The 131,151-nt window shown below is 35.2% G+C and overlaps 6 protein-coding genes, 2 long non-coding RNA genes and 1 pseudogene across 11 annotated transcripts; 4 read left to right on the top strand and 5 right to left on the bottom strand.

Annotated features, from left to right (window-relative positions):
* The first annotated feature begins 12,114 nt into the window (after window positions 1-12,114).
* Window positions 12,115-16,134, top strand: LOC110688070 (subtilisin-like protease SBT1.4). Its single transcript, XM_021864749.1, has 3 exons — window positions 12,115-13,042; window positions 13,590-14,185; window positions 14,649-16,134. Exons 1-3 carry the CDS (start codon window positions 12,483-12,485, stop codon window positions 15,821-15,823), a joined length of 2,331 nt encoding a protein of 776 aa, XP_021720441.1. The 5' UTR covers window positions 12,115-12,482; the 3' UTR covers window positions 15,824-16,134.
* A 17,210-nt stretch (window positions 16,135-33,344) lies between these two features.
* LOC110688544 lies at window positions 33,345-38,217 on the bottom strand (annotated as a pseudogene).
* Window positions 38,218-38,312: 95 nt separating this feature from the next.
* LOC110688069 lies at window positions 38,313-40,181 on the bottom strand. The gene is made up of 2 exons (XM_021864748.1): window positions 39,630-40,181; window positions 38,313-39,223 (listed from the first exon to the last, which is right to left on the bottom strand). Exon 2 carries the CDS (start codon window positions 39,207-39,209, stop codon window positions 38,727-38,729), a length of 483 nt encoding a protein of 160 aa, XP_021720440.1. The 5' UTR covers window positions 39,210-39,223; window positions 39,630-40,181; the 3' UTR covers window positions 38,313-38,726.
* Window positions 40,182-65,116: 24,935 nt separating this feature from the next.
* On the bottom strand, window positions 65,117-73,804 carry LOC110688068. 2 transcript variants are annotated; one of them, XM_021864745.1, is made up of 8 exons: window positions 73,191-73,800; window positions 72,575-72,891; window positions 70,043-70,240; window positions 68,390-68,662; window positions 67,583-67,685; window positions 67,326-67,444; window positions 67,023-67,181; window positions 65,118-66,452 (listed from the first exon to the last, which is right to left on the bottom strand). In XM_021864745.1, the coding sequence occupies exons 1-8, from the start codon at window positions 73,195-73,197 to the stop codon at window positions 65,643-65,645; spliced, it is 1,986 nt and encodes a 661-aa protein (XP_021720437.1). In that variant the 5' UTR covers window positions 73,198-73,800; the 3' UTR covers window positions 65,118-65,642. The 2 variants fall into 2 exon arrangements, with proteins under 2 accessions (XP_021720438.1, XP_021720437.1); XM_021864746.1 differs by lacking the exon at window positions 68,390-68,662 and having other exon boundaries at window positions 65,117-66,452; window positions 73,191-73,804.
* Window positions 73,805-74,804: 1,000 nt separating this feature from the next.
* On the bottom strand, window positions 74,805-80,575 carry LOC110688067. 2 transcript variants are annotated; one of them, XR_002504505.1, is made up of 4 exons: window positions 80,031-80,575; window positions 79,824-79,891; window positions 75,899-75,955; window positions 74,805-74,974 (listed from the first exon to the last, which is right to left on the bottom strand). It is a non-coding gene; the product is annotated as an uncharacterized LOC110688067 (long non-coding RNA). The 2 variants fall into 2 exon arrangements; XR_002504504.1 differs by lacking the exons at window positions 74,805-74,974; window positions 75,899-75,955 and having other exon boundaries at window positions 77,790-79,891.
* A 9,367-nt stretch (window positions 80,576-89,942) lies between these two features.
* Window positions 89,943-93,197, top strand: LOC110688542. Its single transcript, XM_021865313.1, has 4 exons — window positions 89,943-91,243; window positions 91,355-91,781; window positions 91,867-92,010; window positions 92,175-93,197. Exons 1-4 carry the CDS (start codon window positions 89,943-89,945, stop codon window positions 93,195-93,197), a joined length of 2,895 nt encoding a protein of 964 aa, XP_021721005.1.
* Window positions 93,198-94,741: 1,544 nt separating this feature from the next.
* On the top strand, window positions 94,742-106,373 carry LOC110688065. The gene is made up of 13 exons (XM_021864744.1): window positions 94,742-95,572; window positions 99,739-99,891; window positions 100,545-100,754; window positions 100,958-101,047; window positions 101,187-101,303; window positions 101,495-101,764; window positions 102,317-102,476; window positions 102,617-102,694; window positions 103,516-103,616; window positions 104,105-104,275; window positions 105,037-105,111; window positions 105,226-105,333; window positions 105,721-106,373. The coding sequence occupies exons 1-13, from the start codon at window positions 95,174-95,176 to the stop codon at window positions 106,057-106,059; spliced, it is 2,271 nt and encodes a 756-aa protein (XP_021720436.1). The 5' UTR covers window positions 94,742-95,173; the 3' UTR covers window positions 106,060-106,373.
* Window positions 106,374-112,851: 6,478 nt separating this feature from the next.
* LOC110688064 lies at window positions 112,852-116,163 on the bottom strand. The gene is made up of 3 exons (XR_002504503.1): window positions 115,764-116,163; window positions 115,489-115,612; window positions 112,852-113,074 (listed from the first exon to the last, which is right to left on the bottom strand). It is a non-coding gene; the product is annotated as an uncharacterized LOC110688064 (long non-coding RNA).
* Window positions 116,164-117,526: 1,363 nt separating this feature from the next.
* LOC110687620 (probable nucleoside diphosphate kinase 5) lies at window positions 117,527-123,039 on the top strand. Of its 2 annotated transcripts, XM_021864259.1 has the most exons (5): window positions 117,533-117,862; window positions 119,503-119,727; window positions 121,156-121,263; window positions 121,457-121,551; window positions 122,676-123,039. In XM_021864259.1, exons 1-5 carry the CDS (start codon window positions 117,693-117,695, stop codon window positions 122,705-122,707), a joined length of 630 nt encoding a protein of 209 aa, XP_021719951.1. In that variant the 5' UTR covers window positions 117,533-117,692; the 3' UTR covers window positions 122,708-123,039. The 2 variants fall into 2 exon arrangements, with proteins under 2 accessions (XP_021719950.1, XP_021719951.1); XM_021864258.1 differs by lacking the exon at window positions 122,676-123,039 and having other exon boundaries at window positions 117,527-117,862; window positions 121,457-121,893.
* The last annotated feature ends 8,112 nt before the right edge of the window (window positions 123,040-131,151 follow it).

The raw sequence follows: 131,151 nt of genomic DNA, 5'->3' as shown, positions 1-131,151 counted from the left end.
TCGACCGTGTCTCCGATGATGCTTCGGCTAGTGCCTACCAAATAATGGCTTATTTGCTGTCGCTGCTTTGAAACCTGTGCCAGCTCGATAACAAATTTCTCATAACGAGCACGCTGTATGTTTTTTGATTATCTTTGAAACAATTCGTTATTCTTCCCCTCTCATATCCAAACTAACTATATTATATGATTAATGATTCTTTTCGAATAAACTGGGCGTACTACTTCTCCACCTTCTGTGAGCCTTGATGCTTAAAAGGCCCGGGTTCCCTACTACCGTGTCATCATGGCGCTATCTGCCTCGAAACCCTCGGCTTGCTTCGTCTCCTAGTGGTGGTTTCCCGTGGAGCGACCGTGAGTCAGGTTCAGGTGGGAAATAGTACCTCTCCTTCCTCTGTCGGTAGATTACGCCCTACGGCATTGATTAAAGAACTAAAGACGTTTCCACTCCCAATAGCAGCTCCGGCACCCATTAATTTTGCACCTTCTGACGTAACAAAGTTGATCATTCTCCTAACACTTTTTCATTCACGGTTTTATGTTTGTCCAGCATAATAATTTGACTAATAATGTCACAATTAATTAAATCTCTATATAATGTACATTATGTTGCATAAGATCAAATTGTTTATGTCTACCGAGTTACTATTTCGTTCTCATATTTTCATAATATAATACAATCTAATATTATTAGCTTAGTGTTGAGTCCCTTAGGTTTTGATTGATAGTTTTGAATGATGACAAACAGCTAAGGGAAACAGGTCCTTGAAAGTGTTCGATACAGTTAGGGGAACCAGCTAACATAGAACACTGTTTCCCCAGACAAGTTATTACTTACATGAGTTTTCTTATTGAACTAACTTGTCTTTATACAGGGAACAGTTATATGATAAAAGTGTTATGTACTGGTAGGGAACCAGTATGTAATGTTTCCATGGTTGCTACGTGGTAAAGCAGTCACATACTCTTTATTGTGCATTAACCATGTTACATGTGCAGTAGTTGAGTTGATTCCAAGACTTGGAGCATAGAAGCCTTTCGAAGATATTTCGAAGAAAGATTGTTTGCTCATAATAGAAGTATTCAAGGAAGATTCAAGTCTTGAAGATTACATGAAGAAAAGACGATTTATGCTTTAATATGTTATCTAGGTTTTCATGTAATATGCTCCGTAGTATGCTTGCATGTTTGGGTTATATAAGTGCTTAAAAGTATATTGAAGTATGATATGAAATCTGGTACAAAGTTGGAACAGGTTTCATAACATGTTTCAATTCAGGGAACCAGGTCGGGGAACCAGGTTCACTGTATTCGAGCTGCCGTTTTGGAAAAAGATTTTACAAAAAGATTTTTTCGAAAAGATTATCTTGAAAATATTTTGTGCAGCTGGAAATAAGATGAAATATTCTTGGTTACCTAAAATCTAGGAGTATTTATCTTAATTGATTCTATCTTTGTGATTAAATCAAATAAGATAAAAACTTTCCTAAAATTACATTATATCTTATTCTCTAAGATTGTGTGATTTAAGGAAACTAGGTTTTAGGAATCTAAGCTTATATAAACTCATCTTATTTCACATATTTCGTGTGCCTCTCCAGAAATTAAAAGAGCAATTATTTGAGAGCATATACTTAAGCACTAATCCCATTCATCAAGTCATATACAAGAGCATTCTAGTACTTAAACGTTTTCTCTTAATTAGCTTCGTAGAAGTGAGATCAAAGGGGAGTTCTTGATTCTTGTATTGAGTCTTTAACAAAGGGGTTAAAGGCTGGGTGAGTGTTTGTGAGTTCAAACATATTGGGCTTACGAGTGTAAGTTGAGAGCACACTCGGAGTAGAGTGTGGGGTTTGCTGGTTCCCGGAGTAGGGAACAGCAGAGTGTTCTTTGTCTTTGTTTTTCGGAGTAGATTAATAAAGAACTTAGGATAGGAGGACGTAGGCCTGAGTTGGCTGAACCTCGTTAAATTTGTTGTGTTCTTTATTGCTTTGTTTTATTTCGTTAAATTTGTTGTCTTCTTTATTGCTTATTTATATTCCGCTGCGTACGGGAACCAGCACAACTGGTTCCTCACACATAATCCGAAAAGAAGCAAAATTAGCCAACGATTACTTAACACTCAATTCACCCCCCCCCCTCTTGAGTGCCCATTGAACCTTCAATTGGTATCAGAGCCTAAGCTTCTCGAAAGAGTAACATCTAGAGGAGTTAAGAATGAGTACTCAAGAATTAAGTGCAATCGGTTATGACAACAAGTCACCCAAGTTTAATGGAAATAATTATGCTTGGTGGAAGAACAGGATCCAGAATGTTATCATGGGTATTGATTATGAATGCTGGCTCGTAGTTAAAAATGGTCCTAATATCATTCTCAAGACAGATGTTGAGGGGAACCAGGTTCCCAAGAAAGATAGCGAATTGGTCACTGCTGATTACAAGTTGCTGGAGAAGAATGCTAAGGCAATGTCAATACTACAACAAGCAATAGGTGAGACCGAAACAAATCGTATATCTGGCTGCAGTAGTGCTAAGGAGATATGGGACACCCTTGAACTTGCGTTTGAGGGAACCAGTGAGGTAAAACGGTCTAAAATTGATTTAATCATGTCTAAATATGAATTGTTTGCCATGAATAAAAATGAAAAAATCAATGATTGCTTTCGTAGGTTTATGACTATTGTAAATGATCTTAGATCTCTTGGTAAAAATTTATCTGACGAGGATCTTGTGAGAAAATTATTGCGTAGTTTAACAGATGCATGGACAGCCAAGGTAACAGCAGTATATGAAGCAAAGGATCTGTCTACCTTGTCTCTGGAACAGCTGATTGGTTCCCTTATGACTCATGAGATGCTGATTGACTCTAAGTCTGAGAAGGAACCAGCAAAAGGCATGGCGCTTAAGGGAACAGTAGAAGATGATGAAGATGAAATTAGCATGATTGCAAAAAGATTTGAGAGATCTCTTCGAGATCAAAGAAAGAATTTCAAAGGTAAGCATTTTAAAAACTATAAAAAATCTAACTCTAATTCTTCTTCTACAGGATGTTTCAAGTGTGGAGAAAAAGGACATCTTATTCGAGATTGTCCTAAGTGGAATGACAAACAGTCTAAATCCGGAGATAAACAAGCATACAAGAATGCCATGATAGCTTCCATGTGGGGAGACTCTGACTCAGGGTCAGATGAGGAAGAAGGATCACCCAACTCAGATGTTTGCCTAACTGCCTTTACAAACATCAAGGAAAACAGCACTGGTCCAGGAACCAGAGGGGGAACCAGTACATTCAACAAATGCTGTATGGCAAAGAAGGATGTACTACATGAACGCAAGGTAAGCTTAGAGCAAATTAGAGAAGATATGCATGAATATGATAGAGAAAATATGCTTGCTTGTATTGATTCCTTACTAGATGAATGCTATAAACTAAGTGAAACATACATAACTTGCAAAAGAGAATTAAAAGAAAAACGTGGTGAATGTAATATTGCTATTGCTAGTTGTGATCATCTAGAAGGAGTCTGTTATGAACTAAAAAATCAAGTAGCAGAACTAGAGGTTGAATTGGACAAGTGTAAAGTGGAACTAGAAAAGGAAAGATCGTTTGAACCAATTGATGGTGAAGAGGATCTGACCTCCTGGTTCCCTAGAGACTTATCAACCACTAGTGATACTCTTGATTTTTCAGTAGCTATAAGTAAAGCAAATTCGTGTACTAGAACTTCCTTGTTGAAGGCCTTTGAAACATTGGCTTACAACCTGGAAAACTCTCACAAGGAAATTGCTTCACTTAAAGCTGCACAGTTCACTGTTTCCCCTACAGGTACCAGTGTAGATGTCAGTAATACGATTGATAAGTATGAAAGTAATATTTGTGATTTGCATGCGGAAATCAATCAACTGAAAAAGGACAAGCAACCAGTGGTTGTTGACATGTCTATTGACTCTATGGTTTCAAAGCTTAATCTACAATTCGAAGCTTTAAAAAGTAACTTTGATTTTCTTAAAGAGAAAAACGAATTGTTAACTAAAACACTTGAAACCAGAGAAAAAGAACTTAATGATAGTCATAGACATGTGGACAAATTATTGAATGCTCAAGAATCCTTAAATTACCTGACTTCATCAAGAGGAAACAGAGGAAAAGTGGGTCTTGGTTATATTAGACAGAGAACCAGGACTAACTGGTCTCCCAGAGAAACCACCTGGATCAAAGAATATCAACGAGGCAAGTATGTCATGACTAAAGAAATGCATGTGTGTTTTCATTGTGGTAAAAATGGACATAAGATACATGAATGTCCAGCTAAGAAAATTAGTGCTAATAAGAACAGCAAGGGTGTAAAATATGTGTGGAGAAGAAAGGATCAACAAGATGTTAATGTTGTTGAAAAGGGACCCAAGTATGTTTGGGTTCCTAAAACTAATGTTTGATTTGCTCTTGCAGGCTAGAGTGAAGGGAGACACCTATTGGTATTTGGACAGTGGTTGCTCAAGACACATGTCCGGGGATAAAGATCAATTCCTTTCACTAGTGGCCTTTGATGGAGGAAGTGTCACCTTTGGGGATAACAACAAGGGAACCATCACTGGTTTAGGTAAGGTTGGTAAGACACTTTCTAACGCAATAGATGATGTTTATTATGTTGAAGGCTTGCAACATAATCTCTTGAGTATTTCTCAATTATGTGACAAAGGTAATATAGTTGAGTTTCAAGCCAACCTATGTCACATAGTTAACTCACAAACAGGAGAACTTGTATGTGAGGGAACCAGGAAGCATGATGTTTACATTACCTTCTTAGATAAAATCCCTCAAGACAAGTCCATCTGTTTGAGAGCTGTTTCTGACAATAATCAATGGATTTGGCATAAGAGGTTTGGACATGCTAGCCTAACACTTCTAAACAAACTTAAAACACGTGACTTAGTTGTAGGCCTTCCTAACATTAAGTATGAAGCTGATAAAGTTTGTTCTGAATGTGTAAGGGGGAAACAGGTCAAAAATTCTTTTAAGTCTAAAACTGTTTTGAGTACCAGCAGACCCTTCGAACTTGTACACATTGATTTGTGTGGTCCCATGAGAGTACAAAGTCGAAGAGGTCATAGATATGTCTGTGTTATGGTTGATGATTATTCCAGGTACACTTGGGTAATGATGTTACACACAAAGGATGAAACGTTTGAAGAATGGGTAACATTGGTGAAACAAGTGGAGAACCAGCTCACCCACAAGCTGGTCTCGGTAAGATCAGACCATGGTACTGAATTTGAAAATGCTAACTTTATTGATTATTGTAGGGAACATGGAGTTAATCACAACTTCTCAGCCCCTAGAACACCTCAACAGAATGGTGTTGTAGAAAGGAAGAATAGAACTCTTGAGGAGATGGCGAGGACGATGCTCATTGAGAGTGGTCTCCCAAAGAGTTTTTGGGGAGAAGCTGTTGACACTGCTTGCTATATATTGAATAGAGGTCTCATTAGACCAAAGTTAAATAAGACTCCCTATGAACTTCTTAAAGGTCGAAAGCCCAACATTACATATTTTCGCATTTTTGGATGTAAATGTTATGTGCATAATAATGGGAAGGACCAGCTTGATAAATTTGATCCTAGAAGTGATGAGGGAATCTTCCTTGGATACTCTTCTCACAGCAAAGCATATAGAGTCTTTAATAAAAGGACTCTTCGTGTTGAGGAGAGTGTCCATGTCATTTTTGATGAATTTAACATGTCTTCTGAGATTGCGCAGGTACAACCTGATGAAGTGATTGGATTGATGGATTTCACGGGGAACCAGTATACTGGTCCCACGGATGAAGTGCAAGCAGATCTAGGCCTACCAAATACTCCACCAGATGATAATGATGAAGTGCCTAGAGAAGAAAATGAAGATAATGAGGACTCTGAAGGGGAACCAAGTCCTGATGGTTCCTCAAATAATAGACAGGTAATGAGTTCAGGGGAAACAGAAGAAGGTACCACTCCTGAACCTGAGGTAAGTAATGATAGAGGAAACAGCATGAATGTGAATCCTCCTGGCTCCTCAGAAGAAGGAGAGATCCATGAACATGCTGGTTCCCAACTTAATGAGAAAGCACAAAACAGTCTTAATTTTAAAAGTTATAGATATCAATCTTCTCATCCCACTGATCAAATAATTAGTGATATAAATAAGGGGATTCAAACGAGAACAAATGTTTTTCAAAACTTTTGTGCTTTCTATTCTTTCCTGTCTAATGTAGAGCCTACTGACTATAAAATGGCATTGACTGATCCTGATTGGGTACTAGCTATGCAAGATGAGTTAAATCAGTTTCAGAGGAACCAGGTTTGGCACCTGGTTCCCCGTCCCAAGGAAAGATCAGTCATTGGCACTAGATGGGTCTTTAGAAACAAGTTAGATGACCTTGGTACTATAGTCAGAAACAAAGCAAGGCTAGTGGTGCAAGGGTACAATCAACAAGAAGGAATTGATTATGATGAGACGTTTGCACCAGTAGCTAGGCTAGAGGCTATTAGGATTTTAATTGCTTATGCTGCTCACATGAATTTTAAGCTGTTTCAGATGGATGTAAAGACTGCCTTCCTCAATGGATATTTAAAGGAAGAAGTATATGTGGAGCAGCCACCTGGTTTTGAAGATGCACCTTTCCCCCAACATGTGTACAAGTTGGACAAAGCATTATATGGGTTGAAACAAGCTCCGAGGGCTTGGTATGAAAGATTGTCCAATTTCTTGATGGCAAATGATTACAAGAGGGGAACAATAGACAAGACCTTGTTCATAAGAACCAGGGGGAAACACTTGATTGTAGTACAAATTTATGTTGATGATATTTTATTTGGTGCTACTAATCAGGTTTTATGTGATGAATTTGCTAATCTTATGCAGAGTGAATTTGAAATGAGCATGATGGGAGAACTAGGATTCTTCCTAGGGCTGCAGATTAAGCAAATGGATGATGGAATAATGATCCATCAACAAAAGTACTTAAAAGAGTTGCTGAAAAAATTCGGCATGGAGAACAGCAAAGCTTATGATACACCTGTTCCCCCATCTACAAAATTAGATGCTGATCTTAAGGGAAAAGATGTTGAAGCTTCTCTTTATAGAGGAATGATAGGTTCTCTACTTTACCTAACAGCTAGTAGACCTGACATTGTGTTTTCTGTTGGTTTGTGTGCTAGGTTTCAAAGCAATCCAAAGGAATCTCACTTGAAGGCTGTTAGAAGGATACTTAGGTATCTTGTAGGAACAGCAAATCTGGGATTGTGGTACCCCAAAGGCAGTACCATTGATCTTATTGGATACACAGATGCAGATTATGCTGGTTTCTTAGTTGATAGAAAGAGCACATCAGGTATGGCACACTTTCTTGGCTCTTGTCTAATTTCATGGGGTTCTAAAAAGCAAAATTCAGTGGCCCTATCCACGGCAGAGTCTGAATATATAGCTGCAGCTTCATGCTGTTCCCAGCTACTGTGGATAAGGAACCAGCTGAAAGATTTTGGTGTTATTTATAAAAGTGTTCCTATTTTCTGTGATAACACTAGTGCAATCAATATTTCAAAGAATCCTGTGCAACACTCCAAGACAAAACACATTGAAATAAGACACCATTTTTTAAGAGACAATGTGGAAAAAGGATTGGTGGAGATGTTGTTTTGTAAAAGTGAAGATCAAATTGCTGATATCTTCACAAAGCCTTTGTGTAGAGAGTCTTTTTGTAGGTTAAGAGTCCTTTTAGGTCTAGTTAGATTTTAGGTATTGGCTTCAATTACTTCCTTCAATGATTGGTTAGAATGGTATTCTCTTGTATAGTGTGTGTACATACTTATGTTGATATCTTTCAAGTGTTGTGTAGATGGTTCAAAATCTCAAAAGGATTGAGAATCATTGTTGTAAGAAACAGGTGAAATCAGGCTGAATTGCCAGAAACAGCGTGACATGGTTCTATACAGGTACCAGCAAAGGGAAACAGCAGACCAGCTCTGATATGTCATCCGATAATATCTTTTATTTTCGGAAGATTACTATAAGATATTTCCTTTTGGAAGGAATTTATCTTATTTCAGTTATTTAATCCCATATAAAAGGCAAACATATCATATGCCTTATTTATAGTTGGTTGAGATAATTATGGTAAAAGATAATTACCAAATTTTTGATTTCAATTTAAAAATATCCTTTACAGTTGCTTTTTATTGGCTCAACTAACTCTTTTCTTTCCTTCTTCTCTCTTTGTGCTTCATTGTTAAAATATACACTAACCCTTTGTGCAGATCATCAATCATCATCACTCGAAATTCTCTTTCTCTCTCTCGTATGCTTTAAATTCATCATTGTTCATTCGGTTACTGTTCACTCAAGGAACCAGCTCAGTCTCAGGGGGAACATCAGAAGGAAGCATAAATGTCCTTAAGCCCGAAGTTGGAGGAAATTCAGAAAAGTCAAAGTGAAAAGGATGAAATAGAGGTTGTTGGTTATTATGAGGAGACACCCACTGCTAAGACCATGGTACGAAGTAGAGTAACTCAATTAAAGAAGTTCACTGAGAAGGTGCAGGAGGAACAGTCCATTGACGCTGTTCCAGGAACCAAGAGAAAAAGGGTACCAGCAAGAACCTCTTTGCTTGATTGATGTGATGCTAGTTTTGCACTCGTTATGCAACAAGGAGAACAGTTTTGCACTCGTTATGCAACAAGGAGAACATTCTGAATCAGTACATATCTCTCATGCTTTCTTTAAAAAAATAAAAAATAAAAAAAATAAAAAAAAAAATAAATAAAAAAATAAAAAATAAAAAAATAAAAATAAAAAAATAAAAAAATAAAAAAAAATAGAGGAACCAGCAGGTCAGGAAGTGGTTTTGAAACAGATTGGGGAATCACAAGAATATGCTTAGTAATATAATGATTTTGGTTTAAGCAGAGCATGGTGACAAGGATGAAGAGGAATCAGATGATAATACAGAAGATGTTGCAAAGTTCGAGGAGGAGGAAGGGAACGAGAATGATGATGAGGAGTGATGCTGTTTCTGTTCTTGTTTTCCTCATCCTCATGTTTATTCTTAAATAACTGATTTTGTTGGTCTGTCTACTTCTCTCCATTCCATGAACTTTCTTTTTGGATGGATTTGGGCTTCCTTGGTTGAACTTTGTTGGCTTGTATGAATACTAACTCTGCTATGGTATGAACTGTTTGACTAATCTCTTTTTGCAGCATAATGCTTGAATGGTGGTTGATGCCATTGTATGGATAAGCACATTAACTTGTGCACATTGCTTTTACTTGTGGATACTTTTTAATGATGCCAAAAGGGGGAAGTAGTCTGAAGTTGAAGCCTAAGGTTTAGCTAGTTTAGATTGAGTCAGTTTGAGTCTTTTTATTTCGTATTTTCTATTTTCTGTTTAGGGAACCAGTTGGCCTAACTGACTTGTTCCAAAGAGTCTTGAGTCCTTGAAGTTTTTGACGGTTTTCCTTTTGAGCATGTTCACAGGTTCAGGAACTTCAAAAGTTTGTCATCATCAAAAAGGGGGAATTTGTTGAGTCCCTTAGGTTTTGATTGATAGTTTTGAATGATGACAAACAGCTAAGGGAAACAGGTCCTTGAAAGTGTTCGATACAGTTAGGGGAACCAGCTAACATAGAACACTGTTTCCCCAGACAAGTTATTACTTACATGAGTTTTCTTATTGAACTAACTTGTCTTTATACAGGGAACAGTTATATGATAAAAGTGTTATGTACTGGTAGGGAACCAGTATGTAATGTTTCCATGGTTGCTACGTGGTAAAGCAGTCACATACTCTTTATTGTGCATTAACCATGTTACATGTGCAGTAGTTGAGTTGATTCCAAGACTTGGAGCATAGAAGCCTTTCGAAGATATTTCGAAGAAAGATTGTTTGCTCATAATAGAAGTATTCAAGGAAGATTCAAGTCTTGAAGATTACATGAAGAAAAGACGATTTATGCTTTAATATGTTATCTAGGTTTTCATGTAATATGCTCCGTAGTATGCTTGCATGTTTGGGTTATATAAGTGCTTAAAAGTATATTGAAGTATGATATGAAATCTGGTACAAAGTTGGAACAGGTTTCATAACATGTTTCAATTCAGGGAACCAGGTCGGGGAACCAGGTTCACTGTATTCGAGCTGCCGTTTTGGAAAAAGATTTTACAAAAAGATTTTTTCGAAAAGATTATCTTGAAAATATTTTGTGCAGCTGGAAATAAGATGAAATATTCTTGGTTACCTAAAATCTAGGAGTATTTATCTTAATTGATTCTATCTTTGTGATTAAATCAAATAAGATAAAAACTTTCCTAAAATTACATTATATCTTATTCTCTAAGATTGTGTGATTTAAGGAAACTAGGTTTTAGGAATCTAAGCTTATATAAACTCATCTTATTTCACATATTTCGTGTGCCTCTCCAGAAATTAAAAGAGCAATTATTTGAGAGCATATACTTAAGCACTAATCCCATTCATCAAGTCATATACAAGAGCATTCTAGTACTTAAACGTTTTCTCTTAATTAGCTTCGTAGAAGTGAGATCAAAGGGGAGTTCTTGATTCTTGTATTGAGTCTTTAACAAAGGGGTTAAAGGCTGGGTGAGTGTTTGTGAGTTCAAACATATTGGGCTTACGAGTGTAAGTTGAGAGCACACTCGGAGTAGAGTGTGGGGTTTGCTGGTTCCCGGAGTAGGGAACAGCAGAGTGTTCTTTGTCTTTGTTTTTCGGAGTAGATTAATAAAGAACTTAGGATAGGAGGACGTAGGCCTGAGTTGGCTGAACCTCGTTAAATTTGTTGTGTTCTTTATTGCTTTGTTTTATTTCGTTAAATTTGTTGTCTTCTTTATTGCTTATTTATTTTCCGCTGCGTACGGGAACCAGCACAACTGGTTCCTCACACATAATCCGAAAAGAAGCAAAATTAGCCAACGATTACTTAACACTCAATTCACCCCCCCCCCTCTTGAGTGCCCATTAAACCTTCACTTAGTCTAAAAAGTAAAAATAGTGGCCATAATTATTTGCAAATAGTTTTATGCAATTTTATGAACAAACTCAATTATTATTACATACGGAGTATTATAGAGTCCCTCTCACGCTTCTCCATATAAATCATTTCCTTTGTTTGTTTTAATTATTTGAGTACAAGTAATTGGACATAGGGCACGAAGCTTCCGTGAACTATCTAGTGTGATCTTATTATGTCCATATTCCTATGGTTAAGGCTTTCACCTTTCAAAGATGCTACACCTCCAAATTCCAAAATAGGGAAGTTTACAAGCAAAAGTTTCTGCGCTTAAAACTTGTATCTTTGGGAAGACACCTTTACACACCCCATTGATCTCCATTAAAGCATCGCATAAGCAAGTACTAATTCTTACAGAATACTCGGTAAATACTATAAGGGTGCATGTTAAACATAACCTCTCCAACATCAAAAAGAAGATATCAAGTTAAGTTTTGGAAGATTACAAATTGGGTTTGGATAACAAAGCAATAAGAGTTATCTTTAGGAAATTTTGTAGTATACCAACCACAAATAACCCACTTTTTGAAATTACCACCGAAAAAACATTATTTTAAAATATCACCAAAAAAATAATGTATATGTATATATATTCATCACCAAAATCGTTAAATCTAACGGTTTTAAAAAATTTCTTCGATTTTTGTGTCAAAAACATGTTGTTTAGAGGTTTTGGAGTCATTTTTGCTCATAGAAACCTATTTAAGGTCAAAATTGACAAGTAATTATAAAAAATGCCTCATTTTGCTTGTCACGCAAACTAAAGTATTTTTTAGTACGCAAAACGAGGCATTTTCAATTATTTTTTATAAATTTTGACTTCAAATCGTTCTTAAAACATAAAAATGACCCCAAAACATCCAAAAAGTACGTTTTTGGCACGAAAATCGAAGAAAATTCTGTAAATCGTTAGATTTAACGGTTTTTTTAACGAAAAGTGTTAAATGGTGGTGAAATCTAATTTTTTTTGTTTTATTTGAGTGGTAATTTCAAAAAGTGGGTTATTTGTAAAAAAAACAAAAAAAACAAAAAAAAAAACTTATTTTTATTGTACTATATCAATTTATGCTTGTCCCACTTTTTACATAAAAAATCGAAAAAAACATTCACTAATCCACTTATTTCATGTCCAATTTATGTCCTAGTAAATCATTTTTTATCAATTACTCCATAAAATTTTATACAAAATACATGTGATATCCCTCAAAAAGCAAAGAAAATATCAAGCGCACAATAAAACAAAGCAACAATTTTAAATAATGTGATTCTAACCTGTCAAGAATCAAGATCCAAATCCATCAAAAAAAAAAATCAGGATCCAAATACCCAATCCCCCATCCTCGTTTCCAGAATCTCCACAACTATAATAAGTAATCCACTTATTTCATCCACCAAATAAAATTTAAAAAAAATAAAAGTTCGAAATGGCTAATTTCTCTCTCATCCTTTTCCTCTCTTTCTCTCTCTTCATTTCACTCACCCAATCAAAATCCACCTACATAATCCACGTGTCAAACTCCCATAAGCCCACCACCTTCTCCTCCCCAAAAGACTGGTACTCCTCAATCCTCCACTCTCTCTCCTCCTCCACCACCACCACCACCCCACCACACCTACTCTACTCCTATTCTCACTCCTCAACGGGCTTTGCGGCCCATCTCTCCGAGGCCCAAGCGGCCCACCTCCGCCGCCACCCCGCCGTCTTATCCATTACCCCTGATCGGGCCCACCAGATCCATACCACCCGTACTCCTCACTTCTTGGGCCTCCATGATGAATCTGGGCTCTGGCCCAATTCTGATTACGCTTCTGACGTCATCATCGGGGTGTTGGATACCGGTATTTGGCCTGAGCTACCTAGTTTCTCCGATGATGGGTATGGTCACGTGCCTTCCACGTGGAAAGGTTCTTGTGATGTGGGCCCCGAATTTCCCGCCGGTTCTTGTAATCGGAAAATCATCGGTGCTCGTGCTTTTTACAAAGGGTATGTTTTTTATTCGCTCGATAATTATATTGGATCAAAGCATTGACTTATTTTTTTATTGTGCATAAATTTTAATTTGATTTTTGGCTGACTAATATAATTGATTGGAATTACAATGTCTTATGATCATAAATTACTTGTAAAATGCACTCTTGTAATGATATGGGGTTGTATATTGGTATGTAAGTCACCATTGATCGATGTTATTAATATTTAGGTGATGCATAATTTTCTATTTTAGTTTCATATAGTTAGCCTTTACACCAACATTATATCATTTCCACAATCATATGCTCAATTAGTGTTAGTAATGTATAGCTAATGCATAAATTTTTAATTATAGCTTCTTATAATTAGCCCTTACAACAACATATATCATTTCGGTAATCATATTCTCGATTAGTGCTATTAATGTTTAGCTAATGCATTACTTTTCTATTTTAGCTTAGCCCTTTCGACAAGTTATGTCATTTCCGTAGTATATGCTCTGTTAGTTTGAAATTTAGTAATAGCTTGAGCATTGATGAAGATATATAATCATTGGTAGGTATGAGGCGTCCAAAGGACCAATGAATGAAACAAAAGAATCAAAATCACCTCGAGACACTGAGGGGCATGGGACTCATACAGCCTCAACAGCTGCTGGATCAGTGGTTCCGAATGCAGGACTATTCGAGTATGCTCGAGGAGAGGCTCGAGGGATGGCAATCAAGGCTCGCATTGCTGCCTACAAGATCTGTTGGAAGACTGGTTGCTATGATTCTGACATCTTGGCTGCCATGGACCAGGCTATTGAGGATGGAGTCCATGTGATTTCGCTTTCTGTAGGATCTTCAGGGTTGGCTCCTAACTTTGACGATGATAGCATTGCTATTGGTGCGCTACATGCTGCCCAAAGTAGGGTTGTGGTGTCTTGTTCAGCTGGGAATTCTGGGCCTAATCCTTTTACTGCAACGAATATTGCACCGTGGATTTTGACTGTTGGAGCATCCACCATTGATAGGGATTTCCCTGCAGATGTAGTGTTAGGAGATGGGAGGATTTTTAAGGGAGTGTCTTTGTATTATGGAGATGGTTTGAATGACAGTGTCAATTTGGAGTTGGTTAGAGGTGAAGATTGTGGCAGTAGACTTTGCAAAGCAGGTACTTGTTATTCCTTGCATTCAAATTTAGTTCTGGCTGTTTTTGGATTATGTTGTTTGAATGTTTGGTTAATTATTCACATTATTCCTAGGTATCCCTTGTTTAAATACAACAATGCAAGATCTTTAACAAAACCAAGCTAAACGTGATATCTATACTGTCTTTTCACGTACTTTCCATTCATAACTTTTGAGTATACACGGCTATAAATGTTCTTTGCTGAATGCGATTTCCTTCAAATTTTGTTGATGATCCATGTTTAACCTGAGATTCTTGATGTGATTTTGTCTGAATTTGTCTGAAAGGAGTGAAACTAGAGTGAGTTCAGCTGATTATGCCAAGCCCATAAGTATTGTATCGAATAGATATTATTAGGGAATCATTGTCTATGGTTAATTTATAAGCCAAAATTTTGGTTGAATGTTAGTGTTAATGCTTGGCTATGTTTTGTGAATTTCCTCAGGTGAACTTGATTCTTCAAAAGCAGCAGGAAGAATGGTTATATGTGACCGAGGAGATACTGCTCGAGTTGCCAAGGGTGATGCTGTTAAGCAAGTTGGAGGTGCTGGAATGATTCTGGCGAACACAGCTGAAAATGGTGAAGAACTAATAGCTGATTCACATTTGATCCCTGCTACTATGGTGGGTCAAACTGCTGGGGACCAAATCAGGGACTATGTTTCTTCGGCCCCTAATCCAACAGCCACAATCAGGTTCAGAGGGACTGTGATTGGCCCCTCACCTTCAGCCCCTAGAGTGGCAGCTTTCTCTAGCCGAGGACCCAGCCATCTAACACCCGAAATCCTCAAGCCTGATGTCATAGCCCCTGGTGTTAACATCTTGGCTGGTTGGACCGGGGCTTCTGCACCCACAGACTTGGAGATTGACCCAAGGAGGGTTAAATTCAATATCATCTCAGGCACTTCTATGTCATGCCCTCACGTAAGTGGGTTGGCTGCTCTGCTCCGAAATGCACACCCTAGTTGGAGTCCTGCAGCTGTGAAGTCTGCCCTTATGACCACAGCTTACTACCTCGACAACTCTGGGAAGAACTTTACAGATCTTGCCACAGGAGAGCAATCCTCGCCATTTGTTCACGGATCAGGTCATGTCGACCCAAACAGGGCTCTCAACCCTGGGCTAGTCTATGACATCGATGCTAGTGACTACATTGCCTTTTTATGTGCCATTGGATACGACTCTAAGAAGGTTGCCATTTTCCTCAAAGAACCAGCTACTATTGATTGTGAAGCAAAGAAGTTGTCTACCCACGGTAATCTGAATTATCCTTCATTCGCAGTTATGTTTGAATCTGTTAAGAGTGTGGTGAAATACACTAGAGTGGTGAAAAATGTTGGAAGCTCTGCTGATGCAGTTTATGAAGTTACTGTGAATGCCCCTCCAAATGTAGATGTCTCTGTTTCTCCTAGTAAGCTCGAGTTCAGTGCTGAGAAACAAACACTATCTTATGAGATAACTTTCACAAGCACTAGTGGAACTTATCTAACTGGTGAACCAATCTTGGGAACATCAAGTTTTGGGTCGATTGAGTGGAGTGATGGAAGTCATCACGTTAGAAGTCCCATTGCAGTGAGATGGATCGAGGGTACTCAGCAACATTTCATTGCTTCAATTTGAGTTCAGCTCTATAAAATTGCTGTATATGGTGCAGGGTATTTGCTGAACATTTGAGGTGGTTCATTCTTATGTTCAAAAGCTTCTTCATACATGTATGCGCCTTGATGTACATTATTGAGCCTGCACCGCTCTTCATTTCTGTACTGTAAACATTCTTTTCCTTTGTATATTGTTAGTTACTGTTACACATCTGATTACTGAACTTGCTTACTGTGAAGTGTGAATTCCATCTCTGTTAATACAGAACCGGGTTTTGGATATGCACTTTAAGCATTGTGAAATATGAGAAATAATCTTGAAATGTTACGTAACATCAAAACTTTACACTCTTTGGAGTTCTTATGAGATTACATGTCTAGCAAACTGTTGAGAGTAAAATATGTCCCATTGTATAGAGAAGGAGCCACAAAAGGAACCACACGTAGATAAAGGTTAGGAGAAGGCGCCCTACTAACCTAAAACTTAACACAAGTCAATTTGGTCTAAGTTAGAACCCAAGGTCCCTTGAGAGTGGGCGGGAAAATTAAGGAAATCCGCACCCATAAAGTGCTCTTAATATTTGGTATAGACGAGTATCAGCATGATGAGAAACTCTATTCTGAAAAGCTGTTTTGAACAAACACAATTTGCAAGACTAAGCCCAATTGGATACCACAGGCCAGAAGGTCCATTATATTTTAACTTACCAAGTCAGTTAACAAAGTTTAGGCTTTAAAGCTTTCTCTGCTTTCATGGTTATCACTCGTAGCAGAGGCCACTTCCTTGGATTGGGTGTATGGTTCGGATTTGAATTGGTTATGAACAATTGGAAGGACTTACAAACATTAATTTACGCCGTATTCCATTTCTTTTTTCAAGAAAATGCTAATCTTAGCCCCAAATACACAATATTAAGCATTTGATATCACTTTAACGATGAGTAATTTCATTTTAGAAAGTACATTATTTACTATTTCGTGTATATTTATATCGCTAGCAATGAGTAACAACTCATTTGGTAGGTTGAAACGGTGATTACCGATGAATTTATAAATAGTTATTTTATAAGGAAAGTCTTTATCATAACGATGCCCATGAGGACATAATAAATATATTAATTATTTATACTCTGTATAAATAATTTTACACTATGCATTCCTGTGACGTATATTAATTCCACTACTATTACTAATTACGTAAACAAATCATTAAAGATTTCTATTTTAACTTGAAACATCAACAACATGATGCATAAAGCTAGCTTATGTCAATGAAATCGACATATAATTTTGTAAAATGACTCTTTTAATTCCAATTGTGCAAGAGTACGTTTTAACATGAATAAGCCAAGAACAAATGATGTAAAAAATTTGAAAATCTATTTGGCAAAGCATATATTATAAATTTATAATGCAAGCTGTTACTTGTTACTTTTAACGATTAAACATGCAAATAATAAAGAAATTTGAGATATTTTATAAAATGATTTGTAATTTTTAGCAGATAAGATAAGACTTGGACACGTGAGGTGCCACAATTCAAGTTGCGAAAAGAATAAAAACTCCACTACTTTTTTTTTTTTTTTTTGGTTTAAAGCTTCTTTAAATGATTGTTTTCATAAGAAAAAGGGGAATTTAGTTTATTTGTTTGGTCATATTCGATATGTTTTAACAATTAAATACAAGTTGGCATGGTATCATTCGTATCAATCATTGATCGTTAATCTAATCACTCTTAATGATGGGAGAAAATGATGTACACAAATAATCAAAAGAATGATAACAACATGCAATACTGCTTTTAAACAAAAAAAATTATAGTGTGAATGATTGTAGCCGTTAAGATGTAAAAATGGTGAGCTATTTTTAATTACGTACACTTACATTACTTGGGTGATTGATCGTGATTGATCTTACTCTAATACTCTGTATACGTGTGTTGTACTATTATTGTACTATTATTAAGATTGGGTGTTGGAGAGAGTAAGTACCTCCTAATTGTTTCAAATGCAATATCTTTGCTAGTATTTAAGATGAAGAGAGTATATATAAATCATGAATAATTTTTAGTCTTTCTCACATATAATTTTCTGAATATAGTCTCCGATCCATACACTAACCGCTAATTTATGTGATCACGTTGATAACATGAAGTGACCCTAGACAAAACTAGTCTTAATTAGTTTGATTTGACTCAGCAAAAAACAGTGACCTAATAATAATCAATGAGTTAATACATAGATTTGTGGCTGAATTGAAGACTTATGATTGAATTATTGTGGTTAAATCAATCATACTGATTAGGTAAAGTACTTGCCGGTGAAGGCAAAGATGAAAACAACTTGTACCGTTGTTGTTTTAACTTGCGACTTGAAGTGATATATATAATTTGTTGTTTTCTTTGCAAAAAAAAAAAAAAAAAAAAAAAAAAAGTCATTTTCATGGAAATTGACAAAATCAGAATAAGTCATTATAAGTGAACTACTTTTCACATTATTATCCCCTAAAATGAAGTTAATTAACATAAGAAATTATATCTTTTGGGATTATTATGCATGATCGTGCTAGTATTAAGTAAGGAATATAATAAATTAGTGATAATAATCATAATATAAACACTCCGAAAATAGTTATTAGTAGATTAGTGTGTGTGTTTTCTTAATTACGTAAAAACAGATTTTACAAATTGTCAACGGATTATACATTAAGCATCGAGGTCAGGGTGAAATAAAAATCCTTAAATTTAAAGGTACTCGATGAAAAGTGTCCAAAACAAACATCATTATAAGAAAAATAAGCTAAGGATTGTCTCAAAAGTGGTAGAGACACGGGAACGAAAAATCAAAGATCGTGAAGCGATAATGGGAAAATCACTATATATAAAGTTGAATTGTACACTAAACTTTTGGCAATATCGTGGGCAATGCAATCATATGTTCTCAATACCAATTTAATAATTTATGCACTAAGACGTGGAAATGGTTCAAGTATAAGTACTTTCTTGGATCCGTTATTTTTCTATTTGAATTGCCTCAGATCAACTTTACTTCTGAAATTTTTGTATATATATATTCTCTAAGTTGCTATTGATCTTTTTTTTTTGTGAATAAACTATATACATATTCAAGTATGATCTTGTAAAATCGTCTCATTAAAACGTAAAATCTAGTTACTTATCAAGAATTAAAGTTTTTTTTTTGTTGTTTAGAGAGTCACATGAGCGTGTGATTAGAATCGATCTCAGGATCATTTGAAATCAGGATGGGAGATTTAACCACCTGAAATATCCCTCACTCTCAAGTTAATCAAAGGTATATGCATTAATTAACAATTTAACAAGCATGAAAATGTAATACAAACAAACATAGAAAGAATATGTAATACTTGCAACAAACAAGACTACAAGTCTACAACACATCACCCACTATGGGAACTTAGCAATTAGTAGGGGTTGTATTGTTTTGTACAAGTGTTGTATATGTTAAAAGAGAAACCTCGTGACCATTAAATCATTAATTCTCCCTTTTTTACCTTAAGTGATTATTGACTTTATAGCCAAATAAAAAAAGTATCTACATTTATATTTTTTTAATCAATTGTATCTTCAGTCTGATACGTTTGACTTAGAAGCATTGAACAAAGTTTGGAATTTTCTGCTCAATGCAAAGAACAATATATTTTGTTCATGTTATCTTTTCCAGTTTCTTGTCATCCTCGGATCCTGGATTGACCAATTCAACTTGCATGTTCTCCTTACTATTTAAGTAGAAATTAGAGATGGGATAAAATTGATTATGTATAAGAGTAAATAAAAGTAGGTAATATGACATGCATTATGCATTAATAGCTATTTAATCAGTTGCGCGATCATTATACTATAATCTAATATTATTTATATTATATTTTATAAGTTATTTTATACTCTCTTTCGTTCATATTGTTGCTTATGCGTGTTTTTTGTTGGAGCATTAGGTATAGGTAAAATATTCCACATGCCTAGTAGCAGGTATCTTGGGGTGCTAGGCTCAAGACACCGGTTGATTGTGATTAGTGTTCAACATTAACAACTCAAAGCTACTCTATGGAATTGGGAGCAATGGAGCATGCCATAGCATGCAGCTCTACTATAGGGTATATTCTCTAGCCATCACGTGAGAACATGTATATTGACACGTGACGTCACACATATATAATATGCTTTCCAATATTGCTGTAAATGATACTCGAATTTTCTACCATATCTGTGTTACAATTTATAAACTTCTCCTTGTACAAGAATATACTATTTGTTTCGGTTGAAAACAATGGGACCTTGCCGAAGGTCCACTAAAATGGAGAAGACTGGATTCGATCCAAGCTGTGTTGGGCCGAAGGTTTCCTGCACAGTTAACACACGTAAACTAGCCTCGGGGGTGTTTCCGAGGAAGGCCCCTCCGATGCTAAAGTCAGTACAATGTGTAAAAAGGAAGACACTATGCAAGAGAGTTTGTAGCTTGAGGCTTTTGTGGAGTATTCCTCAATGCGAGAATGAGCATATGAGCTGCCATAATCGGTGTATTAGATAATGCAAGTGATGATGCATGTGTTGTTGTGTCTGATAGTGTATGTGATGTTATGAGATGTCTTATGTAAGAATATGACTCTCCCCCTGAATGTGTTAATATGAGGGCTTTTATACCTCATCATATTTGGAGAGGTTGGGCTTTAGCCCAATTGGCTTACTTTGTGGGCTGACTTTTGACTTTTGAGCAATTGGAGAGTTGAACCTTGACCTTGGGCTTTTAATTGGATCATTTAGTGCTCAGGCCCAATTTTGACTAAATTGGACCCAAACAACTTGCCCCCCAGACCCGATTCGGAAGAATGACGGGTCGGGTTTGATTTAACTCAGAAAAGGAGGGAAGTAAATGATTTAATTGATCCAAAAATTTGAATTTAAACCGTAATTAATGAGATAACAACGGTTAATGATTTGCGGAAGTTGGACGGATAATGGGCGGTTTAATCACAAGACATGTGTTTAATGGTTACTTAGTGGGTACTTAAGAGAAATTAAAGCACAGACTCTTCGTATCCCGTACCTGGAGATATAAACAGAGGCGCGTCATTCTCCTCACTGATTCACCAACACAAACCCAGAATTCTTCGAGAGAGAATCCAAGAATCCGTATCAAAACTTCGCAAATTCCCCCGAGCATTGAGCTTAGAAGCTGAGACTTGCCACTACGAACTCGTAAATCGGCAACTTTCGCTTCAGATTAGGTAAATTCCTTTGATTTCAGTTTATTTTTCTTCGAATTCAAACTCCTTCCCCTCTTCTTTCGACTTTTCTCTTCGAAATAGTCCATGGCAAGAGGAGTTAGAGGTAGAGCCCGTGCTCCAAGAAGAGCAAGGCCGATTCCCGATCCTAGGAATAGGATTGGGACCTGGAATGGTCGAAGGCCGGAGTCTGACCCTGCTGATGGGATTAGGGCGACTCCCCTTTCCTCGGCTCCTCCTCAAAGAACGGATGAGCCGAGTGCTTCTGGACGGGACGATGAAATTCCCGCTGTCCTTTGGGATATCCTCCCTGGGTTTTCAGAGTGGGAGAATGCCGAAGTCGCTTCGGCCATGATAAAGAACCGCCCCTACTCATGGTGGGTAGAGAACGCCGATCAATATCGATTTGCTGAGCAAATTGAGTTGCACTACGGCATTTTTGAAGCTGATGGATATTGGTGCCGAATGCCCTCAGCATCCGATAGAATCCATCGTCCACCCCCGGGGTATGTGGGGGTGTACACGAGACAGCTTCAGTATGGGCTGAGGTTCCCTTTGGACGTTTTCGTCCGAGACTTGCTGATCCATTACAACATTTCCCTATGTCAGCTAACCCCCACCAGCATCCGAAGGGTGATGACATACTTATGGGTCTGCAAGTTCTTCAGATACGTGCCGAACCTGCACTGCTTCAGAAAGCTCCATCGGCTAGTGCCAAATATTCAGAGTGGGCACGGAAGCCATGGTTCTGGGTGGTATCGGATTGAGTCCCGGCCCCAATATTTGACCATGTGGCCAAATGACTCTTCAGACAAGGACTGGAGAGGTCAATGGATTTGGGTTAGGGCACCCATAGATCCGGGCCACCCTTGTGTCTTCAGCGCTCCCCGGTACTTAGCTGAGCCTGATCCCGAAATGGGAAGTCTAGGTCCCCCCGCAGATAACGGGGCGGATCCGAACCTGGATCAGCAACATATCTTCGGCAAGCTGCCGAACCCGGGGGGGAGTGGTCGAATGCAGCATATCCCGGAGACTTGGCTCCCCGATACGCATTACGTTTTCCAAGAGAATATGCTAGCAGCTGTTGGCCTCAGCCGAAAGTTTAAGGATGGTAAGCTCCTTCGGCTGGGGCCGAGGCTTTTTAACTACCTCTTTTTCTTCTCTCGCTTTGCTTTTTTATGCTGTGCCAACATATCTGAGCTAAACTTTTTCCCTTTCCTTTTTTCAGAGCGAGACGAGACCAACGTTGGTATTAACTACGCTCGTCTTGGTGTTAACCGAGAGCGAGTTGTAACTGAACGGGCCCCGTCTATCACTGAGCCGAGGCATAGGGAAGTTCATCTGGACTCTTCCCACTTCCAAATTGAGGTTGTCGCTCTGTATCAGAGGCAGAAGCCTTGGTGGAAGAAGAGAGACCCTTGGTTTCAGCTGCTGAACGAAGAAGCTGAAGCTGCCCGCACAGCCGAAGAGGTTGCACGGGTACTTGAGGCTTGTGAAGGAGGAGAAGGGTCCTCCAGAGCTGCTGAAGCCGAAGCTGCAGCTAGAGCAGCTGAAGAAGACGAGGCTTTGCTGAAGACCTCGGTGAGCTTTCAGACAACTTTTTTCTTTTCTTCTTCTTTTTTTTTTTTTTTTTTTTTTTTTTTTTTTTTTTTTTACTCACACTCTTCTTCCCCCCTGTCTGTTACAGTCTGAAGAGAGTAACAGACACAGAGAAGGCAAAGCTCCTGTTCGTCCCGAAGATCAAATACAAGAGTCTTCAGACTCAGATATGGACGAGCAGCCTCTTCTGAAAAGGCGCCGAAGGATGGCCATCATCGGCCCTCATGACTTTCAGCAGAGGCCGATGACCATCGGCGTCGCAATAAGGGAACCTGAGGAAGGCAATGGATCGCCGAGGGTTCCCCAGCCAACACCCCAATCTCCTCAAAAGACCCCTCCGCCACCTCCTGAGATGGAGGTGGATCAGAGGACTCCCGAACCTAAGGGAGGGGTCCAAGAAGAAATCAAGGAGAGTGCTGCTGAGCACGGAAATAAAGATGCCGTGATGTCAAGTGTTGAAGGCTTCACGGCAGATATCGCAAGAGAGGTTGAGGCTTTCGTCCTCACCCCTGAAGAAGAGGAGGTCATAGTACTTGACTCCTCTGAGAAGGACGATGCTGAGACAACCAAAGCTAATCAAGCTCCATCGTCGTCCTTCCCTTCTTTCCAGACTCTGCATTCTGGAGAAATGGGTTTCTCGGCCCCCCGAATTCCAATCCCAGATCACATCTGGGACCTCATATGGGGTCAAAACCGAGAAGGAGCTGCAGCCTACTTCGGCAATTTTGCTGGCATGTCCGAAGTAGACAGGGCAAGGATCTGGTCGCTGAAGGCCACTGCTGGGATGGGCGAATCCAGTAGATCAGTTCCTGACCCAGCCAGGTCTAACCAACTGCTGATGATGCAGGTAATTTTCCTTCATTTCCTCCGAAATTCAGCTCTATTTTTTTTCTTATTACTTATTTTTTTTTTGTCTTCCTGTTTTCAGTTCGTGCACAATCAGACTCTCACTGTAGAGCTGATTGATACCCTACAAGATAGGGTAGACGCTGCTGTGCACGAAAGGAAGGTGGCTGAAGAGGAAGTTAAGCTTGCTAAGCTGAAGCAAGCAGCAGCTGAAGAGAAGCAGCAGGAGGTTGAGGAGTACGGTAAAAAAGCTGCCGAAGCTCTGAAAACCTTCTGCGATGCTATGGAGATGGAGGTTTTTCCCCCACTGATGGAAGGGGAAAAATTCCTCCAGGAGCATATGGGAGTGGACGTCTCCAAATTCAAGGCTGCTATTGAGAGCCGAATTCAAGAAGGAACTGCTGCACAAGCTGAAGTGCAGCAGCGTCTAGAGGCTCTTGAAGCCAGCCGAATGGCTGCTGAAGAGTTGCTCTTGGCCAAAGACGTCCAACTCTCAGAGGCTGCTGCTGCTGCTGAAGCTCAAAGAGCTAAATTCCAAGAGGCTGAGGATCAACTGCTGATCCAGAAAGTTGAAGTGGCCCAAGCTCAGACAAAGGCTTTCCAAATTCAGCAAGAGCTGAATGAGCTGAAGGGTTCCTCCTCCAAAGTCGCTGAACAGCTGAAGAAATCCAAGGAAGACTTGGAGGAGACCCAGAAGAAGCTGGCTGATGCTGAGGCTTTACTCAAAGTCCGTGTTTACACCCAAGAGGAATATGAGATGGGTTTCAGAAACGGATTCCGAGTATGCCGAAGACTCTGCCTTCATGCTGAGCCGAAGCTGGACTGGTCTAAATGTGCTGAGTGGGTCCAGAATCCCGAAGACCCTCACATGAAGTATGCAACTCCAGCTGAAGCTGAAATTCTTAAGGCTGAGGAAGCCAAAGAGGAAGCTGAAAGACTGGAGTTGGAAGCTGAGCAGAGGGAAAGGGAGGCTCGGCAAAATGCAAAGCCCGCCTCTTCGGCTGCTGGGGCTGAGGCCATCATGGGACTCAACGCTGATCAGTCTGATCCCCCGGCTGAAGCATAGGAACTCGGGCAGTCGTCTTCAGAATCTTGCGGTTCATCATGTGCTTAACTTTAGACTTGCCGCTTTCTGAGTTTTTTGCCTTGTTTTTTGCTTCAGCTTGCCTTGTCGTACAGCAGTTTTATTTTTTTGCTTATGTACGTATTTCGGCAGCTGTTATTTTCCGCTTGTGGGCGGCTGCCGATACTGTATTATTGAAAAAAAATTTTTCTTCAGTTGCTTTATTTTTGAATGCTTTACTGTTTCTTTTCTTCAACTCTGCCGAACATAGCTGCACTGCGTGCTTCTTGCCCCCACAGAAATTGAAGTATGACTTTAGTTGAATAAGCAATTTCTGAACTTCTTCAAAATAGATATCCGAAACACAGGGCCAACTTAAGGCAATGCTTCTGGGATACAAGTCTTACTGAAGATTGACTGTCTGAAAGTTGGATATCCGAAACACAGGGCCAACTGAAGGCAATGCTTCTGGGATACAAGTCTTACTGAAGATTGTCTGAAAGTTGGATATCCGAAACACAGGGCCAACTGAAGGCAATGCTTGGGATATTAGCTTTCTGGGACTAACCTCTTTAGAACAAGTCTTACTGAAATTTGACTTCAGCTGAAAGACCAGCGTTCTTAAAGAAGACGTATATCCGAAACACAGGGCCAACTTAAGGCAATGTTTCGGATAATGGCTCTCTGGGATACAAGGCTCAGTTAAGGCAATATCCCAGGATTGTCCATGGACTCATGTCTTTGGAGAACAGGTCTTACTGATGTTTGATTTCAGCTGAAAGACCAGTGTTCTTTAAAAAGACTGAGTTTTGTAAGCCATCTGAAACCCAGTTACCCGAAGGCGAAGGTTTCAGACGAGGCTGATTTAAAAAGGCTGTTATCCTTGATTTTCTGTCTATCTTTGAAAAATGGATACCCGAAACACAGGGCCAACTTAAGGCAATGTTTCGGATAATGGCTCTCTGGGATACAAGGCTCAGTTAAGGCAATATCCCAGAATTGTCCATGGACTCATGTCTTTGGAGAACAAGTCTTACTGAAGTTTGACTTCAGCTGAAAGACCAGTGTTCTTTAAAAAGACTGAGTTTTGTAAGCCATCTGAAACCCAGTTACCCGAAGGCGAAGGTTTCAGACGAGGCTGATTTAAATATTTTCAACTGTTGCTGTTATCCTTGATTTTCTGGCTATCTTTGAAAAATGGATACCCGAAACACAGGGCCAACTTAAGGCAATGTTTCGGATAATGGCTCTCTGGGATACAAGGCTCAGTTAAGGCAATATCCCAGAATTGTCCATGGACTCATGTCTTTGGAGAACAAGTCTTACTGAAGTTTGACTTCAGCTGAAAGACCAGTGTTCTTTAAAAAGACAGGTTTTGTCAGCAATCTGAAACCCAGTTACCCGAAGGCGAAGGCTTCAGACGAGGCTGAATAAAAAACCCTCAAAGAGTAGATAGAACAAAGAAAATTTTGAAAGGATAAACAGTTGTAAATTTTATATAAATGGCGGCTCCAAGGCCTGTCATTAGTTCAAAATGTACTTACAAAGATTGTTCTGCCCCGAAGGGTTTACACATGGTATTTTTTCAGTACATCAGCATTCCAGTGATTCTTCAACTCAGTTCCATCCAACTGCCGAAGTCGGTATGTCCCTGGCTGAAGCTCATCATAAATTTCATAAGGTCCCTCCCATGTAGCTGAGAGCTTCCCATGGATTCGGCCTTTCTGAACTGCAGCAGCATTCCGAAGGACAAGATCCCCAATTTTGAGAGGCCTTGCCTGGACCCTTCAGTTATGGGAGATGAGGTCTGAACTTATCCCGGGCATATCAGCTGCCGAGAAAGCAAACACATCTCTGTTATCCCGCAGGAGCTGAATAAGTTCACAACGGGTGTTAGGATCAAGGTCCATCCCGATTGTTACACATTTCTCAGCATCTCCTTCGGCCAACTCTGCTGTTTCAGTCTGTTGGTCCATGTCCATTGCTGATGGACTGGACTCTTCAGAATCTGGTCTGCTGCCAATGTCAGCAGGTGTCCCAGTCTTTGTGTTCTTCGGCTGGCTCTCTGAGTCTTTCGGCTCAGATGAAGAGTCAACCTTTTCCCTTTCGGGACCTTTTTCTCTGGGCACTGATCCTTGGGCCGAAGCACTTAGGCCTTTCGGCTTTTTTGTGCTTGGCTCTCTTTCTTTTTCTTTCTCCTCCTCATCCTTGTCGTTATCTGGGCGACTACTGGATGGCTTGAGGTAGTTGCACCTTCGGGCGTCCTTCTGGTTGCCCTGTATCCTTTCGGGGAAGCCGGCGTCTGAGACATAAATCATCAGCTGATGATAAGTTGAGACGACCCCTTGGATCTCGTGAATTATGGGTCTCCCCAAAATCACGTTGTACACTGAAGGAGCGTCGATGACCAAAAACTCAATCATGACGTTCCGGGCTGCCTCATCGCAACCGATGGTGACAGGAAGTGTCACCTTCCCATCTGGATAAGTTGAAGCCCCATTGAACCCGGATACCGGATAGGGTACCGGCGTAAGGTGCTTGGGCTTCAGCTTAATTTGGTTGTAGGCCTTTCGGAACAGAATGTTTGCTCCGCTGCCACCGTCAACAAGGACCTTACTGACGTCGTGGTTGGCCACCGTGGCGATGATCACCAACGGATCCTCGTGAGGGAACGTAATCCCCCGGCAGTCGGCGGCTGTGAACGTCATGTTCGGCACCGGCGACTGGGGAGATTGAATGTCAGCGTTGTTCACCTGGTGAGTCAAAGCTCTAAGGTGACGCTTGTGCTCCCTCCGAGAGTATATTCCTCCCGAGATAACATTGATCGGAGGGAATTTCCCCTCCGGTTTTTTACTGTTTTTCCGGGGGAAATCAAGGTCCTGCCGAGAGTCCTTTGCTAACCTCTCGGATTCTTTTTTCTCGCGGTGATCCGCGATGTATTTTTTCAAGTATCCCTTCCGGACCATGTCTTCTATCTGGTCCTTCAGCTGGATACACTCTTCAGTGTTGTGGCCCGAAGACTCGTGGAACTCACACCACTGATTTTTATTTTTTTGCTGATACCACTCTGGGAGTGGTCTAGGCTTTCGGTAACTCTGCTCCTCCTTCGTCACACTGTAAATTTTGGCGCGTGGAAGAGAGAGCGGAGTGTAGGACTCGTATCTGCCTGTGTATGAGGCAAACCTGTCCTTCTTTAGGTCGCTGGCCGAAGATGGCTCCGAGGCCTTTGATTTTCCCTTTGCCTTATGGCCTTGGCCTTCAGACAAGGGTATTTGCCTCTGTTTCCCTCCCCCGGATTGAGGTTGGGTTTTTGCTTTATTCCATTCTTCGGCTCGGATGAACTTATCCGAAGCACTAAGAGCTTCCTCCAAGGTTTGCGGGGTATGCATGACCATGAAGTCTAGGAATTTTCCTGGCTGAAGGCCATTCTGCATTGCAAAAACAGCTAGCCCCTGGTCCAGCTGAGAGACGCTTGATGACTCGTTACTGAAACGGGTCAGGTAGTCTCGGAGGCTTTCGGTTTCCCCCTGTTGCAGACCCATGAGCTCTGCGGTAGTCTTCTCTCGGCGGTTTGCCGTGGAAAACTTGCTCCTGAACTTGGAGGACAGATCATCCCAACCTGTTATGGAGCCTTGCCTTACTCCCTTAGAGATCCACGCTTGCGCGACCCCCTTGAGAGTGGTTGGGAAATATTTGCACCAAGTCGCCTCGGATCTGGGGCAAAGATGCATATGAGTCTCATACGAGGCCACGTGGTCCTTCGGATCCGTGGTCCCGTCATATGTGATATGCGACGGTATTTTAACCGTGGGTACGCGCTCTTCTAGTATCCATTGCTCGAATGGTGAACTAGCGGGAAGCATAATGGCCTTGCCCTTGTTCCTGGCCGAAGGGACCGCGCTCCGCCCTCTCAGAGAGGTAGGAGTGGTTTTCGTCCCTGGCTGGGAAGTCTGGGCCTCGGCTGCAGGGAACGTGAGGCGACTACGCACGCTCGGTTCCTGGCCGCCGAGCCGGTCAAGGACGCTTCTGCGAGCAGTCTCAGGTTCCCGGCGAGTAGATTCTGGCCGAGAAGCTGAGCTGCTGCTCTTATGCGCTGCTGGTCTTGAGGATGAGGATCCTTTAAATAATTGAGAGTTCTTCTTCCTCTGTTTTTCATTTTTCCAAGAATCCTCCTCCCACTCTTCCAGTTCCCGGAAGGAAGGAAGCTTCCCACCGTCATGGTCTAACTTCCTCCGCTGATGCCGGGTATGCGGAGGAGTTCGATCACGAGGCGGTGGCATATTCTGTGCCCTCATTGCCTCCATGAGTACTGCCAGCGCTCTTGCCACCTCTTCCGAACTGGGCCCCGTCAAAGGGGTCTCCGGCCGAGTGTGGGCATGAGGCCGTGCAGCCGATGGTTGGCTTCGGGACACTGAATATGTCCTATGATCAGACTGACCCCTGCTAGACCGAGAGTGGTCCGGCCTATATTGAGAGTCATGCATTATAGGAGATAGGGAATCCTCCTTGTGTGATCCTCCCCCCGAGCCGGCACCCTTGGGAGAGTTCCGGTCCGGCGAGGGCGATGGTGTAGGGGTTTTAGGCTTTTCGCCCGCTCCTTGACGGAGGCTTTTGCTCTTGCGGTTCTTAGCCATGGCTGCTAAGATAATTGCAAGATGATCTTGGTTAGGAATTTGGCTTAAAGATTTTTGAAAGTCTTCCCCACAGACGGCGCCAAATTGTTTCGGTTGAAAACAATGGGACCTTGCCGAAGGTCCACTAAAATGGAGAAGACTGGATTCGATCCAAGCTGTGTTGGGCCGAAGGTTTCCTGCACAGTTAACACACGTAAACTAGCCTCGGGGGTGTTTCCGAGGAAGGCCCCTCCGATGCTAAAGTCAGTACAATGTGTAAAAAGGAAGACACTATGCAAGAGAGTTTGTAGCTTGAGGCTTTTGTGGAGTATTCCTCAATGCGAGAATGAGCATATGAGCTGCCATAATCGGTGTATTAGATAATGCAAGTGATGATGCATGTGTTGTTGTGTCTGATAGTGTATGTGATGTTATGAGATGTCTTATGTAAGAATATGACTCTCCCCCTGAATGTGTTAATATGAGGGCTTTTATACCTCATCATATTTGGAGAGGTTGGGCTTTAGCCCAATTGGCTTACTTTGTGGGCTGACTTTTGACTTTTGAGCAATTGGAGAGTTGAACCTTGACCTTGGGCTTTTAATTGGATCATTTAGTGCTCAGGCCCAATTTTGACTAAATTGGACCCAAACACTATTAATATTCTACTTTCACTGTCCATTTTGAAATGTTTACTCATATTTAACCACATTTTGGCCTGTAAATCTACCTGTTATTTTCACTATGCATCATTCGAGGTAAAATACAAACGAAGAGTAATTATATTTGAGATAAAAGTAGTGATGACTTGGAAGGTAATCGAACATAAACATGTTGAGATCGACAAGCTAACACACATATGTGGTAAATGGACCAATCTCTAGAGCTAAGATTTGTATTGTCTTGAATCACAAGTATTGATCACAATACCCTCTGGCTTTTTTATGTCTCTAGCCAAGACAACATCTGGGACTCACATTTTCTGTATTTAATGACTTGAAATAACATCTGATACTCTGATAGTTGCTTCACTATCTACAAACTATGTAGGAAACACATGCTCCAGGTACCTTATTCACCTTAATTTTCATCCCCACCACCTGAGTTTTACTTGACTACGTTTCCTTTAGGGTAGAACAAACAACAAATTTTTGGCCAAAGTTGAAATATGTATGGACCATGGTGATTGATACAAAATGATTCCATTATCTCGTCGTCTTTTGCGTTATTTGATACTCTCTTTTCTCCTATTAGTTTTCCTATATTATCCGTCGTTAAAGATTATGTACGAGTACATGTAAAATTAGATGGAAGCCCGTGCGATGCACGGTTTTTTCATCTAAGATTTTTAATTATTTGATTTATTGTATTTAATAATTTCAGATAAAATTACAAAAATTTAATATTTTTTTTTACTATAAATAAATAAATTGTAAATATGATATTTTTTCCGTTATAATAAATCTTTAATTTGAAATGATAAATTTTTAATAATTTAAATCCTAAATCATTATTCATTGTTTTACCATATCTTTTATTTCGATAGAATCACCAACCTCGTCCACAACCAACCTACTACTTCAATGGATAAATTAAATCTTTACATTTATATAAAATAACTCAGTATATTTACCAATAAATGAAAAATTGTTGCGACATAAAATCAAATACATGCATTGGAATTTTTTCATCATCTCCAAAAATAACCAAAGTCATCCATAAATTAAGTATACAACATCTAATCGTATGCCATTACATAAATAAATAATCGTTAAGTGTCCTAAATAAATACAATATAACTAATAATTACAAATATAAATTTAAACCTAAGATTTTAAAAATTACCCAGTCATTGATGACCTAATTAAAACTAACACAAAATTCGCTTGATGAGGTTTTGTATTGATACGAAATTTTATTTGTGTCGTATGATGTGTTAGATCTGCATGTAAAAAACATTTAGTAAATAAAACATAAACATATAACCGTTGAGTATCTCAAATTAATACAATGTAAGTAATAATTAGAAATACTAATTCAAACATAAGATTTTAAAAATTAAGCTAAAAATTACCCGGCCATTGATGACCAAAAATTAACACAAAATTACTAACACAAAATTCGCATGATGGGGTTTTTTATTGATACGAAATTTTGTTTGTGTCGTATGATGTGTCAATTTTTAATAGTAGGTATCACAAATTTTAATTTAATTATAATTAACGAAAAATTTGTATTTCTTATCATAAATACTATCAAAATTTATCTTATAATGATAGGTATCAAACTTTATTATAAGCGTTTTTCATTTAAATATTTTTTAGTATATTTTTTTTGGATTTCTTATACTCGTAGTTATAGAATTAATAAATTTATCTTTTCCTATATTTTTACTTTATTTTTTTCATTAAAATAATTCAATTCGTGGATTATAATCTACGTGGCATTAAAATTTTAGATATATCAAATCTAAATCGTTACTTTTATCTAGGTGGCGACATAATTTTTTAAATTAAAAATAAAATACAAATCTTTCTTCTTTCTTCTTATTGGTCGAAATAAGTATATTTCTTACATGACGCTCCGTATACTCTCCAAAAATGACTATACACAAGATTAGTAAGCGATAGAGTGTTGATCGATATTTAAAATAAAAAAAAAATAGTTCAATTTATCGTTATATTAATGATATTACTTAGACAATAAATATGATTTAGTAATAATTGATCAAATTCAATAAGATTTAACAAGTTTATTTCAGAGTGTATAATTAATAAAGAGCATATGAAACTTCTATTTCATTCATTTTTTATTGACATTTTGAGTTTTTTTTTTTTCACTTTTACCTAGGGCAATGAAAATGCATTATTGCTTGTGAAATTTTCAGTTTAATTTTCTTAAGTTCTAATTTTGTTTTGATATTTTCAAAAGGAAATAAACAAATTAAGCCGGCACCTTATTATTTCAAATACTGAGCCATCATAAAAAGGAAATCATTTTATTTGCTCTTCAAAATTTCAGTGCATTCAAAGGCCATATTTCACAGTTGATTAGTACTTCTATCCACTGGCTTCAATATAGGATGAAACGTCAAGAAGCCTACACATAAGATACTTATTATTATTGATTTGATGTAGCCGGCAAGGTTGTTAGGATCTGGATCCTACCTTGGATCGATGAGGGGGGGTGGGATCGAATCGATAGAATCGGATCGTAGGATCGTAAGATCCTACTTAATAATGAATAATAATATATATTATGCTATAAATTGACTTAAAAACATTTCTTCTAAAGGGTTTCAATGCTAAAAGACATTGGTTTGCTTAAGAAAGGTCGATTTTCATTTAGCTTTGTCTGTATGGTAGTTAGAAGATTAATAACACAAGTTTAAATTAATAAATTATGTGCAAATTTGTCAAGAATGAGACCTTAACTATGACAATTGCAAGTTGTCAATTGATAAAATCATATTAATGTCTCGGATTCGCTAATTTATTAGCGATAATTATTGAATACATTAAATCTAGGTGCATATAACCTAATGAGTAATAAACAATATATCAAAATAAATCAAAGTCTCATATTATAGTAAAATGTTGGATCGGATCGTAGGATCGTAATAAAATCGTAGGATCGTGTTGAGATCCTACCACTCATAATTAATATCGGAGTAGGATCGTAAGATCCTACAAAATTTAAGTTCCTACCAAAGATCCGGATCGATCACGCAATTTTGGATCGTAGAATCGTAGGATCGTAAGATCCGGATCGGGATTTTAATAACTATGGATGTAGTGATTCAACTAGTTTTCCTATTAATTATCATTTCTTAATAATATATTACATTCTTTTTTGAGTTGTCCTAAGATAATACTCCACGTTACATACTATGTTTGGATAGAGAGAAATGGAAGGAAAGGAAAAGAAGAGAAAGGGAGGGATGCATCCTCCGATCCTTTGTTTGAATATTTAATGTTACGAGTAAGAGGGAAGAGGAGGGAATTGGAAGGATCTATTTTTATTCCTCTTTTAATGAAACAAATCCCTCCATAATTGGAGAGATTTGGAAGGAAAATAGAATGTCAGCCTCTCCCTCTTTTTCCTTCCCCTCCATTTCCCTTCACTATTGTTATTCAAACATAGGGTTACTGATTTACAGATTTTAGTACCAGTGTGATGTATTAGTAGTATAGATGTCATTTATAGATTTACAAATATTAATACTAGTATGATGTATGAGTAGTGTAGAAGTCAAATTTTTGTAATTAACCCCAGTTCTTTATCCTATCAATCAAATGTGACTTTTTTTTTATTATACTTCTTTAAAGTAAGAAGAAAGACTTCTATCCTTAATTTTATCTATTATTGACGGAGACAGACACTTAAAAGGGAGAAAAAACTACGGTATAAATTGTGGCATTTCAATGAGGAACATAAAACCTCTGACCTCCAAAAGCACCTTTGCAATTGTCAAGAAGTTTTATTAGTGAAATTAAGGCTCAAATGCAATGTTTCTAATCTCTCCACACAAACACACTATCTTTTGTGACCTCCACAACATTAATTGATTCACTATATATATTTAATACAGAGGCAGATATTTTCAGATTAAAATAAACCAAAGATTAGATATTGTTTATTATATGCTCATAAAAAGTGTTAACCACCACATAGAAAAGGCCAATTAAAGTGTTACCAAACCATATAAGTTATTTCACATCTTACAACTTACAAGACTTAGAAGACATGCTTCCAGCCAAAGTCACTAGCTAGTAAACTCACAGGAACATCTTTCTAATATTAGCAGAGCACAGTGGCTACCACAATATTTGTTCCTATGTCCCTATGTCCACATTCTCCATTATGCTATCAAATTTTAGTGTTGATGTCCCTTCTATTGTCTCAACTCTCAATAAAGAACAAAAAAATATCATTGTCACGACAATGGTAGTTAGACCTCTCTAGTTACATAAGAAAAATATATATGATAATACGAGTAGTATGCAAGAATGAATGGTTACGAAAAGAAATCATATGCCTTGAATAAATCTTTAATTATACTTCTTAATTGTTTTTGAGCCGGTGATTAGCAAAGGAGTCAATGAGATGGTTCGTTAGTTAAGAAGGGTAAATATTAGGCTAGAATCATCCAAAATTAACAGATTATTCCCACTCTATTGTTGAAGGAGGCTTCGATTTATGTCCAGAGCAACTCTGTTCACACCACAAATGTCGTTAGTGAATTTATGGGATACCTGATCAAGGAACTCTGAATCAAAGCGATACCTGAAAATAGTACAGCAAACATTTATAACAGTCAGAAAAAATCAATTAGATTAAATACATCAATACATCATGATTAATCACTTGAATCTACAGATAAACAGTACAAATTGATGACAGTGTGATTGAGATGTTGATTATTGAACTTCAACCTAAAGCTGATGAAATCTTGGCACACAATAGTAAAGTTAGGTTCAACATATGCCAGTGAATTCGAGTTTTAGCTTTTAGCGTTGAAAACAACCAGATTGTCTTTTACCATTATGATCAATGGAAATAAATCTATCATAAGCTAGCAGAATCTAACCACAAATTTACGACATCAAAAGTTGGAAATTTTCATGATCATCAAGAGAGTTATTATAAAAAAAACCGTTTTCTTCAGAAACCAAACTGAGGTTATGTAAATTCACAAACACAAAGAACAGAATATACACAATAAGTAGATGTATGATACTCACCAATCTGCTGTCATCCCATCTTGACTTGTAACAGCTCTAACTCTCTAAGGCCTACGACGTGAGAATGAGGTCTTTGATCACCTTGTACTACTGATAAAATCCCCATGAAAACATATTTCATCATAAAGTCCGGCATCTTTAATTGATTGAATAAATATCTCATCAACCTGAAGAAAACACTTTACCTAAACCAGGAACATAGACAAAGTTTATCCTATGGAAGGAAATATCTGCTCACCTGTCTAAGAATTTCCAAATTATTTCCTTCTGTAACATCACCAAGAACATGAACAGCAAGTCCTGGTCCTGGAAATGGATGGCGCTTAAAAAAAAAACCCTCAGGGTTATTTAAGATCTTCCCCAATGCACGTACCATCAGAGAGAACACGGAAAACCTATGAGATCAATTGGAAGAGAGCACAAAATCTGAAAATCCTCATATCAAGGCCTCAAGGGGTTTAAATTCAAACATCGTCCTTTAATAAAAGCTTGATGAGAGCCTCGATAAGCTTCAGCTTCATGTCTTTCAGAAGTCCACCAACGTTATGATGGCTCTTAATAGTGTGAGAATGATTTCTTCCACTCCCAGGAGATATAAACTATAAAGTATAAGTCCCTCTCTTTAGACACAACATAACCCATCTTAGTAATCTTTGTGACGAAAGCCTGACTTTAACAAGCCGTTGTTAACAAAAATACAATGAAGTCTATCCCCAATCGCCTTATGGACAAGGGTAGCGGCAACAGTAGAATCCACACCCCCAGACAAAGCACAAATGACATGATCATCATGGCCTACGGTTTCCTGAATAATTCTAATTTCTTCATTCATTAAAACCTCCATCTTCCAATCTGCATTGATTCCACAAACATCAAAGAGGAAATACCGCAATGTCTCCATCCCTTTAGGCGAATGCGTAACCTAAATAATGTATAACAACCTTGTCACTTACAACAAGTAAAACTCGAATACACCAAAAACATAAACAATGTCCCATTGATCAACCACTTGAGATTAATTCATTCACAGCTACTCAAATTAATTATTACTTGTAATTGGTATCAGCATCACAATTCCACCATACAATTGATTATTATTTTAACATCATTATTTTACTTCTAAAATTTACATTCTTAATTTGGAAGAATGTCAATCATACTTTTACTGCTTACATGTTACAGTAAGATCAACCAACTGATGTAACTACCCTTAGATGTTACTGACTTACTGTACAACTAAACAGAAACAACAACGTAGTACTAGTAAGATTTTTCAATCATACTATTGACAGAGCATCTCACTGCAGAGCAACAAACCTATTGAGAAAAAAATCACCTTTACAATGTAAAAAGCTGGGTAATAAAACAACTACTACTGTAGTATATCATTTTCATTAAAAGCACAACTACACTCCATGTCTCCACTATATTCAGAACTAATTAGTAACGTGACAACTAAATTAATACTGCAGGCCATAAAACCCTCTAATGGGATTCTCTAGAGCAGTAAGGCTAACAGCACCCTGCTGACTAACAGCAACTACTTTAAACCCATCAGTTGTTTCGAAACCTCGACACTGTGACTCATCTAAACATTTTGCTTATCCCCCTAATTCTATTCCCAACAAACTATTCTCAGAAATTACTTCAATATTCATCTTTCCATATTCCTGTTTATCCCCAACTTTTACCAAACCCTCACGCTTCTGCTCAATCAGCTGTAATCCATAATAGATACCCAGAACACGAACGCCTTTTGTTTCGACATAATCAATGAAACCGTCATAGAATACCGGCGCGTCTGGCGTATGGAAAGTGTGGGAACCACTAGATAGAATAATTACATGTGGGGTTTAAGTCTGTGATGGATTTGAGAGAGAAGTGCCGGAAATGCAGAGAACGAAAACGGAAAGTGATCGAATTTGACATTAGGTGGGTATATTGAAAACCAAAATCTAAGATCAAAACTAAGTCAGATTTCACCTTTTGAGCTTCCATTTTATTTTATTTTTCTTTTGATTTTGCAAATGACTGATTTTCGACACTTTGTTGCCACCGTCGAAACGGACGGAGAGAGTAAGCACGGAGAGGAGAGAGAAAGATATTGGCGGCGAAATCGGAGAAGTTGACTTCTTAGGTTTACGTTTACCTGATTTTTCATTTTCTGTTTTATATTTATTTATTAAGTATGGTTCATTTTTGTGAGAGCGTTTTGGTTCAAATTACAAAAATTCTTAGAACAACTCCTCGATGATAAGTAACGAGAAGTTGTAGTTTGGCTTGTCACAGACTCACGGTACTCTTAGAGGTGGTTCTGAGCATGTGTAGGATGGTCGACCGTACAGGGCTGACACTAGTATAAAAGAGCTCCGGTTTTTTAATTTAGTAACATACTTTTCTTTAAAAAATTGATTTTAGGTCCCAATTTAATAAAATTGCACCGGGCCACTTTTAGTATTAGCATTTGTAGTCCCACCTCTGAGTACTCTATATGGTTAGCTATTATCTTGTGGCTTGTATAAATCGGTGTGGCTTGGTTGAACATGGTTGAAGAAGTGGTGCAGAACATTGGATCACATTAGTTATTTGATTAGGTGACTAATTTTATACTCGTATTAGATAGTGATAATGATGTTTATTCTAAAGCGGTAATGTAAAATGTGTCGTATTGGATTAGAATTGCATGAAATTGATTTGACTCGTTTTAATAGGTTAAAGTGTTAACCCCCTTGAAAGCAGGGAAGACTTACACATTGGTAATCTTTCCTTTTTAAGGGGATCCCAATCCAAATAATTATCCCTCCTCTCCTCTGGCTTTTTAATATTTTCGCTTTTCATTTATGAATTAGTATTAACTTTCTATTGGACTAGTGAGGATGATACTATAGGAGTAATTTTAGGATCACTATTGACTCAAAGTTTTTGTTAACTATTGACACTAAGCAGTGATGAATAAATTTTTTTTTTTTGGAGTTTAGGACTAAATTTACTAACATTAGCTCTCTGTGTTTTTCTCAAAGACATTTAATTTTTAGATAATCTAATTGGCTAATTGCTAGATGACGTATATAGCTACATTATACCACAACGGTTTTTATTGACGGTTAATACAATAGCTAACAACCATTAGAACTATCAAGCAATTAACAACTAACCGCTACCATATCAACCATTTAATTTCGTTGAATTATAACTCCAAACACGCACTAAATTATGAAAATTTAATTATCGATGAATGTACTATTACTTTAGCAACAAATTTAGATTGCTCGGCAGCCAACTAAACCCTAATAAGCAAGACGAATTGAAGTTTCCTAGCCAAAATAAATAACATTTAAAATCCAACTTCCAATTGAAAGAGCCAAATTTCTCCAAATGCAGAGCAAGTTCTAGAACCAGAATTTATTTCATTACATGCTTAAAATATTTATAGATATATGTACACAAAATTGCATAAACCAAACTAGACTACTTGGGGGAGGGTGTAACGCTAATGCTAGTTAAGGCAAATGTACCATTTCTCCCTAAGCAAACGATAACTTCTAAGTCCCTCTTTTCATCATGTTTACCATTTTTATATTTGCACTTTTTCTTTTTAATTGTTTTACTCTTTCTTAGTCGAAATTTTCTTCCATTAGCATTCTCAATTTTGTACAATTTGACACGAAAATCACCAACATTTCCAATGTCACACACACATTAATTTCACTTCCCAAACATCACCATCATTCCATGTTATCACATCCACAATCAGTTTGCGTTGGTCTTGAACCACCTAATAATTTATTATTATCATATCTCTCAAAGGTCCGCGAAGCAACTCTCGGACCTAGAGAGAATAGCCCTTCTTTGGTCAAGGGCTTCCCTAGTAGGACTCGCGGGGGTGGACCTAAGACCACCCCGCGGGCAATCAAGGCTACGGCGCAGGATATGGCGCATGGCACTAATAAGGTGGATAGTCGGATCTCCACCAGCAGGCGGGGACGAGGATCGGAAGCTCCTACAAACATTTAAGAGGCGATTGAGAGCCTCCTCGGTGCTAATATGCTTCTCGGAGCGATCAACCTCGGTTTCGACAGCTTCGGAGCAAAGGCCACAAACCCATTTACCCATATACCCTTTTCGGATCCTCTCAATGTAAGCAAGGGTACATTCCTCGGTTAAACCGCAACATTCACATTTGATGAATTGTACTTCATTTTGGGCTTGAATTGAAACTGATGATGCCGACGATTCTTGTTGGGTTGTTGTTACTGCCATTGGTTCGCTCATCACTGCTGACATCTTTCTAACAAACCCTGTAAAATTTAATTTTTATCAGATCAAAAAAGTCAGAACTTTACAAAATTTTGATTAATAATGAAATTAAAATCAAGATCTATGATTTCAATCAGAAATTTAAAAACAGAGTTTTTTGACAGATGCGTATGTAATGTTCTTATTAAATAAAAATTAAATTCTAAAAAAAAAAAACCCAGATGAGAAACGCGAATGTATTAACAAGATTTGAAGGTAAAACAGAGGATTTCCTTCAAATAACAGCAAATTTTGTTTAAATTCCAAATAAAAAAATAAAAAATAAAAATAAAAAAAAGCTAATGAATTTTTTTTACTACATTTGCAAATGGGTTTATGCTTTTTTTTTATTCGATTATTAAATTTAATAGCAAAACAGAAATTGAGAAAAAGACAGAAAAAATTTACCTGCACGAGAAAAAGTTGATCAAATTTGTCAAAGTTGTTAGAATTTCTGGAAAAAAAAGTGGCGGGATTTTGTGGGTTTGGTATGAAAAGTGTGTAAAAAAGGAGGAAAATGGATTAAAATGAGCTATCTTTCTTTCTCCCACTCTCCTTCAACTTTCTCTTCATCACATAAAAAAAACTCAAACTTTGTAAACATTATAAAAACAATAATTTTTGTAATAAAGTGTTGATCTTTATTTAATTTTTTTTCTAGAAATCTGTCAGAGAATTGAGATCTCTCTTCAATTTCAATCAACTCAGTAGATTACTTTGTTGGGGATGATTGGAGAGAGAAATCATAAAACAGAGTCACATAAATTTTACAAATTTTTTTAAAATAAATAAATAAAGATGTGATTTTTATATTTTTTTTTTTTGCTTGAAATTGGAGATTAATTTCCTCCACCACAAATTTCTGCACTTACAAAGTAGGGTTTTTGGAGAGTTTTTAGAGAGAGAAACTAGAGAGATAAAGAGGGAGGTAGAAGAGGAGGGGGGAGATAATTATGGGGGATGCTTGGGTTTTTATTGAGGAAGAAAAAGGGGGGTCCAATCATTGAAGTTGAATAAAAAAAAATTAAATTATAAAATAAGGTTACCAAAAAAAAATTATACAGAATATATGAAAAAGAATAAAATTAATCTACAATTCTACATCAGCATCTATGCTGGCATAAAATTTTGGCCGTTGATTAAGTGGACTGCCAGCTTCCCTCAAAAAAAAAAAAATGCCAGCTTTGCATTATGGTACATGGGAATTTCATTCCTTCTAAAAAAATTACTGTATTTTCTATAATTTGTAAATAATAATGATTTTATTGTGATGTTCTTTTGCCAATATTTTGTCTCTAGTTGTATGCTGAGTTGGAATGTAAATTGTATGGTGGGAGTTTTTATAAAATAAAAAAAGATTGGAAGTGGGAATAGTAGGAGAGCTTGTGAAAATCTTAACAAGAAGCATCTTAGTGAATGGATGTCAACTTACTAGAGACAAAAACAATTTGGAAATTTGGCTTTAAATAATTCAAGTCATAAGCAACATACGTACAAAATGGGGTTTCAAAAAAAAATATGGATAGAAATATAGAATAACGGTGCTTATATATTTGTGTAAAATGATACGACGTATAATGAGTTTACGAGAAAAATTAGATTGAAAACCAATTGATACAATAATAATAATAATAATTTTTTAGTGCTGCGGTCCCTAATCCTGAGGGCTCTCTATACCTAGTTAGCATGTAATCTCTCATTTTAGCTAGTTAAACTTCTAATAGTGAAGTAGTGCTTGATGAATGTAAGAAAGGTGCATGGTATTTTGGGTGTGCAATGCCCTTACAGCCTTACTGTGTCTTCGTTCTAGGATTTAATTTTAAGCCTTTGCTATAATTAAGTTATAACTAGTCAATTGGCAAGGGACGGTGGTGCCAAAAATTGCACGGCCAGGGTATAGTTTGGTAGAGTGAGGAAAATTTTGAGTAGTTTAAAATATGTTGAACATTCATGAAATCATCAAAATGTACGTATATGTTTGAGTTGTACATGTGTGTATAGTAGATGCGAATTTAAACTTTTGAACGAATTGTATTCCACATATCAAGGTCAAAATATGTTTATAGTATACAATAAGTACAAGTGATACATATATACCATTGCATAAGAGCATAAAATAACCAAGTATGAACGTATGGTACTCCATATTACAGATAGATAGATAATTCTTTTTGGGGGGTGGATAAATGAAATTGTGCTTTGGGGTTCATAGAATGTTTCCCACTTATAATTGAACCTCGAACCAACTACCATTTTCGTGCTAATTTACGTACAAGTATTATAGAGTTGATGTATATTAGAAAAACAAGTATGTAAATCTTTCATTGATTTTCAAGTTGATGTAAATGGCAAACGTTCTGGACTATGTTAAACACAAGCAAGCTGTGTCTGTATGTGTGTGTGTGTTTTTTTTTTTTTTACTCAACAAAGATAACTACAATTGATATTATCCCTCCCTATTTTCAGATAGAATTTACCTCTTGTGATCTATATTCTTCTCACTCTATCATCAGTTGATCTTTTATCCAAAAAAATCATTCCTTTCATTGATGGAAGTTGTTATCGATCAGCAATCAACTAATTGGTTCAACCAAATTAGTTGAGAATTTAAGGTTGTTAAAATAATTTTAACAAATAACAACATTTGAGCAAAAGTCACTTATATTTCAACTTCAACCAACTTTTAGGGGTTGTTTGGTTGAACTTCTTGGAATGGGTTGGAACACGATTTTATTTGTTAGGTAGGGCTATTTAAGTATGAAATCTCATATCTGGGGGATTCTAACTCCACCTCATTCCATTAGAATCTCATACACACTTCCCCCCTAAGGATTCATAATCCATACTATCACTCAAGTATGAGAATCCATTCTGTTGAGTCCCTTAGGTTTTGAATGATGGTTTTGAATGATGACAAACAGCTATGGGAAATAGGTTTTAATAAGTGTTGAAAACAGTTGGTTGGAACCAGCTATAATAGAACACTGTTTCCCTAGATAAGTTATTGACTATATGAGTTATCTATTGAACTAACTTATCTATATACAGGAAACAGTTAGATGATAAATGTGCTATGTACTGGTGGGGAACCAGTATGAACCGTTTCCTTGACTGCTATGCAGAAAAGTAGTCACATACTCTTTATTGTGCATTAACCATGTTACATGTGCAGTAGTTGAGTTGATTCCAAGACTTGGAGCATAGAAGCCTTTCGAAGATATTTCGAAGAAAGATTGTTTGCTCATAATAGAAGTATTCAAGGAAGATTCAAGTCTTGAAGATTACATGAAGAAAAGACGATTTATGCTTTAATATGTTATCTAGGTTTTCATGTAATATGCTCCGTAGTATGCTTGCATGTTTGGGTTATATAAGTGCTTAAAAGTATATTGAAGTATGATATGAAATCTGGTACAGAGTTGGAACAGGTTTCATAACATGTTTCAATTCAGGGAACCAGGTCGGGGAACCAGGTTCACTGTACGAAATATTCGAGCTGCTGTTTTGGAAAAAGATTTTACAAAAAGATTTTTTCGAAAAGATTATTTTGAAAATATTTTGTGCAGCTGGAAATAAGATGAAATATTCTTGGTTACCTAAAAACTAGGAGTATTTATCTTAATTGATTCTATCTTTGTGATTAAATCAAATAAGATAAATACTTTCCTAAAATTACAATATATCTTATTCTCTAAGATTGTGTGATTTAAGGAAACTAGGTTTTAGGAATCTAAGCTTATATAAACTCATCTTATTTCACATATTTCGTGTGCCTCTCCAGAAATTAAAAGAGCAATTATTTGAGAGCATATACTTAAGCACTAATCCCATTCATCAAGTCATATACAAGAGCATTCTAGTACTTAAACTTTTTCTCTTAATTAGCTTCGTAGAAGTGAGATCAAAGGGGAGTTCTTGATTTTTGTATTGAGTCTTTAACAAAGGGGTTAAAGGCTGGGTGAGTGTTTGTGAGTTCAAACACATTGGGCTTACGAGTGTAAGTCGAGAGCACACTCGGAGTAGAGTGTGGGGTTTGCTGGTTCCCGGAGTAGGGAACAGCAGAGTGTTCTTTGTCTTTGTTTTTCGGAGTAGATTAATAAAGAACTTAGGATAGGAGGACGTAGGCCTGAGTTGGCTGAACCTCGTTAAATTTGTTGTGTTCTTTATTGCTTTGTTTTATTTCGTTAAATTTGTTGTCTTCTTTATTGCTTATTTATATTCCGCTGCGTACGGGAACCAGCACAACTGGTTCCTCACACATAATCCGAAAAGAAGCAAAATTAGCCAACGATTACTTAACACTCAATTCACCCCCCCCCCCCCTCTTGAGTGCCCATTGAACCTTCAATTGGTATCAGAGCCTAAGCTTCTCGAAAGAGTAACATCTAGAGGAGTTAAGAATGAGTACTCAAGAATTAAGTGCAATCGGTTATGACAACAAGTCACCCAAGTTTAATGGAAATAATTATGCTTGGTGGAAGAACAGGATCCAGAATGTTATCATGGGTATTGATTATGAATGCTGGCTCGTAGTTAAAAATGGTCCTAATATCATTCTCAAGACAGATGTTGAGGGGAACCAGGTTCCCAAGAAAGATAGCGAATTGGTCACTGCTGATTACAAGTTGCTGGAGAAGAATGCTAAGGCAATGTCAATACTACAACAAGCAATAGGTGAGACCGAAACAAATCGTATTTCTGGCTGTAGTAGTGCTAAAGAAATATGGGATACTCTTGAACTTGCGTTTGAGGGAACCAGTGAGGTAAAACGGTCTAAAATTGATTTAATCATGTCTAAATACGAATTGTTTGCCATGAATAAAAATGAAAAAATCAATGATTGCTTTCGTAGGTTTATGACTATTGTAAATGATCTTAGATCTCTTGGTAAAAATTTATCTGACGAGGATCTTGTGAGAAAATTATTGCGTAGTTTAACAGATGCATGGACAGCCAAGGTAACAGCAGTATACGAAGCAAAGGATCTGTCTACCTTGTCTCTGGAACAGCTGATTGGTTCCCTTATGACTCATGAGATGCTGATTGACTCTAAGTCTGAGAAGGAACCAGCAAGAGGCATGGCGCTTAAGGGAACAGTAGAAGATGATGAAGATGAAATTAGCATGATTGCAAAAAGATTTGAGAGATCTCTTCGAGATCAAAGAAAGAATTTCAAAGGTAAGCATTTTAAAAACTATAAAAAATCTAACTCTAATTCTTCTTCTACAGGATGTTTCAAGTGTGGAGAAAAAGGACATCTTATTCGAGATTGTCCTAAGTGGAATGACAAACAGTCTAAATCCGGAGATAAACAAGCATACAAGAATGCCATGATAGCTTCCATGTGGGGAGACTCTGACTCAGGGTCAGATGAAGAAGAAGGATCACCCAACTCAGATGTTTGCCTAACTGCCTTTACAAACATCAAGGAAAACAGCACTGGTCCAGGAACCAGAGGGGGAACCAGTACATTCAACAAATGCTTTATGGCAAAGAAGGATGTACTACATGAACGCAAGGTAAGCTTAGAGCAAATTAGAGAAGATATGCATGAATATGATAGAGAAAATATGCTTGCTTGTATTGATTCCTTACTAGATGAATGCTATAAACTAAGTGAAACATACATAACTTGCAAAAGAGAATTAAAAGAAAAACGTGGTGAATGTAATATTGCTATTGCTAGTTGTGATCATCTAGAAGGAGTCTGTTATGAACTAAAAAATCAAGTAGCAGAACTAGAGGTTGAATTGGACAAGTGTAAAGTGGAACTAGAAAAGGAAAGATCGTTTGAACCAATTGATGGTGAAGAGGATCTGACCTCCTGGTTCCCTAGAGACTTATCAACCACTAGTGATACTCTTGATTTTTCAGTAGCTATAAGTAAAGCAAATTCGTGTACTAGAACTTCCTTGTTGAAGGCCTTTGAAACATTGGCTTACAACCTGGAAAACTCTCACAAGGAAATTGCTTCACTTAAAGCTGCACAGTTCACTGTTTCCCCTACAGGTACCAGTGTAGATGTCAGTAATACGATTGATAAGTATGAAAGTAATATTTGTGATTTGCATGCGGAAATCAATCAACTGAAAAAGGACAAGCAACCAGTGGTTGTTGACATGTCTATTGACTCTATGGTTTCAAAGCTTAATCTACAATTCGAAGCTTTAAAAAGTAACTTTGATTTTCTTAAAGAGAAAAACGAATTGTTAACTAAAACACTTGAAACCAGAGAAAAAGAACTTAATGATAGTCATAGACATGTGGACAAATTATTGAATGCTCAAGAATCCTTAAATTACCTGACTTCATCAAGAGGAAACAGAGGAAAAGTTGGTCTTGGTTATACTAGACAGAGAACCAGGACTAACTGGTCTCCCAGAGAAACCACCTGGATCAAAGAATATCAACGAGGCAAGTATGTCATGACTAAAGAGATGCATGTGTGTTTTCATTGTGGTAAAAATGGACATAAGATACATGAATGTCCAGCTAAAAAAATTAGTGCTAATAAGAACAGCAAGGGTGTAAAATATGTGTGGAGAAGAAAGGATCAACAAGATGTTAATGTTGTTGAAAAGGGACCCAAGTATGTTTGGGTTCCTAAAACTAATGTTTGATTTGCTCTTGCAGGCTAGAGTGAAGGGAGACACCTATTGGTATTTGGACAGTGGTTGCTCAAGACACATGTCCGGGGATAAAGATCAATTCCTTTCACTAGTGGCCTTTGATGGAGGAAGTGTCACCTTTGGGGATAACAGCAAGGGAACCATCACTGGTTTAGGTAAAGTTGGTAAGACACTTTCTAACGCAATAGATGATGTTTATTATGTTGAAGGCTTGCAACATAATCTCTTGAGTATTTCTCAATTATGTGACAAAGGTAATATAGTTGAGTTTCAAGCCAACCTATGTTACATAGTTAACTCACAAACAGGAGAACTTGTATGTGAGGGAACCAGGAAGCATGATGTTTACATCACCTTCTTAGATAAAATCCCTCAAGACAAGTCCATCTGTTTGAGAGCTGTTTCTGACAATAATCAATGGATTTGGCATAAGAGGTTTGGACATGCTAGCCTAACACTTCTAAACAAACTTAAAACACGTGACTTAGTTGTAGGCCTTCCTAACATTAAGTATGAAGCTGATAAAGTTTGTTCTGAATGTGTAAGGGGGAAACAGGTCAAAATTTCTTTTAAGTCTAAAACTGTTTTGAGTACCAGCAGACCCTTCGAACTTGTACACATTGATTTGTGTGGTCCCATGAGAGTACAAAGTCGAAGAGGTCATAGATATGTCTGTGTTATGGTTGATGATTATTCTAGGTACACTTGGGTAATGATGTTACACACAAAGGATGAAACGTTTGAAGAATGGGTAACATTGGTGAAACAAGTGGAGAACCAGCTCACCCACAAGCTGGTCTCGGTAAGATCAGACCATGGTACTGAATTTGATAATGCTAACTTTATTGATTATTGTAGGGAACATGGAGTTAATCACAACTTCTCAGCCCCTAGAACACCTCAACAAAATGGTGTTGTAGAAAGGAAGAATAGAACTCTTGAGGAGATGGCGAGGACGATGCTCATTGAGAGTGGTCTCCCAAAGAGTTTTTGGGGAGAAGCTGTTGACACTGCTTGCTATATATTGAATAGAGGTCTCATTAGACCAAAGTTAAATAAGACTCCCTATGAACTGCTTAAAGGTCGAAAGCCCAACATTACATATTTTCGCATTTTTGGATGTAAATGTTATGTGCATAATAATGGGAAGGACCAGCTTGATAAATTTGATCCTAGAAGTGATGAGGGAATCTTCCTTGGATACTCTTCTCACATCAAAGCATATAGAGTCTTTAATAAAAGGACTCTTCGTGTTGAGGAGAGTGTCCATGTCATTTTTGATGAATTTAACATGTCTTCTGAGATTGCGCAGGTACAACCTGATGAAGTGATTGGATTGATGGATTTCACGGGGAACCAGTATACTGGTCCCACGGATGAAGTGCAAGCAGATCTAGGCCTACCAAATACTCCACCAGATGATAATGATGAAGTGCCTAGAGAAGAAAATGAAGATAATGAGAACTCTGAAGGGGAACCAAGTCCTGATGGTTCCTCAAATAATAGACAGGTAATGAGTTCAGGGGGAACAGAAGAAGGTACCACCCCTGAACCTGAGGTAAGTAATGATAGAGGAAACAGCATGAATGTGAATCCTCCTGGCTCCTCAGAAGAAGGAGAGATCCATGAACATGCTGGTTCCCAACTTAATGAGAAAGCACGAAACAGTCTTAATTTTAAAAGTTATAGATATCAATCTTCTCATCCCACTGATCAAATAATTAGTGATATAAATAAGGGGATTCAAACGAGAACAAATGTTTTTCAAAACTTTTGTGCTTTCTATTCTTTCCTGTCTAATGTAGAGCCTACTGACTATAAAATGGCATTGACTGATCCTGATTGGGTACTAGCTATGCAAGATGAGTTAAATCAGTTTCAGAGGAACCAGGTTTGGCACCTGGTTCCCCGTCCCAAGGAAAGATCAGTCATTGGCACTAGATGGGTCTTTAGAAACAAGTTAGATGACCTTGGTACTATAGTCAGAAACAAAGCAAGGCTAGTGGTGCAAGGGTACAATCAACAAGAAGGAATTGACTATGATGAGACGTTTGCACCAGTAGCTAGGCTAGAGGCTATTAGGATTTTAATTGCTTATGCTGCTCACATGAATTTTAAGCTGTTTCAGATGGATGTAAAGACTGCCTTCCTCAATGGATATTTAAAGGAAGAAGTATATGTGGAGCAGCCACCTGGTTTTGAAGATGCACTGTTCCCCCAACATGTGTACAAGTTGGACAAAGCATTATATGGGTTGAAACAAGCTCCGAGGGCTTGGTATGAAAGATTGTCCAATTTCTTGATGGCAAATGATTACAAGAGGGGAACAGTAGACAAGACCTTGTTCATAAGAACCAGGGGGAAACACTTGATTGTAGTACAAATTTATGTTGATGATATTTTATTTGGTGCTACTAATCAGGTTTTATGTGATGAATTTGCTAATCTTATGCAGAGTGAATTTGAAATGAGCATGATGGGAGAACTAGGATTCTTCCTAGGGCTGCAGATTAAGCAAATGGATGATGGAATAATGATCCATCAACAAAAGTACTTAAAAGAGTTGCTGAAAAAATTCGGCATGGAGAACAGCAAAGCTTATGATACACCTGTTCCCCCATCTACAAAATTAGATGCTGATCTTAAGGGAAAAGATGTTGAAGCTTCTCTTTATAGAGGAATGATAGGTTCTCTACTTTACCTAACAGCTAGTAGACCTGACATTGTGTTTTCTGTTGGTTTGTGTGCTAGGTTTCAAAGCAATCCAAAGGAATCTCACTTGAAGGCTGTTAGAAGGATACTTAGGTATCTTGTAGGAACAGCAAATCTGGGATTGTGGTACCCCAAAGGCAGTACCATTGATCTTATTGGATACACAGATGCAGATTATGCTGGTTTCTTAGTTGATAGAAAGAGCACATCAGGTATGGCACACTTTCTTGGCTCTTGTCTAATTTCATGGGGTTCTAAAAAGCAAAATTCAGTGGCCCTATCCACAGCAGAGTCTGAATATATAGCTGCAGCTTCATGCTGTTCCCAGCTACTGTGGATAAGGAACCAGCTGAAAGATTTTGGTGTTATTTATAAAAGTGTTCCTATTTTTTGTGATAACACTAGTGCAATCAATATTTCAAAGAATCCTGTGCAACACTCCAAGACAAAACACATTGAAATAAGACACCATTTTTTAAGAGACAATGTGGAAAAAGGATTGGTGGAGATGTTGTTTTGTAAAAGTGAAGATCAAATTGCTGATATCTTCACAAAGCCTTTGTGTAGAGAGTCTTTTTGTAGGTTAAGAGTCCTTTTAGGTCTAGTTAGATTTTAGGTATTGGCTTCAATTACTTCCTTCAATGATTGGTTAGAATGGTATTCTCTTGTATAGTGTGTGTACATACTTATGTTGATATCTTTCAAGTGTTGTGTAGATGGTTCAAAATCTCAAAAGGATTGAGAATCATTGTTGTAAGAAACAGGTGAAATCAGGCTGAATTGCCAGAAACAGCGTGACATGGTTCTATACAGGTACCAGCAAAGGGAAACAACAGACCAGCTCTGATATGTCATCCGATAATATCTTTTATTTTCGGAAGATTACTATAAGATATTTCCTTTTGGAAGGAATTTATCTTATTTCAGTTATTTAATCCCATATAAAAGGCAAACATATCATATGCCTTATTTATAGTTGGTTGAGATAATTATGGTAAAAGATAATTACCAAATTTTTGATTTCAATTTAAAAAAAAAAAAAATATCCTTTACAGTTGCTTTTTATTGGCTCAACTAACTCTTTTCTTTCCTTCTTCTCTCTTTGTGCTTCATTGTTAAAAATATACACTAACCCTTTGTGCAGATCATCAATCATCATCACTCGAAATTCTCTTTCTCTCTCTCGTATGCTTTAAATTCATCATTGTTCATTCGGTTACTGTTCACTCAAGGAACCAGCTCAGTCTCAGGGGGAACATCAGAAGGAAGCATAAATGTCCTTAAGCCCGAAGTTGGAGGAAATTCAGAAAAGTCAGAGTGAAAAGGATGAAATAGAGGTTGTTGGTTATTATGAGGAGACACCCACTGCTAAGACCATGGTACGAAGTAGAGTAACTCAATTAAAGAAGTTCACTGAGAAGGTGCAGGAGGAACAGTCCATTGACGCTGTTCCAGGAACCAAGAGAAAAAGGGTACCAGCAAGAACCTCTTTGCTTGATTGATGTGATGCTAGTTTTGCACTCGTTATGCAACAAGGAGAACAGTTTTGCACTCGTTATGCAACAAGGAGAACATTCTGAATCAGTACATATCTCTCATGATTTATAAAAAAAATAAAAAAAAAAAAAAAAAAATAGAGGAACCAGCAGGTCAGGAAGTGGTTTTGAAACAGATTGGGGAATCACAAGAATATGCTTAGTAATATAATGATTTTGGTTTAAGCAGAGCATGGTGACAAGGATGAGGAGGAATCAGATGATAATACAGAAGATGTTGCAAAGTTCGAGGCGGAGGAAGGGAACGAGAATGATGATGAGGAGTGATGCTGTTTCTGTTCTTGTTTCCTCACCCTCATGTTTATTCTAAAATAACTGATTTTGTTGGTCTGTCTACTTCTCTCCATTCCATGAACTTTCTTTTTGGATGGATTTGGGCTTCTTTGGTTGAACTTTGTTGGCTTGTATGAACTACTAACTCTGCTATGGTATGAACTGTTTGACTAATCTCTTTTTGCAGCATAATGCTTGAATGGTGGTTGATGCCATTGTATGGATAAGCACATTAACTTGTGCACATTGCTTTTACTTGTGGATACTTTTTAATGATGCCAAAAGGGGGAAGTAGTCTGAAGTTGAAGCCTAAGGTTTAGCTAGTTTAGATTGAGTCAGTTTGAGTCTTTTTATTTCGTATTTTCTATTTTCTGTTTAGGGAACCAGTTGGCCTAACTGACTTGTTCCAAAGAGTCTTGAGTCCTTGAAGTTTTTGACGGTTTTCCTTTTGAGCATGTCCACAGGTTCAGGAACTTCAAAAGTTTGTCATCATCAAAAAGGGGGAATTTGTTGAGTCCCTTAGGTTTTGAATGATGGTTTTGAATGATGACAAACAGCTATGGGAAATAGGTTTTAATAAGTGTTGAAAACAGTTGGTTGGAACCAGCTATAATAGAACACTGTTTCCCTAGATAAGTTATTGACTATATGAGTTATCTATTGAACTAACTTATCTATATACAGGAAACAGTTAGATGATAAATGTGCTATGTACTGGTGGGGAACCAGTATGAACCGTTTCCTTGACTGCTATGCGGAAAAGTAGTCACATACTCTTTATTGTGCATTAACCATGTTACATGTGCAGTAGTTGAGTTGATTCCAAGACTTGGAGCATAGAAGCCTTTCGAAGATATTTCGAAGAAAGATTGTTTGCTCATAATAGAAGTATTCAAGGAAGATTCAAGTCTTGAAGATTACATGAAGAAAAGACGATTTATGCTTTAATATGTTATCTAGGTTTTCATGTAATATGCTCCGTAGTATGCTTGCATGTTTGGGTTATATAAGTGCTTAAAAGTATATTGAAGTATGATATGAAATCTGGTACAGAGTTGGAACAGGTTTCATAACATGTTTCAATTCAGGGAACCAGGTCGGGGAACCAGGTTCACTGTACGAAATATTCGAGCTGCTGTTTTGGAAAAAGATTTTACAAAAAGATTTTTTCGAAAAGATTATTTTGAAAATATTTTGTGCAGCTGGAAATAAGATGAAATATTCTTGGTTACCTAAAAACTAGGAGTATTTATCTTAATTGATTCTATCTTTGTGATTAAATCAAATAAGATAAATACTTTCCTAAAATTACAATATATCTTATTCTCTAAGATTGTGTGATTTAAGGAAACTAGGTTTTAGGAATCTAAGCTTATATAAACTCATCTTATTTCACATATTTCGTGTGCCTCTCCAGAAATTAAAAGAGCAATTATTTGAGAGCATATACTTAAGCACTAATCCCATTCATCAAGTCATATACAAGAGCATTCTAGTACTTAAACTTTTTCTCTTAATTAGCTTCGTAGAAGTGAGATCAAAGGGGAGTTCTTGATTTTTGTATTGAGTCTTTAACAAAGGGGTTAAAGGCTGGGTGAGTGTTTGTGAGTTCAAACACATTGGGCTTACGAGTGTAAGTCGAGAGCACACTCGGAGTAGAGTGTGGGGTTTGCTGGTTCCCGGAGTAGGGAACAGCAGAGTGTTCTTTGTCTTTGTTTTTCGGAGTAGATTAATAAAGAACTTAGGATAGGAGGACGTAGGCCTGAGTTGGCTGAACCTCGTTAAATTTGTTGTGTTCTTTATTGCTTTGTTTTATTTCGTTAAATTTGTTGTCTTCTTTATTGCTTATTTATATTCCGCTGCGTACGGGAACCAGCACAACTGGTTCCTCACACATAATCCGAAAAGAAGCAAAATTAGCCAACGATTACTTAACACTCAATTCACCCCCCCCCCCTCTTGAGTGCCCATTGAACCTTCACATTCCATGGTTAAACCAAACAACTTTAGATTGGTATGTGATATGGAATCCATACCACCCAGAGAATCCATACCAATCCATTCCAACTTAGTGAACCAAACGACCCCCTAATATATTGTTAAGCTTGTATAAGTTGTATGAACCTCTTTTAAATCAAGCTATACATAATAAATTTATTGCCGTTTAAAAGACGTATAAAGAATGTCTTAATTTTTATCATATGAAATCTTATTAAATTTAGTCCGTGAATGGTACTCCGAAATATATCATAATTAAGTTTTTGATCAAGGTTGTATGTGCTTCTCGTATCTATTGGGAGCGCTGATCGGCTGATCACAAATTATTATAAACAAATATATGTTGACAATTGTACAGTATTATATTCTTAAAAATGTTAATGTTAATTTAATATTATTTTCGTGCTAATTTCTTGCATAGACTACTTCATTCGTTGATACAATAATAATTTTTGGGGTAATTATTACAATATAAAATTTAACAGGAAAATGATTGATAAATAATGATAATTAAATAATGTAATTCAAAGGTATGCTTCTGATTTTATTGAGTTAAAAAAAGCAATTGGTGGACATTGTCTCGCATGAAGTAAACGATGAAAGCAATTATGAAAAAAGGGCACGAGGATATACCGACTGTGGGGATCCGTTGCTTGATCCTTGTATTGGACCTATGATATATAGTATGGACATAATGGACCAATATCATAATTCTTCCTAATTACCAACGGAATCTTTTATTTATATCTTTTATGCTTACTTAAATTATTTGGTTTGGTAGAGACAAAGAGTTTTAGGATGGCACTCAAAATATGTAATTAAGTGGATTCTAATTATATCATCACTTATTGTGATAATGTTTATTCATGCATTAAAAAAAATACATGCGATGTGATAGAGTATAAAACATATTCCTGGACCTCAATCACCAGCTTAAACTTTTGGTTGAGTTGGTCCTTTAACATGATATTAGAGTTGGCGTGGCACAAAGGTCACGAGTTTGAATCTCATCCACCCCCCACTTATAAGCCAGTAGCCTTATATATTGAAAGTAAAAGTCAATAGGACTAATCTTCATTTTAAGTAAAAGAATGTTATATTATATGATATCTTATATAATATGTCAATCCTTAGCACTAATTGGTGGATGGACCAGCCCCAATACCAAAGATTAATGAAAGGACGATATATTAAATTTGTAGGCTATCAATTTATGTAGGAGAAAAGGACATGCTTTTATTTAGATGCACTTGATTAGAAACCCTTACACAACACTCAATATCAAGAGAGAGAAAAAAAATAAAACAAAGAAAATTTCCCAAATAAATATAAAAAATGTCTTTATCTATAACATTTTCCAATCAATAAATTGAAACACTAGGTACATGTATGTATAACTATCAAACAATGGTGTGTTGTGTGTACTTTTGGAGAAAATGCTTGAAATAGGAGTATGAAAAACCATGATTATTATCTCACATGGGAAGAGATCTTAGTGATTTCATTATCACATAAATATATTTATTTTATATTTGCACATGTACTATATATATATATATATTATATTATTGAACTAATTATAGGTTTTTTAAACAAATGTTTCATCATGAATTACCACACTAACATAGACATACGATGTATGACTTAAGCCTATATATCCTATAATGGTGGTTAAGTACTTAAGTGTTTGATGTCAATTGGATGATTAACAAATGTAACATCAAATAAAAAACAAAGAAGTGAGAAGATTACTTTATTTTTGTTTTACCTATTTGGTGCAATGCATTCAATAGTATTAGGTAGGTGTTTTGTTTGGATCGATTATTTAGATGTTTGGTCTATGTAACTCTTTTGTTTTATACTTCGATAAGGGTTGAGTTATAATTTGTTTTTGAAAATGAAAAATATTTTGAGCTCTGATAGTATAATATAATAATCACGATATTGTGTGGTCGAGGTTACTTATAGGGGTCTCTTATAAGGGTTACTTATGCAGGGGTTACTTATTTAGGGGTTACTCAGTCGGTCAAGGATTACCTATATACTCAGGGGTTACTCAATCGGTTAGCATATTTCGCTGAAGTTACTTATTCCGGGGTTATTCGGTTGGTCAGGGGTTACTTATTCTACATTTATTCGATCTATTAATGCGTTTTTTGTGTGAAAGTAAACCCTGAATAAGTAACCCTTATAAGTAACCCCTGACCGAGTAACCTCTGAATAAGTAACTCCTATAAGTACCCCGGTCACACGGTGTGGTCAGCCACATATAAAATTAAGATCCCTAAATTTTGTTTAATTTATAGGTGTCAAACATTTTTTGATCTTTAGAGTTTTTTATATACCCTTACTATGTACTCCATAGATACTAAAAAGTAAATTGACTTGGGATAGATTTAGAGTTGGGATTATAATTTTTAAGTCATTATATATGTACAATATCTATTATCCCTTTGGAGTCATTATCTATGTTGAACCCTCGCCTTTTAGAATATATAAATTGAACTTAATTGAAGATAAGTTTTATATTTTCGCGCTTGAAATAAAATTGTTAAATTCTTAAGTGATGTAATAAATAAATAACTCTAACTAGAATAACTACAAATACAAAATCTCTTCGTTCCATAAAGCAAAGCATGTCTTATAAAGTTATAATTGTACTCTTGTGATAGATACATTGCATGCATGCATGCATGATGCATGTAATATATGTGTAAAATGTATACACTTCTTGATGTCCTTTTAATTTAAGGGTTATAAAAAAATTGGGTTAAAATCCTTTTAATTTAAGGGTTATAAAAAATTTAGGTTGGTACACCACGATACATCACACAAATATTTAATGTACACATGCAATTGATTGAAATTATTTAAGTAAAGGTCATCATGCATAAAAATTATCTTTCTATATAATTCATATTTTATATTGCTTATTAGTTACTCGTATTACAAGTTAGTTTGAACTGGCTTACTGACATCACATTAAACAGTTAGTTACTCGTATTATATTGTAATAAAAATTTGGTGTAGTAAGTGTAGTGTTAGTCAAATACGAAGTATGATTGGTCATCGTCCTATACATGAAAATGTATATTATGAGATTATTGCAAATTATCATTCAAATGGACTAGCTACTTGATAGGAATATTGTTTAGTTTTAATAAGTAAAGTCTCGTACGAATGTTGGCAGCCAATCATTCTTTTGAATAAACTGTAGATGATAATCTCATTGTTGAAGATGCGCATGTCATATATAATTCTATTTTTTTTCCCCTTTTTAAAACATCACTTAAAGCTATTTTAATTCACCAAGGCAAATAATATAACAATACATGTCAATGAAATATCTTGATAGATTTGAATTTCTTATTTGTCCATTAGCTCTAAATGGAATTAACTATCATTTTTTTCTCACTCCTTTTTTATGGGTAACTCTTCCATGGACAACAAGTTGATACTCCCTTTGTCTCGTACAAGTGAATTTAAGGTTATGTAACATATCATATGAGAAAGTTAACTTGAAATTAAATTGTTTTATTAATTGATAAGATTATATAGACTTGAGGGGGCGAAATCAGTAAATGGAACGAGTACTCATTTCATGATAACCCGCCACGCTTAGATTATGAGCCAAAATAAACATTGTTAGAAGCACAACTCAACTCGACACGAAATACAATCTGATGAGCCGCACCTTGGCCATGCTCGGGTTGCATTTAGCAAAAATCACCATAAAACATGAAATATGAGCTAGTTGAACACAAGTCACAATCTTTCGAAATAAGGTTAGCTGAATTGAACACTCAAGCAAGCAATTGGATAAAAACATATTTGATCGGCTGGACGGACGAAGACGGCTAGACGACCCATTCAAGTTGGCATGTGAAACCACACATGCACATGTTTTTATAACTCAGACACCCTTATAATGAAAGCTAAGCCAAGATTATTTCAAACTTCTTAATTCTTATAATTTTATTTATAAAAAGGGGCAACAAATCTCAGGAGAAAATGCTATGTATATGATTTAATTAACTCTTTAATTAAGCTTAATTAGGTCATCTACCAAATTCCAAGTTAGTCTAGGCCGAATCCTCAATTTAGTGAATACGTAGGAGTGAGAAATTATTAATAAAATTAAGGTAAGCTTGTTGAAAATAAAGCCTGCTATAGTGCTAGCTAATTGGAGTAATTTGTATAGATTATACTATAAGTACTCATTTTAATTAGTCACTACTTAGCATACGTGTCTTTCACCCATTTTCTTAGTTATTGGTTGATTCTTTCCTAAAATATGCATTCATTATTTTTTTTACTTAATCTTATTTGCCTATTATATTGTTTACATTTCAATGATTGTTCATTAAACTAAAAGAATTGAAAGACTTGGTATAAATTAGTACTTTGTATAACTTTATTCTTTATACTCTTATGATCATCTTTCCCCATAGTTATACGATCCCCATTGACCTATTAAAACTATGAATAAAAAAAAATAAAAAAAAAAAATCAAGCATTATAAATTTTTTTAAATTTCAGAATGCCTCTTTTTCTATTTTTCTTGAAAGAAACCTCGGCATTTTCCTTCGTGGTGCACATTTGGAGACACGTGGACAAATATGGGTCTAGAAACTTCTTGCGTCATGACTTCTTCATTTAGGTTTATCATATACGTACAAATTGTAAGATAGAATGATCTGTGTTTTTAGTTTTAATTTATAATTCTGAGTATTAAATTTAATGGATGCGTTTTTTTTTCCCTTATCCATTGCATGCACAAGGGCACAATCTACGCTAGTATGGTAAAATAGACGAAGTAAGTTTTAACTGCTAAATTAAATACAGAGTAAAGCACAAAACAAGAAAGATCAAGCTTAACCATTCTAATACATACGTAAGAGAAAAGCGATTTCTACTAAAGAGTGATCGAAGTGAACATCACTTGGCTTGAGCTATATGTTCAAAGCCGTTTTTCACCCTTGGTAACAAAAATTTATTTACTGCTAATAAGGTAGAAAAAGAAAGATGGTCAATCGATACAAATCACTTACAAGTTTACCACTTCTTAGTGAAAACACATTTAATTTTATCATCATTTGCTGAACCTACAAGTAATTTGTTATCCCCTTTTTAATTTTAATCTAGAAAACTATGTATACGCCAACTTACCATAAACGAGTCAAATTAATTAATTAAGATCTTATATACTAGTATGACTTGGGAACTGAAGTTTTCATGAGCTTAGCTTGCTTTAAGCATGAAGAGACAATTTTACTTAAGTTGTGTACTTCAAAAGGTACTCTCACAATCTATTGTCTTTGTCAAAATTACTATAGTTTATAAGTGATAGTGGTGAATTGCCCAATCAAATACTATTAAAACTACATAGGATAATCATTAAATTTGTTAATCTTTAAATTATTCATTCCCTGGTATTTTGTTTGTTTTATGATTCATGATATCTAACCAGCATATGAATGATTCACAGTCGAATTTAGGATGATGAATGATTATCTTTTGTTTTTTTTTTTGGAAGGGATAGGATGATGATTATCTCTGCCATTATAAACACAAACTATTGGGTGCAGACGTTCGCACCCAATGTTTGGTGCGGCCATTCTTCATTTTCCGCCTTTTTACTTTTTTCTCTCTGAAAATCAGAAAACTGAACTCTCTCCTCTTTCTTCCACCAATTTGTGATTTACTTGGAAGCAATTTGCGATTGCTACGATTTGCGTTTGCAATTCACGATTTGCGATTTGCGAAATTGCTGCTGGTGGCTGTGGGAATTGATGTGGCGAGGGGCGTTCGCCGGTGGTGCTTCTGGTTTGCGTGGTTGGGCTGAGCTCCGGCGTGGCTGCGGCAGGAAGAAGAGAGAGTTGTGGTGCATGGTTGTATTGGTGGTGGGTGCGGTGGGTTCGGTGGACGGTGGATCAGTGGGGTGGGGTGGGGTGGCGTGAAGATTGGTGATTGGGGTTTTGGTGAACCTGCCATTGAAGGGGAGGAGAGAGAAAGTGGTGAAGGAGATGATGAAATTAGTGAGATGGTGAACATGTCATTGAAGGGGGAGGAGAGAGAAAATCATTTGTTTGGTGGGGTTTTTGTGTGTTTGGAGATGTGAGATTGGTGATTTTTGTTTGTTTTTTTGTTTTTAATAAGCATATCAGCCAAGAGGAGAGAGAAGAAATAATTTGTACTTGTATATACTTTGTATATAAGCCAATAAAAGCAATTAAGCAATATATTAGTCAATTAATGTCTAATATCAGCTAACATCAAGGACATATCGGACATTAATTAAACATATCAGCCAACAAAAGATATATATCAGCCAACAAGAGGAATAAACACCCAACAAGAAGAATATATTAGCCAACAAAAGATACTTATCAGCCAACCGAAGAAACTTATCAGCCAGCAAATGAAGCATATCAACCAACAAATGAAGCATATCAGTAAACAAAAGCAACAGGTAAGCCAACAAAATGAAACATATAAGCCAACAATTAAAATATACATATCAGCCAACAAAATAAATATATCAGTCAACTAAAGAAACTTATAAGCCAAATTATGTCTGATATCAACCAACAAAAGGAAAAAAAAATATATATCAGCCAACAAAAAGAATATATTAACCAACAGAAAAATCATATCAACCAACAAATGAAACATATCATCCAACACATGAAACATATCAGCCAACAAGTAAAACATATCAGCCAAGCCAGCCGCACGGGAATTTGTGTGCGGGCATCCGCACGCAATAACTTCTCCAATATAAAATATGAGATAAATGTACAATTATACATTTTATATTTTTAATAATAATCATATTAGGTTATTTAGTATTTCGTATAAAATTAGAGGACTAAGGCCCTACCACCCTACTCTCTTCACCTTATAAAATAATATTCAGTTTAAATAATTTCATTAAAAATAATTTCAGTTCAATAAAATTAACTTAAATTCATTAAAAATAATTCTAATTCAGTAAAAATAAAGTGAAGAGAACATGACCTTGTTTCCACTCTACAATGTGACTTGATTTGTAAATAAAGCATCATTTCTTCTACGTACAAATCTTACTTTTTTGAAAGCATCACTTCTTCTACGTACAAATTTTACTTTTCAAACAAAAAAAATCCAAATCCATACGTCAATTTCCATTTACCTTTCGTCCTTGCCATCATAAGCAAATTAAAATTCACGATGGAAATTAAATTTGGCCGATTCCATTCGCTAGCTAGCTTGTTCAAGACATGATGAGGCGATAGCAACCTATATCGGAGTTTTTTATAAATACATATGATTATTAAAGCTAATGATAAGTCTATAACAAACCGAGACACTCAACTTCATGATGTTTATGATTAGTGAAGAAAAAATTGATAGTGGCAGCTAAGTATACGACTAGGCCAAGAAATACATGAAAATAATGCAATAAAAATAGTGTATTACAAAACATCAAGAACTTGGACTGTCCCCCCTCTATTCTAACTTCAATTTAACAACTGCTGAATTTTGTATATATATAATTGTAATTAATTAAATCTATAAATTGAAATACAATTGTATTGAAATTGGAGAATTGACCATTTAATTTGTAGTATAATGATGTATCAAAACTACATAATATATAAATGGCCCATATGTCTAAATTATGATTGTCTATATTTGGATAATTTATAAATTAGTTTATTTTGGGGCCACTTATTATGTCAGCATCCATTCAATTGAACCAATACTAGAATTCGTAGCAAAGTTAAATTTGGCCACGATCTTAGGGACCTACATTATTTTAGTGATCGTCATTATACTAATTAATTAATTAGCATACTAAAGGTAGGTTTATGATAGCGAATGAACACACGTTTTCCTGCTTAATTAGATATTCATATTGCATTAATAATTTAAGCTCGTATGCAATTAAGCTTTTATAATAAATTAACAATTAAAAAGGCAATTACATAGGTAAACATGCAAGCTATAAGTGAGTGAGATACGTGTATTATTATTAATTTGTTGGATTACTTGGATATTTCCAATGCTAGTGATGGGATTTGCTTTAAACAACAAGAAAATTGTTATTAATAGCAATAGATGACATATAAAATCGATCAAATGCCTAGTGTTTTTTCATGCATGCATGCATTTTGAAATAATTAATATTATATTTCTTAGAAAATGTATTTTATGTTTGGTGTACTTAACCGACAGAGCTACATAAGTATATCTATCAAATCCCTTAAACCTAATAGGCATACACGTGAGGTTCATATAGGCTAACCGTCTTGCTTGTAAGGTTTAAGGGCTCATTGTTCAAGCAATTGATTAACTTGAAGTTAAAAATATAACCACCTTAGATATGACATATAAAAATCTTAATATAATGTAGTATACAGTTAATTAGTTGGCAACTTGGCAATTGGCAATTTGGCATCGCAATCTCTTTACTCTAGACTAGCTGGTCATTATCAAAATCTCTTCAATTGCTTGAACAATGAGCCCTTAACCCTTACTTGTATAGAATTTACCTATAAAAATTATGATGCATGAATCCTAAGAGTATAATCCGGAGAAAAATTAGACGTAATAATAATTAATTATAACTAGTTAGTCTTAAGCAAGACGTGCAAGTATATACTTAAATTCATATACCTTCAAATTTCTAAGATATACATATTTTAGTAATATAAGAAACAATAATTATAAGTTGAATTAGGCGGCACATACATATCCTACAATCCTAGAAATGACGTGCTCCTAAACTAAGATCTAAAGTATATAAATTTTTGCTCGAAAAAAGTATTTAATCATACATACTAACTTTAATAGGTATAATACTATATTACTTACTTTTGAATTATTTTGACTGATTTAATTGAAAGTTGAGCATATTCTAATAAGTTATATATTAGATTTATTGTCCATTACGAAGTACTCCCCCCGTATATTATTTCTTGTTCTATTTATCTATGCGCGGAATTTTAGGAAAATAGTAGAAAATAATAAAATATGAAGGAAATGAGATTAGTGGAAGAATAAATTATGATAGTTGGGAGGAGAGGGAATATGAAAATATAAAAGTATGATAGTTGGGAGTCCACTAGGAGAGAAGAAATTTGTAAAATATTGTAAAAGGTTTTCAAAAAAGGAAATGGAACAAGTAATAAAATACGGCCATAAAAGAAAGGTGAAACAAGTAAATAAGAAGGAGGTTTTTTTTTTTTTTTTTTTTTTTTTTTTTTTTACACAAAAGGAGGGAGTATATACAAAGTACTTACAGTATATTTTTATTTCTTAAGTGTTAAAACTGCTAATGTGTTTAACAACAGACACCTTACGCTTGGGACCAAATTAAAGGTCAAAAAATACTAGCTAGGAGAGTAGGAGGGTATAGTAGAAATCTAGCTACATGTAATTAATTCACAACTAGCTAGGAGACAAATTAACTTAGTACGTAATTGTCATGTGTTATATGACACCAATAACCAATGCACTTATCACAGCTCATGCATGCACGTTGAAGAGGATGATGTTTCAATTAAAGCTAACCATTATTAATAGAAAAATGGTTACTTCCATTTATGTAGTCATATAGATTGTTGAACACTTGAACATGCATGTCATGTATTTATTTGCCAGTTGATGAAAAAAAGCTAGCTTTCAAAGACTTCTTTCTTGATTCCTCTGCTTTTTCTTAATGATCAACTGCTTCCTTTTTTTCACTTGTCAAGCTCTTTAAGCTCTAGTCATGTTCTCTCTTGGTGTATTGTCATTATTAGAGCGGAATACTAACCCAATACGCCAACATGATTCGAGACCGACACAAAGTTGCTTATTATTAGAAAAGCTCATATAACCTAATGTGATTTTGTATGCATATTTACACATTTTGGTATGTACAATCTAAAATGACATAAACACGACTTGTTTAGCCAATTTGCTAGCTACGTATGAAATTAGAGAGAGCTAGAAGTCTAGAACTTAAAAATACTCAACATCAAGCTCTACTACTTCTTGTACTTTGATGTATGTAGGGTTTTCTTCCTGATTATTAAGTATAAATTAATTTGTGCCATCTCTCTCATTTGTGTTTTTTTTGCGATTGTTGTGTTGTTATTATATGTTGTTTGCAACCTTGAGGAATTGAGATTACCTAAATCTTATCAAAATCCAACGAGCTTGTACTCATTATTCGACTACTTAGCTTGTTCCATTGGTATATACATGGGAAGACATCTAAACTAATTGTTCTTTTGAATTAAATGATACTCTGTAATTACCACGGAATTCGTCCTTCTATTGATTATTGTCAATTTCTCTTTTCAGGGACAAATTTTAATTAGATAGATTAATCATTCCTTTAAAACAAGTTGATGACTAGCAAATTCCACTTCCTATGTTAACACAAACACATATAGTGTGATAACTTCTTCGAACAATACAAGTTGCTGACTTGATGACCTAGACCGCGCCCTCTATATGCATTGGACTTTAACTTCTTACTGTCAACCAAAAAATTACTCATACCATAGGAAGTGCAACTCTCTAAGAATTGCAAATTCAAGGGATATATATCCATATAACTTCCTAATTACTACTAAGTACCAGACAACAACATAGTGTAATCAAACTTAAAATAACCAACATTTGTAAGAACTAATTATAGTAAAATTTTGTCCAATCTATTTCATTCTCATGCATACATATATAGTAAATTGTTCAATTTATTATTTTATTCTCGTGGATAATAATTTTTTTTTTTTAATTATTTTCATTTTTAGCTGAATTTTTTTTCAATGCAATGATAAGACAAGCCCTTCTCTTCTTCATTGATTATCATTTGTCATCAGTCATGAATTAGGAGCAGGCCAAGAGAAGTCCATCAAAGAAATTAAGAAAACTAGAAAAGGACCTGTATTCTGTTATGAACCACTGGGTACATTATTTACAAAATAATTTTTGATTTCATTTGATTTTTTATATTTCTATTATTTGATTCAATATATTTTTATAATTTCAAAATAAATTAACATTGCCTCTTTAAATTTTTATCACATACATTTTTCATTTTGGTTTGATAGAGAAAAACAATCCTACTTCGGCTACTTGCCAGATTGAAAATTAAACAATGCACATTTAGTTGACTGCAATAATGCAAATTTATAAATTATATGCTCTGAATATTCAAGCATCCCTTCTCAATGACCAAATAATAGATTTAAATACACTAGACTAAATTTAATATACTCAAAATTTAATGAGACTTGAAGGATTTGAGATCATTCGTTCTATATATCTTCTATTCATCTAATCTTCACTTGCATGTTGCATGAACTTTAGTTGTAAATTGAACTTGAGTAATCCTTATTAACCCTTATCAAAACTTGTGTAAACTTATTCTACTATCTTAGTATAAGTATTACGATCAAAATTATTTATGTAGATATATTATATTAGACCAGATTAAACAAGAACAATCCAGAAAAGATTAAAATAGTAAATTTCGATCAGAAAACCTTAGCTTGTTTCAGATGAAGACAACGAGTTTTTAACTTTCCCTACAAATCGATCATATGCTAACATTCTACGATACTAATATAATGTCTATAAATCATACAATACAATACAAGTAATACAAATTAAAGTAAATGATCAAAATGAAATGATGTTTATCTTTAGGACATATTTGTCCCATCTAAGCTAACACTCTCCAATAATTAACATTCCTAGTCAAGTCTGTCTGTCGTCTGGAATATGCATTCATTGATTTTCTTCTAAAAATCATTCACTAAAATATAATTTATTTCTATTATTTCATGTACATATAAGGAGTATCATATGCATATAGTATAGATTAGAAAGATAGATTAGAATAGGATAAAGATTTGATTTAGAGAGAGAGAAAATAAAGGAGAAGATTTGATTTGATTACTCATTTAGTGAAAGATCGAGTTCTTTATTTGTTAATAATAATGGATGTTTCTACTTATTATTTCTGATTATTGCATGTTACCATACATCTTGCATGTATTCACAAAAAGAGTTTTTGTTTTGTAGGATAAGTAAAAATGAATAGCGACATCACTATTGCTCTTTCTAGGAAGTGTATGGCATATATATATATATATATATATATATATATATATATATATATATATATATATATATATATATATATATATATATATATATATATATATATATCCGTATCTTTTATACTTGAACAAAATTTGAGCATCCGAATCTAAATGTTACGAGTACTTGACTAATCTTAATAATCCGAAATACGTACTTGAATTTGCTTATGTTGTTTGAACTTATTTTATCTGAACTCATATTGTTTAATTTTATTTGTGTGAAAGATCTTATTTTTTCAAAAAACTATATTTATTATGTCAAATATAGACTTATTTGCGTGTAAAATTGCTTAAATATGCCTTAACTTATTTTGTTTGAACTTAACTTGTTTTTGTTTAAACTAATCTTATCCAAACCCTAAAGTAGAACTGATATAAAATGCCCAAAGGTTGCATTGTTTGAGAAATTTTTCCCTGCTCTTTCTATTGGGCAATGGACAACAAAAAAAAGGTCAAGATTAAGAATTTCATTGCTAATTTTCGGCTAAAAAGAGAATTTAAACTCAAACTACGTGGTATTGAAGAAGGATTCAATAAATGATACGAACATGTTAATTTTACATTACAAACTAAATTTTGATAACAGGTTCTGGAGTTAATATTAAGAGCCATTTTCATTTTAACATATACGGAGTATAAACAAACATCATACTCCGATTTATAGGACAAGAATTTTTAGTGAACGTATATTTTCATTAAATTATACTTGTACTTTCAAACACAATAACAAAAACTTCAGATTGAAGGCAAAAATTATACAGCCAAGAATGAATGAAATACTGATATCACATCGCACTGAAGCATGCTTTGCTACAGATGACTGTCGTCAGATTCAACTCACTCTTGTTATTGTATGTGGTTAGAAGTCATGAGTCTCATGACTCTAACAAAAAGCTGAAGGTCGCGTAGTCTCTCTGGATTTCTGCTGAGGTGCATCATTCTCTTGTCCAAAGATGCAGCACTTGATGCATCCCATAGCCATTAATCAGTGTTTCGACTACCTTGGATATTTAGTTGTTAGTAACTTAGTACCATTATTTACAATGTAGTTGCCTGATTCTGCATACGTAGTTGCCCAGGAAAAATGCAGAATACATTTATTGCCTCTCATAAAACTACTCCAGTTCCTTCGTTATAATGGCTACCTTCCGAAAAGTCATTCTCAAATTCCCTGATGAGTTTTTCTATCTGCCTTCGGTATAAGGGCATCAAGTGATCGCTAATCATGCTATGAGAAAGCCTCAATTTACTATACAATGCCCTCGGAGTGAGGAATATCCCTACTTTACCCTCCATGGACTGCCTACTTCCACTATCACTTGATGTAACACTGCCTTCATCCTCAGCCACTTCTTGAAGACTGATTAAGTGCATTATTTTTCCCGGTGGGAAAAATCTATGTATTTCTTTAGCTTCAGGGGCTGAGCCTTCAGGTTCAGTAGCTCCAACCTCTTCCATTGCAGCTTGTTCTTCTTCTCTTATTTCCTTCTCCACATCAACATCCCCTTCAGCTCGATCATAAAGCTCATGCTCAAGTTGCTGCCACAACTCAACTTCGGTCATGAGATCTTCATTTCTTGGGCTCTCCACAAGGTCCTCACCATCTGCAACATCAACATTTAATTCACTCTGCACATGTCTTGCCTCAGAATAAGAGCATCCAGTTTCCGAATTCCACTGTAATCCCTCAGATGAAGATAAAGGAAGATCCACGGTCTCAGAGGTGGATTCACGTGAACATCCAATGGGAGGTTCGGAAGTTTCAGTGATTATAGGAGCAAAATCAGAGGATTGCTCTTGCCCGTCTGACAGCACTGTGTTGGCACGTCTCCGAGGTCCAATGCATGACCATGAAGAAAGCACAGCGGGGCGTCTCAATGCCGCATGAGCCATGCTCTGGGCTCTTTTCATGACAGCCTATATAAAATCACAAAAGGCATTCAAGCATCAGTACAAAATATGGGTCCCTTGAGTAAATGGAGGATCCACATCAAAAAGTGAATCCAAAAAGTAGTTCCATAGAAAAAAAGAATGTGAGAACAATAGGCTAAAATGAGTATACAAATAACAAAAAATAAAAATAAAAATAAAAAGGTCCAGCAAGGATTCTCAACACAATACATATAAACACAGGCAGCACTCTATGTCAATCAAAAGGCCCAAGTTTTTCTATTTGGTTAAGATCTAGGCTATTTTTCATATGTTTTATTTTAAACCCTCAATCTGAAATTAAAAATAATATAAAATCATACTAGAATACTTAATGGAGGTGCATAGAGAGAAAGGGAGCACCGATATAGATCAGGATGTTAGGTCTTTCAAGAGCTTTAGAAATATATAGATATTCCTTTCATCGCCCCCCCCCCCCCCAACCCCCCAAGAGCATCAAAACATTTCATCAGGCACTCTGCAATTCCGTCAGAGAGAATGAAAAAGAAATGAGCGGGGCATAAAAGAAAAATAAAATCCACACGTAAGAGAGATTACCTGAGTACCACTAGAAACAGGTCGAAGTACAGCGCCAGCACCAGCAACTTTTGCTCTAGCGCTAGCACCCAGCGCTGAAGCAGAACGATACACAGTGCTGAGAATCCTGGTCTGCTCAATTTGATTCCTCAAATCGTTCAGCCATGCAGAGGCTGTCACCTGAATAAAAATTTATGTACAAACGTTACAGATTAACATATTGTCACTTGTCCCTAAAGGCTGAAGTCCTGAAGATAGTTCTTGGTTGAACTAAGTACTTAATATAAAACCCAAAAAAACTTTAAAAAGATTTAGAGAAAAGACCTCCGCTCGTAAATCATCTACTGATGCCGCTGAGAAGGTTGGGACTAAATCAGCCCCATTTATGATGGAAGTAATTACATCCACGCCTGATTCTGCCAATTCCCATGTCATGCAAGCCGCTGTTTTCAAATAACCAGTTAGTACAAGAAAGGTTGGCAACAAAATAACAGTAACATGAAAAATTAGCATGCCTTACTCACAAAGTTATTATCCAATAAACTACAGAGCTCTAGAAAATAAATCTTATGACGACAAACCTGGAGCAAATGTGACACATGACGTGGAAGATAGTTCCTTCTGCTCACGTAATATGAAAGTTAAAAGAGCTGCAGTGCCCCCACCAAGAGAGTGCCCAACAATCTGCAAGCCAAGTGTAAGCACATTCAGATAAGCATAATAACCCTAGAACATGAGACACATTTGCTCGCATGAATACAGATAACAAAATTAGAATACTACCATGTAACTAGCAAAATTCCGAGATCAACAAAATCAGAAACATGGAAATAAACTTTAGTTTAATGATGATTCAGCATACAATAAGCATTGCTGCACATATGTAGCATTATCTGCAGATTAGATGACAGGCAGCAAGCGCAGAACACAGCATTTCATACTGGGCATGTCCAGCAGCAAAGAAGCATGAGTAAAACAATTATTTTGTCAACCCGTTTCACTGTGTGGAGAACAAATAGGGGAACCAAAATTTTGTCCACTTGATATCAAATATATGAATTCGCAATAATGAAGACAGAAAACAGCAGTGGCATAGTGTTCTTTTTAAGCAAGGTAAAGAAAACTACAAGATCCTCCACTCCATACATAAAACTTCATGCTGAAGAATGTAATTGATCTCATGCCAAGGGATCTAAGTCCTCTATTGTAAACAAATTGGTGTGAATCACAATTGCCAATCAGTCGAATGCATGAAGGTGCATTTAACAAAACCAGTAAAGTGAACTTGATAAATAAATTTTCACTTTAAGACACTATGCACCAAACATAATCTCACAATGGCACAGACCATTCCCAGCGACAGATAAATAATTTAAACAAGTCTTCACCTTCAATTTATAATCAGGATGCTCATCAAGAGCTTTAATAATACATGGTGTTGCTATCTTAGCGATCCATCGAGCAGCTGCAACCATTCCACAGTGCGCATATCCTAAAACTAAATCGCTTACACCTCCTTCCTGGACAACAGTGTGATGAAATGGCACAACCGCTCCAGTGACAGCAGTCAGAGTATCCTTGATACTGTGAGTTCCACGAATCAGTAATAGTAAACCCTTATCTTTGTGATCTATAAGAACTGTAAATGCAGGCTTCAAAATCTGCACAGCACAACAAACAGGTTAGTTCCATTCAGTGCTCCCTCCAGACCAGACCCGCAAATTTATCATCAAATTGGAGTTCCGATCTTACAAACATCAGCCATGAATATTAATAGATCTCTTCCTCACTTCACTACCTTTCCTCTGGACCTCACCCACGGAAAATAAGGATTCAAAAAGCCAAACAATATCCATAATCCTTATGAAGAAGCTTTGCCTAACATCACAAGTTACTTGAGGGCTGGCATAGTCCTTTACTCCTCCGTAGTTCCTTCCCCCCCACCCCAATTATACAATTTATTATAAGCCAGTGTTGGCTTAAAAATAGATATTTCCTTTAAAGAAGCATGTAAATTTCTTTGGAATAGTGAGCATAAAGCTGAATGATTTTAAGCAGCTTTCCAAGGTTTGAATTTTGAAACTTTACTAATTCACTGCAATTCAATTTTCTCATTTTCCTATGTTACAGTAATTTTCCTATTCCGTGCAAAGTATAGCTTATCCAAAATTTTAATTTTTCAACTTGAATTACTAACATTAAATCTCTGCAGGCACATCAATCCTCTTCACTCTTCAGTCATTTCACTAATTCAAGTTCATACAAATCATATATACTTCCTCCGCTTTTTTTAGTTGCATCACTTTAGTTTTCACAAACTCGTGGGCAATTTTCGGAGTAGAGAGACGTAGAGAGAAAAATAAATAGGCCCATGTTATAGGAGAGAGGTAGAGAGAATTTATTAGTTAAAAAGAAAAGTGATGCAACTAAAAAAAAATGGAGGAAGTATTTGACAGTAAAAACCTTGAAAAAAAAAAATTACAATGCTCAATAAGTGAGATCTTTTGTCATAACTCAATAAAAAGAAAATTTTGGTTGTTATGAGCAAGTGACTGTAGTAGAAGGTCATGGAAAACTAAATCATTCTTTTTAATAGCTCCCTCTGACCCTCATATTAATTAAAATACTAGCTTTTCAAAGCCACAATTTGTGAACTTCGCATAATTTTTCAATACTATTTTAAATTTACCGTTATACATGGGATCTCAAAGATTCATTCTGATGCGTATCTTCAATAAATATCAACTATTTACAGATACCATTATTATATAACTAAAATTATCGTTGTTCAAAGGTGCGCCCCCGGAAACAGTAAAAGCTGAAGTTCCTATGATAAAAGATGTAGGACGTGATAACTATAAATACTATGTTCATCATAAACTAATGTATCCTAACCACAGCCCCTAAGATAGGAATCCATAACGTAGCCCATGCGAAGCACATGCAATAGAGAAAAACAGGGAAAAAATCACACAAAATGCAAAAAGTTGCACCAGAATAATCCTTGATTTCCAAGATTAAGGAAATGCACCATAATTTACCCCAGCTTTAGGTTCCTGAAGAAGAACATCTTCTAAAGTATAGCCTGTCTCCTCCAAAAACAGTGGGAAAGGCTTCTTTGAAAAATGCCAGCAAAGAGTTAACAATTTCAGGAGATATTTAAGTTCCACAGCTATTTCTGGCCCCTTTAACTGTACACTATCGTTTCCTCCAAATACATCTTGGACACATAAGTTTCCCTGGAAAGAAGTATTACGTTAAAAAATTAGCCAAGCAAGACCCAAAGCCTTGTACATTTAGGCACCCAAGTAATAAACAGTAGCACTAGTATAGCTGATAGGCAGCTGAAAACTATGAATAAGTCAGCACACCAAATTTAGTCAACTTTTAAGCAACAAATTTAAATTTTAAAAAAAAAAAAAGAAAAGAAAAGGAAAAAAAAAAGCAGGTCCTGGATAAAAGGGATCAAAGAGACAACATGACCAAACAACCCAAGAAGAGTAAGAAGACTAAGGACTTGAAATGGAACAGTTATGACTCACCAATCACAAGAAAGCATAAAAAGAGATAAAAATACACATAAATATCTAATTCAAGTGATGAATAAAAAGTAGCCCAGAGCAACATAGACTTCCAAAATTATATGAAACTCTTAAGTTGTGAATCCTTATGCCACTGTACACCAGATTATTGGCTTGATCACAACTTACAAAACCCTTAAAACAGTCCTAAGAGAAAAATATTCAATAAGTGTAATGGAACCAGAGTATAATTATTTGTTATTAGCAAATAAATAGCAATTGGATACTTATCATTTTAGATAGAAAAAAGTCATATCCTAATCCCAAAATTCCCAACAATGGGTGTATTTATTCCCAAGAATCACAACTATGGGTTCTTCTAGTAAATCCAAGTTATTGGATGTATATCCCAAAATGAACTGGTTACAATCGATCTTGTGGGTCACTTGGCCACATGGCATATGTGACTGGTTTTTTTTAAAAAAAATTTCACTAAATAATCAGCCCCTGACTCCTTTCTCCCCCTTCCCATGCCGGCAACAAACTCCTCTGTCCTCTCCCACCAAAACTCCAACATACAACACCTAGGAGCCTACTCTTCTCCCTCTGCCATCTGATATTAAGGCTTTCTCCCTCTGCCAAAAACCCCAAATTTTTGTTGCCGATCTCATCTCTCTCAATCCTCCCTTATTGGTATTGTGTACTCACCTTCTCTCTCTTTTTTCTCACTCATTGTATAAGAATGTGTTGATATTGACTTATTTGGAGTATGATTTATTTTATTTTTTTAATGGTAGTGGTGTTTAGAAGAAGGCTGCCTCAGTTGTGGCAGTGAATGATGGAGTTGGCAATACCAACCCATTTTACATGAAATTGGCCTAGAAAACTTGGTGATGGAAATACGCCATGGTGTTGGCTCACGAGTGATGCAAGAGTTGGTAGTGGATGGGGTGTGTGACAGTGGTTGGGCTGGTTGGGTTGGTCAAGAAAGGGAGTGGAGGTTGCCTGGGAAAGAGGTGAGAGTCAAGACAAGGTTTACCTGGGGATTGGATTAGCTAAGGCAGGGAAGGAAGAGGATCAGAGGAGAAAGGAAGAAAAAGAGTGAAAAAAATAATAATAACTAATTAACAGGTTACATAGATGCATTTTGAGAAGGTACCCTCTATAGTTAGTATTATTCAAGAATAGCCAACAGTTCTAAATAATCTAGAAAGACCCTCTATAATTTGGATTATTATTGTGGATTTTTCCTTTTAGATATGCAAAATAAAAGCTCCAAATGTTGTATAGTCAATCTTTGGCTCCCTGTCCCCTAAGAACATACTTCTCTAAGATCATTGGCTTCGAAGCTATTATAAGCTCACAATAGTGCATCAGCTATGTCCCAATAAAATGAAATCCTCAAGTGTTACAGGACAAGTGAGCTAACTAATCAAGTAATCATCCATGTTCTGTATACTAAAACTAACTTGGGCATACATAGGCAGTATTGTTCCTAATTTTCAAATTCCTTAAGTAAATATACTTCCCCATCAAATCAATGATCAATCAAAATGTAAGCTACAATTAGCAGGACAATAATTTATATGTGACGTCCACTGACACAAAACTCTAGAAACACTCAAGATGATCCAGTGAAACAACAGCTAATCATGACCAGCAAAAGGCTGTGATATACAGTGATAAAGGTTGCTAAGGGGCGATGAGCCGATGACAGACTTCCATAACACCTCCCCCCCCCCCCGCCCGCACCCCCAAGCCTAACCAACTAGACCAACTAAATGTATATACTTACATGTCAATTGTAAGTAATCCCTGTGTTCCCTTAATGAGCTCAACCATTGGCACCAAGAAGTTGCCAGCTTTCCAAAGTGGCAACAGGTTCTAATCTTTTAAAAACACCACATGCAATAACATTGGTACTATATATTAGCTAGAACAAAACTTATTGACTTCAATGGTTATGAGACACAAACAAAGTTCAAACACTTAGCTGCAGCATACTAATACAACACAATCAAAGTGAGGAAAAACAGACAAATGAAGGCATACCTGCCTCTTCAAAAGAAAACTAATGCCAAAGGCCAAGTCCCCAATAGGCCACTTCCCCAAAGTCTCAGAATAAGTAAACCGAAGCGTCTCCGATAAGGTTGAAATCGTCTCCAACCACGTCCCAGGCGCTCGAATTAGTCTAGTAGAAACCCTCTCAATCCCTAAAGGACCATTATTTCCGGTGACAACCGCAACATTTTCCTCTTCATCAATCTCAGCCGTACCCGATTGCAACTTCTTGTTTAAGGTATAATACAATAGTGCAGCTGCACCAGCAGCTGATGCCATTGTCACTGTTGCCATTAGCTTTGAATAATCTCTACAAATTAAATTCCACAAAAATCAATAAAATTAAACAAAATTAATCACTTTTCATATCATAAATTAACCGAATTCAACTAAAAACAATAACAGTATTAAGCATAAGAGCTTCACCTGAACATAATAATTTAACAAATACGAGATAATTAAATCGCAAAAACCCTAAAAAATCCAAATTTTATTTTTCTATTATAAACAAATAATTACGATACTAAAATTAAAAACTGAATAAGAAGAGAGAAATTGATAAGAAAAAGCAAATTAAAGCAACGAAAAAGAAGGAATGAGAGAAAACCTGGCATAAAAATTCCGGAAAAATTGGAAATTTGAGGGAATATGCGATTTGGGGGAAGATCTCTTGCTTTTCTCTCTCCTAAAAACTGCAAAAAAGGGGTTAAGGTTTTTGGATCGAAGCAAAGAAGTTTAAGGATTGGAGGAAATTGAGAGGTTAACGTTACTTGTTTTTTTTCTTTTTGGTGTGAATTTTATTTTATGTTTGGGTTTTTATTTGTGTATGAAATTGTAATTCTAAGGAGTTTTGTTTTTTTGGGTGTTTGTGTTTTCTTTATTTGTAAGGCAGGTACTGAATGTTGTGAATAGTAGTAACCGACTTCTACCGGCTAAACAACGTATGAAAGTTTGCCTAATTTGGTACTCATCACAAAAAACGCAGGTTCTTATTTTATTCTTTTCTTTCCCTTAGTTTGTTGAATTTAACTTCTATGATGATGTTTTTGTGTGCTTGGACTGCTTGCAAGGTAAATCTTAATTAATGATGGAAATAATATGAAGTCTAAATAAATACGGGATAACTTCCACAAAATTATATAATTAATGATGAAAATTCACAAAATATCTCAAGGAAAAAATCACGATAGGAGAGAAAAATAAATGAGAAAAGGCAATATTTCACTCCTACATTCTTTTAGAGGTAAGGAGAATTGTTCTACCGGACTAAAATTCTGCACAAGTCAATTTAGTACGCTTTTTTTTTTTTTTGGGTTTAGAGAGCTACAAGAACATGTGATGAGAAATGGATCCCAAAATTCACTGAAATCGGGAAGGAAGGCGTTTCACTCTCATTTAGCGGGGTTAGTGAACTAGACATTTTGAAAGCAAAGGTAGAACAAGGGGTCTTCAGCCTCAAATACATAGAAATTAATGGCTCAATCTCAAAATTGAAAGGTACAATCATTATCATTTAAGTCAAGCTTGATTTGATAATTCATTGTCCTGCGTGAATAGAATCATACGGAGTGTAGCTTTTACTTGTTTACTAGGGTGGTCAACGCGCGCGATGCTCGCGATATGATCAGCCAATGCGGATAAGTTAACATGGCTCGTCTTTGTACTCTAAGGGTGGTCACTTAAGTTAGTTATGTTCGTTTTATGTGGCAGACTGGAAAAGGATTACAATGTAAAGCGTTTTAATAGCTTGTACGATGTACATAGTTATAAAGCTTAAAATTAGTAGGCATTTTGCGCGTGAAATGGCTTATGCAATCTGGTATAAAAATTATTTTTTTGCATTTCACTTATAAGAAATTTAGAAAATTGCAAATTGAACATCATATTTCAAAGTCAGTAAAAAGCTAATAAGAGAAAGACTAAATAACAAATAAACAATACCTACATTAATTTAAGCGTATTTTTGTTATGAACTCTCAAATTATATACTATTTTATGAAAGTCTATTTATGCATATATGTAGCCCGGCCTAGGGGCTATATATATTTGTTACCCGATATATGTATCAAAAAAAAATGGTGATTCTCTACAATAAAAATTGATATAAATGTAACACCCTCAAATCTCCCTATACGGAAATACTAGTATAATACGTTTAATTATACCGTAGAGATAGACTTAGGCGTATTACCGCCATGTGATTACGCAAGGCTACTCAAACTATTAACCAAAACCAATACTTTGCAGCGGATACTCAAACTCTCTCTTTATTAATAATAACTATAAATAGAAACCATTGTCATGAGTACTCATGATTAGACAAAGACCAACATTCCTAATTTGGGTGAAGAACATTCCCGGGATTCCCATATGCTCAATTCTTGACTCCACCTGAAATTAGTCAACACTGCTTACCATTACAAATAAACAGGGCGAACCAAAACAAATAAAAAATACGGATTAACAAAATATATATGCTAAGTACGATAAGTGCAAGATAAGTAAATTCAATTTATTTGCAAACATGCTTTTAAATCCAATTCCAATAATTAATCTAATGAATTCCAAAACTCATGATTTCAAATCAATTCCAATAATTCAATAATTCGATGAAACGATTTATAAAACCAATTCCTCCTTTGAAAACCAATCCCTCTTTTGAAAATCAATTCTCCAATATTCTCAAAATAATTCCAATAACTCAATAATAATGATTAGTCAAATCAGTCATTTTCGAAAACCCAATCTCCTCTCTAAGTGTGCACACACCCCAAATTAGTCTCCCACTATTTCAAGGCTATTCTTGGAGAAAGACTAGGTCATACAAAATCCATAGCCTTCAATGAATCCGCATAGTGGAATTAATATAATAAATATGCTTATAAAGCTTTTTGAAATAATTCAATAATTCTCATAAAGTTCCTCTTTGAATAAAATCACCCTTTATAATAGGTTAACTCAAAACTCCTTTTTTATTAAATTCAACATGCCTTAAAAATCAACCTTTTAATAAATACTTGAGAATTAATTCTCATACTAATAACCTTTCAGAATCAATAATTCTTCCTTTGAAAAACCGTTTATTTAATTCATCAAACTTTTCAAAAAAAAAAAATTTTGTATTCAACATGATAAGTAATTCAAAACATGATATAACATCAATCCTCCAATTTATTTATCAAACCAATTATTTAAACATGCTTTTATTTCATAAATCATAATTCAATTCAATTTAATTCAACCCTTATAAAAATCATGTAAAACATGCTTATACAATCCAATCAATTTCAAAGGTATCTAGCCACCTAAACGTACCTTTGGTCCTTGCTTAGCACACACAAAGAAACTTCAAGAACTTGGATCAAACTGACCCTACAAATAAATATAACCTTAATTAATATAAGGTTAACAAATAATCACAATAATAAAATTAAAAACCCTCAACTCTATATGTACCTGAACCTTTTTAAATTATTTTTCATAAATATGAATAAAAATATGATTTTATTTAATTAAAACTACTCATAATAATTTTTATAAATCCCCCATAATAATAATAATTATTAATTAAATAAGAGAAGAGAAGAAGAAAAGGTAGAAAACCGAGGAAAAGAGAGAAAGAGAGGTGGCGGCAGCTGCCGGGGCCGTGATCAGCGGTGGTGGTCGGCGGTGGTTGGTGGTGGCGACGCAAGAAAAGAAAAAGAAAAGCAGAAGAGAAAATTAAAGAGAGAATTAGAGAATTTGGTGTGAGTGTTTAGCCATGAATCAATGGGTATTTATAGGCTAGCTCATGCATGAATTATGGTAAGAGAATGTAGGAAGAATTATGGTAAAAAGAGTTAAGGAAATTACTTGGAGAAGAGTGTTAAAGAAATATGGAAAGTTTGAGGTTAAGGTGAGTAAGAATAATAAAATTAAGGAAAGTATGTTGTCATGAAAAATAATATGGCAAAAGAGGTTTACTTGGGGAATACTCAAGGATGAAATAAGGTAGGGAAATAAGATGATCGAATATTTAGGAGATGGGAAATAAAAATTAAGGATATAATTTTGAGGAAGATAATTAAAAATACAATTTACCAAAATAATTCACCCAAAATCTATCCTTGGTGGCCGAAATTTTTGAGCTTCCACAGCTCAAAATCTCGGACACCCTATGTAGTATTTAGGGGAATATTTTGCTAGATTTAAGGGATTAAAAATAATTGTGTAAATAATATATTTTGTATAAAATAATTAATTAAGAGAATACCAATTATTCACTAAATAAATTAACTAAGAAAATCAAATTTTCCACACTAGGAAAATCCAAAATAAATAGCCACTTAGTAGGAATTTTTGGACCTCCTTATTTAAATAATAAATTATAGTTTTTACTTAATTAAAATATCTGAAATATATATAAATAATTTGGTTTTTTTTTTAAAAAAAATGGATAATAAATTTTATTCAAAATTCAAAAATAATAATTAAGTTTTAAAATAGTTTTGGCGCCAAAATTCAAATATCATTTTGGCTCCAAAATTCAAATAGTAAAATAATTACTAAAATACCCTTTTTAGAAAATAATAATTAATTGATTAATTAATTAGAAAATACGTTTTAAAAATACGGGGTATTGCATAAATTACGAGCTAAAAAAACAAAGCAAAAAAAAGGAATATGAAATTACATTAATTTGTTCTTGGGTACCTTATGAGTAGTTAGCAATCTTAGGTCTCAAAATTTAGTTTTGAGTTTGGATTTGACTCAAGTCTAATGCAATGTAAATTTATACTTCGTAGTTCTGTTATACTACCTCAGTTTCTTATTATGTGAATATTTTGTCTCACAAAAAATACCCATTTGTTACATATATAAAATAAGAAACGGAGGTAGTATCTAATATGATCCAATATCCATTCTGATATAAAGTTTCAAATTTGGTATCTGAAACCCATTTTAAAAATCCAAATTAACTAAATGGGTACTTTTTTTTTCTTTGTATATTGGCCTGAGGGATTTTATTTATTTATTATTGTTTTAATAACAGAGTGCCAAGAAGAGATGAGTTAACCAAAGCAGCCAATCTTGAGGTTAGCTTAATTCCACTTAACACTACAAAGAAATATAGTAATTTATTAAGCTGATACTTATTAGATGCAGATCATGTCACCACGAAGCAGACAAAATCGAAACACAAATTAAAACCGATGGAGCAGGAAAATGACTGAGAATAATGCTACATCCAACAGAATAAATACAGAATACATATACAAAAGCAAACACCAAAAAGACTTCATAATCCTCAAACTACATACATCCAGTTACACTAAAATTACAGGACTTCAAGAATATAGCCTTAGAGTTTCCTGGAATTGTATCTTGTGTGACCTGATAGATCACGAAACATAGCAGCTATGATAAGGATGCACCAGAATCTCACCAGAAAAGTGGTATCTTTAACTAACAATAAACCTCTAAGGTAGGTTAGGATTGATAAGAGAACTACTCGTTGTCTCCTTTCCTTCAAATATTCATCTAGAGCCTCTATAGCCTTCTGTGCAGTGTTGACAAAGGCATTTTATTCCCATTCATATCAACCTCACCTATCTTCTTTGAAAAACATTTACCTAGAACAATATCATCTAGACCCTTCCTGCCCTCATTGAAATTTCTCAAAGGATCAAAAACTTGATCTAGAGCATCCATTGATGAAGATGAAATTGAAGAGGGAGAAATTAAAATTACCACCCCATCAACACATACAAGATGGGTTTTAATTATATTGAATTGATGACACCAAATGAATGAATGAAATTTGAAAATAATTATAATAAATTGTAAATGACAATAATTGCAAAGAATAAGAGTACATATATATAATTAGAATTTCAATTATAATACATTTGGTTAAAATTACATGCATATCAGTTACAAACTCTACCACGTATTGAGTTTTAATTAAGATTGAATTGATGGCACCAAATGAATGAATGGAATTTGAGAATAATTACGATAAACTACAAGTGATGGTAAATTTGAATGAATGGAATATGAAAAGAATTACAATGTAACAATAACTTGCAAGCTAAGATGGATTCTTATGACTAACCACTAAACAACACCGCTACATGCCAAATGTCATTTAGATAACTAAACACCCCTACATGCCAAATGTCATTTAGATAACTAAATTTACATACATTTTCAAGGCTACAGACGAAAAAGCATTTATATGAACCATACCATCAGCATATCAAAGACTATTCATACAGTGAAATAAATATTAGAGACACTGCTCTTGATTTTATTTATCTTTTAGAAATGGAAACACCCTGATTGCTTATTAACGCATTTTATTTTCTTATAAACCATGCATCATTAGGAGAGCCCCAAGGCTCTTAGTTTCCGATAACATGAACAAATTACTAATTGAGAAAACTGCATTATCAGAGCAACAGATATAAGATATTGCTATTAAATTAGATCCATCAGCTCAGCGAGTCAATGATATATTGAATAGCGAGACAACCCTCATAACTGAAATTTTCACCAACTAATTAAAGAGACGTGCAATGGGAGAGGCGGTAGGACTTCTGTCCAATGCAAAAATGGAAACAAATATATTATACTAAAGCCACAAGCTCTGCAAAATAATATTATGAAGTCATACAGGCAAAAAAGAATTATAAGACTAATTGATTGATCAAAATGGATCAGCCCACCCCATGAGACTCGTAATTTAATCGAGTTGAATGAGTTGTAATTAATCAATGAGCTTCTTAGCACAGAACATAACATATAGCAGAATTATGAAGTCATAGAAAGGAATAAAAGGTTCAAGAATTAAGACTAATCTAGGTGATTACCAAGACAAATCACAGCACAAAACATCCAAACTTATCTTAGTAGGGAAAGAACCACCAGTACCAGGTTTTTTCGGTAGAGACGAATATAATCAGATTGACAGATAGACCTATTAGCTAAAGAGTATTTCATGTTTTCAGAACAAAACAAGTGATGGAATGTTGTACAACAATTATAAAGGGATAAATTTGCTCAACTTGATACCAACAACAGCCAAACATGATCAAATAATGCGCTTGATAAAAAAAACCCAATGGCGCTAGATTGTTTTACAACAATATAATGGGATATACACTACCATGAGAAAAACAGACAAGTTTAGTATAGATTATGCAAAATTTACGAAAAATGTAATAACCTTAAAATCAAATTCTCAAAAATAAGAGTTTACCTTAGCATATAGGGTCATTACTGTATGTATGAGGGGAATTGGAGGCGGGGGTGAATAGATCACCTGGCCTGCCAAACAGCAACAAGAACAACAAATTTTTTTTTTTAGAAAAAAAAAAAAAAAAAAAAAAAACATATACATGTAAAGATGTGTTGTAGAAAAGCATATTAATATGAAAACAACAAATTGAAAAGAATAAAAAGAGACCTGAGGAGCTTCCATGGTGTAATGCTCAAGAAAATCAACATAATGTTGGTATATCGAGTACCTGGTGCTCCATTCACTTTAATCACCCGCTTTTTTTTTTTTTTTTTTTTTTTTTCAAATCCAATCAAATTTTGGGAAAATAAATGGAGAAAATAATTAATGGAATAATACCCAGAATTTATCAAAACCCTAGAAAATAAACTGAAATTAAAATTGAAAAAAAGATATTACCTTTGAAGATTATCAGTGACTTTGTGCTTGAAACCAGTAGGAGGAACATCCCTCTAATCCCAGTGAAAGGAAGCCAACTTTGAGCACTAACCCCCATAAACGGCTCTAGATTTTCCAGTGAATTTTCAGCGGATGAGGTTCGGCGTCATTTTCGGTGTGAGCGGTATTTCAATTGTATGGTAAGATGATAAAGGGAATGCATTCTTGATTGCAGGGAATCCGATAAGTTGGGATGATAATAATAGAGAGATGAAGTGAGAGAGATGGTAATCACTAAGCAGGTGGCATGGGTGTTTAAAAAAAAAAAAAAAAAAAAAAAAAAAAAAAAAAAAAAAAAAAAAAAAACCTTTAAGGCTTTAATATCAAATGGGGCTAAATAGGTAAATACACATTTTTTGGGGTTATAAATGTCACAACACTGTTTATAAGAGTAAGGTTGAACTTTTTACAAGGCAGGGATACATGGGAGTATGGGAGTGTACTTTTATATGTTTGGATTTTAGCTAAAAGGATCAGAGGGCCACTGCCCACTCCTATAACCCAAATGTGTTGTGGGCTTGTGTTTTCATATATGGCCCAATCTTCGTGCTTACCGTAAAGCATCCATTGATAATTTTTAGTTCATTATTGTGCGTATTGTCAGTTTCTCCCAATCATTGAATTCACAAATCACAACATCTAATCTTCTTGTATCGTTTAGACATTTACAACGGAGTATTGTACTTCATCTGTTCTTTAATTTTCTTACACTTTTCACATATAGTCTTTACATTGTTATTTATTCCACTTTTGATTATAGTTTGTTACGCTTTTACTTCTTAGTCTCTTACTACTTACAGTGTACAAATGACCTGCTCCGTTTCTGAGATTTCGGTGGTTTGGGGCAAAAACATAGATTGGGACCCTAACTCACATATCCACATATAGTATTATAAAGTAGGATATGCAAAAAGGATTATATATAATTAGATAAATTTTCGTTAAAAATTGAAGAGTAAAATGACCGTTTATTATAGTTTTCATCTTCAATTGAATCACGAAAGAGAAGAAATTAATCTAACTGAAAATTGAAAAGAGATACACTTTGGAAAATAAAATTACCGAAAGAAGGGGATATAATTGAATTAATGACTTTTTTTTTGGGTTAATCAAATTCATTTAAGAAAGTGAATATTTAGGGCAAAAAATTAGGGAGGAAGAAAGTTGACCGATAATGGCGTTTGATATTCTGACATTCTATAGTACTGTACACGATTTTTGCTTTCTTTTTTTATATTTTTTTAAGAAAATTAATTCGGGGCCTTGTATAATAATGAAGCTAGGCTTTTTAACCAGGGCTCAGGATGGTCGCCCCAGGTGCCCTGCCCTTGCTACGGGCCTGAAATGACCCACTTTTAGATTACTTTTTCACATAATACCCAACTTTAGTAATTTCTCTTAATTTCTTAATTTTGTTGTTTATAAAACTACAAGGACAGATGATGAGAATCGATTTCAAGATCTCTTGAATTGGAAGGGGAGCTCTAATCACTTGAGCTATCCCTCATTCTCTCTTAATTTCTTAATTAGTGTGCACAAAGTCATACAAAAAATTTATTGTAATATTACTAGTATGTTTAAAAACAAAAAACGCTAATGTAAGGAAAACAGTTTGTATTATTGTACTTTGAAGTAGTGTTTGAACTAGTTTGATATCAGCTTATGAACCCTATCCTTGCATTGTTGATGCCAATTGCCCAAAATTCGACTCTTAAATTGCCTGACTTACTAGATTGGCATGCAAAACATGGAATTTTGTCTCATACTCTCTTAATTTTTTTTTAAGTGCCTCATTAGGAGTTTTGACACTATTCATTAGACTTACTTTGACTAATGTTTATAAATTGTACATAAAAAAAAAATGTAATTTCGTGGGTACTTGTTGGAATTGTCTCAAAAATTAGATTATTAATATTCAATTGTTATAATTTATAGTTATTGATAATTAAAGATACTATTCGTTAAAGTTTTGTATCGGCATATGTGTCATGTCACTATGAAGCACTCTAAACAAAACATAGGGATTAATATAAAATGGAATTTTGGTATATATAGAAATTGGATAAAGAGATATGAACGTAGAAAAATAATCATTCGATGAAGGAACACAAAACCATTATGTTTCAACAGAGGTGCAAGAAACGGTTGAAGGCAATGAAGTGGGTAAAATGGTTAAATTTTGCGAGTTGTTCCAACCACTGCGAAATCTGATTTCAAGAGCCAAACAAGAAAGAACACTGTACAAAAGAGTCAAGACCAGGTCCTCTAATAGAATGTTTAACCTACAGCTAACGCTTCTAAATGTCTTGCAACTATTATAATCGTACTCCGCTATCTTTATATTTAACGTATATAGGTTTTAGATAGATCTACGTAAATAAGTAAAGTGTTTCGTTTAAAAAACAAAGGAAATTGATCCTTTAGATACTTTGCCACAAAATGCTTCTATTAGGATCCACTCAAATTAATAAACTATGTCATGTGTCACTGTATCAACTTAAGCATATAATACATTAACATTAATATATTATGTCATGTCTCATGTGTCTTTGTATCAACATTATAATAAATTACTAATTAGTACAATTTAACCCCAAAATGATGGCATATAATCGTATCTTTTTTCCCCTAGCCTCGTGAAAAAGTAAAGAGAGTAATGTGGTTTCCTTGGCTTTATTCTGTTGTTCATTCATTTGGTTTCAAATCTCAGTGCAAAGCTACGCACATGATCATCATTAGCCAACACCAATACGGCAAGATATGCATTATTCTCATTCCTTTACTAGATTAAAAGCATAATTAACGCAGTTGTGGCCCCATTAACTGCATAATTACTGATTATTTTAAGGTTAACTTTATAGATTTTGCTTTTAAATTGTTACTATTGTCGTGGGTTGTGGTCCATGACTCCATGCTCCTGTTGAATGACTTGAATCGTGAATGACATCAGACAATATACTATCGATTGTCCTACCTGATTTTGTTTAAAATAAAATATATTGTCCTTTCTGGAAGGTTCAACAAATAAAATAATGCAAGAATTATATTATTAGTTTTTTTTATTTGTTTTTGACTTGTTTTTTTTATTTATTGACTTGTTTCTTTAACTTATTTAAAAATACTAACTACTACGTAGTTACTTTATTTTTGGGTAATGTTATATGTAGTCTTTATGATTATCAATAGACATTAAGATTTTTCCTTTATTAAAGTTAGGAATGCATGATAAAATTATTCGCAAATCAGTGTAACTAATGTTATATTTTCATTTTTGTCAAAAAAGTGTTATATTTTCATTCCCCCCCCCCCCATTTTTAACTCCTTATATGTAACCCTAGGGCTATGTACATCATTTTTGATTTCTTAGCTCTTATTTGTTCACTTCTTATCACTTATCTTAGAAAAAAGCTCAAGTAAGGACAAAATAAGTTATGATAAGCTAAGGGTTGTCCGAATTCATTTTTTGGTTAAAATTAAATTCTAATAAAGTCTTGTACAAAAAAAAAAAAACTAATAAAGTCTAATAAATTTTGATAAGTTAATATCATATATAGTATGTTTAAAAATTAAGTGAATAAAACACGCTTTAATGTAACTATTTATCAAAGAAGAAAACTTAATTGTATATTTTAAAAACGTTGATATTAGCAAATTCCAAAAAAAAAAAAAAAAAAAAAGTATTGACGACTAACCTTCGTAACATCAGAGAAAATACAAGTTTATAAGCTTGATAAACAAAAACTGTTTATCAAGGTGTGTGTATGTAAATTATATCTAACTTTGGTTAACTATTGTTTTTTCTCTCCTCCTTCAGCCTTTTGGTATTTTCTGATTTTCTCTCTCCTCCCTTAACCTTTTGCTGTTTCTCTCTCCTCCTTCAACCTTCAATTTCAATGGTAGAAAGTACACCTTTTCACTATGACATCAAACAAGTGACATCTATGGAGGAAGAAAAGCTTAACTACCCTTTAGGGTTAACCATGCTCATTATTTTCACTTTGTTATTTGGGATTTCGTTTCGCTGCCGAAAATGGTGGTATGAAGTCGAATTTAATGGAGGAAGGAAAACTCAACGACCCTTTAGAGTTAACCATGCCATTAATTTCTCCTTTTGTTATTAGGGTGTCAAACAGACTTGAAAGAGAAGGTGAAAGCAGACAAAGATTGGAGGAAGAAGATTAAGGTGGGTGGGAAGAAAAAATATGAACAAGAGGAAGAAGATGAACATGAAGAAGAAGAAGGTGGGAGGAAGAAGATGATGAACAATAACAAACGGTGAGTTAACGGTGTTAACTCTAAAAATTTGTCCAACTTGTCATATTGGCCTACAAACAGTAAAAATATGTTTTTTTTAATAAAAAAACACAATTTTCAATGGAACTTATTTACGAAAATGTCATTTGATAAACATAATTTGGTTATTTGGGTTATAAATTAGGCTTGCTTATAACATAATTATTATTCATCTTTTTTAAAATAAACCAAATAAAATTCCATTGTTCTAGTTACAACTTTTTATCTCTTGCTAATTCATATCCTTAATTAATGTAATGATATATACATTGTATATTTTACACTCATGTGAGTTCATACAAGATCATATTGGATTCATGTTGTATTGTATATTCTAGTGAATCGCTAAACATCGCTCGCAAATTACCATATAAAGCCCACAAATATGACTTGGTGTGATCATTATGCCCATTTTCTAAAATTGAAATAATCTCGGTTTAAAAAATGTGGAGCCGTACTGGCTCGCCGAGGGAGACCGGAGGGCAGGCCGGAGATGCGGGGGACGCCGGAGGTACGTCGTCGTCGTCGACGGAAAACGAGGTAAGTCACCGTTAAAATTCACGGTTTACCGTCGGAGTGGCTCCGGCGCCTAGGATGGACGCCCAAACCGTAGCCTGGACGTCCAAGCCAGACGCCAGAACCACCACAGTGGCGTCCAGCCCAGACGCCCAGACCACCAGACTGGCGTCCTGGCCAGGCGCCACTCTACTGGCTGAGGCGGCCCTACCAGGCGCCAGTCCAGTGGCTGTGGCAGCCCTGGCAGACGCCACCTTTATATATTAATTTTTTTTTTCTTTTTTGATTTTGTTGTTGTTTTTTATTTATTTATTTTTTTTTTAAAAAAAAAAATCGAAAATGATTTTTAAAAAAAATTCGAAATGGGTTATTTTAAAATTAATTTTGAAAATTCGAAATAGGTTTTTTTAAAATTAAGTTTGAAAATTCGAAATGGTATATTTTTAAATTTAGTTTGAAAATTTGAATTGGGTTTTTATAAAAATTAAGTTTGATTATACATAATTATGCTTTTTTTGTGTTAATTCTGTGTAAATATAGAAATTAAATGTATTATCCGTTAAATGTATTTATTATAATATATAATTGATGCAGGATTATGGTGGAGACGGAAATGATTACAGTGGGATATTTGGACATGATGGTCCATTCGAAGAAGCTCAACAGGCGATTGATTGGGCAAAACAGGTTGCAATTGCAGCTGGATTTTGCTTGGTAGTAGTAACTCATAAATCTCAACGGGATGGTAGAATGGATCGCATTTTGAGATGTGACCGTTATCGCAAAAGAGAAGAAAGAGATTTTCGTACAGCCACTCGGTTTGATACAAAGCGGAAAGGTTGTGGGTGTGAGTTCAGAGTAAAGGTTCGACAACTACGGAGTCGTGACGGTTGGGAAGTGATTGGTTACTCTAAATGGGGGTATCACAACCATGAGATGATAGTATATGAAGAGGGTCATCGACAGCTGAGCGGCTTAAGTCCTGCTGCGAAACTAGTTGTGAAAGAAATGAGTGATGCTCAAGTCAAGCCTGCTAAAATATTAGCATCTGTGTTAGAGAAATTTCCAGAAGACCATCCAAACCAAAGACACATCTACAACGTCAGACAACAACTCAGGTTTGAACGGTCAGAGGGAAGGAACCCTATACAGCAGCTGCTACACCAGGCACAATCACGTGGTTACCTGTTCTGGTTTGATTCTGATGAAGATACAGCGGAGGTGACTCATCTTTTCCTTGTGCATCCTGATTGTGCTGATATGATCAAGTCTTGGCCATTTGTGATTTTGATCGACTCAACGTACAAGACAAACAAGTACAAGTTCCCACTGGTTGAGATCATGGGGATGACTCCAACGAACCAGAACTTTCTGATTGGTCATGCAATCATCAAGGATAAGACGGCTCCAAGTTATTATTGGGTGTTGGAGAAGCTGAGAAACTACATCGGGCCTAATGTTCATCCAGCATCCATCGTCAGCGACTGTGAGGGAGGTCTCTTTGCCCCCATAGCAGAGCTGTTTCCAGAATCGAACCACTTATTTCCGCCGCTCTTATCCGGAAACAAGGTACATCCGAGGAGTAGAAAAACATAAGCACTCAGCTGTGCGTCGTGCGTCCTACGTGCACTGGGGTACAAACACCGCTGCAACACGGATGCGATCTTCACACCGCCGTGTTCCCAAACACCAAGCGCCTCGGTGTACAGTGCAGCCCTGTCCACCACCAACAACTCCGCCAGCAAATCTGCCTGATCCGCATCAGCCACAGCACAAAGTCGTTTACCCTCAACACGAATCCCTAGAATGGCCTCGACGTCATGTAATATGATCGTCATCTCACCGAACGAAAGGTGGAAAGAGTTTGTATCCGGCTGCCATCGCTCAATGAAAGCCGTGATCAGCGTACTGTCAATCTTATCGTGCATGGTGGCAGGAACGTGATTCACCCCAGTGCCCTCCAGTCGCTCGAACATCTCGCTCTCCGCCGGCTAAGCCTCAGCCCATGTACGCAAAAAGCTACAAGTCTTTTCTCGGGTATGACATTTCAACAACCCCGTAACTGAAGGCCTCTCCTGGTCCTCCCAAATACAGGCAGCTATGTGTCCTAGAAAGCTAGGAATCACACTCCCGTCAACAGGCCCACCGGGCACCTCACTCCTAACAACCCAAGAATCATTAACGACCCTCGACCGTTTCCTGCTTGCCCCAGATACAGTGGACGCAGATGATGTGCCAGATCTACTAACAAACCTACCACCCCTACCCTTACGCACCTCCACCATATGTGTCTCGTACATGTCATCAACCCTCTGACTGAATGGACCGTAATCATCATACGGTCCACTGCCATCGTCCACATCCTCATCCTTATCCGCGCCCTCCTCCTGCTCCTCCTCTTGGTCACCCTCCTCAGCATCATCATCGTCATCGTCATCCTCATCCCGACGGTGTATCCGTTCTCTACGAGCCGAGGCCGAAATACCACGGGATCTAACATGTCTATGCCCCGACCTCTCCACTGAATAACTTCTACTAAGAAGCTCTACATTCTTCCCCGCACCATGACGACGCAGTGAATTCTACAAAAAATTTATAAACATACAAAAAATTATACGAAAAATAGCTACCACTACCCAAATCAAATAAACTAAAAACATACTAACAAATTAACATAATAAAGAAATTAACAAAACACTTAAATAAAAATAATAGAATAAAAAATACACTAAGAAAGGAAATAAAACCAACACATAAGAATATATATAAACATAAATAATTCATTCCCAATTAAAATAAATTAACTAACCAAAAACAATATCAATAATAAAAATTAAAATAAATTAACTAACCAAAAACAATATCAAATGAACAAAAAAATGTACTAACAAATTGAAATTGAGAATAAAAATAAAAATGTACAAATAAAACAAACAAATAAACATAGAAAAAATATAAACATAGAAAAAATAGTTGTATTTTTAAATTGTACAAATAAAACAAACAAATAATTGTAAACAAAATATAAACATAGAAAAAATACAACAAAATTGATAAAATTTATAAAAATAAACAACAAAATATAAAAACAATTGAAAAAGATATTACACAAAAAAAAACAATATTTTAATACAAATATATAAAAAAAAAGGGGGGGGGGGGCGCCTTGGCTGGACGTCCAGCCAGCGGTGGTGGCGCCAGCTGCAGACGCCTGGGCTGGACACCATAGCCACGGCTGGTGCGCTTTGAATAAACGCCACAACCGTGGCTATGGCGTCCAGCCCAGGCGCCAGCCTACTGGTTGCGGCGTCTGCAGCTGGCGCCACCACCGCTGGCTGGGCGTCCGGCCAAGGCGCCCCTCCTCCGTCACGGCGGTTTTCCCTTTCTTTTTTTTTTAACAAATTGTACCTTGCCTCCTTGAGACCTCCTTCCCTCCGCCGCCGCCGCCGATTCCTTGCCTTGCCGCCTCGACATTGCCGTTGTTTGAATATTTTTTTTTTGAGATGTTGAAAGAAGATGAGCGATGAGAGTGTGAGTGATGAGAGTGTGAGTGTTTTTTTTTAGGTCAAGGGCAATATTGTCAAATCAAGTGGATTTTGTGGGCTTTATGTGGAGATTTGCGGGCGATGTTTAACAAATCCCATATTCTATGTTATTTCAAAAGACAATAGCTAACTGGGTGCATCATTTTTATGCTTTACAGTATTTATACCAACTACTCATTACGCAAGACCAATAACAACTCAATAAGGAATAAGTTGTTATTCTAACTATCTTTGCCACTCCGTGTATTTTTTTAATTTACATTTAATTTTATATGCTAAAGAATTTGTATAAAATTTTGATTGAGAGTGCTTGTTTACTTTCATTAGTTATTATTGTTCATCTTTTTAATTATAAAATTAATATTTTATAGTTTAAATAATATATTTTGATATACAAAATAAAATTCGGTACATCGCCTGTCCACATATGAGTTCAAAGTATTACGGAGTACAAAAATTGGAGAATAAATTTCGGAAATTTTCATTTTTACCACCTTCAAATAATGACTTTGTCGAATTTACCGCCTCCAAAAAAAAAACATTTACTTTACCACCTCATAAAAAAAATTAAACATCAGTTTTACCACCTCATCCGAGCTCAGGTGACGGAAAACGCTTGTGGGGCCCGGTTAACTGTCACTTCCCTCCAATTTAATTCTTTTAAAATCGATTTCCCTCTGTCTCCTCCTTTTCTCACCTTCCACCTTCCATAATCAATGTCTCACCAACTTTCTCACTTCCTCATCAATTTTCGTCTCTCTCTCCTTTGATTTTTCTTGATTCTCACTGTAACTGCTTCTCTCTCCTTTGATTTTAATCTTTCTCTCTGTAAAAACTGAAACCCTAGATCAATTTGGGTGGTTGAAATCGAGCTGGAACCACAAAATTGCAACACATCAGCTTCTCTTGTCATCTTCCACAGGGTGAGGGGACCAAAAGCTTGGTAATTTGCTGACAGAAATCGAGATTCCTGACTACAAGAGGTACTTTAAACCCTTTATTAGTACATTTCGTTGGATTTATGGTTGTCAATTGGGGTAAAGTATGCCTTTTTTGGGAATCTGTGAATTAAAGTATTATAAACCCTAATTATGCGAATCTTTGACTGAATTAGAGTGTGCATTTGTTAAATAATTAGTTAACTAGGTTTACTTGTTTACTGTTAATTTAGTGCATAGTCAATGTGAATTGCTTTTACTTGCTGTAATTGGTGAATTGGTTGTTGTTGTTTACTGTAATTACTGAAATTTGTTATTGTTGTGTGTGCTTTTGTTGGTGTTGTTACATAATGGACACAGTGGACTTAAAAATTACAGTAGGGGGTGCCTTTATACCTTCTTTAGCTGGTAAAAATAGGAGGGTGTTAACTTGGGATAGTGGGTGGGTTTATTGGATGAGAAAAGTGGAAAAAAATAAGATAGATGTACACTTTTTGAGGCAAGCAGCTATACATGGGTTTGTGTATGTGAATGTGAAGGTTCCTAGGGGGTTTAGTTGCTGGTATAAACAAAAGGGCAAGTCTTGGGTGAATGGTAAAAGGGAGCTTGTTGATGGTGAGGTGAATGGTTTCCTAGAGTCTGTGAACAAAGAGGGGGCATGTGAGATGTATGTTACCAGTCATGAGCCAATTGAAGGGACTAACAAAACGCCCTTCAAATGTATAGCTGGGAATGAGCTAACCCCTGCACAAAGGAAGGAACTGAAAAAGAGGTTTGGTGGGCCTAAAGTATATAAACCCAGCCCAGAACTTAGTAAGCCCACTGAAGAAGAGCCATTTAGGAAAAGCCCTAGGTTAAAAGGCATTGTTATACATGACAGAGAGGCTGAGGAGAGGCTTCCTAGGGCAGAGAAAGTGAATGCTAATACACATAAAGGGAAGGGTAAACTCAATGTTGCAGATGAGGATGGTGATACAGAGTCTTCTGATTCTGAGTTGAGTGATTTTGAGTTAGAAGTTGATGAGGGAGAGGAGGACTTATACTCTGATGATGATGAACAGTGGTTGAAGAAAAATTTAGACCATATTAACAGTGAGGTGAAAAGCAGTTTGAGGGGAGTTACTGAAGGAGGGGATCAATGTGATGATGAGGACACAGGGTTTGACATAGAAAGAAATCTACAGAAAATTGAAGTGAGGGTTGAAGAGGAGGCAACTTGTGATTCTGATGAGCTAAAGAGTGTGGAAGGTGATTCAGATGATGATCAGGGTAGTGTTACTTGGTTTAACCCTGAGACAGACTTTGAAAGGGCTATCAAATTTGTAGTTGGTCAAAGGTTCAGTGATGTGCAAACAATGAGAAAAGCTTTGAGACAACATGCAATTGAAAATAGGTATGAGTATTACCTTCTTCACAATGATTCAAAGAGGCTAACAGCATATTGCAAAAGGAAATGCAAGTGTGTGTATAACAAGAACAATTGTAGGATAGTGAAGTGTACATGTAGTAAGGGTGTTAGGTGTAGGTTCAAGTTTTATGCAACAAGGCTTGTGAAATCAGAGGCTTGGCAAATTAAGACACTAAGGCTGAAGCATAGGTGTGTTAGGAGTAAAATGAACAACAAGGTGACAGCAGAGTTCCTTGCTAACAGGTACTTGGAGGAGTTCAGGGGCAACCCCAGATGAAAGATTAAACAGATTCAGGACAGGGCCTTGCATGACTTGGGGATCAAAATTACATACTCCAAGGCTTGGTTGGATAGAAGCAGGGCAAAGCTTATAATATATGGCTCTTCATCAGAGCAATACTCAAAGGTTTGGGACTATGGGAAGGCACTGCTGAAATGGAACCCAGGGAGTGAGTGTAATGTGGTGGTGGGTGATATTAATCAAATTGAAAGACCAATTTTTATGAGGATGTTTGTGTGCTTAGCTGCACTTAGGGATGGATTTATTTCTGGTTGCAGACCAGTAATTGGGGTGGATGGGTGCCATCTAAAAGGGGCATACCCTGGGCAGATCTTGGTTGCAGTTGGAAAAGATGGCAATAATGCCATCTTCCCAATTGCTTGGGCAACTGCAGAGATTGAGAACAAGGACAGCTGGTGCTGGTTTCTGGAGAGCTTGCTCAAGGCACTTTGTGTGTATGACCAAGGAGATGGCTTGACTTTTATGTCTGACAGACAGAAAGTAAGTGGGCTGTGTTTGTGTTTAAATTACTTTGCTTTATTTGAATTTTCTGTACACTAACTTGTTAGTTTTGCCTTGTGTGTAGGGTCTCATAGAAGCATTTGCAGATGTGGCCCCCAAAGCTGAGCTCAGATTTTGTGTGAGGCATATTTGGTCAAATTTCAAACTGAAATTTCATGGTGCAACTTTCAAGGAATTGTTCTGGGCTGCTGCTAGGGCAAGCACTCTGGTAAGCTTCTATTTAGGTTATTTTATGTCAGTTTTATGGTGAACTATAATGTATGCTAGGAACATTTAGTTTTGCACATATTTGCATGTCTTTCTATTTTGTGAAAATTGTATGCCATGTGTCTATGTTGTGTTGAATGGTTGTCATGTGTGTGGTTGTATCAGTTTGAGTTTGAAGTTGCTATGGAAAGTATCAATTTTTTGGATGAAGAAGCATACCAGTGGCTGTCAAACATTGACCCCCAGCACTGGTCAAGGCATGCTTTCTCTACAAACTGCAAGTCTAACATGTTGTTAAACAACATGTGTGAGACATTTAATGCAGTGATTAGAGATGCCAGAGACAAGCCTATTCTAACTCAAATGGAATGGCTTAGAAGATATATGATGAAGAGGAGTAATGACAAATGGGAGGCAGCAAAGTCTTGGGAAGGTTTACTAACCCCATTTGTCAACAAAGTCTTTGATGGGTTGGAGAAGTATGCCATGACATGTGAGGTTACAGCTTCAAGGGATGAAATTTATGAGGTGAAATACAAGGATGATCAGTGCATTGTGGATCTACAAGAGAGAAAATGCACTTGTTATAGATGGGAGTTGACAGGAATACCTTGTGTCCATGCATTTGCTTGCATAATGGACAAAAGGGATGATCCTGAGTTGTATGTGCACCCACATTACTATAGGGTGACATACTTGGCTGCATATGAGAACCCAATACAGCCAATGCCTGGCCCTAAGAATTGGGAAAAGGTCAAGCTCAGACAGCCTTTGCCACCTATGCTGAAAGTGCAGCCAGGAAGACCTAAGGCAAAAAAGAGAAAGCTTGAACCAGGGGAGGGCACTTCTGCAGCACCTGAGGGCAAGAAGCCAAAGGTGAAGAAACAATGCAAGAACTGTGGTGGGTTTGGCCACTTTGCCAAAACATGCAAGGCTGAAGCAGCACCAGAACAGCCTAACCCACCTGCAACAAATCCAAAGGGTGGGAGGCCACAGATGCAGACTCCTTGGCTTAAGGAACAGAGAAAGAAAAATGAAGAGAAAGCAGCAAGACAGGTATTTTGTGTATTTTGTGACTTGAGTGTATTTAGTGGCTTTGTTTCTGAGTCTTGTCATACTGTGATTGCAGGCTGCACTGAAGTTGCCACAATATCAGCCTCTAACAACAGCACAGGCTGGGTCAAGTAATGCTGCACCTGCAACTGCTGTGTCAAGCCAGCCTGCAACAAGAACAGAGCCTTTGCCAACTCAACCTGTTACCAGGAGCAACAGGAGCCTGAGTCAGCCCACAAGAGTGCCAACAACTACTCTTCCCAAAGTCAATATACAGACCAGGTCCAAGCTTCATGTAATGACAAGCAAGAAGGACAAGGATCTCAATCAACTGTGACCCTAGGTCTACTCATTAGTATTTTGTAATAGACAGCCAAGTTTATTTGGTAGTTGAACAATGATTTTGCACAAAGGTGCCTTAACTTTTGTCTCAGCCAATGTAAAACAATTAAAAACATTGTGTTGCAAGTACTAATACGAAATGTGATATGTTTCTACCAAAAAGTTCCATTTCTCATTGATTTAGTTAAAAGTAGTACAAGAAATGTCATCCCAACATCCACACATAATAATTCAACAAAACACAACATAAGTTGGGATTTTTTTGTTTCTAAGCATTCCTAAATGAACCTAAGATCTAAAATACATAGCCAGTACCAAACCAAAACAACAAAACACAACAATAGCATGTACTGTGAGCATTTTCTTTGTTGTTGCATTGCTGCCATGCACTTCCTTGATCATCTTCTTCCTGTCTGAGCTAAGAGCTTTGCATTTCATCTTCAAGCTGTCAATCTCATTGAGTAAGCACCTCCTTTGTCCACTAACATCATCAACTTCCCTCTTCATGTCATTCAGCTCTCCCTTCATTAGTTTCTTGTCCAGCAGCAAGTTGTTAATCACCTCTGTTTGCCAAGGTGTTCCATCTGGTTGATTCACCCACTCAAAAGCTTTACACCCCCTTGACTCAGTCACAGGATCATAGAATTTGCAGGTCCTAAACTTGCGTCCAGGGTTCTCCCTAGTCCAAGCAGTCAGCCTAGACATTTGGAACTCCACATTGGCATTTTTTCTCCTTTGAGGGTGACATGCTAACCGAAGACATTCCCTTCTGAAATTCAGTAAGAACAAGAATGAAATTAATTGTATTTGAACACAATCACCATAATATAACCCTAATTTCAGTAGCCAATTCACATAACAAAAACCCCCAATCTAATTTAATCTTACATGAACCCTAAGTATTTTAATTGAAATTGGGGTTTAATTGACCTCACAAAACGCCCAATTTCAATTACTCTTAGCAAATGCAATATAATCACGCAACGAATTGCCAAAAAATTACAACAGAAATCACGAAAATTGCTAGAGAATTAACGACGATGGCTTACCTTTTTGATGCTTGTTGTCGAGGAGTTCAATTGATTGTTTGATAATTAGAGGGTTTGGGATTGTTAAGGTTGCCCAAAAATACTGATTTGTGAAGAAAATCGCAAAAATTAATCTCCAATCTGCAAGAATTTGGTGTACAAATGAAGAACTAGGTTTAAATAAAAGGGAAATCGAGAGAAATTTGGGAAAAAAATAAAAAACTAGCCGTTATGCTGGGCCCCACAAGCGTTTTCCGTCACCTGAGCTCAGATGAGGTGGTAAAACTGATATTTAATTTTTTTATGAGGTGGTAAAGTAAATGTTTTTTTTTTTTTGGAGATGGTAAATTCGACAAAGTCATTATTTGAAGGTGGTAAAAATGAAAATAACCTAAATTTTCAAACTAGCTCAACACCATTACTTTAATTAATCCAGTTTGGCCGGTGAACTTCCCATTCCATACTTCCATATTTCAACGTGTCAAAAATCTAGTGGTCCAATTCCCTAACAAAGCAACAATAACCATTTTTTGCTACACTGAAAACAACACTAAATTTTTAATTTCTATTTTTTCTCCCCATAAAAAAAAACCAAAAGTCAAGAATAATTGAAAACGGTCCCAAATCACCCTCACATAAATTCACCAACCATAGACCTCCTTCTCAGAATCCAATCCCTTCTCTTCAAACTCCACTACCTTCTCACCTCCCAAAAACTCTCTCTCTCCTCAAGCTCCAACAATGGCGGACGACTTCCACAAATCAGTCCAACTCGGCTTGAAGCTCTCTAAACGCATTTACTACGGCAAAGACCCGTCGATGAAGCCGCCGCAAACTCCGTCGTCAATGGAGAAGTCTTCGTCGGAAGATCAGCTTCTTCTTCCGACTTCTCCGATGGTTTATGCGGTGGTTTCTAACCCTGCGATGATCGATAATCCTGACATTAAGAGTTATCAGCCGTATGTTCATGGCCGGTGTAAACCTCCGGCGTTGATTCCGCTTCATATGTATGGCGTTGAAGTTGAGGTTGATTGTTATTTGGATATGGCGTTTGTTCATTTGAGTGCTACTTGGCGATTGCACTGTGTTGATGCTGCTCAGAAGTGTGATTGTCTTCTCGCTATTCCTATGGGAGAGCAGGTAGTTTCCTACTCTCGTGTCTTTTGTTTTATTGCATTTGATTTTTCGTACTAATTAATTGTTTGCTTTTATTATTATTTTTTTTATTTTACTATTTTTTTATTTTGTTGAATATACGCAACCTTCTAAGTAAAGAGTATAAGGTTTAACTTTTAAAGTGATATCGATATGACGATAAACCGGTAATTCTTCAGAATTTTAGTGTACATTTTATGAACTATGACTTGAAATACCGAGTTTGGTTTACTGTTACCTAAAGTCCGGAAATCTGTTTTATCGCTTGGCATCATAAATACTGCTTTACTAGCTAACATTGCGTGCATACAGCATTAGTTAAGCTTAGAGTGTGTCAAATGGGTGACTGAATGAGGTTCGGTTAAGTTGGGTCGGGCCTAATTCAAGTTTGAGCATCCTTAATTTATCCTTTGTTCCCATACAAGTTGAAATATAAATCGGATTATATTCAGGTTGGGTCTTATTTAGTTTGTTTTTAGTTTAAGTCATCCTAAATTATTGCTTTTAGTCTCATATATAAGCCGAAATCTGAATCAGATTATTGTGGTCAGTTTTTGACATCTCCTAATTAAGCGTTACCTTAATTAAATAAAACACTGACCCATAAGGTGATAACTAATTTTGTCAAAAATATCTTATTCTAAGGTTTTATTCTTTACACCTTAATTTTTGCCGAATTGAAATTATTTTGCAGAAATTATATTATTTTCACTAAACAAAATTGTTCTCTAATTAATTTTTTTTTTTAGTGATTCTATATTATACTTGTTTTTTAAATTTGGTAATTTTTAGTGATTTAAAATTATTATTACCTCCATAAAAAAAAATAAAAAAATTATTATTACCAAAATTGAACTTATATTTATTAAATTGAAATTATTTTTACTAATTCTAGAGAATAGGGCCTAATTATCCCAAATTTTCATCTGCTCCTAAAAGTTACAAAGTATTATTTTCTTTTGACACATTTGCCACATTTTTAATGGTTAATATCTATAATAACATGTTATTAAAAATTATGAAAGTTTGACATCCTTAACTATGAATCAAACATGACCTCACTCACCATGTGAAGATTCATTTTAATTTATACTATCTAAATGTTAATTTTTAATTTATTGGATTGACAATGTTGATTGTTGAAGGTATAAAAAGCTTTTAATCTAAAACAGTGGACGAAGTATATTGAGTAGAAATTTAACAATTCCCTTATTCCAAATAGGAAGAGAGGAAAAACTGTTGGATGTCTCATGAAGAGAAAATCTTCACTTTAAGAAAGATAATTCCTTGTTTAAGGATAAATTGTTAGACATCTCATATGATACTTTGCCGGTTGAGTTTCTTGCAAAAGTGAGTGACTAATGACTAGCACTAATTGTTGAACGATTAAAATGATGACACATCTATATGTTTAATGTTTAATTGTTGTGGGATACTGGGTTAACATGTCATAATCTAATGAGCCAACTTTCACGGGGCTAACGGACAGTGGTATATGGCCGTTCCTTGTACCAGTGATGGCGGACTGGCACATGGGGGGTGGATAATGTAGTGGGCAGTGGTGAATTGGTGATAGCTTGGGAATGCTTTGGAAATTTATTGAATAAGACCCTGTTTTTTCACTTTGTTTTTACTAAATTGAAATCATATTTAGGCTTTGTTTGGTTGGATGTAAGAAGTAGAAATTCCCATGAAATTTTAATTCCTATGAAATTGTAATTCCTAGGAATTTTCAAAAATTATTTGGTTGAATGTAGGAATTTCCACTTTTCATGGGAAGTTTCACTTACCTAGGGGGGACTAGGTAAGTTAATTCTTCCATTTTGTGGGAAGTGGAACTTTCTAGGAAGTCCCAATTCCTACATTATTGTCAACTAAACAAGCATGCATAAATTCATTTCTTAGGAAATTGAAATTCCCATGAATTTGTTTGTCAACCAAACAAGGCCTTATTGAAATTAACTTTACTGAACTGAATTAATTTTACAAATACATATTTTTACTGAACTGAAATTTTTATTGACAGAGATCTTGACATTTAAAGTTTAGGTTGTGATGGTAGGTAATTAGTCTAATTACCAAATGTCAACTCAAACTAATTGATCCCTAGTATTATTTAGCGATGGGAAATTGGGATGGCAATAGCCATTCATCTGCAAAATTATTGGCCTTGAAAAGACTATAGGGTCCTAATGTCCTATATTGGAAAAACATTAAATTTATGTCTATGTGTTAATGGTGATACAACTTTGCTGAACAATTATGATGGCTTTTGATTACAAAACTTTTTAGGTTTTGAACTTTTGAATAGACAAAAGATGTAATACCATTTTTGGAATAGTAGAGAAATATACATAAATTTTTTCAAAGAAGTCATTGAGTATAGAAGAGTAATTATTGTGTTATTGTCATAGAACAAAAAGTCCAATGTTTAGGTGAGGCCCTTGATTGTAATAAGGGAACTATTACTAGTACATAATATCTCTCTCATATCAAAAGTGGTACATTATTTGCTGGTATGGACTATTCTACGGAGTACATTATTTTGTTGGTACGGAGTGTGGACAGTTATAATGTGCAGCTGCATTTTTGGCGTAAGGTGCTACTTTGTGGAGTATTTATCAGAGAATCTAGCTGATTGCATTAGTCCCCTTAGTGGTAATGCAAGAAAAGAAGGCAGCAAAATATTGTCTATAAGTAATAAAGAAAAAAAGAAGGTAGCAAAATGCCGAAATTTTATGCAATATTTTGGATCATCCTTTTGCTTTTTATTTAAATCATTAGATTATCCATTATGGGACCGATTTTTATTGTCTAGACTTTAAAGAATAGTACGTGGGCCTCTTAGGACCTAGCAATTATGGCATTTACAGGCCTTCTTGTACAATTATTTACTAATGGTCCCTGCTAAGGATCATTAGGCGCAGCAAAGTTCTGCATATCAAAAGTGAATTAGTTATAGTATTGTCGGTTTGGACAAGAATAAAAGTTATGTCATCCTTAACTACGATTAAGCCTTATTAATTTTTTGCTGAATCACCACATGGCACAAAGTGCTGTTGGCCAGATTTCTTCCCTATTAGGTACCACTGTGATTTGAGTGGATGTTTTACCCGAGAAGTTAGCAAGCACACCTAATATAGAAGTTTAGTACGCATTAATAATTTTTGGAAGAAGGTAGCACTGTAGCAGATTGTGCAGAATGTCTATATTTTGGACTATCATTTTGTTTTCAATAAATCCATTGTGGGACTTGAATTCCTTGAATGGAGCCTAGTATTTGGGAAATTGCTTATCTTACTGCCAAGCAATTGTTGGCCTTTCTATACAAAGCTGTCAGAAAATCATGATGTGTTTTGTCAGTGGCCCCTGTTGAGGTTTTTTTTGTACAGTTGTCAAACTTTGTGGCTCATGAACATATTTGCGACATACTTCCTCCTGAACAAATTTTGGTGCCTAATTCTTTCTGTGGCTCTTTGTATTCTGTTAATTACCCTCCCATGTGGCTCTTTAGTACATGTGTATTCTCTGAATTGTATGGGAGTTATGAAATTGGACTTTACTGATGATTCTGGTCCTAGTTGGGTGTGATCTAATTTTTTTATTTTTTTTTAAAAAAACATCAAAACGAGAACCCCCACCCCTCTCCCCCTCTCTCGAAAACATAGAATACAGAATCCATATTATTGCAACAGTTCTGCATAGACTTTGATGATTAATGTGATAGAAGTGTGATAACATGTGATGATTCCATTAAAATGTGTTACCAGATATGCTTGGACTTGTAATTTTAAAAATTACAACAAAATTGCACGTGTATTATGCATGCATTTAAGCAAATCCTCATTTGTTTATGTTTTGATTAAGATTCATTTTCAAACTTGGCCATGCAAGAGACTAAATGAACCAGATTTAATTAGTTATATCATTTGTCCATTTAATTTTGAAACAGTCAATACATAAATATATATGTTAATGTGAGAGTCATGCTTATGACGAAAACTTATCTTGTGGTGAGAACCACTACATTTCATGAAGGTTTTAGGTATATTACATAAACGCACATCCCTTGCAATCATTGCTATTTTGTTTTTTCAAGGTTTAATTTTTATTGTTTTGGGCTCTCAAGAAAACCATAATTTGGCTAACAGGGTTCAGTTCTAGGTTTTGAAATCGATGCTTCTGGAGGTTCATATCTTTCTCAGCTAGTCAAGGTAGAAGATGCAACAGATCTAGATGGATCAGACAAACTTGAGTATGGAGGCTTCGTGAAGCCCAATATTTTCACTTTGAAGATCCCTAAGGTTTTACATTCTTCACTTTTAGTGGTTTCCATGTGGCTGATAGGAGTGATAACATACCATATCCTTCTTATTTTTGTACTGGATTGTGGGAGTTGATCTTTTTCTAAGGGGAGAGAGTGCTCTAAAGGGTAAAGAATTGGACTATATGCTATTATGCTGGCTGTTATTAGACAGCTATCCTTTGATCGGTTTGTTGACATTAGAAACGTTAAAAGGAGTTCTGAATTTGGAACAATCACATTTTCCTTAAGAAATATTTAAGTTTTGGCAAAGCAAAAAGCTTTTGCAGGCAATAACTTTGGTCAAGCCATATTAACATTAACTGAGGTAAATGTTGAAGTTCCAAAAGGAGTTATCAAATATTTAAAGAGTTTTGTGTCTTAAAGAGTCTCGTGCAAAAAAAAAAAAAAAAAGTATCTGCAAATTCTCATTTGTCTTTGCAATGCAAAGTATCATGAGTGAAGTAAGGCTGAAGCATAGAGGCATTTGTGTGGAGGGATTTTACATAGTGTTCAAAGATGACTGGAAGAAAAATATGTTTCCACTTTTAAAGTACCAAAAAGAAAAGTAAAAGGTTGATAGATGTGTGCTTGTATGCATTACATTAATTCTTAGTGTTTCTTAGCAATGACAGACTTAATTTGTTATTCAAGGTTGAAGGAGGATCTAAGATTCTGGTTAAAGCTAAATGGTCCCAGAGGTTAATATATGAGAATGGTTGGTTCTTGCTGAAATTGCCATTTAGTTTTCCAGTGTATGTCACTCCAGGTGGGAAGATTTCTAAAAAACAGAAGATACTTTTGAATGTCAATTCTGGTACTAATGCAGAAGTTCAATGCAAAGCTGCTACTCACCCGTTGAAGGTACTTGTCTGCCAATGCTGTCATTGTATATCTTGATAAGCTTATCACAAGTATATACTATTTTTTATTTTTGATACAACTATAGGTACTCGTCTTGCACAATGCTGTCGTTTTCATTTCTTGATAAGTTTACTCTTTACTACAGTATTTTTTTTAACTGTTAATAACAGTCTGTATGTTATATAATTATTTTGTTCTTCTAGGAACTGAAGCGTCAGGTTGGCAAATTTGGTTTCTTGTACGAAGAAGAAATTAATACATGGTCGCAGACTGACTTTGAATTTTCGTATTCTGTAAGACATTATACTCTGTTTCTTGTATAAAATCCTATTATTAGTGTTAATCATATGCATATTAAGATACTGTACACATCTGAATGATGGGACTCCTGGGTTTCATGCTTGCTCAAGTTGTGGATTTCTTTCCCTCCAGGTCTTTTTCAGTGACATACATGGTGGATTTCTATTGCATTCTCCTTCTTCAAATAATATTGATCAAAGGGAAATGTTTGCCTTTTATCTTTTCCCTGGGGAAACTCAGAATAGAAAGGTGACTTCACTCTTCATCACACATGATCTCCTCCTCCAACTTGTATTTCCTTGTCAGTTTCATTATCAATTTTGTTAATCTCTTACCATTGTAGCTATCTTGCACCTTTTGCAGTGTTTAATTTCCTTTGGTGATTAAAGAACAATTGATTCTGTCTATATATTAATTCCCTTTACATACATTTATATTAGGTGTTTAAGAAGAGAGTCATATTCCTTGTAGACATAAGTGGTAGCATGAAAGGTGCTCCTATTGAAAATGTCAAGAAGGAAGTCTTGGCATTTCTATCCACGTTAAATCAAGATGATCTCTTCAACATCATAGCATTTAATGGGGATAGTCACTTGTTTTCTTCATCAATGGAACTGGCAACCCATGAAGTACTAAAACGAGTCAGTGAGTGGATCAGCATAAAGTTACTTCCAGAGGGAGAAACAAACCTTTTGCTCCCAATGAAGCAGGTTTTTAGTTTTTCTCTTGATATTTTTGATTGACTACAAACAGTCTGTGATACTTTCAGCCTGGCTTGTATTTTTATTTACATTACATTGTGTATGATGGTGATGTCCATACATATTAATCTCCCTGTGAAACATATTCTTAATTTTCATGTGACAATGTTGATTGTTCAAAAACCCTTATCTCTGTTATTTTCACTCTACTATGTCACTCTATTGACAATGCACTACTGTGGTGATCATGTTTATACATGTATGTATGTGACCATTCATTTTTTTTTCCCATAACCAGCTTAAGAAGTGTTCCTTTTGCAATAAATGCTGTTCTATCTCTCAATATGTCCTGTTGAAAAGTAGCAGGTTAGGTGTTGTTTCTTAATGAAAGTGTTGCTTTTATTATAATATTACTATGCCTTGTTGGATCTATTATAAATCTGTTCATGTAATATCTCTGTACTTTTTCACTGAAAAAGTTGTGTATGCGTATCAGCGTAAGGATTTGATTTATAAAATTCTATTCTCGTGTTTGTCTTGTCTCATATGCTACTTGTACAGGCTCTAGAAATGGTGTCACATGACAGCAGCTCAATGGCTCATATATTTCTTATTACTGATGGCGCTGTTGAAAATGAAAGAGACATTTGCAATGTTGTGCAAGATTACTGTGCAACAAAGGAAAAATCACCTTTTCTCCGTGTTTCTACCTTTGGCATAGGTAAGCATGTAATGTTTATAATCTTTGTTGGAAAATGGTACTGAGCAATGTATTTTTTCATATTTTTAGGGGGTTTGGGGGAGGGGCTTTAGCATTCCAAAATATGTTTCAGATCCATTATTTTGAGGATTTTTTTGCAGGTTCATATTGTAATCACTTCTTCCTACAAACATTGGCACAGATAGCTAAAGGCCATTATGATGCTGCTTATGATGCTGGTAAGTTCTATTTATTCGAGCTTTGCATCTTTGTTGTGTTAGCTGTGTTTTAGTTATTGTCTTCCGTATGTTACAGCTCTAACCTTGAATATACAATCATGTGTGTCCATGTTTACAATTGATAAACTAATCAAGAATAAATATATTTACTAAAGAAAAATATTTATTGTTCTACTATCAAAGTTTGGAAATAACTTCCATTAATAAATCTCTATTTGCACTTCAATCAGCTTGTATTTCATGACACTGATGAGTAAGAAAAAATCGCAGACCGAGTGACTTTTCTAATATCTACTACTACATACAATTTGAATTACTGCTGCATATGTAAATAATGTTATATGCTCTTTACTATGCATGCAATCTATGACTTTGATGGGTGAATGGGAAAATGGCATCATGGCAGATATTTCGTGATGCAAGGGAAAAAAAAAAAAAAAAAAAGAGAGCATCTGCATCATTTCACACATTTACTAGCATGAACAGGTTCTTATATGAAATAGGGAATATGGTACTTTCCCACGCTAGGTTCCTAAGAATCACCAAGGTAAAATTTTGCCTTCTGTATGGAGTAACTACCAAGTTTTGGCTAATTAATCATCATTTCTTAACCAATGCTGATATATTTTCCATTTGATTATTTATTGCAAGATTTCCCTTTTCTTCCTTTGCTCTAGGTTCTAAAATGTAATGGTCCCATATTAATGCAATTTCCTGTATGTAATTGTAATGATTAAGGCAATGAACATGGATCAGCTGTATAGCATATTCAAGTTAATGATGGCAATACTGTATAAATAATGTGCTTCCTGTTTCCCCAGGATCTATTGCTCCTCAACTGCAGAGACTTTGCATAGTGTCTTCGCAAGTAATTCTTTCAAATGTTGAAGTTGATGGCTTGAGCTATGTTCAATCACTCACGGTGAGACACATGTTTAAAGTAATAGTTGGCAACTGATTTGGGAATGCCTTGCTGCATTTTTTTTTCTTCATAAGATAAGATTAATTTGCTTGCTGCAATCCGAGATTCTTTATTCTCCCAGCGACTGTGTGCCAGTTTTGTGCTCCCAGCGACTTTGAATCAGATCTGTCTTTTAGTGATAATCCTAGAAGCTGTTTCAGAAGCAGCAAGAAAGGATTTTTTAGAAGCTGAAGAAGTGTACACTCTTGTTTATCTCTCTAGTTGGCTATGATCCTGCTTCGCAAGACAAAGATGTCTTGTGTGTTGTGAAGAAGTGGAAAAAGCAGAACGAGGTTGACTAATGAAGTTATCATTCAGACTCTTCTTTGGCATATGCTTGTGCTTGGCCCATTGAAGATTTATCATATTGGTTGATGAATGATGACAGCAGTTTATTGGACGGAATGGCTTTTATTATTGTTAAGTTTTCTTGTCCTTATTTTGTGCAGCTGTATCCATCCATGATTCAAGACCTTTCATATGGATGCCCAATTATAATATCAGGAAGATACGAAGGCAAGCTACCAGAATCTCTTATGGTTCGCGGTACCTTGGCAGATATGAGTAATTTTGTGACAGACCTTAAGATATGGAAGGAAAAGGATATACCTCTGGACAAGGTAATTTTACTTTATTTAATTTCGTATAAAGCTATCATTAGTTTCTTATTTTACACCTTTCCGCTTCAGTTGTTGAATGCCTTCTGGTATAGGTTAATTATTGCATTGGATAAGACATGTTTGCCAATGACCAGAAAACCTTTGTTCATATTTGAAGCATTTGATTTTATTTAGCACGTTAGAGAGGGATTGGAGAATGAGGGTGAAGGGTTTTACATTCATGTCGTGTTTCCCTGTTTCCTTGTCTGATGGACAGAAATTTTCATGTCCTTAATTGTTACAACTTTGCCCTCTCACTTTTCTTAGATCATCATCATGGTCATGTCACTCATCTTTTGCTTTGCTTTTACTATCCTTTTATTCTGATCTTTCTTCTAAACTTAGGCTCATGCAATAGATTATCTTGCCAAAATCTCCAAAAAAAAAAAAGAAAAGTTTAATAATTCCATTTTATTTCTATCCATTCTATGCTTGTGACACTCCCAAAAGGACGCTATAATTCTTTGCTTGTTGGATGTGAACCTCATTGTACTTGCATTGGTCATCACCTCACTAAGCAAGCTGTTTGTTACCTGAATGTACTAAATTTAATAATTTGGGTCTTATGTACTAAGTAATTTATTTAGTGAATCAAAATTAGGGAACCATATTTGGTCCTAATGTTATTGTTTATGCTAATGTAACCTTTTAGTTTGTGATCGGCATACATGTTTTTGGTATGATGTTTCATCTAAACGTTTTTTTTTTGTCTTCTTGGGTAGGTATTTGCAAAGGCACAGGTTGATGCTCTAACAGCAAAAGCTTGGTTTATGGAAAGCAAGGAAGTAGAGAGGCAGGTTGGAATTTTTATCTATCGGAATATCTATTTTGTATTGATATTTGATACATTTATGCATAATAGCTGATTGTATACTCATCTAATTCTTGTTAATTTCTGAGTTATTCTGTAGGTTGCAGAGATTAGTATGCAAACAGGAGTCCTATCAGAATACACTCGCATGATTCTTTTCCAGACAGATGCGTGGAATCAAGGACCGGATGCCATCACAATACAAGGGGTATGTATTTGGAGATTGTCTTTAAAGTTTGGATCCACCTTAACAATGCAATTATTCTTGACTCAGCAATACAGCATACTTGAAAATTGAGTATTACCTTCTAATAGGCTATACAGTTTTAGCCTATTTATTCATTGAATTCAATGATGGATTTTTGTAAAACACTATGTTTTCAGAATTGACGCCAGTTTAACCCTTTCCTGTTTGTGACACAATCAGACACTCTCACTCACACAACCCTTATATAAACTGAAGCATATGACTCTGCATTAACCATGATCATTTTATTAAGTGTTAGGTCGCTTTAATTTTTCCATTTGGCCTTACTACAATCTAACCATGATTTTTTTTTTATACAACTCTACGTTCATTTTGTCGTCTATATAGAAAGAAGCATATGACAAAAGTAGTCTGCAGAAGATGGTCAGAAGTCAAAAGATAATTATATTGCAGAGTATGGGTGTTGGCTTTGGGGATCTGGAAAAGACTGCTGAAAATTTGCCTCCAGGGGTGATCGTGAAAGCTCCTGATACAACAGAGTTTTTAGTCAATGCTGCGACTGGTTACTGTGGCAAGTTGCTTGATCGATTCTGTTGCATGTGTTTTATACAGACACTCTCTAAGGTGAATGATCGATGTATAATCACTTTCTCCCAAGTATGTGCTGCCCTCGCATGTTTTCAGTGCATCGATTGTTGTTTTGATCTTTGCGACAATTGTTGCTAGCTCTAGACCAAAGCAAAATGTATTGTTAAGATATATGTATAATATATGTGTCTGTATAAATTGTAAGTTGTGACATCCTCTTCGAGAGGACAGTTTGTTGTTACTCTACATGAATTCTGGACCTAGCTATATTAAGTGCTGGTCTTGGGATCTTAGCTTAGCTGTTGAGGGAGCCAATGGAAGGAAAAGAAGTATGGAATCCTATAATTTGTTCCTAGCTGAGTAAACCTTAGAAGCGGGTTAATGGGGATGGATGTTGTGCATTTCTTAGAAGGGAATTGAAATAACAGGAAGGACGTTGCTTATGGTTTTTTTTTTTTGGTCCAAAGACTCAACATTAACTCGAGCATTAACCATGATGATCATCTATACCGATTGAAACCCTGTTACAAGACTTACATCTATAGTGGATCTGAATCTATTGGTGCTTTCATAAAACTTGAGGACTTGAACTCCGCTAAATAGGTTAAATAGTATTGGATGGTTATTTGCAAAATTTGGGTTTGAATTCTATCTACATGATTTGCTCTTAATGACTACAAAAAAGACTAGTTACAATCTTAAAAGCAAATCATAAACACTAAATTTTTCTTATACATTTCCTCGCATCTATTTTGCCACAAGGCAAGCCATGGGTCATACCTCATAAATTCAATAGACAATACTAACAAGTGTTGCGTATGCTCTTAAGCACAACCCATCTAGAGGCACTCAGCCACACTTAAAATCACTCTCTTTTCACCCCTTTAGTCCTTCACTTGATTCATTTATTTACTTTTCATACCATTTTCTGCTCTCTGTAATTTGCTCTTCTATATAAAATTGTCCCAAAATGAATGATACACATGTTATGGGACAAAGCACCTAAAAATTTTCAAGAGATCAACACGATGCACACATCTTTTCTTTTAAACATTTTTCGATCAGGTGACATCATTTTTTTTATGGGGGGGGGAGAGGGGTCATAATCATGTCGCATTGCATTGTTCAAATACTCCACCCTTATGGCTAATCATTATAATTAAACATAATTCAACTGTGCATTTTTAAGATAAACTAGTTTCATGTAGAAAATGTTCAATTCTTAATGTGTCTAAACTAATCATTTATGAAATTCAACTTAAATAATCAAAACATATTTCGCAGCAGAAGAATTCATTTAAACTATATATTTTCATTTGAAATTCAGCTACGAAGTAAAACTATCGAAACCTACTTTGTCTAAACAAGATAGAAGATGATAGGCTGGCTTAAATGCTCAATCAAATGACTACATACTCTGTAATTTTTAACTTTTTATAGATAAAATAAAGGGAAAATAAGGCACGTCTTCTTCGTCGTCACTAGATATGGCCTATTGCATAATCTTGATTTGGATTTGGACCATTAATAATCAATAATAATAACAATTAAATACTAAAACAGACACCGGGAGTGACACGTGTCACATCATGGTTCTATTTTTTCCCTCTAAACTCCTCTTCTTTTTTGGCCAAAATAATTTTGTAGAATATTTGTACAATTCAACTATAATAATTTTATTCCAAATCTTTTATGAATATTAATTTTTTATTTGGTATTTTTTATTCTTCCATACCCATTTACCTAAAATATTTTTAATTCTTGTATAATTATCTTTTATAAGGAGTATTATATTTTGCCAAAAATTTAATACCCTTTCATTACCTTTTTTCAATATTCATTTACTAACTTTGACCATTATTTTTTATTAACGTTAAAATATCAATTTTATTATAAAATAATGGGACATGCATACAAATTTCACATTAGAATTACCATTACATTAAAATAACATAGATTAGTGGGGGTCGTTGGAAAAAAAACATTTATATTCATATTATTGATTTGAAATCTTATTAAACAATAAAAATTGAATTAATTTTCTGTAAAATATTAATGTAATTTTACCAACTTCTAATTTTTTTTTAAGGTTTTCTATATCAATTTTATTATAAAATAACGGGACATGCATACAAATTTCACATTAGAATTACCATTACATTAAAATAACATAGATTAGTGGGGGTCGTTGGAAAAAAAACATTTATATTCATATTATTGATTTGAAATCTTATTAAACAATAAAAATTGAATTAATTTTCTGTAAAATATTAATGTAATTTTACCAACTTCTAATTTTTTTTTAAGGTTTTCTTTTAAAAAAAATTCCAAAAAAAATTGATAAGGACATAGATAAAACTTTGTGAAATGTGAGATAAAAAATAAAACACTAAAAATAACAAAGGAGAAAGAATTTTTAGATTTCCTCAATAATGTGCATGCTTTAATGAATGGTCTGTTCTGTTCACCTTATTTTCACTTATTTCAGGTCTAATAAGTTCATGTAAGTTCAGATAAGTTAAGTTCAGGAAAAATAAGTTATGATAAGGGTTACCCAAGTACAAATTACGACTAAAATAAGTTTTAATAAGTTTCAAAAAGTTAAATTAAGTTCAGATAATTAAGATTAGATAAATTAAGTTAAGTTCGGATTAGTTCAGATAAGTGAAAATCAGGTGAATAGAATACACCCGAAGTACAAATTGTTGTACAATTAGTTTTATTTATTTATTTATTTTTATCTAAAATATGAGTTCATACATTAAACTTTTGCTTTTCATTTTGATATAGATTTATGACATTGTACTTTCTATAGGTTTGATATGTATGTTTTATCAAATTTTGTTTGTTAGATTTTGTTTTTTTTTATAAGAAAAATAGACATACCGTGCATGGCACGAAGCCTAAATTTAACTAAAACAAACACCAGGAATGACACGTGTCACTTTCTGGTGTAGTTTTTTCCCTTCAAATTTTTTTTTTTAAAAAAAAAATTAGTAATGAAAGATATTCTTAATCATTCTATATATTTTTTTTTGTCTCTATGTATTTATGGAAATAACTAAAAATAAAATATTATAATAGACTTTAATAACTAGACTTTATTCTCCTGAGTTTTCACTGGCAGTCCCACTTCTCTACTTTTGTCACCCTGCTGCTTCTTATTTCCCCCTTGAACTATTTTATTTATCTCCTTTAGCACCCTAGTTGCACTCTCTTCCATTGTCTCACCCTCACCATTTCCACCCACTAGAGTAATGCATGGTGAGGAGAATTGTAGCTTTCGGGCAGCCTTCAGAGGTCCTAATTTTACAACATTAGGATCTTCATAGCTCGGTCTTGGAACAATTTCTTTGCCTTTCAATCTGCTCAATAGTGCTTTCTCTTTTTCACTGTCAGCCACAAAAGTTTTTGGTCTTTTCCTTGGCGAACCCCTCAGACCATACTTGTACACAATTTCCGCCTTTGCAGCATTTTCCTCGCTAAAGAACATACTGTCTCGCTCAACATGTTTACTTCTTCCACAATAATAACAGAATTCCATCAATCTTTCATACTTGATGGCCACCCACTTAGATGCATTCTGCCCTGTAGCTATTTTGATTCCCCTGCGCAAAGGTTTATTCAAATCAAGCAAGACCTTCACTCTCATCACCTCTCCCCATCCCAAGGGATCAAATTCGTCATACTCAATGAAACCACCCATGCTTTCACCAATCACACGAGCACTAGTAGAAAACAGGAAATGAGCACCGGTTCAAAAACGGCCTTTTGCACCGGTTTTGAACCGGTCTAGATTTGAGGGATGCAAATACTCGCACCGGTTTAGAAGCGGTGGCATTACTTGTTATTAGCACCGGTTAACCGATGCTAATAATAGGTACCCACTTTTATAAATAAAAAAATAGATAAATAGAAAAAAAAAATCACTACTTTGGCACCGGTTAACCGGTGCCTTTAATGCCCAAAAAAAACAATATTTTTTTTTGTTGGCTTTTTTCATCTGAAATTGTCAACGGACTGTTATATATATACGTAATGTAATCCCCCGTATTTTAAATATTTTATAAATGAAATTTTATTTTATTTATAATATTTATTTGTATTTTTCCAGAATTTAAGTTTCAAATTATTAATTTGGGTCAAAAATTATTTTAGGCTAAATTAATTTATGAACATATATCCTACAATCCAATATCATAAAAATAAATCCTAACCAATTTGTTTATTTAACTAGCCCGGCCATTATTTTCATGAGGTTCAATTCTACCCTACAATTCTCTCTTATAAATACCCAATGAATCCCCAAATTTTCCCCCACACAAAAAGGTTAGTCTTATTTTCTTCCTCCTTTATTTCTTATTTTTTCATAAAGCTTATGTAATTGATTTTTGGTTTTGGTTTTGGTTTTTATTGCTTGAAATTAGTTTATTTAGTATCAAAATCATGTTTTTGATGTTTTAAACTAATAAATTTCAGATTATAATTGTTGTTTTAATTTTCAGATTTTGTAATTTTGAACCTAGGGTTTTAATTTAGTTAAATTGGGATTTTAAGGTTCTAATGATCAATTAATTTGGGGCTTTTGTTCCTATTGAATTTCTAATGATTAATTAAGCATAAAAACAAATTTTCAGTTTTCCGTAATCAACTTTGATCTCCGTTCTTAATTTTTTTCAATCACGTTTTAATCACGTTTAGATTCTAACTCGTCTGATTTTTCGTGTGTAAACAATGTTTTTGAGCAGTTTTTGATTTTTAACGAAGGTTTAATGTTTAAAATAAATTTTCAGATTTTTATAAAGCTTTAAACTTGCTGTAATTTTATGAATAAGTATGTATTTTAATGTTTTTATGTAGGAAATTTAAGAATATTATATAAGCTTTTAATTCTAGCAAAAAGGAAGGTTTTAAAGTGTTATTTAATTGAATTTTGAAGGTTTGATTGAGTTTTTATGAAACTAGTTGAATTCTAATTATATATTTCAAGTTTAGATTGTTGTATTCATACATTCTACTATTAAATTAAATTTTCAGATTTTTAATCTTGGTTTTAAAAGTTTTAAATCATGGTTTTATGATGGATTTTTAGGTTTTTAACATACTAACCTACTATATAATGATTATTTCAAGTAGAGATGTTTATGAGGTTATTTTATATTCTTAAACTAAATTTCCATATTATAATCCTTACTTTAAAGTTGCTGGATTTTTATGTTAGAAGCTATATTTTCATGATTTTAACATATAAACTTATATTTGAACTATTGAATTATTAACTTTGACTATTGTGAGTAATTTAAAAGCATTATTACAATGGTTTAAGAGGTTTTAAAGTAAGTTAGTATTGCTGTAAATTATATTGCTTGGGTATTGATTGAATTATTATTTTTTGGTTTAGGAGAGGACTTTGTAGAAGGCGATTTCTAGTTCCTAGAGTGGCCAACCAACTTGTTTACTCAAGGTACGTACAAGGATACGAAAACCTTGATTTTAGAAGCATGTTTAAGGACTTGAAAAACCTTAGAATCATGTTAGGAAACTTGTGGATTGGTTGGAATTGTATGGTAGTAAGTTTGATTGATGAATAATGTGATGATTGGTTTTGTTTCATGTATGAGAGTTGCGTATTAATTTATCTTGTAAGCATTATTTATGCATAACTTGCAAGATGAGCTAAGAGGCTAAGGTACATAGATATGTGGAATGAATTATCTTATTACTTGTTTAAGCTTATGAATTGGAATGAGTAAATGGAGAACTAAAGTCTTATGAGACGAGGTTACTAATTTGAGGTGCCTTATGCACTTAAGGTGTTTATACACCGAGGTAGTTAAAGGATTCAATAATAAATAATTGTTTGTCACTAATAAATTAAGAATTGAGTTGGAAGCTTGGATTATTTGAATGATTGATGTATGATTGGTTGTATTGTTTTGCATTGAGTCATCACCAAGTTTAAACTGGTAAATCACGTAAAGTGCAAAAAGGATGAACAATAAAACTCTGGATTTGTGCACATCTAGAGTATTGACAAACAGGGGTTTGGGTTCACGGGGTATTAGCCATGTACTTTTCAGAGGCCGTCTGATCTACGAGTCTCTTATTTTCAAATACTTTTAAAATTATAAGGAGTTAGATGAGATCTCATACTAGTTATGGCCACGGAGTCGCGCGCGTCTGCCATTGGATGTTTATTAATGTTCCCGAAAGGAGGCATAGGGTTTTCTTTTATTAATGTTCCGAAATGGAGCATAGGGGGACAACGTGGTCTATTGCTTAATCCAATCAATGAATGAAATGAATTATTTATTATTAATTAATGGAGTCTTAGTAATGTTAACAATTGAGTCATGTGTTCGAGCCAATGATTATATTGTGTGTGTGCAGATTGATTTTTAGTAACATGCTAGGGCTCTTTGCTATATTTCGTAGCTTGTATGTACTCAGCGTTGCTGATTGCGTGCTTTTGTGTGTCTTTTCTTGGTCATGGCCTTCGCCTTTCAATGACCTGTAATGATCCAATTTTTACACTTGTAATATTGGGGAGCAGATTAATCACAGGTCTTACCTAATAAGAACTTGCATCAAGGTGATGGGATTTTGAGTGGAGTGTTGGTTAATCTCACAGTTTATTTCATTTCATTTTATTTCATAAGTTGGATTTATTTTGACTCTGATTTTATTTACTTACTATTTTAACGGGTTTTGAATAAGGGTCATAATGGTTCCAGTTTGTAAGACTAAATTTGGTTTTGATTATTGGTTTTGGAAACTTATTTAAAACTGAGTTAGTTTTTCCGCTGCTAAATTCTGAACTAGCCTTAACGTTTGAACACGTGGCGGTAGCACGTCAGTAATTCTCTTGCAGGTTATTAAAGGTATTTACAGGTTTTGAAAGAGAGAATTATTGGGGTGTTACACATAATATACTTAAAACTAATAATTTCATTGATAACCTGTAATTTTACACTTGAAAAAAAAAAGAATAAAAAACATTCGATACATTCACTATAATAAGAGCAGCAACAACTTCCTACAATCACTAGCAGAGCAGCAGCATCACAATTGCTAAACAACAGCAGCTCCGAAGCAGCAACATAGAACAGAAATGCAGCGTTCATTGTATGCCATAGAGCATCCTCAATGCAGCCTGAATTTTGTTATTTCATGCATTAGTAAAAAAATATATCTCAAGGCAAAGAGATCAACTAGTTTGTATAGTAAGATTTCAATCATAACCTCAAACGACATTAAGGTCAATATGAGTACTTGTTACCCTCTTCGGCTCTTCCAATAGATGGGTTTTGTCATGAGTAAAGCCATCAGTTATTAGACACGAAAGACAAAAAGAGCAATTTAAAATCAATGTAATTCCAAGAGAGACTATGACAACAACCAGACTTAAGAAACCACATGTAAAGATAATGACAATGTTTAAATATACAACAAGGATTTTGAAAAGTTACAACTAAGCAATTCATTTAATGGTTCCATGATGACTTGAGGGACGAAAGGAATATAACAATTGTCATTAACATGGAGTATGTGTCAAACCCAAAGTAGATAATATATGGGACAGAGGGTATACAAAGTTTCAGCAAACATATTTGCTTGCTTCCTTGTAATTTCTGCTTTCATTCACCAGCCATTCAACTGTCTCAACATCTATAATACTATAACTATCCATTCTCAAATCAACTACTAAGATCTTCTTTATACCCATGCTTTTTTTTTCATGTTCCTTCCTAGTTTACATCACCACTTAATATTTTGGGGAAAAAAAAAGCAATCAAAATTTATATATTAGACTACAAGAATTTATGGACAAATGAGCAAAGAACCTTCAATTTTCTATCCAATAAGCCAATCAAGTAAGCTCGTTTCTGAGTAGAGACAACAATCATTGTTTTGCACATAATTCTTCACAACTATTTTATAGCAACAATTGGTTATAAATAAACAAGGCAACATACCATTTATGCCTCTCCCATCGACGTCTTCTCTCAAGACTAAGTCTAAGAGCATGCTTAGCAATCAAATAGACACCAAAGGCAGTGAATGCATAAGACAGGTTTGCAAAATGCAAAAAAAAAAAAAAAAAAAAAAAAAAAAAAAAAAAAAAAAAAAAAAAAAAAGGGTTGTACCTAGCCCATTTCCAAGATATGCAATTAGTTGGTCAACAATTTTCGGAGAAACATAAAAAGGACCTTTGTGAGGGCGCTGAATGCGAATTATCCCTACATCGTCTTTGATAGCTTGCAAATGTAAAAGATAACACCAAGAATTAATTGAAGCCTATTAATGTAAATATACATATATATATATAAATAAAATTAGTGATCAAATGAAATAAGAAGCTAGATACTATTAAGTCTTAACAGGTTACATGTGTAGAGAAGGAAAGGACGCAGATATATAATCAATGGCACATTTCCGTATGATCAATCAAAAAAGCATAAGGTTTCTAAATAGCATACAAAGCTACCTACATCAGCCATGTAACCTTGAAGCTCTCCGAAATTCCATTCTAAAGGGGGGGGGGATAGGAACCAGTAACAGGCAGGCAGCAAAATTCCTCAGGATCCTCTTATAGAAGACAAATGGTCAATGAATGCACAAACTCATCCATCTCAGGTAACAACAACACCGTATAAAATATAACAACAATAAGTTTGGCAAAATTTCAAATTGATAGCACAGAAGCTAATGCTTACACCAGCATCCTGCTAACTACATACACATCCAAAAAATAATGTTTTAACAAAACCCATGACTGAGTTACTTTATTGGTTGGTTCCATGATGTAATCAATTAATTGCTTATTTGTAGCACACAGAACATTGGAGATGTAACCAATATAAATTCAAACATAGGAAAAAGAAATGTAACAACTACTGCTAAAGACTACAGTAAAAGGCATACAAATGGAAAATCCTCGACTATATACCCGTTTTAAAGTTGTCATCAACCCTTACTCTTCAAGTGAAGGTTTTTGAATTGCTCCTTAAATAATTAGTTTATGGGTTTAGGGTACGGAAAAACAAAATTTAGGACAATTTAGGAAGTGATTAATCACCCATTGCCCCTTCTAATCATTCACACTCTAATCATATAAATAAAATAAACAATAATCAAATTCACAATCAAACCAACTCTATATATTTCCAGAAACTAAACAAGAAGACTAAAATAGGAACTAAAGCAAAGGAAACAAAGAGCAACTCTAAAAATTAATCCTAATACACAGAATCTCAAATAACACACCAAGAACAAAGAGCAATCAATTATCATACCAATCAATCCACCAACTCTATATAATTCAAATTAATTTCACCCACTCCAAAAATTTAGAGTAACCAAAAAAAAAAAAAAATTCAATCAATTAACAACATGTTCACCATGTCATCGAGCTCATCACAGAATAACCACAACTAATCCGAGCAGCAAAATCATAAATACAACCAAAACAATCAAAAATCGCATCTTCAGCACTACAACCAGAATCAAACAATACCCTAATTTCAAATCAGAACAACCAAATCTCAACCAAATAAAAAAATTAACCTCTTCAAATCAAACAAGGGGTAGATCTGGGCTCATGTTCATCACGAGAAAGAGGGGATTTGGAGATGACTGAGGATGAGGCGGCGGAACGCAGTGAAGAAGAGGAGAAATCCAAGCATCGACTCTTGCACCATAATCACAAAAAAATAAATAAAAATCAGTCGCCTTATCATCTCACCATTAAATTCAATCAAAATTTCAATTGTTCATCATTAATCGCAAAAAAAAGTAAATAAAAATCAGAAACCCTAGATTTCAAATCGAAGAGCACATACCTTCGTGAAGAGATCCACCACCATTGCAAAGATCCGGCGCCGGTGAAGAAATAAACCCGTCACCATCGCCGCCGCGATGGTTAGTGCGAGGGTAAATGAAAGAGAGAAAAAGAGAGCTGAGAGGAGAGTGAATGTGAGGTGGGATGGATAGAAAGACAGATAGCTAAGAGGAAAGTGCGCCAGCGAGGTGGAATGGACGGTGGCACAGTGGAGAGAGGAAAGAGAGAGAGAAGAGGGAGATCTAGTTGAGGAGAGAGGAGAGAGGAGAGAGAAGAGAAAGTGAGAGAACGAGAGATCGAGGAAAGAGAAAGAGAGAAGAGGGGAAAGAGAAAGAAAATAGAGGGGCGGGTTTTTTTTCTTTAACATTCACATCTGTTTAAACCGGTGCTATTAACTCACGTTCGCACCGATTCTGTTAGAACCGGTGCGGTTACTCTTTAATCAACTCCCGCCTTGTTTTTTTCACATCGGTTTTTAATAACCGGTGCTAATTTCTCGGTGCTCATTTATGTTTTTCTACTGGTGGAGCCACTGACACATTCCCTCGATTGAAAGGGACATCCTCAAGTTGAATCCAAAAAGGGGAAGCAGAAAATTCAATTTCAGAGGGTTGCTCTTCACCATTAATTTCTTTGAGAACTAGGAGTTTATCATCAAAGAACCAAGGCTTCCATCTATCACTTGCCTTTTCACACTTTCACTGACAAATTGGAAAATAAACAAATTCGATTCCATCATACGAATTACCACGCTGTCTTTAGCACGCCAAATCAAGATTAGGGTTCGCTTAAAAGCTTCAAAATTAAATGTTTTGTTTGTCAGCAATTTCCCAATTAGAGATAGGGAAATTTGGGATTTCGTTTCCTCATCGGCACAATCATCCAAATCACCACCAATTACCGCTTCTTCGTCATCAGTCAATTTGAATTTCTCCATTTCTTTTGCTAATTTGTTCTCCATGGGAAAAGAGACAGAACACAAAAGCAAGAAACGGGGAAAAGAAAGGCACCTTACCACTAAACCCCAATGGGGACGCACAACCAGTTTAACAAGGAACCCTAAAACCAAGAACAAACTCCTTCTTCGTTTCTTTGGAGCGTGCTACTTTTGAAATAAGATTATATTATAATATTACTTTTGAAATAACTAGACTTTAAATTATAGTACTAGATTATATTATAATATAATAATAAAAAGAACTAATTTATCGCATACATTATTTATCGCAGTATTATATTTAAATTGATATATCAAATATATACATATTTTTCCATCTATATATTTTTGGCATTAATCATACATAAAAGTTGCATGAATATGTAACTATCTATTTTTTTTTTTTTCAATCATAATATTTTTAGATCAAAACTACACTTTTATGAGTAAGCTGTAAGCATATATTTAATTCAACTAATTGATACTCTAATAGAAAAATTATCTTAATAATGTACTATTAATATATTTTTTTAGTATATGAGTCATATTTTAGTGTATTTTAGTCAAATTTTACATAAGTCTTATGAAATAACTAATCATTTTCCATAGCCTTATATAATTGATTTTTTTTTTTTTTTTTTTTTTTTTTTTTGTAAAACCTATATATAGAGTTTTCTTTGTAAGACCTTTAGGTCCTTTACTAATTTGAGGTGTTTATGATAAATTTGATCCAACTCCTTCTAAAATTAACTCCGCCTATATAATGTTAATAAAAAATTTATTTCATAATTTTTGTGTTGGCCATTAATATAAATTATATGCGTTTATTAATATACTAGATTCCACTAATACTTAAAATTTTAATTTATTTTATATTATCAATAAAATAAATATTTTTTAAAACTGTGCATCACACGTACTGTACTGTACTAGTTTGGTACCAAAAACGTTTGGCCCCTTCATTCTTTTTCCCGCTCTCAAATTCTCTCCTCTATGTATCCCCTTTTTTCTGCAAATATAACCCTTAATCTTCAAAATTCTGCACTTTTAACCTGTTTGCTCCCAAATTTGTCTGCAATTCTCCAATTAATTTCATCAATGGCTTCGCATTCTCACAGATTTCTCTCCATCTTCATCATTTTAGCCGCCTTTTGCCTGAGCAGGTAACGTTTTTTTTTTTTTTTTTTTTTTTTTTTTTTCTCTCTTTTTAAAAAAAAAATAAAATTTCTCTCCTGTTAATTCTTAATTATTGCGGCAGTTTAATCCTTCAAATTATTTAGTGCGTTTGATGTTTATTCGTTTAATTTTATGATAGTTGAATCGCTGAAATCAACAATGTTTTTCGCCGCAATTTTATTTATTTTCCAAATATTGTGAATTTTCATGTTAATTGCTGATTTCCGAGATTAATCGCAAATGCTGACGTATCAGAAATATATGTTCGATGATTTTGTCAATTGAATGACTGCGATGATCATCGGTGTTGATTTGATGTTCAGCGATTTGTGTGCATTTTTGTTATTAGTAATTTTTTGATGATAGACATTAGAATCAAACATAGGGTTTCGCATCTGTGCGATTACATTTAGTATTGAGGCTTCCGTTGTGTTTTGCAATTGCGGTTGTTGTCGTGTGGCTTCCACTTTCCATGTTGATACTATGATTTGATGTCCTTTGGCACAAGGGCCAGTACTCAATTTTTTCCATAGTAATACAATGTACACCAATGTCCGGATTGATTTGAATACTTGAACTATTTATTTTTGGTCTCTGAAAAGCCTTTTTTATTCGTAACTATTCAAAAGGTCGGTATTTTGATGTTGAGAGGTGAAAATCTTAAGGGACAAACAGAAGAGTTCAATGAATTGTACATGGTGGGAATCAAGAAAAAAACTTATAATATGGAATGACATATTTTTCGGGATGCTTCAACTGAAGATCATATATAATGTTAGGATGGATGGAGTTCTTGATAAGAACTACCTTTGTTGTCTGATCATCTTGTGTTCTTAATCCTTGATTCTGCGGTATACATGAATCACATGCTATGTCAATTATATTCTTCTTCAGTCCCACACTCTCACGTATAATCCATTCTTGAAATGTTAGATCTCTATGTCCCCTTTCTCGTCCAAGTCTTGTCCAGAAGCTTTTTTCAGCATCATTCATCTAGATAATATTGATCTTAGGATAGTGGTTGAAAATACTCAGTTGTGAGTTCTAAAAAATGGAAGTATTTTCTTATGCCAATAACTCCTGATGGAAAATGAGACACAAGCAAGTGCTCCAACATACATGAAGTAGATTCTTATAGCATTCATGTAGCTGAGAGCCTAATGAATATGGAACTTTTTATAACATGCTCTCCTACCTTGTTGATCTATATCATTGTTTGAGGTTTTTTTTGATATTATCATTGATGCTTGACGGACCAAATAAGATAATGCTAAGCCCTTAGCAGCATATTTTGCTTGAATTGTTTTGGAGTGGACATAAATGATAAATCTAGATTGTGGGAAGTTATTACTCTGTAAATAACTATCATGTTATCATTGCATAGATGTGGTAGACTATTCTTTGTCAGTTGATAATTAACCTCATCTATGGACATACCTCATCTGTTGAGATAATTGCTTTAATATTTCATTTTTCTATTTTTATTTCTGCTAGTAATAACTGAGTCAGACCATTTACTACTCACTTGTGCAGTAGATGCAGTTTCAATTTCTGAGATTTTTGCCCTAGAACAAATAATGTATCCATTTGTTTGGTTAGACTATTTTAAACACATGAAATTATGCAGATTTTCTTGCTGCGGAGGAATGGAGAAGGAGAAAACATTTGCTATGATAAAGCCAGATGGAGTTTATGGTAATTACAGTGATAAAATAAAAGCTATAATCATGGATTCTGGGTTTAGTATTAAGAGGGAGTTGAGGGTTCAGCTTGATGAGGATACTGTAAGAAGCTTCTATGCTGAACATTCTTCTAAAAGCTTTTTCCCCAGTCTTGTCAAATACATGACAAGGTATGTGATCAGCCGATCAAGTTTTTCTACTTTAACTTAGTCATTAACTCATTAATGTATAGTTCGATAAATTGGAATTATATTACTCCCTCTGTCCCATAATACTTGACACGGTTACCAATTTCGTCCGTCCCAAAATACTTGACACGTTACTAAATATGGACCACTAATAAAAAAATATTTTCCTATACTCTCTTTGGGACCACAAACCCCAAAACCCAATCAAAATCTACATTTTCTCTCTCCTCACTACCCCCACGTCCCCCACTTTTTGTTTTCTTACAATATAAAAATACAAAAGGGAATCGTTTATATAATAAACAAATGTTCTAATTGGACCCACTTATAGTTTTCTTAAACTACGTGTCCACTCCAACGTCCCAAGTATTATGGGACGGAGGGAGTAATAGTTTATCTATATATATTTTTCTATCTTTCTTCCTTGTTATCTGTCCACTTGACATTTTCATTTTTTAAAATACCAATGTGATTTTACTCAAATTGTTTTGATTACAATGCAATAATCAATTCCTTTATATGGTGCCTAATTTTAAAAGATGCTTTCTGAGAAATAGAGAAGTGTAAAAGTATGTGGATTTTTAAGTTTCAGTTGGGGCTATCGTATCAGTATTGTGCTCTCTGATTACTTAAGTTGTGTGGAATACTTTCCTAAGGGAATTAAAGATTTACCAATATATGAATTTTAGGATATATGTAGCTTATAAAATTGTCTGCCTTTTGGTTATTTCATTGTGATCTTGTAGGTGGTTTTTTGCATATAAGATAAGAGTTAATTGGGCACAGCATGTGCTGTCACAGCCTCACAGGGGTAGTATTAGTGTTAGATTATGTCATGTCTGATGCCTCATTTTGTTTGAATTTTGGGAAACTTGCTTATGCCATCTTAGTGGTGGGAATTGGCTCTCTGTTATGTTAGAAAATTCCGAATGTTTCAAGAAGCCTAAAGTTGCTCTAACTTTAGCATTTTTCCATGCATTAATGGCAAAGCCAATAAGATGTGTTATCTATTTCTCACAAATTATATCTTTGCTATGTAAATGGGGTATTGGTGGTGGAGTAGTGCATGTGGAGCCTACGAAAGTTTCATTTTCTGCATCAGTATTCTTGCTTATGTATATATTCTTATACCCACAGGCCACAGCAATATGTCATAAAGATTTTACTATGAATTCTTCTCTAATGTGATTAGTGCATGTCAAATTGTCAATTATGTTTTTGTTTCATGGCAATTCCATAAAGCCCAAATATTATCTATGTATGGAAAATATATATAAGAAGATTTTTTCTTCAAAGGGGGTGGGGTGGGGGAGGTTATTGAATGGTCCAGTTAATCATCCATCTGTAAGCATGAATTGATTACTCAACTTGTCTTCTATATCTCTTACCAATCTGACATTTGTTGTTCAGTGGTCCAATCTTGGTAATGATCCTGGAGAAGGACAATGCTGTTGCTGATTGGCGTAAGCTGATTGGACCCACTGATGCGGAGAAGGCTAAGGTCACACATCCTCAAAGGTTGTTCGCATCTGCAGAATCCTCACTCTTTAAGCTTTTTTAAATCTTTATTTCCTTCTGACTCCATGCTTTTCTTTTGGGCATAAAGTTGGCTTACTATTTGATGGTCTACTGAGGTACTTGTTTCAATGGGAGAACTTTTTATCTTGCCAAATTTTGCTTCTCATTTTGAATTTTTCCATTTTGCTTTCAGCATCAGAGCAATGTGTGGCTTAAACACAGAGAAGAATTGTGTCCATGGCTCTCATTCTATTCAATCTGCTTCAAGGGAGATGTCATTTTTCTTTGGTATGCTTGTTGAATGCATGGTATTTTTTTATTTTATTTATTTTTTTATTTATTTTTTTTTATTTTATTTTTAAGGCAAACCAAACTGTTGTTTGAGGTGTTTGAGAAAAATGCCAACAAGATGCTTCTCTATTAGATATTATCGTGTTGGAAACAGCAGGAAAGACTGAACATTAATATAATGTACAACCTCTGAGTTATACCCATCTATTGTAGCAAACATAAATTAAAGAAAATTCAAGAGGGGGCCACCTCAAAGTCAGGGTACACTTCTCAGACATGGGTACTTGTCCAAGTGTTCTCTGACATTTTGTGAAGTTTTTCCTTGATTTTTGGTCTAAAATGAAGTGTCCAATTGTGCTACTCATGTTGGAGTGTCGAAGATCATACATAGCATGAAGGTACTTGAAATGGAATGAAGAGGCTGAGTAACATAGCATGAGGGTACTTTACTTTTAGGAGGAGAGATAGAAAGTAAGGAAATAAGGAATATTACAAGCCTAAAAGGTGGGGTAAGAAATGACAAAATATGTATAAAATATTGACATAAAGGGATTAAAGTAAAAGTGTGCAGAACTCAAGAAAATGGAGGAAGTACATAGTTTAGTAGCTCATATGGAACAAGGGTATAAATGTATAATAGATGTTTTACATTACCACTGATGAGCTCCAATTCGAGTATTTTCAATTGGATAAGTTAAACTCTTATTAGTAGATGGCAATTTAAGACTTTAAACATTCACATTTAGAAATTAGATTTGTAAAATGTAAAAAGTCAGAATACCTGTTGTTCCTGTTTAGGATGCTTTAGTCTTGAGCTATTATATGATTCTTAAGTTTAAGAGAGTACTTATGTGACTGAACTTAATTGACCTGTGATATACTTTGAGAGTTATGTTGTGACGGTGAAAGAAAGTTAAAAGTCCGATCAGTCTCTGCTCCAGTTTTGGCTCATAGATTATGGGCCAGCAATTACAGATTGGCATGCTTGATCTTTTAGAACTAAGAAAAGCTTGTTGTGACTAGTAACTTTTATTATTAAAAACTTTGACGGTAAATCATTTACTTAATGATTTTATTTTTTATTTTTTTTTTTTATTCTTTCTTTGTTCGCTTTATTGCAGATGCACAAGACATACGGCATGATGAGTTGTGAAGGTACACCATAGCCAAATAATTATCCTTACATTTCATCCCTTCTTTGTATTCATGAATATATGATGTAATATTAAATGATTTACGATTGAGGTCTAGCTCCCTTTCCTTCCCTTAGGGGCCTTTATTAATGACCAAATTGTTTTAAAAAATGAGGTAGCTAGGCTTAAATTGATTATGCTTCTCATGGGTTGCATAACTTAATTTAGGGCTACTCTGCTCATTTTGTATGCCAGTTATTGGTTGAAGTTTTGATGATCTTTTTGTGAATAGTTTATCAGCTACTATGTATGTTAATTTAGGCAAATAAGAAGAGGTATAACAGTTGATTGATAGGTGGTTTTGGCTTGCACAATGTGCTATTTTCATCAGGTAAATGTTCTATTATAGTTTTGATACTAGGTTAAAGTTGATAAGATATTTCTTGCAGAGGACTGTAGCTCAACCTTTTCTAGTCAGAAATGTTATCTCTGGACCAGATGTGAAGTGGTTGTAGGATCTATCTGAGTCTTGGTAGTCAAACTTGGGCATTCTCTATAGGCTATTGTCAATTATAATTATGTGTCATCTGCTTACTATCATTGAATTACCCAAGTCCATGATTGACCCTAATAATAACTTTTGGTAGCATAAATTGAATTTAATACAAGATCTTTGCCTCTTTATTAGCATCTTTCCTTGAGACAATCTCCTATGCATCTTGGAAGTGAGTAGTTTGAAAGCTATTACTTCCTCCATTCTGGAATGACTTCCTTTTTTGTGGAATAGGCTGTTTGCTGTTGAAACAGTTGGTTGTGTTTGCAATCTTCATGGAGCACTTGTAGAGTTTGCATGTACACAATGTCATTTTTGGGTAGTAATAAGGAAAGGAAACTTTTATGACCGGTAAGTATGCTTTATTGTCCTTCGGGTAAAAAATAACCATGTATTGATACTTAATGAGATTAGCATAGTGCCATACTTTATAAACTTATTAATTTGATTTTTGAGGACTCCTGTTCCTATTCTCCATTTGATTATTGTTAACAGAATTTTATCTATCAGAAAATTAAAGAAAAATAAATTGAAGCTCCATGTATGTCTGTATCTAACAGAAATGGGCACAAGTCACCATCAACAAGATGTAGTTAGATGATATCCACTAAGAAATATCCTGTAGAACACACAGACACATTCAATGGCATGCCTAGATATGACAACCATCCACAACTTCACCCCTTCATAGCTCACGTGATTGGTAGTAGTTAATAATAGAGAGTGCTTTCTTTTAAAATATCCCAACCCAAAAACATTTTAAGGAGTTTAGAGTGCCAAATATTCTTTCTTAGGCTCCAAATACAAAAATATTGATGTTGGGGCAGAAAGGTGATGTCCATATCAAGCAGAAGCTACCAATCACAGTAGCGTAGGAGGATCACACTGTGAAAGCTCAATCTCTTGAAACTGCCTAAGAAAGCTTGTATGTTGGAACTGTTCATTAAGAGTTTTATTTGCCAGTTGTCACCCGTAAGAGTTGTAGACTTGTAGGAGTAGCCTTAAAGAAGGGTTCTTCTGCTACATAGCCAAAAGAGTTGTAGCCTTGTAGGGTTGGGCCTTACAGTGTTTCAAGATTAAAGATATGGACTTCATAGGAAGTTCTTAAGAAAGCTTTTGCTTTGACTTTGAACTGATGTAGCTTTTAGACATGGGAACCTAATGTCATTAGCATTACAGTTGAGTACTAATGACGAATCATTATTCTTGAGAAGCTTGGAGCTGATAATTATGTGTCTGAATCTCCATCTATAGACCTGTAAATGCAAGATGTTAGAAATTACTATTGCTTACGTTGTTTCTGTTGTGGGAGATGGTAATGGGGATGTCTGCCTCCCTAGGTGAGTTATCAAGAACCTGAAGATAACAAAGCTCTCTGTTTATAATTAGGTTGAATACTTTGAGATTTATGATACTAGTGGTGCAATAGAGAAGGGAACTCCTTTAGCAGGACAGCTTTTAGGTAGCATATTAAAAGTTTTAAATTTTGAGAGGTTGATTCCGACTTCCAGGATGGATTAGAGAATTTGAGACTTTGAAATCAAAATTATGAAAGCCATAGCCTCAAAATATTTTCACAATAGGAATTTGATGTAATAATGTATTAATGTTTACCTTTCCCCTTTTTCTCTATTGAGGACTTCTTGCTCTCTTATTTTGCTCTTTTAAGTTTTCTATGGAGGAAAAAACAAAAATACTTTTATATCTTATATAGAGAAAAAAAAAATTCTTTGCCTTTCATTCAGAAGATCAACTAAGCTTCTAAGCTTAACTTCCTCTGTTCAAAGATATTTGTATCTGTTACTTTGTTGAATGAAGGCATAGAAGAGAACTAGAGATGTATTCTTGCAATTTTTTTGACAAGGGCTTCTTGTAACAAGGGCTTTTTGTAACAAATGCTGTTAGCTTCAAAACAAATGATTATCTTTGAACTTTAAATTTGAAGAAAACTGGTTCATTATTTATGTGTTGAGTTCATTTGGTTCTGCCATATTAATCTAACTTAGGTAGTTGGACAGTTTGTGAGATGAGCTATTTAGATAGAATCTTTCCTACAACTTTGGGGGTACTTTGTAACTAAACCTTTTTTTTTTTTTTTTAATATAAGAGTTGTCTAAATAAAATGGTAAGATCTTCTGAAGAACTGGAGAGTTTTGTCAGCAATCTAATCTATCTAATATATATATAAAGGGGAGTTTTTTCCCGAGTTTTCAGAGTGCCACGTAGGATTTTATTTTTTAAAAAATTATTAGAGCGCCATTTAGGATTAATATTTTTAAAACGCACAATCGGATTATGCCACGTAAGATTAGTTTTTTTAAAGCGCTACGTAGGATTATAATAATAAAAAAAACGCCACGTAGGAATAATAATTTTAAAACACTACAATAGGATTATGCCACGTAAGATTAATTTTAGAGCGTCACATAAGAAAATGTTATATTTTAGCCAATGAAAAAAAGAATTACAATTTATTTTAGATCAAAAATTTTATATTAATTATAAAAATAAAATCAGGGCGTTTTTTGTGTGGCTGGCCATATCGTGTGGCCGACTAGGACAAACCCAAACACTGTAACCCTGATTAATCGAGTAACCCTTGATTAACCAAGTAACTTCTGACCAAGTAATCCCGATCACACGGTGTGACCAGTCACATATGAAAAATAAAATATTATCTTTTTATATTATGAATTTCATCTAAATATAAGAAACAACATTAATAATTTATTTGATAATAAAAAATTCAAGTAGTAAGCAAGCGGATATCACAAAGTTTATTAGATAAATATACATTTAGTAAAATATTTTATTTGAAAAAATACAAACAAACCGTGCATCACAGTACAAGACTTCATCTAGTGGTGTAGTATTTGAAGATCTGAGTAGTAAGGGGACTAAGTAAACAGACCAAGTTTGCATGATAGTAAAAAAAAAAAACAGCATTCCATACAAATTTAAATCTAAACTAGGTTTTTGGCTGGTTGCAATGCAAGGTCTGTATATAACAAAATTGGTTTAAGTTTTGACTTCAAGAGTAAAATAACCAAAAAATGATTAAGATTGTGGCAATAGGAGGAACTGCATAGTTGGGATTAATTCATCTAATAATAAATCATTACCTATACAAATCCCTAACTCTGTTAAATTCATCTATTCCATTTATTGAGTTATCATCTGATCAATTTTTGGTTTTTATTGTTCTTTTAAACTATTGAATCAAAATTGGAAAGGGAGGAAAGAGAATCGAGAATTGATATCAAATAACCGAGAGGATGAATTTGAAAGTTTTAAGGAATTTAAGGATTAGGAAGCAATGTACGTTGACGTTTTGGAGGAGAAGACGAAAGGGAAGAAACGAGGAGACTAGGTAATACAAAAAATTCTTGGTATAGAGATAGAATAGGTATAGATTAGTTTTTGGTCCAATTTACATGGCACATATGCATTTCTTAAGCTTTAAACTTCATTTTTATCCTTTGTTTTACATTTATAAATATGGATATTGCTCTTTTCTCCCTAGACCTTAAGACTAAGTACTGACTGATACTTTTGAGTCAATGTACCTGATTTGACCGGCATCTTAATTAATACTAATGTAAATGAATTGATGTTAAAGTCAAACATTTCAAGTTTCATTATACATGAAGCTAGGATTGGCCATGACTTGACTTGCTACAAAATCAGATTGACTAATTTCAGCTTTGATGTGCTGATTTCTTTGTGTTAATATTGCTTTAGTTGTATCAAATGATTAAGAGTTTAGCCTTGAATGAGGCAAGCCTAGCAATTTGATTAGACCCGCACTTATTGCTTGGATTACTATTTACAACTTGTTTAAGCTATTGTTTGGATATGTATGAAGTCAAGGTATCAATAAAAGTTGTCACCTATGTTAACAAGTTGTTACGCTAGTCTTTGTTGCCAATTGCTATGAGACGTTTGGTATATTGTCAAGATATCCTAGTTTGTGAATTTAATGGTTGATGTAGGAAAGGTTTTTAGTCTCCTAATTGTCATTGATACAAGTTTAGAAAGTTAGTAAACTTTATTGACATATTGTATAAATTAGTTTTTTGCAAGTGTATGCCCTCAACAAATAGCTTGTAGAATTTATCTGTAGGGGCTTGTACTGTAATTTATATTTGACCAGTGTTTGGTGATTTTAAGGTTGATAACCCTTATGAAAGAGATTTTGAGAAAACTTCAATACAAACAACAATGATGAGGAAGAAAATGTCATGAAATACATTATGCTTGTGATCTCGTATTTCTCTCATGGGAATTGTCAACCTAAAGAGTTATTAATTCTTTTCCATTTTAATTTTTTATTTTTTGAGTGAAATTTCTAGATCAAAGGTTAGTTACTTATGAGTCTAAAGATAGTAATTTTATTTGAGTCTCTTAAATTAGATTCATTACTTCAATTTGTGTTTGAGATCAGTTACCTCAAGCAAGTTCAACCTAATGTAGTTCAAGCTTACTAGTACTTTTTTTTTGAGACAATACTTCAGTGAGCTTAATTATAATGATGTTTTCAATAATACCTTGTGTATACTAAGATAAAAACAGTTTTCATATGAGAAGACTCTATAAATGACATAAAACAGTAATTTCAAAAGGGCATGGGTAAGTTGATAAAATAAAGAAGTTTTGGCGTTTTGTGTATAAACTCATCTTATTCTAATATTACACGCTTCTATTGGTTCTCATGAAAAATATATACTAGTATATATAGAGTTTGATACTATGAATATATTTATTTAGTGTCAAACCCACCTCCCCTAAATCATGTAAGAAATGTTCTGATGCTGAGTTACCAAATTTTACAGCTCTTACTAGTACTAAATATGGAACTACGTTGTCCATCAAATCCGGGCTATGATCATCAAAGGCCCCCACAAGGTGCACACCTTATCTCTACATTTTACTCCTTTTTAGGACTTCTCTTGGCAAAGTGGAAGTTAACAACATATTCTAAGCTTTTGTCTACATGATGTACTGGTTGCCACGTAACTTGATTTTACTTTAATTATATTTGATTAGCAAACTAGTTGCAGTAATTTTTACTTTTATTTTTTTAACTACGAAAGATCCAATGGAAATATGGTCAAAGTTTTTAGGCTTATAATTACAGCCACTTCCATGGAGTATAAAGTTCCACATCATGGTCTTTCATTGTGCTAGTGGAGATTCCGTTTCAGGAAAGTTTAGCTCATTATTTGCTGTTTTTAGTTATAAGTTGGGTTTCCCAAATTCCTTATACAATAATACATACGTACATCTAGTAATTTTCACATGCATTTGATTTCCCATTTGCCTAAGAAAAGTCTACATATTTCTTTCTTGGTGGGTGTAATTTTTGTTTTAAAATTTTCTTCCTTTTTCTTGCCCTTTCCATCTCTTGCATCTCGAGATCGAGTTTTCGGAGTTTTGAAGGGAAGTCCCAGGGAAATCGGGTCTCGAGTTTCGGAACAATCCATGGGTTTAAATAATTTTGAGATTTTTATTTTATTACTTGGTTCTCTTCTTGCGTAATCTGATTGGTTATGTTCTAATTAATCTGTGATTAGGCTCTGTTTTTAAAACCTTTCTGTAAACCACAGAATGTCTTACACATAGCTTAATGGTGGATTTTAAGATTATTAATATGCATTGCATTCTTAAACATGAGCGCCTTTTCTTTTTCCTGAATTTTTTATAAGTTGACATTTTTCGCAGTCGCGACACGTGGATACTTAGGTTGCTCGTGCAGCTGAGATTTGTGTCTGCCAATTAGATTATCTAGTTGGACGCAGCTCTGTAAAACCCAGGGTTGGTTATCATCGATACATTTTTTTCTATTCTGATTGGTTAATAGACTTAATACAGTTAGGGGTCGGTAGAGGACCAGAGATTCAGAACTTAGAACAAAATGTTTTACATTTGTAGGCTAGTGAAGTTAGATTGTTTCAATAGTGGCCTTTTTTTTTTTTTTTTGGTAAGATGATGGCCATCGAACCGAAACCCATCACGAGTCAACCTAGCCTAGGTTAGCAGGTTAGACAATTTGGGAGAGTTGAGGGAAGGTAAGGGGATTCCACCTCCAAATTATCACCAGTGGAAATTGAACTTTCAACTTCATGGTTAAAGGTGCTCTCCTTTTCACTAGACCAAACTTAGCTTGGTTGGCCTTGTTCTTGTTGAAACTTTTTTACTTCAACCTGAATTGCTTAATAAGATATTTATCAAAGCTCTGATTAGCTTAACTGTTGTGGCTATTTTTGATTGGTAGTGACCTTTCAAGAAGTGAAAAGGTTATTGACAAATTTATGGCTGCAAATGCTTTTTAAAGAAAAAAAAAATGGAGTCTAATGTGCGTGTTACATAGGAAAACTTTGAGCGTGTTTGGTAGACTGTATATGGTATTAGAAAAATAAAATATGGTATAATAATATTAAAGGTAAGGCTATCAAGGGTCTTTTTAGTTTGGATAAGGTTTTTTTTTAAGTGAAGTTAATGTGGTTGATGGAAGTCTGGAAATTTTAGATATTATTGTAAAGAAATTTTAGGTAAAAAGGCTGCACCTTTTTTTTGCTGAAGTCTAGAGAGGGGTATTTTTTTGCTTGAGATTGTGTGTCGCTTGCATCATTGGTCAAAGTATGTTCACTCTTTTCCTATTCTAAACACCTTTATATGTTGTGTCATTTCCTATCTTAAACAACTTGTTAATTAAGGTGTTTACTAGATAGAAAATAGAAAATCATGTGCTCTTTTTTACTCCCAACAATGGCAAGGTAGGTACAATTTTTTGGTAGGGGAGAGGTAGATTAAGAAATGGACTCGTGTGATTGGAAAAGAGAATCACTAGTCAAATAAAGTAATACTACGAATAAAATAAAAAAATTATAGGAAGTAAACTTTAAATCCTCTTTGATCTGCTTTTCCGATGACTTGTTTGAGACATTGAGAATTTGAGATTATATACATATGTTGCATTCGTTGATTCATGCTACCAAATTCCCTTGCAAACTAACATCTCTTCTTAGACCATGTTTTAACATACTCTATATAACTCTCTTCCCTTGTATATATACTAATCTCAATTGAGGTTTTTTCTTCCTGTCCTCCTTCGAATATTGAAGTTGAGGGCAAAAGCAAGATTTTAAATGCAGAACTGCCATTGTTACATCATTCCATCATAATTAGTTCGATTTAATTGCCATATGATGCTGAGATTTATACTCTTCTACTTATGAAAGCAACTAATAGATGAATACTACCTCAGCTTTGTTGATCTTAGCGTTTTGCATATCTGTTAGCTCTGAAATGTGGTCGAATTAATGCACTGAAATTAACTATACTATTCCTGTTAAACACCACTTATTACGCCCTTTCTTCTTATACAAGCAGTGCACCTATCTTCCCATGGTTGAGAACCAAGTGCTTAGCTTTGTTTGGCAAATGGGCGTCTGACCTGAATAAAGAAAGAAGTTCCTTAATGTGGAGAGAGTGTATTTGGGCAAGCATGCATTACTAGTATTAATACGGAGTATCAAGGATGCTCTAAGAGCTACCTGAGTACTATATTAGAGTATGATTTCACTTTTCATTACTAGTATTAATATCACTACCCGATGTTAGATTTTAAGCTGGTTTGTGAAGTTTTACCCATTTGGAGGTTTTTTTTTTCATGGTCTAGTGTATAAACTATCCGTCCGTCCGTCCATGTTAAGTTTGTACAAACATATTAAGGTATTTCATAGGGTAAGGTGAGAGTGAGAACTGAGAAGGATAGTTATTGGAGAGGCCCACTTCACATGCGTTGATCAAAAAAATATTTTCTGTTACTCAGTAAGCTATCGATATATTTATTGTGGACTTTCTACTAAAAAATATAGAAATTTTTTTGGGTATTATTACTATTTTAGG

Source organism: Chenopodium quinoa, unplaced genomic scaffold (assembly GCF_001683475.1).
Source record: "Chenopodium quinoa cultivar QQ74 unplaced genomic scaffold, ASM168347v1, whole genome shotgun sequence".
Lineage (NCBI taxonomy): Eukaryota > Viridiplantae > Streptophyta > Magnoliopsida > Caryophyllales > Amaranthaceae > Chenopodium > Chenopodium quinoa.
The sequence above is the reverse complement of the archived record's forward strand: the minus strand, read 5'-3'. Positions and strand labels throughout refer to the sequence as shown.

Excerpts from the sequence above, each read along its gene's own strand:
- LOC110688070 (XM_021864749.1), top strand. The coding sequence starts at position 12,483 with ATGGCTAATTTCTCTCTCATCCTTTTCCTCTCTTTCTCTCTCTTCATT. Across the intron at positions 13,043-13,589 it reads GCTCGTGCTTTTTACAAAGG|GTATGAGGCGTCCAAAGGAC; the intron begins GTATGTTTTTTA and ends AATCATTGGTAG. Across the intron at positions 14,186-14,648 it reads CAGTAGACTTTGCAAAGCAG|GTGAACTTGATTCTTCAAAA; the intron begins GTACTTGTTATT and ends GAATTTCCTCAG.
- LOC110688069 (XM_021864748.1), bottom strand. The coding sequence starts at position 39,209 with ATGTCAGCAGTGATGAGCGAACCAATGGCAGTAACAACAACCCAACAA.
- LOC110688068 (XM_021864745.1), bottom strand. Across the intron at positions 67,686-68,389 it reads ATCCTGATTATAAATTGAAG|ATTGTTGGGCACTCTCTTGG; the intron begins GTGAAGACTTGT and ends CTTGGCTTGCAG. Across the intron at positions 67,182-67,325 it reads TAGATGATTTACGAGCGGAG|GTGACAGCCTCTGCATGGCT; the intron begins GTCTTTTCTCTA and ends ATTTTTATTCAG.
- LOC110688542 (XM_021865313.1), top strand. The coding sequence starts at position 89,943 with ATGGACACAGTGGACTTAAAAATTACAGTAGGGGGTGCCTTTATACCT. Across the intron at positions 91,782-91,866 it reads TTATGTCTGACAGACAGAAA|GGTCTCATAGAAGCATTTGC; the intron begins GTAAGTGGGCTG and ends CCTTGTGTGTAG. Across the intron at positions 92,011-92,174 it reads CTGCTAGGGCAAGCACTCTG|TTTGAGTTTGAAGTTGCTAT; the intron begins GTAAGCTTCTAT and ends TGGTTGTATCAG.
- LOC110688065 (XM_021864744.1), top strand. The coding sequence starts at position 95,174 with ATGGCGGACGACTTCCACAAATCAGTCCAACTCGGCTTGAAGCTCTCT. Across the intron at positions 101,304-101,494 it reads GGGAAACTCAGAATAGAAAG|GTGTTTAAGAAGAGAGTCAT; the intron begins GTGACTTCACTC and ends CATTTATATTAG. Across the intron at positions 104,276-105,036 it reads AGGATATACCTCTGGACAAG|GTATTTGCAAAGGCACAGGT; the intron begins GTAATTTTACTT and ends CTTCTTGGGTAG.
- LOC110687620 (XM_021864258.1), top strand. The coding sequence starts at position 117,693 with ATGTATCCCCTTTTTTCTGCAAATATAACCCTTAATCTTCAAAATTCT. Across the intron at positions 117,863-119,502 it reads GCCGCCTTTTGCCTGAGCAG|ATTTTCTTGCTGCGGAGGAA; the intron begins GTAACGTTTTTT and ends GAAATTATGCAG. Across the intron at positions 119,728-121,155 it reads CTTGTCAAATACATGACAAG|TGGTCCAATCTTGGTAATGA; the intron begins GTATGTGATCAG and ends TTTGTTGTTCAG.